The sequence below is a fragment of the Lutra lutra genome, chromosome 5, assembly GCF_902655055.1.
Source record: "Lutra lutra chromosome 5, mLutLut1.2, whole genome shotgun sequence".
In the NCBI taxonomy this organism is placed as follows: domain Eukaryota; kingdom Metazoa; phylum Chordata; class Mammalia; order Carnivora; family Mustelidae; genus Lutra; species Lutra lutra.
The window spans coordinates 150,514,676-150,632,922 of NC_062282.1; the positions used below are offsets into that span (position 1 = coordinate 150,514,676).

Genomic DNA, 118,247 nt, shown 5'->3' on the forward strand with positions numbered 1-118,247 from the left:
TCTGGGGCCAGGGGCTGGTGCAAAGTCGCCTCTTCTTTTGCTTACCCTGCTCACTCCTCCCTTCCGCTTCCATGACTAGTAACAGAGACCTAAGAGGTCCGGTCCCCGGTGTCCCTTAGTCTCTGCTCCTGGTCAGTCTTTCTCTGGTGTGTCCCCTCTACGCCTCCTTCTCCCTCTGTATGTACCTCTGGCTCTCTGTGTAAATCTAGGTACAGAGAGATATTTTGGCCTTTCTCACTGTCTCTCCTTTTTCCTAATCTTTTTTTCTAACTCCCCCTTCCTTCTCTTGAGTATCATTTCATTCTCTCTGCCTTGCCCAGACCCTGTCTCCGTTTGTGCCTCAACTTCCCGCTGCGGGTCCACTGTCCCCGCGATGTGATCCTCTCCCTTTGCTCTCAGCTGCCTACTTCCCCAGCTTGCAATCCCACACCGCTTCCTTCTCCCTGAGCCTTGGAGGAGTGACCTGCTCCTCGCCCCTGGGGGCCCGTCCAATCATTGCCTGGCCACCAGAGCCCCTTCGTCTGGGGAGGATCACAAGCCGGATGAGGGAAGGTGCTCAGTTGGAGGGTCCAGGGACTGGGGCCAAGAGCTCGTATTCCCAGAGGACCAAGTTCTTTTGTCCTATTAAATCCCCTCCTGGGAGCAGGCAGGGTAAGAAGCCAATGCATTCCTCCCAAGACCCTTCCTCAGAACGCCACCGCGGGGAGAAGGGGTGCAGATGTGGGCCAGGAGCCGCGCCTGCCTTGGTGACATCCAAGGACCTGTTTCCGGGAATCTAAAAAGCTAAAAGACACCAGTGCATTCTGGCCCCTCCTAGATGTTCTGATTCTCAGAATATACTAGACGTACCCCCCCACCCCCACTCCCCTGCCACGGCAGGACAACCTGAGCCACAGGATGGGTGTCCCGGAGACCACAGTTCTCAAGTATGGTCTGCTTTCTTCCCCCACATCGCCTCCTCCTTGTTCTCTCAGAACCCCTGGGACTCCGTGACCTTCCGAGGTCACTGAAATAGAAAACCCTGACCCTCAGGAGCATTGGAATGCCAGGGGCTTCCTGACCCCTTGGACTCGTGGACTCTGCAGGAGACTGAGAGTCCCACGACATCCTGACACTCTGATTCTTCAAGGAAACCCTGAAGCACCCAGATCCCTGGGCAGTCAGGACACCCTGACACCCACAGTAGTCGGCTTCTTGAGATGACTTAGACTCAGGAAGTCAGGGAGCCATTCTGACACCTGCAGGCCATCCTGAGCCTTTAAAGACAACCTGATACCTCAGGATTCTAGGATATTCTAGGACACCCTGAAATCCAGAACGTTCTGCCTCAACTCGAAGATCCCCCTGACCCTGCCATGAGGTCCTAACCCCTCAGGACACACTGACCCAATAGGGACAACCTGCGCCTCTTGGAAGGGACAATCTGGACCCTCAGGTCAAGCTAATCTTTCACACACATCCTTTAAAAGCACCCTGACAATTTAAGACCCTCCCAAATCTTCTAGGAGCTTTATGTTTCCAACATGGCCCACAATCAGCAGCATCAGCAGCACCAGCAGCTTGTTAGAAATGCAGAATCTCAGGCCCCCCCCTTAGTCTTATAGAAACAGAATCGATGTTGTAACAAGACGCCCTAGGAGAACTGGATGTACATTTCTCTTCATCAGCTCAGGTTTCCATAACAAAATATCCAAGGATGCGTGGCTTACACAGTAGACATTTATTTCTCACAGTTCTGGAAGCTGGTAAGTCCAGGGGCCAGGGGCCAGCTGATTCGGTTCCTGGGGAAGACCCTATCCCTGCATTGTAGACAGATGCCTTCTGGGTCTTCACATGGCAGAGAGAGAAGCACCTCTGGCCTCTCTTCTTCTTCGAGTCCAGATGCTAACCCCATGCCTGGAGTCCTCACCTCAAGATCTCATCTTGCCCTGATCACCTCCCCAAGACCCCACCTCCAAATGCTGTCACACCCACTTAGGGCTTCAACATGGGAGTAGAGGCAGGGGTGACATGAACATTCAGTCCATATCCACATTCAAGATGAGAAGAATCAATCCAAGATACTCACCTTTCTCCCCCTACCCCAGCATATAGTGTGATTTCCTGGAGCAACCCAAGCCTCAGGACATCCTGATGCTCCAAGACCTAGTAACATGGAGTCAACTTGGACCTACAAGCAAACACTGAATTCCAAAACAGCCCGCAGCCTCAAGATACCCTAAACCTACAGGGAAACTGCCCAGCCATCCAGGACAGACTGATATTACAAAGAAACTCTGACCCATGACCCCTGCTCTGCAAGGATGTTGAGACCCTGACAGTTTGACTTGCCTTTCCAGAATACCCATAATCCCTCAGGGGGCTGGGAGCCTTAGGGGCATCTGGTCTTCCAGGGGGCATCCTGACTCCAACCGCCACCCCCGACCATCAAGGAGGCCTGACGCCCAGGAAACTCTCATCCTACAAGAGGGAGAATGGTGTGGAGTGGAGGGGTGTAAATTCTGAAGCCAAACAGCCCTGGGTTCAAATACCAGCTATACCACTTGCTATGCTATGTGATCCTGGGCTCATTTCTTTTCTTTTCTTTCTTTTTTTTTTTAAAGATTATTTTAATTTATTTGACAGATCACAAGTAGGAAGAGACGCAGGAGGGGTGGGGGTGGTGGTGGGAGAGCAGGTTCCCTGCCAAGCAGAGAGCCCGATGTAGGGCTTGATCCCAGGATCCTGAGATCACGACCCGAGCCGAAGGCAGAGGCTCAATCCTCTGAGCCACCCAGGCGCCCCTTGGGCTTGTTTCTTAATATATCTCTGTGCCTCAGCTTTATCATCTGGGGATAATAATATAGTTGATTCTCTTTTATTTTATTTTTTATTCATCTGAAAGAGAGAGAGAGAGAGAGAAAGTAGAAGCAGTGGGGAAGGTCAGAGGAAGAGAGAGAAGCAGACTTCTGGCTTAGCAGGGAGCCTGACACGGGGCTCAATCCCGAGATCACAACCTGAGCCAAAGGCAGATGGTTAACTGACTGAGCCACCCAGGCGCCCTGATTCTCTTTGAGGTAGCTGTGTTCCATAAAGTCACTACAAACACCGAGTCAGTGAATATTGAACCACTGCCCCCCCCCCAAAAAATAGGTTCCACAATATTTTCTTTTTTTAAAAATCATTTATTGTGAGAGAGAGAGAGCACGCAGGAGAGAGAGGGAGAGAGAGAAACTCAAGCAGAATGCATGTTGAGCACAGAGCCCAACATGGGGCTCAATCCTAGGACCCTGAGGTCAGACCTAAGCCAAACCAAGAGTCTGATGCTTAACCGACTGGGCCACCCAGGCATCCCTGGCCACAACATTTTCACCAACCAATCAATATGTAACCTTGTTGTATGTGTTTCTGTTTAAAGATATCTTATTTTAGTACATATTGCTAAGTCACCAACATTGACCTCAGGACCAACAGCACTGTGACTCATGCCTGAACCAGGGTTACTGAGCATATATATTTTCTCCCTAAAGCACATCGTGGCCCTCCTGCACTTAGCACTTGAAGCACTATGCTTAGAAGCCACGTTAAGCAGCAAAATTACCCCCCAAAACACAAAAATGCGAGAAGCAGCGGCACTTAAGAGACTGCAAAAAGACACCTGTTTACAGCATGGAAATTAAAACAAGAAGGCAGAACAGCTAGAACAGCGGCTTTGTTTGACCTTGGCTGGGAGCGTGGCGACTCAAAGGTTTCACCCCCCTGCGCATGCGCACGGCTGCAAATGCCTGCACAGCTGCCAAAGAGCATTACAGGGGGTACTGACCTTCTCTGGGTTTCAAATACATTTTAGTGAGTAGGCGTCTGCTCAAACATGGAACCCATAGAAAGTGAGGATCACCTGTACCTACCTGATGAAGATGGGAGGACTGAGAGTCAATGAGAGAGAAGCATTTAGGATGTACCTTGAATGTAGTAAACACAGGCAAACGTGCTACTTTATTTCATTTATTAGCATTCTTCTTACTACCACAGTCCCTGGGAGACTCTAGTCCTCAGAGTCATTCTGACCTTATCTGATTCCTGAATCCCGAGGGCGCACAGTTGAATTCAGTCCCTAGGACACAGGAGTCCTCCAAGAAGTGTTGACTTGCACACCTCGGAGTTGGCACGATAGCCTGAATTCACAATGTTCCTCTACAACCTTCTAGGGCACCCAGAACTTAGACTGCCAACATGTCCAGACTAAAGGCATGGTGAGATTAGGGAAACTCTGACCCTATAAGGAATTCCCTGACCTGAAAAGATCCAGACACTCAAGGGCATCCTACCCCCTAGTTCATTCAGAAGCCCGGGTTGGCTCTAATTTTGCAAAGGGCATGCTGACATTGAAAAACCATGTACTCTCCAACGCCCCCAATGCAGGAGATGAGAGAGAAAGAGGGAGAGAGAGGGAGGGACAGAGGAAGAAAGAAAAATGTCTTAAATCAGTTACCTAACCTTTATCTTAACAAACTAGACAAATGACTGTCTAGTTGCAAATGAAACCGAAAGTAAGAAGAAAAAAGAACATACAGAGATCAGATTGTTGACCAAGATTTTTTCATGGACAAAGTGTGATCCTGAACCTTCTCTTAGGCCCGTTTGTGTATTTCCTTGTAAATCCCAGTTTTAGCAAGAACCCTTCAAAGTCAGTTTAACCAGAATCTCCCCCTCTAGGTATCTGGTCAACCCTGGTGGGTTCCTCATCTTCCAGCATCCCTCAACTGAGGTCTGCCCACCCTGGTCTGTCTTTGCCAAGAATCCTCTTTGGTTGGTCTAACTAGAAACCTCCACTATACCTGGTGTCCCTCTTAGCAACTTTCCATCACCTTGCTCCTTGACTAAAAATTCCAACTTGCTCAGGCTATATTCTGAATTAAGCCTGGTTCTTATACTTAGGACTCCTTTCCCCTATTGCAGTAAACCTGAATAAAATCTGTTTTTGCCACTTTAACTACTGTCCAATTCGGATTTTCCTTGACAGTTTCAATCAATGAAATAGAAAACAGGTGATAGTGAAAATTAATAAAACTGAAGGCTGGTTCACTAAGAAAATGAAAAACAATTAGAATCTCTTGCAAAGCCGATCAGGACAAAGATAAGACAGAAAAGACTAACACAAAGAATGACAGAAGTACATCAGTACAGATACTAGAGACATTAAAAGGATGGTAAGAGAATATTATGGACAACTTTATTCCGGTAAAGTTGATAAATCAGATGAAATGGACAATCTTACAAAAGATAATCTATCAAAGCTAACTCAACAATAAATAAGCAAAGTAGTCCTATATCTAATTAATAACTGAATTATAGTTTTAAAAAACTTCCCACAAAGAAGATTTCAGGCCCAGATGGCTACACTGATGAAATCTATCAAACTTTTAAGAAATATGTAATAAAACTAGGCACAAGTTCTTTCAGAAAATTGAAAAGGTTTGAGTACCTTCCCAATTCATTTTATCAAACATTATAATAACAAATATTCTTTTTCTTTAAAAGATTTTATTTATTTATTGGACAGACAGGTCACAAGTAGGCAGAGAGGCGGTGGAGGGAGGGAGCAGGCTCCCTGCTGAGCAGAAAACCCAATGTGGGGCTCGATCTGAGGACCCTGGGATCATGACCCGAGCCCAAGGCAGAGGCTTAACCCACTGAGCCACCCAGGTGCCCCAACAGACCAATATACTTTATGAGTATAGATTCACTGGGGATCCTGGATAAAACTTTAGAAAATCAGTATCTTATCATAGCTAAATGGGATAATACATAAGACCGAAAGGCCTTCACCCCAGGAATGCAGAGTGGGATTAATGTTAGAAACGCAATCCATTGTAATTCACTGTATTAACAAACTAAAAAAGGAAAACCATCCCAATAGACACAGCTAATGCAACAGACAAAATTCAGCATACATTCAAAATAAAACCACTGAGCCAAATAGGAACAGAAGATTTCTTCAACTTGATAGTCGCACATGAAAAAACTATAGCCATCATCCCTTTCATGATGTTGAAAGGGAGACTACTTTCCCCTTAAAATTAGGAACAAGAGGGCTCCTGGGTGGCTCAGTAGGTCCACTGTTAACCGTTACACTCCTAATTTAGGGTCAGGTCTTGATTTCAGGGTCCTGGGAGCCAGCCCCTCATGGGGCTCTGTGCTCAGCAAGGAGTCTACTACCTCTCTGTGTCTCTCTCTGCCCTTCCCCCCACTCATGCTCTCTCTCCCAAATACATTTTTAAAAAATTAGTAAAAGGCAGGGTTGCACGTTCTTACCACTTCTCCTCAATATTGTACCGGAGGCTCCAGCCAGTATAAGGAAACAATAAGAAGAAATAAAAATGTGGTGTAAGTGGGTACATATATTTAATCTTCATCCCTAGCTCCTGACACAAGGGCTTCTGAAAGCCTTGGGGCCTCCCGAGTGAGGGGGGAGAGGACCATATTTTGTTATGCATAACAAGCCCCTTATACCATACCTACGTGTATGTTAATGAAATGACTCTCAGTGGGCCCCTAGATAGCTTCGGGATGGGGGCTGGTGACCAGAGGAACCAACTAGGTGACCGACCAGTCAGTTGTAACTTTGAACCCCAGTCCCCCACCTCCAGGGAGGGATGAGTCACTGGAGATTGAGTTAATCACCAACAGCCCATGATTTAACCAACATGCCTACCTAGTGTTCTCTGCTTGAATTCCTAAACTACAGGATTCAGAGTTTCCGAGAGGAGCTGTGTGTTGGGAGGCTGGCACCTCTAGATTCCACGGGGTCAGAAGCTCCTATACTCAGGGCCATCCCTGGCCTTGCCCTATGGTGCCTCTCTATTTGGCTATTTATTTGTATCTTTTATAATATCCTTTATAGTAAACCAGTGAGAGTAAGTAAAGTGTGTCCTTGAGTTCTGTGAGCCGTCACAGCAAATTAACCAACCTGAGGAAGGGGTCATGGAAATCTCAAATTTGTAGCCAAATTAGAGAGAGTGCGGGTACCCTAGGGACCCACTACTTGTAACTGGCACCTGAGGTTGGGGCAGTCTTGTAGGGCCGAATCCTTAACCTCTGGGGTCTATGCTAGGTCAGGATAGTGTTAGAACTGAACTGAATTATGGGACACCCAAGTGGTGTCCTGAGAGAGAATTGTTTGTCAGTTGGCAGGGGGGAGGGAGAGAAAAAGCAAAAAACAGAACAGACAGAACCCATTTGTTTGGTATCAAAAGTGTTGTGAGCAGAAAATATTTTTATTGAAGAGCAACTGGATTAGAAAGAAAGAAGAAAACTGCCTGTGTGTGTGGACGAAATACTTACACAGAGAATTTATGGTGGAATTATAAACAATCTACCAGAACTAATTAGTGATGTTAGTGAAGTTTTAGGATCCAAGGGCAAGATTTTTTAAAAAATCATACAACCAACAATGAGAAATTCAAATTAAAACCTTAGTACCGGACGCCTGGGTGGCTCAGTGGGTTAAGACGCTGCCTTCGGCTCAGGTCATGATCTCAGGGTCCTGGGATCGAGTCCCGCATCAGGTTCTCTGCTCGGCGGAGATCCTGCTTCCCTCTCTCTCTCTCTGCCTGCCTCTCCATCTCTCCATCTACTTGTGATCTCTCTCTGTCAAATAAATAAATAAAATCTTAAAAAAAAAAAACAACCTTAGTACCATTTACATAAATGCTGATTATGTAACTACATAAATGCTAATTTAGCATAAAATATGAAATATTTAGTGTTTAAAGCTGTCCAAAAATGTGAGCAATCTGTCCACTGAAGACTAAAAATAACATTCATGAGAGAAATGAAAGAAAACCTTTTAAAATGAAGAAATGCGCTATGCTCTTAGGTCAGGAGACTAATGCTATTAAGCTATCCATTTTCTTTTTCTTCTTTTTTTTTTGTAGAGAGAGCACCGAGGGGGTAGAGGGGCAGAGAGAGAGGGAGAGAGCGAATCCTAAGCAGGTTCTCTACTCCTAGCTCAGCGGCCGATCGGGGGCTCGACCTCACAACCCTGAGATAATGACCTGAGCCAAAATCAAGAGTCTAAACCTCCACCAAAAGAGCCAGCCAGACACCCCAAGCTGGAAACTTTTGATTGATAAAATTCCATACAATCTCAATCAAAAGTTCATCAGGTTTTTCCATAGAAACTGGCAAATTGAACAATTTATATAATAATGCAGGGAACCTATCTGGTTGTGGGAAGCTACCAGCTACAAAGGGAGGCCAGAGAACTGTAGGATAATGGAACCATTCTGTAAGTTGATTGTGGTGATGGTTACACGACTGCACAGGACTAACCAGACTCATCAAAGTGTACCCTTCAATGGGACCTGTTTATTGTTCAAATAGAACTCAAAGCCTGGAAGAGTTAATTTTGGAATAGGGGAAAAATAAAGGCATGAAAATGAAACCAATGAAAAAAAATACGCAATGATTAATTTCAGGAACATCCAAAACTTGTACAAGGAAAAAAAGTTAAGGTAAGTATACCCACCGGGTATAACAGAGTCAGAATGTTGATAATAAAATACTGACCTGCCTCAAAGTGTGATGTGCCTATATTAGGGGGATTTAAGAAAGAAGAAATGGGACAGTCATCTGTCAGATGGCAAGAGGGTAGATAAGAGTGCAAATCAAAGGTCAAAAACAGTACTATATATCTGAAACTAATGTAACATTGTGTGTAAACTGTACTTCAATAAACAAAATAGCATTAGGGGCACCTGGGTGGCTCAGTGGGTTAAGCCTCTGCCTTTGGCTCAGGTCATGGTCTCAGGGTCCTGGGATCGAGCCCCGTATTGGGTTCTCTGCTCAGTGGGGAGCCTGCTTCCCCCTCCCCCTCTGCCTGCCTCTCTGCCTACTTGTGATCTCTCCCTCTCTCTGTCAAATAAATAAAATATAATCTTTTAAAAAAACAGCATTATATGGACTCTGAAAAACAATCTGAGGGTTTTGAAGGGGCGGGGGTGGGAAGTTGGGTGAGCCTGGTGGTGGGTATTATGGAGGGCATGTATTGCATGGAGCACTGGGTGTGGTACACTGAAAAGAAATTTAAAAAATTAAAAATTAAAAAAATGGCATTATAAGCATATTATTTAGACAACTATAAAAGTGCTTACAAGGGCAAAAAAAAAAAAAAAAAGTGCTTACATGAGCAATGGGACCTGGGGTGGAGATGAAGGATTGGGGGACGGAGTTTTCCATCTAAAGACTTGTTTAAATTTAAAGCTGTGCTAATATAATTATATGACTAAAAAAAATAATAATTTCAACATTAAAGTGCTTGGGGTGGGGAGGGCACTTGGCTGGCTCAGTCAGTAAAACATATCATTCTTGATCTCAGGGTCATGAGACATTGTACACATTGGGTGTACAGATTACTAAAAAAATAAATACACTTAAAAAATGCCTGGTTGAATACTTGCTTACGTTATTTATATTCCTTATTAATAAAAGCAATGAAGGCCACTTTTCCCCATAGGTTTCTATGTTAATTTTTTCTTTAATTCAGAAATCATTTTGGTTTTAATACTCCTTTTGATATGAAAAATTGGATCACTATTTTACATTTTATCAACTGGACACTTCTTTTTACATTTTGATTTTTGGTTTCCAAGTTTTGACTATGTAATAGAGACTATAAGAGGATATATTCTGGGTGCCTGGGTGGCTCAGTGGGTTAAAGCCTCTGCCTTTGGCTCAGGTCATGATCCCAGGGTCCTGGGATTGAGCCCCGCATCGGGCTCTCTGCTCAGCAGGGAGCCTGCTTCCTCCTCTCTCTCTGCCTGCCTCTCTGCCTACTTGTGATCTCTGTCTGTCAAATAAATAAATAAAAAATCTTAAAAAAAAAATAAAAGGATGTATTCTATAAAATCAGTGTTTGGGGCCCCTATCAATAGATTTTGTGATGGTCTAAAAAGGACCAAATCACAAATATGTGATTGTTTCCTGGGCTGGAAAAAGAATGTGTCATCTCCATTTACAGGGTGGAACTAGATGTCTTTGAAATCAGATTTCCTCATGGTTTAAATAAAATCTCTGCCATATTTTTTTATTAACTACTTTATCACATTCTGGGAAATGTATGTTAAAGTCTATCAAGATATTAATTTAATCAATCTTTAAAAATTTTTATGAACCTCTGCCTTACGTAAACTGTTGTTACACTGTTTCATTTGGTGATTCATATGAGTTTTCCCTTATTATCATAAGATATTACTTTTGGGGGCACCTGGGTGGCTCAGTCAGTTAAGCGCTCGACTCTTGATTTCAGCTCAGGTGGAGATCTCAGGGTTATGAAATCAAGCCCCAAGTTGGGCTCTGCACTTAGTGTGGAGTCTGTTCCATTCCCTCTGTTCCTCTGTCTCTCTCTTGCATATAAATAAATAGATAAATAAATAATATCTTTTTAAAAAAGATGTTAGTCTTTTATGACTTGTGCTTCTGGTTGACTTAATTACTACCCTATCCATAATTAATAATGTCACCCCTATTCTCTCAATTTTTACCTGAACATCTCTGCCCAACTTCACATTTGTGTCCTTTTTTTCTATTTTTTTAAAAGGTGAGTTTTGAAAAATACATCTTTTGAAAGTTTTGCTTTGTGTATGACATACAAATGCAAACTTAAAAATACATACCCAAGTTCCGAGAGCCATTAGATACCATTTAGATGAGGACATCCACACCTGTCCCCAGAACCCCTAACCAGTCTACAGGCCAGTATCTCTAGGCGGTGCCTCCGGTTTCCTGTGCTGGGGACACAGTCACTATTAGATTAAAACACAGATTTGAGGCTCTGTTCTAAATAATTACTTTCTCAGTACAAATTAACAAATCAAACTGTATGTTTGAGAGAGGAAAGAGTGCAGGGTCCTGAAACCTTTAGGATTCCACAAGCAAGTCAGGGCAGGAGCAAAGTGTATCCAGAACAGAGCTGCTATGGTGTAGGTGGGCCAATTTCACTGGCTTCACGATTTTTCTTCAGGTTCACTTTGGGCAGAGCAAGGGATGAGGTAGATTCTATGACACAAGACATACTCGAGGTAATTGGGAACGACAAGTCTGAGCACCAAACTGAGTTCCTCTCACACAGAGACAGTGGTGTCCAGAGAGAAGAGGAACAAAGAATGGTTGGTACGTGTGTCTCTAGTGGAGCTATGGGGAATCTACCCTAGGGACCCCCAGCCTTAGCAACTATTGCTACCTGGAGCCCCAAGAAAGTCCCAGTCTCCAGGGAACAAAGATCTACTTCTTTGCTCCCAACCCTCCAAGCCAGACCTGGGAGAGCTCCATTGTCTAACTCCAGATGTTCTCCTTTGGTGAGAAAAGGTTCCTCAGTCCTCAGAGCTGAGACCCTGCAATCATCCAGGGTCAAGCAAGGAGCCAGTGGAGACAGGGGTCCCATAACTGCATCTCCACATCTCTCAGCAGCAGAGAAGACCCCGGTAAGAAGGGCAGGGTACCTCTAACAACAGACAGATTCACATGGACGGACATACACGGACACACACACGCACAGATGTACCTCTGCAAAAACAGACTGACGACATCCCTCTGCACCTAAGCAAGCAGGAAGGGGACACATGTCTTGGTTTGACCTGTACAACCCTTTCTCTTTTCAGGGTGTGCTGCCCAGGGCAGGACAGAACAAGCTCATTTCCAGGGTGTACCTGGAAAGCAGCAGTGGGAGATGAAGGAGAGAGCTAAGGTCTGTGGTGCCGGTGTCAGTGACTGCGGGCTCCTAAAAATCCTGCCCCAAAGCCATTCTCCCTCCCTCACTCCCCAGAAACTCTTCTGGAAGGCATTCTAGACCCTCCCATGCTGCCCCTACTCTGTACCTTCTCAGCAGTTGCTTCCCTAGGTTTGCTCATCCCACAGAATCTAGGTGTCCCAGAGGGAGGCTACTTTGGTGCCACATGGAGCCCCACAGAGGGGATTCGGCTGGGGCTGGGGACAGGGCTCAAAGCAGCTTCAGTTCTGAGGTCCAGGAACACAAACCCTCAAAGCTGCACCTGTGTCAGATGGCTCAGAGATGGCCACACACCAACACGACTCCGGACAGATCGGGGCAGGAGACCAGCCATAAGCATAGTTCTTCCACGGGTGCCAGCAGGAGCGCTCTCTTCCTCAGAGGACGCTGCATGGGAGACTGAATGAAAGTTCAGGAGTGGGCGGTGAAGGGCCATTCAGAGGAAGAGGAATTCATGGGGTGACTACTATGATGTGGCTGGTTTCCTGGGGAGTCTCGATTTTAGGGGTGCAAACCATGAAATTATAACTTTTTTTTCCCCCTGTAACTGGTACTCCCAATGCTGGCATAAAAACTCCATACCAGGAAGCACGGGATACTTTGGGCTTGTTTTACTCAGTCTTTGGCCTTTGTAGCCACCCAGAGGCGATCAGACCACTCTCACTTGATACCCTATTGCCCCTCTTTTATCTTTTCCTCTGTTTCCATTATGGGAAACCACCTGTCTTTACATCTAGAACATTCGCCGGTGCTGGGCAGCCACTGTCTTGTTTTCTTGATCTGTATCTCTCTTACCCCTCAGCGTCTACAGTCCACGGTAACCATGCTCCTTGTGAAACACCTTCGAGCTTCTGTCTAGTATGGTTTTACGTACCTATGATCTGGGAAATAGTCCAGGTAATAAACAACATCCAATCTGAGCGCTTTCCCCTTGATTTTACTGATTGAAATCTCACAGCGATAGGCACCTCACTGTCTCCCTTTTATGTATATCCTACAGCCAACTTCCTAGGAATATTCCCTTCAAGGTCCTCTGGCCCAGCCACTGAGTCACATCACAAACCAGTTCCCTGCCTCTCTTTCTCCCCTTTCTCCACTCCGGCCTGAGTAATGAATGCGTCCCCTCTCCTTTAGGATTCCAAAACCATACATTCTTCCAGGGACATGTCTTTCACCGTGTTTTACTTGACTCCTGCCACACCCCCCCCCCAATCCTATAATGATTTCTTAGTCCTGGGATTATTTGCTGGAGGTAACACATGAATTTGGTCTTTACCCATATGGTTTGGTCAACCTCATAGCAGCTAAAATGTTAGGGACAAACTGCCAACCTGGTCTTTCCAAACCTGCAAATTCTCCATTATCTCCATAATCTGGGAAAATACAAATGCTACAGATAACGACCTTAGGTTTGTAATACAGCACTTAGTACAGAGCCTGCCACATGATTAAGTTGTCCTAATAAATGGTTAGCTAATCAAAAAGTACCACACAGGGGACGCCTGGGTGGCTCAGTGGGTTAAAGCCTCTGCCTTCAGCTCAGGTCATGATCCCGGAGTCCTGGGATTGAGTCCCTCATCAGGCTCTCCACTCAGCGGGGAGCCTGCTCCCCCCGCCTCTCTCTGCCTGCCCCTCCGCCTACTTGTGATCTCAGTCAAATGAATAAATAAAATCTTAAAAAAAGAAAACATACCACACAGAAAAAAAGCACTTCACCCTATTTGGATATCTACTAACTTCTACTGTCTCGTGAGTGTGGAAATACCACTTAACTACCCTGAGCCTCAGTTGCTTTATCTGTTGAGTGAAATTAAGTATCTCAATTATTAGACTGGGTTAAATACTACACATAAAAGTATCAATACAGGATACTCAGTAAATAAAGTGGAATAAATAGAACTACAGCCATTGGTAATTAAACACTCTTGAAATTAAGGAGGGTTTTTCTGTAAAATGATTATTCATCTTAATTCTCAACTAAGTGAATAAACTATTCCAAAATCCATTGGCTTAAATGTTAACATGTGATCTGACCCTGTGACAACATTTTCTCCCCTGCAGACATGGATGGAGACAACCAGACTATTGTCACAGAATTCCTTCTCCTGGGACTCTCTGGGCCGTCAGAGCAGGAAGACGTTCTCTTTGGGCTGTTCTTGGGGATGTACTTGGTCACCATCATCGGGAACTTGCTTGTTGTCTTGGCTATCACCGGGGACAGTCACCTCCACACCCCTATGTACTTCTTCTTGGCTAACCTCTCCTGTGTTGACATCTGCTTTTCATCTGTCACAATCCCCAAGATGCTGGTGAATCACATCCTGAGAAGCAAGTCTATCTCTTACGTGGAATGCATGACCCAGATCTACTTCTTCATCACTTTCAGCAACATGGATGGGTTCCTCCTGAGCGTGATGGCCTATGACCGGTACGTAGCCATCTGCTGCCCGTTCCACTATACCGTGATCATGAAGCCCAGGCTCTGCATCCTTCTGGTGGCAGCATCTTGGGTCGTTACAAACCTGCATGCTCTCCTGCACACTCTTCTCATGGTCCAACTCACATTCTGTTTTGACAATACCGTGCATCACTTTTTCTGTGACCCCTATGCAATTTTAAAGCTGTCTTGTTCTGACACCTCTATCAATGACCTCGTGGTGTTCACTGTGGGGGGACTGATATTTCTGACGCCATTTACCTGTATCATCCTTTCGTATGCTTATATCCTCTCCAGTGTGCTGAAGCTGCCATCTGCCCATGGAATAAGGAAAGCCCTGTCCACGTGTGGATCCCACCTCACTGTGGTCTCCCTCTTCTATGGGGTAATCCTTGGGGTCTATATGCGCCCTTCATCTTCCTACTCCATCCAAGACACAGCGGTCACTGTCATCTTCACAGTGGTGACTCCCCTGGTCAATCCCTTCATCTATAGTCTGAGGAATCATGACATGAAGAGAGCCTTAAGGAAACTAATCTCAGATTCTAGAATTAGAAAATTTTAGAGCTTAGAAGATTTTTGGATATCATATGTTTTTCATTTTATAATCAGAGGACCTGAGTCCCAGATAGGTCTAAATTCACCTAGGACTATTCCTCTAATTAATGATATAAGGTCATGCTCATACTTTTAGTATGAGGCTGGTGGTTGCTCTTAAGTCATAAAAGCATTAGTTTGGGGTACATGTGTGGCTCAGTTGTGGGGTGCCTGTGTGGCTCAGTCGTTGAGTGTCTGCCTTCGGCTCAGGTCATGATCCAGGGTCCTGGGATGGAGCCCTGCATTGGGCTTCCTGCTCAGTGGGAAGCTTGCTTCTCCCTCTCCCGCTGCCCCTTGCTTGTGTTCTCGCTCTTGCTACGTCTCTCTCTGTCAAATAAATAAATAAAATCTTTAAAATAAAGTAAAATAAAATAAAAGCATTTGTTTGTATCTATAAAAAGGGTGGATTCTAAAACACTCATTTTACACACAACAAAAACTCAGGACAAACAACATATTTGGATATTTTTGGATGGTTCCAGTAACCACATGAGACAGTGGCCACCACAGTGATCTGGGAATTTTAGAGGACTTTGGAGCTGGCTCTACTCAGCATCAGTTGAGGCCCTCTTGGCCTCACATTAGAAGATGTTAAAATTATTCCCAATTTACTGAGTCACAGAAACGTTATTGTTACCAGGACTGTACAACTAGTAATTACTGACTACGATATGGTCCTGTATACTCTCAAGGTCATTGGTCATTACTGGGTTAGGCAATATTCCCCCTCTCTCCTAGGGTCAAGGCAAATCTGGACCTCTCACAAATCAGAACCCTGCCCCTACACTCTTCTTCTCCCCACTACCATTCTAAATTTTTGGTGCTTTGCTGTTGTTCAGTATGGGTGTCAGGAAGCCTCAGACAGTAGCTAGACTTCCTCATGGAACTCTTGTTTAAATTTCAAGTTTAAATGGGCTAAGAGACACAGGTTCCCTTGATGCTGAAATGTCCAGAGTTACTATAGCACCTTAGGGACATGAAAATATGAATTACAGGATTTGGGTGGGGACCCAGGACTTTGATTCAAAGTCAAGTTTATTCTACTCCATGAGGCCAAGTGTCTAAGAGTCCCAGCTTCTTCTCCTAGTCTATATCTGAGGGCTAAGAACCCATAAGTCAGTTCCTATCCCCTCTTCCCTGGTGTCCAGAGGTCACTCCCCTAATCTCCAGTGGCCAGTCTTTAGTACCCCTCCCCTCACTGGGCTTCTTGCCTCTCGCTTCTCTCCTTTCTCAATCTCCACCAATCTCATAGCTCATCAGTACTCCTTATCCTCACCATTAGCTCCTTTCTGACTTGGTCCTAACACTGACCAACCCTTACCTTGACCACAGCAACAGGTTTATGGTGGATGGCTGCCTCCCACGTCTCCCTGCCCTTATCTATCCTGCATACAAGATCTTTTAAATCCTCCTAAATCACTGAGTGTATTCTGTCAGCCAGTCTGTATATAAAACAATGAAGAAGCCAGGATAAATCCAAATATTACCTTTGAATATGAGGCCTAACATGACTTGGCCTCAAGCTATCCCCACACTTTGCTCATCAACTCACATATTCATCTGTTCCATGAGTTGCCTCTTCTAATTTTCTTTCTCTTTCCTTCATTCATTCTCTGTTAGAAGACTGCCCTGATTTTAAAGACTCTAACAGTAGTGCATTTCCCTTAACTTCTTTACTGACCCCATCCCATAGACCTATACTGAGCACAAAACCCAGTGCTTCTCAGGTGCAATGAACTGCCTCATGCATACTGGTGCCAGTGGAAACCTGACTAAACGTGATAAACCTGATGTATCTTCCTGAACTGTGAGTCTGACTGGAGTAGTTAGTGCAAATGTTTGAGATATAATAACATAGAGCAATGCTGGTGTTTGAGGTTATATGACTCATTTCACATGCATCATATTCTTTGCGTTACCCATATCTATCTGCTTGCATGTCTCATTACATTATTGATTATTATATTACACACTTATTTCAAGAAAGGACTGCAGGTTATGCATGGGCATATACCTACAATGCTTGGTAGAGTTTTTGTTCATCCCAAATAATCATGTGTTGACAAGTCATTGATGATGGGATAGTAGGCAAGTCTAATGGAAGACTGGAAACTGAACATTCCTAAACACAAAAAAATCACAGCAGTAAAATTTTTACATCTAGGGAACTAGAATAGTGACAAATTTACTCCAGAACATGGAAAGGTTTCACTGAATTCTGGGACACAAAGAGGCAGCAAGGTTGAATGGAAAAGAGCCATGGTTTGGGATATAGTTTTATTTCTCATTCCCTCTCTCCCTCAGCTCTCAAAAGGTTGGGTATGAGAAGGAGGATGAAGATAGAGGCAAGTCAAAGAACATACTAGATGGTGCAGAGTCAAAGGGAAAATCACTCTCTATCCTCATGGTCCCCACCAATTCATCTCAGGGAGAAGTCATCATTTACCACACAGCAGATCTGCCCCTTCTACTGAAATCTTCACTGGCTCTTTGCATTACTTTTCAGGGGCCAACTACATAAGGGGACTGTAGGGGAGATAGGGAAAGGAGTTTATATCAGGGGTCTGAGCAGAATCAGCTTTTGTTGTGGCTTCCTGCCTGTGAGGCACTCACAGGACATGAACTCATGAACTTCTGAACTCATAAATTAAAGCGCAGCATCATTTGGGGGCTGTGGTGCCCTTTTCCCTACAGAGGCAGATACAGGGCCAGGCTGGCAGAGTCCTCCCTGGGAGCAGCCAGGAAATCAGGTCTGTGTCTGCGAATTCACTCTCCAGGGTCTGCTCTCTGCAGCTGGGGTCCCCACAGACACACACCATCCTCCTTCCTCATAGGCAACTTCCATGTAGCCCTAATGAGCCACTAGGGCCCAGCTCTTCACAAGCAACTGAAACAACTTGCACAGAAAAGTTTGACTTGAGCTCAGTGAATGTTGAAAGAGAGTCTCATCCCTCTTCCCAGCATGTTTCCCCAGACACTGCTCCCACAGTGGAGCAGGGACCGTTCCGTGTCATGGCCATTGCAATGAGATGTATGAAATCATCTCCTTTCAAACTGTGCATTAAGACCACTCCAGCCAGGGACCTTCCAGGAGAGGCTGGTAGTGTCTCTTCTGAGCTGAAGCCTTTCCCTGAGTATTGCATGTTTCCGTTGTGCCTGTAGTATCTTGTCGACCTGTGTTTGAGGGCAGAAAAGCTTCACATGGACTTTGCTTCTCACAATGTCAATCAGCCTTCAGCAGATGACCTTGCTCTGGCCATGAGTTTTCATCACAGGAATATTAAAAACTGGTTGTCTAGTCCAAATGGCCAACAGACACACGAGAAAGTGTTCAACCTCACTGGGCATCAGAGAAATACAAATCAAAACCACAATGAGATACCACTTCACACCAGTCAGCATGGCTAAAATTAACAACACAGGAAATGACAGATGTTGGCGAGGATGCAGAGAAAGAGGAACCCTCCTACACTGTTGGTGGGAATGCAAGCTGGTGCAGTCACTCTGGAAAACGGTATAGAGGTTCCTCAAAAAGTTGAAAATAGAGCTACCCTACGACCCAGCAATCACACTACTGGGTAGTAACATGACCCTAAAGATACAAATGTAATGACCTGAAAGGGCACGTGCACTCCAATGTTTATAGCAGCAATGTCCACAATAGCCAAACTATGGAAAGGACCTAGATGTCCATCAAAAGATGAATGGATAAAGAAGATGTGGTATATATATATACAATGGAATACTATGCAGCCATCAAAAGAAATGAAATCTTGGGCGCCTGGGTGGCTCAGTGGGTTAAGCCTCTGCCTTCGGCTCAGGTCATGATCTCAGCATCCTGGGATCGAGCCCCGCATCGGGCTCTCTGCTCAGTGGGGAGCCTGCTTCCATCTCTCTCTGCCTGCCTCTCTGCCTACTTGTGATCTCTCTGTCAAATAAATAAATAAAATCTTAAAAAAAAGAAGAAATGAAATCTTGCCTTTTGCAATGACATGGATGGAACTGGGGTACTATGCTAAGTGAAATAAGTCAATCAGAGAAAGACAATTATCATATGATCTCTCTGATATGAGAAAGTTGAGAAACAAGACAAAGAATCATAGGGGTAAGGAGGGAAAAATGAAACCAGAGAGGGAGACAAACCACAAGAGACTCTTAATCTCAGGAAACAAACTAAGGGCTGGTGGAGGGATGGGGTGGCTGGGTGATGGACACTGGGGAGGGTAGGTGCTATGGGGAGTAGTGTGAATTGTGTAACACTGAAGAATCACAGACCTGTACCCTTAAAACAAATAATACATTATATGTTAATTTAAAAAAAAAAAACCTAGTTGTCTAATTGATGAACTCTGACTCCTAATAAATCTGGTTGTCTAGATTAAACATTCATGTGTGAGCCGCAAGGAGATAATCACTATCTTGCCAAACCCATTTTCAAAACAGGCCATCTTTTATTTGGTCGAAACTTCATGTCTGAAGTTATATCATGTTGACAGTAAAAAACCACTGATTCAGGCTCATCTTGAATTTTTAAAAAAATTCATTTTTTTTAGAGAAAGAGTGAATGTAAGCAGGGGGAGGGGCAGAGGGAGAGGGAGAGAGAAGGATCCTCCCCACTGAGCATGGAGCCAGACTCGGGGTTTGATCTCACAGCACTGAGATCAAGAGTCAGGCACTGAACCAACTGAGCCACCCAGGTGTTCATCTGATTGATTTTTAAACGTGAGATACAAGTGCTATTTTAGGCACATCTCTATCCCTGTATCATGGAAACATTTGCCAAGAAGGATGTGATGTTATTTTTGTTCTTCTTTCAGTCTTTGAGTATGGACCTATAAATCACTTTTGAGCCAAGTTCTCTGAGCATGATCCAGAGTTCCCATACCTGATGTTCATATACAATCTGCCATTTAATATTTTTCAGAATTTGGGAGAAAGAGTGGTTTTTTTGAAATTGTCAGCAGACAAGACATGTAGCATAAGAAAGTAAGGGAATGGTAAAAAAAAAAAAAAAAAAAGGGATGAGGGCACGACAAAGGGAAATAGCAGCCAACAAGAAAGAACTCTCAATGGCCAAAGCTAGAACAATTCAAGCAACAAAATAAATAAAGTAGTACTGGATTATAACCCAAAGTATAAAATAAATATACATGAGTCCATACTGATGAAAACAAATGACTGAATAAACAAGTAAGTTGGGGGGAAGAGATGTATTTTCCTTACAGGGAAACTCCAATAATATATGTAGATACTCCGGCCACCCCTCCGTGCCAAAAAGTGGAACTTAATCCTCTTCTCCCTCCTTCATGGTGGCTGGACTTAGCGACCTACTTCCAAAGATTAGAATATGGAAAACAGAAAACAATAATTTCAAAATAGAGAAAACTGGGAAATGATACTACCTTAATCAAGTAATGAAGGTTAACATCATCATTGAAAGTCATGATGATATCACGTGTTCCCTAAATGATGTGAGAGGGGTCCTCCACCTCTGTGGGATTCTTCTCCCAAAGCCATGATAGCCTAATCATGAGGAAAGTTATAAAACCCCAATTTGGAAGGCATTGTACAAAATACTCTTCAAAAGTGTAAATGTCATGAAGAACAAAGAAAGATGGAGAAACTGGTATAGATCAGAGCACAAATAAATGAAACAGACTAAAGAAAAAAAAAAAAACAGGCATGACAATGAAACCAAAAGCTGATTCTTTGAAAAGATAAACTAAAACTGATAAATCTTTATCCAGAATCATGAAGGAAAAAGAGAGCACTTAAATAAATAAATAAATAGAAATGGAAGAGAAGTTAAAACCAACGCCCCAGAAATACAAAGGATTATAAGAGACTACTATAAAAAATTATATGCCAACAAATGTGCCAACCCAGGAAAAATGAGTAAACTTCTGGAAACACAAAATCTAAGACTGAATCAAGAAGAAATAGATTTATCTGAACAGACTAATTACTAATAAAATTGAATCAATAATCAAAAAACTTCCAACAAACAAAAGTATAGGGAATTTATTCCCTCAAACATTTAGAGAGTTAATACCTATCATTCTCAAGCTATTCCAAAAAAACTGAAGAGAAAGGAACATTTCCAAACTCATTTTAGGAGACCAGCATTATCCTGATATCAAAACCAAACAAAGACAACATACACAAAAAAGGAAAATTACAGGCCAATATCCATGATGAATACAGATGCAAAAATCCTCAATAAAATATTAGCAAACTGAAAAATACATTAAAGGAATAACACACAAGAATCAGGTGAGATTTAGTCCAGGGATGAAAAAATGGTTCAATATAAATAAATTATTCAACATGATATACCACATTAACAACAAATAAATATCATATGATCATCTTAATAGATGGCAGAAGAAGTATTTGATAAAATTCAACATCCATCTATAATAAAATCTCCCAAGAAAGTGGGTATAGGGCAAACATATCTCAAAATAATAAAGATCATATATGACAAACCCAGATCTAATTTCTTACTCAATGAGGAAAAGCTTTTAGCTTTTCTTCTAAAATCAGGAAAACAAGGATGTCCACTCTTGCCACTTTCACTCAACACAGTACTGCAAGTGCTAGCCAAAGCAATCAGACAACAAAAAGAAATAAAAGCTGTCCAAATTAGAGAAGTAAAACTGTCACTATTTGAAATGACCTGATAGTATATATAGAAAACCCTAAAGACTCTACCAAAAAACTTTAGAAGAAATGAATTCAGTCATTTCAGAACACAAAATTAATATACAGAAATCTATTACATTTCTAAACACTAATAATGAATGCTCAAAAGAGAAATTAAGAAAAAAAATCCCATTTATAATTACACCAAAAAGAATAAAACACCTAGGAACAAATTTAGCCAATGAGGTGAAAGACCTGTACTCTAAGACTATAAGACAATGTGGATAAAAACTGGAGATGATATGAATAAATGGAAAGATATACAGTGTTCATGGATTAGAATAATATGGTTAAAATGTTCATACTATGCAGGCAATTAGCAGATTTAGTTCAATCCTTATTTTTCACAGAAGTAGAACAAATAATACTAAAATTTGTATGGAACCTCAAATAGCCAAAGTAATCTTTTTTTTTTTTTTTAAAGATTTTATTTATTTATTTGACAGAGAGAGATCACAAGCAGATGGAGAGGCAGGCAGAGAGAGAGAGAGAGGGAAGCAGGATCTCTGCCGAGCAGAGAACCCGATGCGGGACTCGATCCCAGGACCCTGAGATCATGACCTGAGCCGAAGGCAGCGGCTTAACCCACTGAGCCACCCAGGCGCCCCGCCAAAGTAATCTTGAGAGAGAAGAACAGACCTGGAGGCATCACATTCCCTGATTTTCAATTATACTACAAAGCTATAGTAATCCAAACAGTATGGTACTGGCGCAAAAACATAGATAAAACATAAACACACAGGTAAATGGAACAGAGACCCCAGAAATAAACCCACATTTATATGATCAATTAGTCTTCAATAAAGGAGGCAAGAATATACAATGGGGAAAAGACAGTCTCTTCAATTAATAGTACTGGGAAAACTCAACAACTACATGCAAAAGAATGATACTTTCTTACACCATATATAAAATATAAACTCAAAATGGATTAAAGATTTAAATTAAGACTGGAAAGTGGAAAACTCCCAGAAGAAACAAAGGCAGTAAGATCTTGGACATCTGGTCTTAGCAGTATTTTTTTGCATTTGTTGCCTCAGGCAGGGCAACAAAAGCAAAAGTAAACAAATGGGACTACATCAAATAAAAAAGGTTTTGCACAGTGAAGGGAACCATCAACAAAATGAAAAGGCAACCTACTGAGTGCGAGACAATACTGGAATATAATCAATAAGGATTAATACCCCAAATATGTAAAGAACTCCCACAACGCAATATAAAAAAAAAAAAATCCAATTTAAAAATGGGCAAAGGACCCGAAGAGATATATCTCTGAAGAAGACATGTAAATGGCCGACAGACACACGAAAAGATCCACACCATCACTAATTATCAGGGAAGTACAAATCAAAATCACAATGATTTATCACCTCGAACCTGTCAAGATGGCTATTATAAAAAAGACAAGAAATAGGGCACCTGGGTGGCTCAGTGGATTGAGCCGCTGCCTTCGGCTCAGGTCATGATCTCGGGGTCCTGGGATTGAGTCCCACATCGGGTTCTCTGCTTGGTGGGGAGCCTGCTTCCCTCTCTCTCTCTCTGCCAAATAAATAAATAAAATCTTAAAAAAAAAGTCAAATAAAAGTGTTGGTGAGGATGTGGAGAAAAGGGAACCCTGTGCTCTGTTAGTGGGAATGTAAATTGGTGTGGCCACTGTGGAAAACAGTACAGAGGTTCGTCAAGAAGTTTAAAGTGTAAATACCAGGTAATCCAGCAATTCTACTTCTGGGTATTTAACCAAAGGGAGAAAACCCCACTAAATCAAGAAGTTACACGTACCCCTATGTTCATTTCAATATTATTTACAGTAGTGAAGAAATGGAAACAACTTCTGTGTCCAACAATAGATGAATGGATAAAGAAAATGTGGTATGCATATATAGTAGAATATTTCTCAGCCATAAAAAAATCTGTGGCAAAATGGATGGACTTAGACAATACTATGTTAACTGAAAGAAGTCAGAATACATTTATCATGATGATCATTTCCTTATATAAATGTTGAATAACTATGCTGTACACATCAATTACACTTCAATTAAAAGAAAATAATTACCAGTAACTATGCACTCCTGGGGAAGTCTTCACATATTCACAGCAAATCCACATTCACATCTGTAAATCCTCAAAAAACTCATGAAGGGGTAGAACAGTGTATACAGAATGTTGCTTTTTCAACAGCATGATGCTTTTTCAAAATTTTTTTTTATTGTGGTAAAATATAAGTAACATAAAATTTACCTTCTTAACTATTTTTAAGTGTACAGTTCAGTTTAGTTTTAAGTGTACAGTTTAGTTTTAAGTGTACAGTTTAAAGTGTACAGTTCAGTGGTCTTAAAGTCATTCATAGTGTTGTACAACCATAACCAGAATCCATCTCCATCTCTCCATCTTGCAGAACTAAAATGCTATACTCCCCTTTCCCCTGCCCCCGCCCCCGCAACCACCATTTTAGCAATCACCATTTTACTTTCTGTAGAGTCACACACTATTCATCCTTTTGTGACTGGCTTATTATAGCAGCATGTTTTCTTAAAAATTATTATTACTCTGATCTGAAAATGAAAAACAAAAACAACAAATCTTGAAATACAATCAGTATTTAGCCTATAGCGAGACCTTTGATTAATGTGAGACAAAGGATTTTTAGTTTGTGTTCAGTTTGTTTCCTGCTTCTTGTTCTTTTCTGTCTCTTTTCTGGCCTTCTCATGGGTTACTCAAACATTTTCAGAATTCCATCTTGATTTATGTAATGTTTTAGAGTATATTACTTTGTATAGTTTTTTTGGCAGTTGCTCTAGATAGAACAGTATGCATACATGAACTAGCAGTCAGCCGAGTGCAGAAACCCTACTTCCATTTATGACCCTTTTCTTCCCCACCTTTAAAATATAATTGTCTTAAATATTCCCACTATATATATGGAGAACATCAAATGGTGTTATTTTTGTTTCAACCATCATGTCTGATGTAAGACACTTAGAAGTAGGATAGTATAATATTCCTATTTTTCCCATTCTGATGTTCTTTTCTTTCAATAGTTTCAAGCCTTTGTTGTTATCATTAACTTTGTTTAGAGGATTTCTTTTAGTTATACCTGAAGTATTTTAGTTTTTCCTTAGTTATCTTTTGAAAGCATCTTTATTTCCCTTTTACTCCTGAATACGTTCACTAGATAGAGAATTCATTGCTGATAGTACCTTTCATTGCACTTGAGAAAAATATGCAACTTCTCTGGTTTCCATAGTTGAGATCCGGGCAGGAGGGTGGTCTCTTCACTGATATTTGATTGAAGGAAGGTGGGAATTACCAAAAAAGTTTTCTGTTTGGCCACACTTTTCCTGGTTTTGACTAAGGGGAACAGGCTTAGAGTTTTTTTGGTCTGTGTCTGTTGGAGGTTCTCACATGGAAGCTTCTAGAACACATTAGCTGAAAGATACGGGAGGTGAGAAGGAGAAGGGAATTTACTACCATGTTGCTCCTCAGTCCTGAAGTTCCTCGAAGTTTGCCTTCTTCTTTTCACATTTCAGAGTCGTCTTCTTTTTTTTTTTTTTTAAGATTTTATTTATTTATTTGACAGAGAGATCACAACTAGGCAGAGAGGCAGACAGAGAGAGAGGGGGAAGCAGGCTCCCCTTTGAGCAGAGAGCCCGATGTGGGGCTCGATCCCAGGACCCTGAGACCAAGACCTGAGCTGAGGCTTAACCCACTGAGCCACCCAGGCGCCCCTCACATTTCAGAGTCTTCTTATGTTTGTTTATTTATGCCCAGGGATTTTAGTTGTAAGAGGGATGGCGTAGGAGGAATGGTGGTCATCTGTTCTAGCTCAAAACCCCTAATACAGAGTTTTTCCCAATATTTTATTATGAAAAATTTCAAACACAAAGTAAAACTGAAAGAATTTTACAGTCAACACCCATAAACCATCACCTAGATCTACTATTAATATGAAAAGGGGTCTACTTCTCAACTTGAGTGGATATTTTCAGGGGTTTTCTCTTTATAATGATATGTTATTATTCGATTATAGTTCTAACTGCCTTTCTGTGTATTTCACATTTTGAAAAGTATGAAAAATATGACCTTATTTTTGTTTCATACACACAACTGTGTGTAAGCACACACAATAGTATATATGAATAGATGTAATCAGTGTTTATTACTATTTCTCCATTCCACATACTGTGCATAAATTTCTTATAATTTTCACAATCAGGTAAACAACAAAGCACTTTACAAAAATTATGCATATGCAATATTTAAAAATGACCAAAATTTTGAACATTTCAATAAAGTACATATACAGGCAGTTTATATCAGAAAATATCTAAATGGCTCAATAAATATGAGATCATATTTAATTTCACAAGTACTCAAAATTAGATGTAAAAAACTTGCCCCCTTGAATAAATAAAAACTTAAAGAAAAAGCATTAAAAACAAAACAAAAACCCCAGAGTAAGCATGGGTGTTAGACATAGCACATATTATCACCAACTGCTATGGAAATAAAAATTATAAAAGCTTCCAGGAAGGCAAATAGGCAACGGGCTCAGAATGCCACCAGTCCTTGATAAAGTCATTCAATTCAAGAAATTTAACTAAGAAAATAATCTTCAAAGATGTAGGTACAAGAATATTAATGGAGCAAAAACTTGGAAATAACATAACAAGAAACGTTAAATAAGCTTAATTTAGCTAAATATATTTAACCAGATATAACAGTATATATAATACACATTAAATAACTTTAATTTAAAGATATAGTTAAATAAGCTTTAATTAAATTAAGCCTACTTAACTATTTTATTTATTTAGCTTATTTAACTATTAGCTTATTTAAATATTTAACTACCAGCTTATTTAACTATTTTAGTTAAATATGTTGGGTCCGTAATCAAAGGAGCGAGACTGATAAAAAGCAAAGGTCAAGCAAAGCTTTATTTCGCACCAAGCATCGAGAATCAAACTGACAGGTCAGGGCCATCTCTTGCAAAGAGGCGAACCCTCCCTGCCTCACAGACTAACTTTTATAGAGGTATTTTAGCTAGGCTATACACAGGTGCCCAATGAGATTGCAATACACAGAGAAAACTGCACAGTCATGCTAGGTCTGCTATACACAGAAAAACTGCTAGGTAACACACGCGTGGCCAATTGAATTTCAATTTACCCTAGTGGATATATGTGCGCCCCACTGATTGGATGTCTTCGCCAGGCCTGGCGGGTCCTTGTATCTAGGCTTTGCAAGTACGTTCCTCTGGGAGGGGTGGGGTCAATCTAAGTTCACTGCATAAACACAAAGTGACTCCCTCTGGCTAACCAGGCCCTTACAAAATACATTTAAAAATTTTAATTTGCCATAATGGAGGGCACTGAAGCCATTCAAAACATTCCTCGGGGAGAGTTATTTACTGGCAAATTCAAATGTCCAAGGTACATTCCTATGTGGGGTAAAAAACCAAAGTAGGTTACAATTGCTATCTGCAAGATTCCATTTTGCTAAAAGCAGGTCGGCAGCAAATGTTCACCAAAATGTTAACCACTTTTGGGCGGTGGCACTGGGTACATTTTTCTTTCGTTTTTGTTGTTGTTGTTGTTGTTGTTGTTTGTTTGTTTTTTCCCTATTTATAAAATTTCCCCAATGGGACACACTCCCATTAGGAAGAAAAGAGAACCATTGGTTTCTCCGCCCCTGGAATGCCCCTCCCCCCCCACACCCGCTGCTGCCAGGGAACCCCACTCACTCTTCTGACCAGGCCCAGATGCCACCACCCTGCTTTCCTTTGTTTCTCCCCATAACGCTTATCTTCTAAAATGTCACAGAATTACGTCATGGCTTACTGTGTGCTTCCTACCAACTCCGCCCAAAAAGTACTTGAAAGCAACGACCTTTGTTTTGTTCAAGGATTCCCAACCACTTATGGCAGCCCTTGCCACAAGAATGTGCTCGAAACACGTTGGCTGAATGACCGCAGGGGAAATAGGTTTGTTCTCGGCGATTGTCTAATTGCCTTACTGTCATTGTGCCGTTGTACAGCTACAAGACACGGCCCTCGGCGAATCGTTTCCTTCACAGGAGTCCGAAGCCAGAGCCCTCGCCGCCCAAGCGGTGGGACCACAAGCCCGGAAGCGGGAACTCGGCACGTGACAGGCTCCCCCTCCCAGCCACGCAAACCAGAGAGGAGAACTACACTTCCCAGAATGCGTAGGTTCTCGCCTAGACTACATTCCCCAGGGGCTTTAGCGGCCGTCCCTAACTCGCCCCCTGCCCCGCCTCTCTGGACAGCCGGCTTTTGCAGCCCACGGCTCCCCGGCCTGAGTTCAGCCCAGTGAGGTTAGAGACCCGGAGAAGGGGTCCCGACCCCGGGCTGCTGTCCATCCGGGCGGTGCCGGAGCCTCCGCCTGCGGAGCACGGCCGGGAGGCGCAGACCCCGGAACCCCGAGGCCTGGGGGAGGTGAGCGGCGGAAGGTCGGGGGAATGCGGGACAGAGGGAGGACCCCGGCCTTGGGAGGATCCCGCGCCGGGGCGGGGGGCGCGCGAGCGGGGCCTTTGTAGGCGCACGCAATGGGGGCCAAGGGCTGGCACCACCGCACTAGCCGTCCCGCGGACGTGCCCCTGACCGCGGCAGGTCGGGCACTTGTCCCCACCTGTCCAGGCCCCGGTCACCCCCCAACTTCCTCCGGACCCGTGCCCGGCGCTCTACCTGCCGGGCCCTGCCGGCGTTTGGATTTGCTCCCGGCTGTCAGTGAACCTGAGGAACTGTTTCCACCCCTCCCCGGCGCCACTGCCTTCCCGGGCTGCAGGCTCAGAGGTGTGTTTTCCGATAGTAGTGAATTGCCGGCGCCCCCCTCCCCCCACGGCAGAATTTGGACTGGAACCCAGGATTTTGGTCTCTGTGACTGCTCCTCCGGCCGCCATCGGAAAACTGCTGTCATACGTTTCCCAAGCACTTTTCTCTAAAAACCTGGAAGGAGATTCCTTGACAGAAGGGGGAGGAGTTGGGGGCGGGTGCAGCTTGAGGTGGAGAAAAGTTGTCCCCTGCGGGCAGTAAGGTTAGAGCCGGTGCTGTGGAGGCGCGCGGTACGGATCCCGGTGCACCCTCACTGGCTGTGTGCACTGGGGCAAGTGGCTCCCATTCTGCCCTCAGTTTCCTGATCTGTAATAAAATAGGCGTGGACAATAGTACCTATGCTGCGGGACTGAACGATGTGAGCCGTGCCTGGCCCCTGGGGCAGGTTCAGTGAGTTGTTGCTGCTACTGAAGCTGGAGTCCTAGGTCTTTTTTCTCTGAGCCACAGGGGGAAGAGTTGGGTCCCGGCCCACTGTGGGCTGGCCCTTGTCTCTGGGCCTGTCCAGCTCCAGCTCCTTCTGACTTCCCTCTCGGAGGGCACGTGGCCTCAGTTCTCAGGTGGTGGAAGGATTTCAGAGCTGGTGATTCTCAGGGGTGGAAAGCAGAAGGGGCTTCTCTGTCCTGGCTCCCTTTTTCCTCTTTCAGATTTGCCTTCTGGAGACTCCACCCACCCTCAGGGAAGAGCCCAGAAAGAAGATATGGCTATTGGATGGAGGGAAGCAAGGTCTCATGTGAGTTCATTGACATCTTTGGTCTTAGAAACAGATATATGTATAGATATCTATTATATCTCTATCTCTATATAAATACAGATATAGATATAACAGGTATATATATATCTATATATATATCTAGATATATAGATATCTATATCTAGATATATATATACCTGTTATATCTCTATATATTTTATATCTATATATATTTTAATTCTCAAACTGAAGTCCTTTGCTGCATGCAGTCTTCTGAAGGACCTGGAGCCCAAGCCCTTTCCTCCTTCAAGAGTCGATCCACCCAGGGGGAGGGTGGATTCTGTAGGGAATGTTTGCCTCCTCCCTGCTAATCCATGTCTAGTGTTTCTCTTTTTTTTTCCTAACAGACACTTCTTTTTACTTTTTCGTTTTTTTTTTTAAAGATTTTATTTATTTATTTGACAGAGATCACAAGTAGGCAGAGAGGCAGGTGGGGGGGAGGAGCAGGTTCCCCGCCAAGCAGAGAGCCCGATGAGGGGTTTGATCCCAGGACCCTGAGATCATGACCTGAGCTGAAGGCAGAGGCTTTAACCCACTGAGCCACCCAGGCGCCCCCAGACACTTCTTTTTATTCATTAATCTCAATTCAGTGTATGATTACTATCTTGATAGGTGAGATGCCACGTGGGGACAGAACACACACACACACACACACTTGGCAGTTCCTTTCTGGCCCTGTTTCCTTGGCTCACCCTGGTCTCCCTCCCTATCCTTGGTATTTTTTAAGGATAACCTCTCTAGACTTCTCCAACCCATCATTGTCTGTTTTTTCCTCACTCTTTGTGGATCACGTGCCTTGTTTCTGTACTCTTCCTGAAAACTGTTCTGGATCTGCTATTTTCATTCTTCCCTTGTTGGAAACAGGAGAGGGACCCGGTCCAGGTGAGCCAGTGCCTGACCAAGGAATAGCTGTGTTGGAGGGGACACAGCTGGAGAGATCTCTGGACTCCGAAGGGCAGAGAGAAGACTCCCCAGGAGGGAGCAGGGAGGGGTGTACAGGATATCAGGAGTGGAGAGGCAGGGTCTCCAGTGGGTAGGAAGCGGGGCTTGAAGCCAGACTGCTAGGCTTGAACCCATCTCCTTGGTTACGTGGGCCCTGGACAGATGTGCCCGTTTCCTCACCTGGACAATGGGAATAACAAACATGCCGACCTCATGGGACAGGTGAGAGGGTCACGCAAGTCAGTGCATGGGAAGTGTTTGGATTAGGGCTGGGCACTAGCAGACGTCCAACAAGGGGTGGTTGTGGGAGCCTGATGGTGTTACTGAAGTGCTGATACCACTCATGCCGACAGATGGGACCTGCTGGACCGTGTTGCTGGCACTTGTCCTTTCACTGCTCATCTGCATCTGACAGTCATAGTGTTGGGGGTCTGCCTGAGGGCGTGGCCTTTGTTTTCATGCTCACGCTGGCGCAGCAATGATCATCCCCATGTTTCACACTAGCAAACTTGAGGCTCAGAGACATCCAGTAACCTGAATTCAAACCCCAGTGTGTCTGGCCTCTGGGTCCAGGCTCATCACTGCGTAGCCATTCCCCTGGTGCCTCTTTCGGATCCCAGGGCAGCCCCAAACCCCGTGTTCCCAGAGCTCTTCTCCACTGTTGTGTTGATTTGGGGCCCAGGAAACACGGTGGTGGTTGGTCCTGGGCTGGGACTGGCTGGTGCATATTTCTAAAGCTTTCCCCTCTAGTTCCCACAGACTGACCTTGCTCTCTTGCCCAGAATCTTCTCCATCCCTGCAGGGGAGTGAATGCATATGGCATTCTCCCTAACCTCACCTGCTCCCATGTGGCCCTACTGCATGGGCTTGCGGGTAAAGCCCAGCAACAGGCGTTTAAGACCAGAGAGAGAATGTACCAAGTGCTGGCTTAACAGAAGACTTTAGTTATTGTCCTGCCTCTGCCGCTGGTAAAGTAGGTGGCCTGTGGTCTTGACTGTCCTGGACCAGATTCTGGTCCTTATCTCTAAAATGAGGATAGATCTGGGAGATGGTATATAGTCCCGCCCAGGTACACATTCTTCTTTCATTGATCCAATGTGTTTATTTTGTCTGCCAGCTGGACTGTAAATTCTTTGAGAGCAAAAATTATTTCTCATATTCCTCCCTAATATGTAAATAATCCAATGTTTTTCTTGCCATAAAGATATTGTATAATCATGGTAAACATTGTAGAGAATAAAATATGCACATATGTGTGCATAGATGTATAGATGTGTGTGTGTGTGTGTGTGTGTGTGTAGAGTTGACCCTTGAGCAACACAGGTTTGAACTGGGCAGGTCCAGTTACCCATGGATTTTTTTCAATCAATACAGTAGAGTACTGTAAATGTATTTCTCTTATGCTTTTTTTTTGGTTTATTGTTTCAGAGAGAGATCGCGCAAGTAGATGAGTGGAGACAGAGAAGAGAGATAGAATCTCAAGGGGATTCTGTACTGAGCACAGAGCATGACTCTGAGAGCATGACCTGAGCGGAAATCAAGAGTCAGAGACTTAACCAACTGAGCTACCAAGCGCCCCTTATGATTTTCTCAATAACGTTTTCTCTAGCTTATTTTAGTGTAAGAAAATAGTATATAATACATATAACATGCAGAATATGTGTTTATCAACTGTTTATCGGGAAGTCTTCCAGTCCACAGTAGGCTATTAGTAGTTACGTTTTGGGGGAGTCCAAAATTATATGTAGATTTTCGACTGCATATGAAGTCAGGGCCCTTAACCCCCTCCTTGTTCAAGGGTCATCTGTATATATTTTTTTCATATATTCAAAAGAAAGTAGAATCACCCTTAACCCCACCATCTGGAGATAATCACTGTCAATCATTTGTTGTGTATCTCTCAGCATCATTCATATATATATATATAATTTTTATCAGAAATGAGTACAAACTATACACTGATATATAACAAATATAAATATTTGTATTTAACATGATCATGGGTATCTTTTTAACAGATATTGACCTAACCATCAGTTGCACTGGTTGCATAGTATTTTATATTGATGTGACAATAGCTAACATCTGAAGCTTTGGTACATGGTATAATTACATTGTATGGATTATCTCATTTATTTAATAGCTCTATGCGATAGGTTGTGGGAGGCATTTTTGCAGTTAAGAATGGAGACTTGGACATGTCCCTGCACTGGAATCCCAGGTCTCCCACTGACTAGCTGTGAGACTTCAGGCAAATTTATCCTCTCCGTGGCTGTTTTCCGTCATGTAAATGGAGACAGTGATAATATCTTCTCTTAGGGTTGTTGTGACTTTTAGATACAGATTATATTAAAGATTAATAGGTAACTGAATTAGAAAAAAGAAAGATCAATAGGAAGCTCTAGGGATTGTACCTGGCCTGTGTAGAGCATTCGGGAGAAGAGAGAGATTTCGGTTTCCATTATTTCTGTCCTCCAGCTTCAGTGAGCACTCAGTGCCTTCTGTTAGTGACCCTGCCCTTCATCATCCGTGATGACCTAGCTTGTTTCTCATTTTTTTGTATTACTAAAACCATGATAAATGCTCTATGTGCACTTTTGTGTACTGCTCATTATAGTAGAAATATTATAATTGGTGAGTTAAAGAATAAACATATTTTAAAGATTTTAATATGTATTATCAAATCCCCATCAGCAAGATTATTCTAATTAACACTCCAGTAGTCTTAATTCCTCCCTGCATCTCCTTATACTGGTTAACACAGGGTCTGGTAAGACTTTATGCTGCTCAGTATGTATTTGTCACTGGCCAATGGTTCATTGAGCAAGAAATAACCTGAAACCTTAAGAAACCAGAATGACATCAGAAGCCTTTCATGGCAGCCCATCCTCCCCCCAACTGCCACCACCTTTACCCTGTGTGATGAGAGGTCCTGGGTGAGCTGGGATGGCTTGTCATTACAGGTGTCGGTGACCTTCGAGGATGTGGCTGTGCTCTTTACACGGGATGAGTGGAGGAAGCTGGGTCCTTCTCAGAGAAACGTGTACCAGGAAGTGATGCTGGAGAACTACAGTAACCTGGTCTCACTGGGTATGGGAATTTTCCCTGTAGATGAAAAAGTCAGACAGTAGCATAAGTCAGCACCTGCTTCCCTGCATAAAAGCTGTGGGGCATCAGGAACTTTCAGCTGAATTTGGCCTTGGGGTTGTGCACATTCTAAATAAATATTTAAAGTTTCTTTCCCACTATAGGCATGGATTTGTCCCACACGTGGGACAGCTGACATACTTGTATGTTAGAAATTCCCTCATAGTTAGGCAACATTTCCTGCTGTGATTTTCTGTGATTTGTTGCTCAGCTCACGGCAGAAAGCATTGCTCAACCGTCTTCATTACCCTGCCGCCAGCCTTTCCCAATTCTCCCTTCCAGCCTGACAAATATGTATAATCCATCTTTGAAAGGGAGTCAGATCGTGCTTTCTCATTTTAAACAGGGCACTTGGTGTGGGTACCTGTTTACAAACATTTAGTCTGCAAATCTAACATATTTCCTCTTCTGTGGCAAGCCGTGGGTACTCTAGAGCTGCCTGTGTATCTGGCGGCGTCTCTAACCTGCAGCTACTTCCCACACAGCCACGCCCTACAGGCCCCTTGCCTTTCCCCTCAGACACGCCCTCACGTCCCCCGGGGGCATGGCTGGAGCACCCCACCGGAGCTCTTTGTACCATCCCGTGCGTTTTCCACTCAGATCCATGATGCATCTTTGAGTCAAAAGAAAACCAAGTCTTACATTTCTCTTTTATTTTTTCCTGTTTCTGAGCAGGACTCCTGTTTTCCAAACCAAGAGTGATCTCCCTGTTGCAGGAAGGAGAAGATCCCTGGAAGGTAGAGAAAGAAAGTCCTGGAGGCCCCTCTCTAGGTGAGTGGGTAGGACCAAGTGGTGGGGGATGGGCGCGGGCAGCAGTCTTGCGATAAGTGGACGGTGCGGCTCGGAGATGTTGGTTAGGAAGGTTTCTCCGGGGCCTCTGTCCTGGAGAAGTGACAGAGAGGGGACACTCAGGCCTCAGACACGAGCTTTCTCTTACTCTCTGGTAATCACTTCCCAAATGAATCTCTCAGGAGCTCTTCTTATTCGTCCCTGTTTTCAGAGGAGGTCTGCACATCGCGGATTCAGTCAGCAAACAGTGTATTTAAGGAATGGCAGAGAATCAGTCTGACCGAAGCTCAGGGTTATGTGAGAGAAAGAGCCGAGGAAGGAAAGGGGTCAGAAAGCTAGCAAAGCCACATTACACTGGGCTTTGACAAGAGTCTCGGCCATGGGACCGTCCCATGGAAATGAAAGATTTTCAGCAGAAGACTGGAGTTCTGGGTATTTTAGAAAAATTGGCTTAAATGTGGAACAGTGTAAATGTCCTCTGGTACGGACGTGGCTGGAGAAGTTGGAGCAAGTCACTGCTCTGGAATCGAGGGCCACTGTCGGAGACAAGAGCAGCTGGTGTGGACAGCTGGCGTGGTGCAGGGGGCAGCTACTGCTGTGTCACTGTTGATGCTGAAAGGCGATGACGTGGCTGTATGTGCATGTGTAATGTGTGCGGAAGTGCAAACAGAAAGGCTGGGGGGACACACCTGAGCTGGTGCCAGGAGCTCCACGTGGAATGGGATCGAGAAGGGGCAGGATGAAAGAGGGCTTTGGTTGTACGTAATCTTAACATTTCAAAGAGAATAGATTGATGAAATCCTTATGTAATTTGAGTTTAATAAGAATAGTCACTTTGAAGCATGGTGGGGGATAGATTGAAAGTGAGGGAAAAGCTGATGGGGAATCTTCCTGGAGACACTTGCAGTAAGGTAGGTGAGATGTTTCTAGGGTAGGACAAAGGCATGGGCACTGGAGTCCAGAGGGAAGGAGAGGGGTCCCTTTGTTAAGGGTGTAGGGTGAGTTTGCTGTGGGGTGGGTCTCACTGGGGAGTGAGTGGAATGCGTGGGGAGAGATGCTGGTGGACAGCTGTACGAGGTCTATGGGAGCTCTGAAGGCAGGTCAGGGAGCCCTCGGTACAAAGGTGGCATTTGATGCCTCGAGCTGACCAGGCAAGGGCACAGAGCAGAGGACAGAATCCCAGGAAACCTCACCATTTACAAGGTGGGTTAGGAAAGAAGACTCTGGCTGAGCCTGAGAAGTCATCAGAAGAGAAAAACGGGAGAGGCAACTGACAGGGAAGCTGGGGACAGAGAGCTGATGAGTGCGGGAGCATCCAGGTTTGAGTCCCCATCCCCTACTTTCCTGTCCCCTAATGGACAGTGTGTGAGCTCTGTGCTGGGCACTGGCCATGTGACACTGGACAGAAAGACGCAGGTTCTGCTGGCTGGAGGTCACGGTTGGGTGGGGAGACAGGTGATGGTGCACTGAGCGCACACAGGTGTCTAATGACCCCATAGGATGGCTGCAGAGTGTGTGAGCATGCGCAGCAGAAGGGGCGGTGTGGGCAGAGGCTTCTGGGGGAGGTGGGATCCGAGGATGTGGAGCCGGGGTCCAGCCACAGGAAAGGTCCACCTGATTCCAGAGAAAGGAAGCCAGTGGGTGCTGCCGGGAGCCAGGAGAGCGCTGCGGGGACCAGCGGGGGGGGGGGGGGGGGGGGGGGGCTGGACACAGGATCTGGTCTGTGTCTGAGAGCCAGGCTGGGAGCCTGGGGACTGGGAAGTAGTCTGACCAGGGCCCCAGGCGTACACTGCTGAGAGCAGCCTGCAGGCCGCGGGGGGCATGTTGGCGTGGAAGTGAGGGCTGCTCCCCGCTACTGTCGGGTCCAGATGCGTCAGTGATGGCCTCTCATTCTGTGGGCCCCGCACAGGAGCTGCAGGGCGGGCGCTCTCCCTCCCTAAGCCCCCAGGCCAAGGGAGCCTTCTTCCCACCATACTCTGAGGTTTCTGCTGTGGGAACCACCTGTGTGTCTGTCTATCTTACTCTGGTTTGAGAGAAAGACACAAGGTCTGGGAAGCGGGTAGAGGCCGCCATCAAGTGCCCAGAGCAGGCAGGAGTCCGTGAATCAGCCGAGGCTCGGCAGGGCGGCGTCTGGGCCGAGTCTGGCAGGAAAGATCTGAGGAAGAGAAGGAAGGCTCCGTCCCTTTCCCTGCGGCTCCGGAGCCTCCTATCCAGGAACGCATCTCTCTGAGTGAAGCGAGTCATCGGTGGGTTCCGGGGAGTAAAAGTGTGACCAGAGTCTGGAGTCTGGAGCTGTGCTGAGAGGCGCTGGGCCCCTGGGGAATGGGGCTGGAGTCCTCAGCAGCCTCCTTCTCTGCATTGGGGACATGTCCCTGAGGGTGGACCACGGGTGGGAGCCGGGAGGAAGAACAGCACAGCCAACCGGTAAGTGCACATCCCTGGACAGGATGCGCCTTCTCTCCTGCAGAGATGGCAGTCACCCCGGGAGTGCCTGCGTGTGTCTGTCTGTCCGTCCAGAACCCCTGGCGAGTCTCCATCTGCCCGGACTAATGCGGCCTCAGAATGGCTTCCCTCCGGAGTGCAGCTGGCTTTACCCTAAGCGCCGGTGAAGGACGGGGTGTTCTGGAAGTAGCTCAGGTGGTTAACTCTGGACCAGGCCGGAAACCTGCCCCTCCCGCAACCGGTGACGGAAAAGCCCGTGCTCAGGGCACCTCTAGCGGCCTCCCAATGTGCTCCCCCCGCCCGCCTTTTAAAAAAACATTTCAAAACTATTCGCAAATAGGAAAAACAGAAAAACAAAGGGTCATGGGGGGAATGTTTGAAGTGAGAGGTGGAAGGCTCTGGCAGGAGGGGTGTGCCTCTCCTCTGAGTCTCTTGCTGAGAAGGGAGCACACCTGCGGGGGGGGGGGGGGGGGGTGGGGGGGGAGCGCTTTGCCGGAAGACTTGTAATGAGGCGATTAAACCAGCCGGTACATCGTGAGTTAGCTCTAAGCCTGAATGTGGAAATAGTCCTGAGATCTAAAATTTAAAAATGCAGGTATGATCTGGGTAAACAGTTACCTTCCAGTGAAAATGTGCTTTCCTTGCCTGTCACTTTCTCCTTCTTTGTCATCTCAGCGCAAGAAGCCTGGTGGGGGGACTGAACCCCCGACGCGTGGTCAGCAGAGGGGTCCCTGGGGGCTGCCCCCACACAGAGGGTGGGGCCTCTTTTTCTAACTCGCACAAAGATGCTGCCCTTAGCAGCCCAGCAGCCCAGCAGGCAGGGGGTTTAAAGAATGAATCTCGGAGGAGGTGAAAGCGGAGAGCAGGTACTCATAGGTGCCTCTACTGTGTTTGGTCAGTCTTGTCCTTGTCCCCTGCCCCCTCTCCCCAGCAGTACCCTTGCTGGCCCTGCACCTCCCTCCTGCCACCAACCTCTGTTCCCATAGCTGCAAGAATGCTCTATTAAAAGGTAAATCAGGCCACCTCACTTCCCTTCAGAAAACCTCTCCTGGCTTCCTTCTTGATGTTTACATTTCAAAGAGATGGCTCCCAGGAGCTTAAGAAAAACATCCTTGGTGGGGGCCTGGGTGGCTTAGTTGGTTAAGCAATTAACCATCTGACTCTTGATCTCAGCCAAGGTCTGGCCCTCTGGGTTGTGAGTTCAAGCCCCACATTGGGCTCTGCACCCGGTGGAGCCTGCTTAACAACCAAGAACATCCTTAGGTTTATGTTCCCGGAGGCTTATAGTGTTCACAGGTTTATATACATTTCATATCAAAAGCACAGAGGAAGGATTTAGAAATGCAAATATTCTCAAAGAAATGCTTTGAGGAAAAGGTACAGAGCCCTCTTTCCCTTTGGAGCTCCCACCACAGAATTTTCCAGAGCAACTGTACTTTCACCTTCCCACCTGCTATGCAGGCATGGAGGTTCCAATTTATCTAGTGTTGCCAAACTTCTTATTGTCCCCTCATAATTTTTTTATTATGGTAAAACACAAGTAACATAAAATTTGCCATTTTGACTGTTGTTAAGTGTACAATTTAGTGGCATTCAGCTCATTCCCAAGGCCGTGCAACCATCCCCACCATCCAGGTGCCAGAAGTCCTCTCTAATCCCTTCCTGAAACTCTCTTCCCACTAAACACTAACTCTCCACCCACCTGTCTCCAGGCCCCTGCTAATCGCTGTTCTCTGTCTCTGTGTTTGACTCTCCTAGGAACCTCATAGAATTGGAATCTTATAGGGGTGCCTGGGTGGCTCAGTGGGTTAAAGCCTCTGCCTTTGGCTTGGGTCATGATCTCAGGATTCTGGGATCGAGCCCCATGTTGGGCTCTCTGCTCAGCAGGGAGCCTGCTTCCCCCCCCCCTCTCTCTGCCTGCCTCTCTCCCTACTTGTGATCTCTGTCAAATAAATAAGTAAAATCTTAAAAAAAAAAAAAAGAATTGGAATCTTAGAACACTTGTCATTTTGTGGCAGGCTTATTTCATTCCACATCGTGTCTTCAAGGTTCATCTACATTGTACATCTGTCAGAATTCCATTGTCTTAGGGCTGAACAGTATTCCATTACATGTCTGTGCCACACATGGTCTATCTTTTGGTCTGGATATTTGGATGATTTCCATCTTCTGGATCTTGTGAATAATGCTACTCCGAACGTGGGTGTGCAAATACCTCTTTGGGTCCCTGCTTTTGGTTCTTTTGGGTACATTGGAGTGGAACTGCTGGATCACTTGGTAATTCTCTACTTAACTTTCTGAGGAACTACTATTCCCATTGTGGCCACATTAGTTTACATTCTCACCAGCAATGGAGCGGGGTTTCAAAGTCTCCACATCCTTGCCAGTATTTGTTATTTTCTGGTTTCTTTTGTTTCTGTTATCCATAGCCATACTCATGGATTTAAAGTGGTATCTGGTGGGTTTTGATTTATATTTCCCTACTGATTAATGATGTTGAATGGTCTTTTCATGTGCTTATTGGCCACTGATATATCTCCTATAGGCAAATGTCTTTTTAAGTCCTTTGCCCATTTTTGTTTGTTTGTTTCTCTCTTTTCCTTCCTCCCTTTCAAATTCCAGTATAGGTCACATACAGTGTTATAATAGTTTCAGGTGTACAATATAATGGTTCAACACTTCTCTCCATTTCTGTGTTCATCTTGGAAAGTGTACTCTTTAATCAACTTTAAACTCTTTAATCTTTAAACATCAACTGTTTCACCCATTCCCCCCACCCCACCTCCTACCTGGTAACCATCAGTTTGTTCTCTGTAGTTGTCTGTTTTTTGGTTTGTCTCCGTTTTTGATGGATAGCACGTTCTGTATGTATCCATTAGCTCCAGTCGGTTTATTGTGTTATTCAAGTCCTTTACTACTTCTTTTCGTCTGGTCGTTTTATTCCTTATTGAAGGTAGGGCATTGAAATCTCCAACTATTATGGTAGAACTATTTCTCCCTTCAGTTTTGTAAATTTTTACTTCATGTGTTTTGAGGATGTGTTATTAGGTATGTAAATGTTTGTAATTTTAATGTCTTCTTGCTGAATTGAACCTTTTATGACTATACATCATCCTTCTTTGTCTCTTATAACTTGTTTCCTAAAGTTTATTTTGTCTGATACTAGTAAAGCCAGTCCAGCTCTCTTTTGGTGCTTCTATTTGCGTGAAGTAGCTTTCTGTCATCTCACTTGCAACCTATTTGTGTCTTTGGCTCTAAAGTGAATTTCTTATTCAAACAAAAAACAGTCTCTGAATTACAGAGAACAAACTGGTAGTTGAGGTGGGTGGGAAGAGGGGTGAAAGATAAAGAGGATCAAGAGTGCACCTACTTTTTTTTAAAGATTTTGTTTATTTATTTGACACAGAGTGAGAGATCACAAGTAGGCATAGAGGCAGGCAGAGAAAGAGGAAGGGAAGCAGGCTCCCCGCTGAGCAGAGAGCTGGATGCAGGGCTCAATCCCAGGACCCTGAGATCATGACATGAGCTGAGGCAGAGGCTTAACCCACTGAGTCACCCAGGAGCCCCCAAGAGTATATCCATTTTATAAGCACTGAGTAATGTACAGAATTGCTAACTCATTATTTTGTATATGAAACTTAGATACACTGTATGTTAATCATTCTTCAATAGAAAGAAAAAAGAAAAGAAGCCAGTCTTTTATAGACAGCATTTGGTTAGATTATGGGTTTTTCCCCCATTCTGCCAATATCTGTATTTTGACTGGATAATTAAGTTAATGTATTTATATTTGAAGTAATTTCTGATATAAGGGACTCACTTCTGCCATTTGGCTTTTTTTTCTATATACCTTATATCTCTTTGTCCCTGATTTCCTGCATTACTGTTTCCTTTTGTGTTTAGTTGATAAACATTTTAATTCCCCTCCAATTTTCTTTTATATATATTATGTAGGTATTTTCTTTTTGGTTACCATTGGGATTATATTTAACATCCAAAATTCATAACACTGTGATTTGAATTTATACCACCTTAAGTACAATAATGTATAAAATCTCTGCTTCTGTATACTTGCATCCTCATCCCCTTTCAGTTACTGTTGTCACGGACTGCATCATTATACATTGTGTGACTTAAAACACAGACCAATGATTTTTTTAAAAAAATACTTTATTTATTTGACAGAGATCACAAGTAGACAGAGAGGCGGGGGTGGAGGGGAAGTGGTCTCCCTGCTGAGCAGAGACCACGATGTGGGGCTCAATCCCAGGACCCTGAGATCATGACCTGAGCCGAAGGCAGAGGCTTAACCAACTGAGCCACCCAGGCGCCCCTCTTTATCATTTTCGAAGGATGGTTTACCAGATGGAGAATTCCCTTTTGAGGTGTTTTTTTTTTTCTTTCAGCACTCAGACTATATCAACCCAATACTTTCTTGCTTCCAAAGTTCCTGATGAGAAATCTGATAATCTTAATGAAGATCCTTTGTATGTTATAAGTCTTGTTTCTCTTTTGCTGCTTTCAATATTCTCTTTTTGGCTTTGGGTTTTGATAGTTTGGTGATAATATGTCTCATTGTTGGTCTCTTTGACTTTATTCTTTTTGGAGTTCATTATGCTTCATAAATTTGTAGATTCATATCTTACATCAAATTTGGGAAGTTTTCAGCCATTGTCTTCAAATGATCCTTCTCCCCTCTTTCCTCTTACCTTTTAGGATTTCCACAATGCTATTTTGGTCCACTTGATGGTGTCCCACAGATCTCTTAGGATCTCTCCACTTTCTTCAATATTTTTTGTTGTTCATTCTCAGACTCAGTAATTTTAATATGGCTTATCCTCAAGTACACTGATTTTTCTGCCTGCTGAAATCTGATTTTTGAGTTTCTCTAGTGAAATTTTCAGTTATTACACTTTTCAACTCCAGAATTTCATTTTGGTTTCTTTCTGTGTTTTCTATTTTTCTATCTCTTTATTGATATTTCATTTTTTGAAAAAATCATTTTCATGGGCTTTACCCATATCTTTCTTTAGCTCTCCTGAGCATCTTGAAAAGTGTTGTTTAAAAGTTTTTGTGTGGCTGATTTGTGGAGCATAACAAATAGCATGGAGGACAAGGGGGAGATGGAGAGGAGAGGGAGTTGAGGGAAATTGGAAGGGAAGGTGAACCATGAGAGACTATGGACTCTGAAAAACAATCTGAGGGTTTTGAAGGGGCGGGGGTGGGAGGTTGGGGGATCCAGGTGGTGGGTATTGTAGAGGGCACAGATTGCATGGAGCACTGGGTGTGGTGCAAAAATAATGAATACTGTTACGCTGAAAAAATTAAAAATTAAAAAAAAAAAAGTTTTCGTGTGGGGTGCCTGGGTGGCTCAGTCAGTAAGGATCTGCCTTCGGCTCAGGTCATGATGCCAGGGTCCTGGGATAGAGCCCCACATTGAGTTCCCTGCCCAGCAGGAAGCCTGCTTCTCCCTCTCCCACCCCCCTGCTTGTGTTCCCTCTCTTGCTGCCTCTCTCTGTCAAATAAAATCTTAAGAAAAATTTAAAAAAGTTTTTGTGTAGTACATCCACCTTTATTTCTTCCTCATAGATGTCTTTTGTCTGTTTATTTTGTTGCTCTGAATGAGTCATATCTTTTTGTGTGTGTGTGCCTTCTGATTTTTTATTGCCAACTAGACATTTGAATTTTATAATGTCATAACTCTGGGAACTAGCTTCTTCCCCTTCCCCAGACTGATTTCCTTCTCATATATTTCCTCCTTTTCACAAAGAGAGGGCTACTTTAGTTATTTGGTAAAGCCTCTTCCAGGCCAGCTTTATTACTGTAAGATATTTGAATTTGGGTAAATTGCTTAATATTTGAGTCTAGTTTTCTCATGAAATGAAAATATTATGCTAAGTGATTTCCAAGTTTCCAGCTAGTCCTAGAGTTCTGTATTTCTACATAATTGAATTATTTTATCATGTTGTTGATGGGGAATATGACTAATACTGCTGAAGCTACTAATCTTATGTCAAGTTTAAAAGTCCATAATTGTTATCTTTGGAAAATATTATCTGACCTACAGTATGTCCAAATCAATTCAGTAAAATCACTTTACAACAGGGAAAAATGATAGTTGTATATATGAATACATGTATTTTTACATATAACTAATTTTTTATTGTTGTCAGGTGTCTCTGTGCCACGGACCGGCCTGAGATATAAACCAAAGGTATTCTCATGTCTTTTTGAGCTTCTGCCTTTCCCTTGGCATGTATGGTGACCTTCTAAATTTCCCATGTATGCAGTTAGTTTTAGATGTCCTTATAAATATGATTGCCCAATGTGGGAAAAAGGTAAAATGTGAATGGGAGAGGGTAGGGGGAAGACAGGCTCTGACCCTTAAATCCCCTGGCAGTTGCTTCAGCCAGTGGGGCAACAATGGCAGGTTGCCTTTGTGTCTGTACCTCCGTGACCCCAAGCAATAATCCTCAGTCAGAACTCAGATCTACAGTAATTGAAGAACAAGGCTCTTTTCACTCTAGCTTCTGCAAGCCACCTAAGGACTGTCAGTATAGCTGCCTGCCATGGGGCTGGGGGCTGGGGCATGGGTAGCGGCTAGCGACTGAACTACCTACAATTTATCAACCAGGCTTTGCCCTAGAAGCTGCCAGCCTTCAGTTAGATTCCACAGTTTCAAAATCATTGGAGCAGCCAGATTCTGCCAGTTCATTTGTTGTCTTAGGTGGGGAAACATAATCCTAGAGCTTCCTACTCTGCCATCTTCCTTAATGTCCACTTATTACTCTTTTGACTCACATTTATTTTACAAGGTTTGGCATTTTCTTTCTTCTTTCTCAAGTAATGTTGATGAGGAGGATTTGGATAGAAGTCTCACGTTAGCTGGTAATAAGCGTGGTAAAACCTTCCATCACCACTTAGAAGTGGGTGATGGGTGGGCACTTGTTATGATGAGCACTGGGTGTTATATGTAAATTCTACTCCTGAAATCAATATTACACTATATGTTAACTAGAATTTAAATAAAAATTTTAATAAACAAAAAAAGAAGTCTCACAGTTATAAAGTTATTTCTTATCATTTGGTAAAGTTTGACAGTTTGCTTACTATCCATCTACCATTGTCTTCAGTTACCCCGAAAGCTTTGGTATTTACTATTTCAACATAAGTTTTATCATTCTGTAAGTATTCTGATTTTTTACTTAGGAAGTATATTTTTTTAAGTGAAAGTGTTTTTTTAAAGATCTTTTCCTTTGTATATTGATATTTTTAAATTCATGTGCAGAAACCTTTTAAAATTGCAAGTCTCTTATTAGATATGATCTTTAAGAGGAAAAGGATTAACCCACTCACTCTTATGCAAGGAATGACAGAAAAGTGGAAGAAGATTTAGTTTTTAGTTTATTATGGAAACTTTAAGCATACACACACACACACACACACACACACACACACAATTTGAAACACTGGATTGTCACAGCTTGAGGAAGGGCGGGAGTGGTAGAAAGGGTAGGTGCTGATGCACAGGGCAGCCCAACACCAAAGAATTATCTGTCCTCAAATGTAAGCTGAGTCCTATCTCTATATAGGACTTAAAATATCTTTACATACTTTATTTAAAATATCATTATATTTTTATAACATTGAGTGGTTCTATCCAAGAATAGGAGTGGTTGTTCCATTTGTTTAGGTATACTTTAATATCATTCAGGGCTATTTAAAATTTTCCTCATATAAGTTTTTTTAATATTTGTTGTAAATTCATTCCACCAATTCTTTGGTAGTGTCAATGAAGATTATTGACTTCAGCATGTTAATTTTATATCCGCTACATCACTGATCAAGTTTTATCATTGATTTTCTGGAGTTATGTTGATAGGGTATTATAACACCAGCAAATAGAGGTAGGTTTATTTCCTCATTTCCTCTTTACTCATCCTTGTTCATCTAATTGGTTTTTCTTACATAACTGAATTGATTAAGACATCTACTAGGAATGTTGAGTAGAAGTGAAAATAATGGGCATCCTTGTCTTGTTCTTTTTTTTTTTTTTTAAAGATTTTATTTTTAAGTAATCTCTATACCAAACATGGGGCTCAAACTCACAACCCCAAGATTAAAAGTCACATGCTCTACCTACTGAGTCAGCTAGACACCCCTTGTTCTTGATCATAGCAGAAATGCTTCTAGTCTTTCTTCATTAAATAGGATACTGGTTTTAGGACCAAACTATATGTATTTTAGCATATTGAGGAAGTATCCATCAATTCTTATTTTCTTGAATGTTTTTACTATCAGTGGTGCTAAGTTTTTTTGAAGGCTTTCTCTCTGTCTCTAAATATACTCACAGTTTTTCCCCTTAGGTACCTACTTTGTAAAATACCACAGTAAGTGGTAATAATAAGGGCAATGGATTGTTGGAGCTGGATTCACGAAAGGGTACACAGCGAAATTAACATTGGAACTGAATCTGAAGGCTACAGAGGAGTTTGGCATGTAGAAAAAGGAGGAATGACATTCAACATTAGGAACAATTACATAAATGAGAACAATGGCATATAAATAATGTAAAAGTCTGTCATAGGCTTTGGATATCAGACTGTACTTAATTCATACTTTTCTAATCCTGTCTTCCCATTCATTCTGCTGGTTGCCTTCCTAAAATGAGCTTCCTTTATACTTTTAGTTACCCTAGTCCTTCTGCCTTCATCCATTATTGTTTTATATGTGTTACTTTCCTATTTTTTCCTCTTGCTAGTATCTTTTAGCCAGAAAGCAAGCCCTTATTTAAATATCATTAGTATTTATTCTTTCTACACATTAAGTCTCAGCCAATTGTGTGAATCATTAGTGATTTTTTTTTTTTCAGGATGTAAGAGCAGTCCTAAAACTACAAAGTCAACTCAAACCCAAGATTCATCATTTCAGGGGCTAAGAAGGAAAAGACTCAAAAGGGATGAACCCTGGAGTTTCCTATCAGAAAAACCCTGCATATATGAAGACAGATTAAAGAAACAAAAGGACAAAAATGAACGTTTACAAATAATTTCAATCACCCATACAAAAATCCTCCCTGTAAAAAGAAGCCATAAAAATAGCAACTTTGGCCAAAATTTCAGCCTGAAATCAGTCTTTGTTAAGCAACAGAGGGTTGCTAGAGAAAAAACACCCTCAAAATATGAAATACAAAGAAATAGCTTCAAGCAGAATTCAAACTTACTTAGCCAATCAAAAATCAAAACAGCAGAAAAGCGGTATAAATGTAATATATGTGAAAAAGCCTTCATTCACAATTCTTCCCTTCGTAAACACCAGAAAAACCACACTGGAGAGAAATTATTTAAATGTAAGGAATGTTTGAAAGCTTTCAGCCAAAGTTCGGCTCTTATTCAGCATCAAAGAACTCATACTGGAGAGAAACCCTACATCTGTAAAGAATGTGGGAAAGCTTTCAGCCACAGTGCATCCCTCTGCAAACATCTAAGAATCCACACTGTGGAGAAATCCTATCGATGTAAAGAATGTGGTAAATCCTTCAGCAGAAGGTCTGGCCTTTTTATACATCAAAAAATCCATGCTCGAGAAAATCCCCACAGATACAATCCAGGTAGGAAGGCAGCCAGCACATCCCTTCCCGGATGTCAGAGAATTCACCTCAGAAAGAAGTCCTATTTATGTAATGAATGCGGCAACACCTTTAAGTCGAGCTCATCCCTTCGTTATCATCAGAGGATTCACACGGGAGAGAAACCTTTTAAGTGCAGTGAATGTGGGAGAGCCTTCAGTCAGAGTGCATCTCTTATCCAGCACGAAAGAATTCACACTGGAGAAAAGCCCTATCGATGTAACGAATGTGGAAAAGGTTTTACTTCTATTTCAAGACTTAACAGACACCGGATAATTCATACCGGTGAGAAACTGTATAATTGTAACGAGTGTGGTAAAGCCTTAAGTTCCCACTCGACGCTTATCATCCATGAAAGAATTCACACTGGAGAGAAACCGTGTAAATGCAAAGTGTGTGGGAAAGCCTTCCGACAGAGTTCAGCTCTCATTCAGCATCAGAGGATGCATACCGGAGAAAGACCCTACAAATGCAACGAGTGTGGGAAAACATTCAGGTGTAACTCATCCCTTAGCAACCATCAGAGAATCCACACAGGAGAGAAACCATACCGGTGTCTGGAATGTGGGATCTCTTTTGGCCAAAGTGCAGCTCTTATTCAACATCAGAGGATTCACACAGGAGAAAAACCCTTCGAATGTAACACGTGTGGGAAGACTTTTAGACAGAGCTCATCACTTATTGCACATCAGAGAATTCATACTGGAGAGAAACCCTATGAATGTAATGCATGTGGGAAACTGTTCAGCCAGAGGTCATCTCTTACTAATCATTATAAAATCCACATTGAAGAGGATTCCTTGAAAGTAGATTTGCATGTGTGAAAGCCTTAAACCAAAGCTCAGCAGGGTATACATACTTGAGATTGATTTAATAAATGTCATGATCATGAGAAAACTTTTCTATTTTAATTTTGTCTCATCAGATATTAAATTCTAAGGACAAAGAGCTCTGACTATGTAATAAATATGTGGAAAACTTTCATACCTGTCAGTCACTTTTTAAAAAATATCCTAAGATAAGGGAATCACAATTGTAATTTGATTGCAAAACCACAATTTTGACCATCTGTAAGGTGGGGTTTTTCTATCTTCTTATAGAGTATTATATACTATATGTGATGTATAAACATGAGAAAAATCTGGGTGTAGGAGTACTGGATTTCTCATTAGAAAGACACCAACTGTATAAGCCAGTAGCATATTTATTAGAACTAACATTTTAATAGCAAACAGAACTGATCTTAAAATATATGCATATGTAGACCAAATAACAGATTAAAAAAAAAAAAAAAACCCTGGAAACTACCTCAGTCTCTGGAATTTGCCTTTTCCTAAATTGTTGTCAAACTTTGTGCATGGTTTTCATTAAAAAAGAGAAAGGAAAAAAAGGTGTTCTCTTACTCCTTTATTCTTCTAGTTGTTTCCAAACTACATCTAACAGTCTCCCAAAAAATTTTTGCACAATTTCTAATTTTGTTCTCAGAAATACATTTATTTGTTGCATTGAAGTCATTTATTGTTCAACTATACTTGCTGTGTTCTGCAGTCAAATGCTCTACCATTGAGCTATACCCCCCAGTTGCTGTGTTCTGAACAGCATGTTAATTTAAGTAGAAAAAATATAGTTTGTTTGGCAGTCACTTCAAGGTTAAACCTATTAATATTTTTTTTAGTTGGCTGCAAAAGAAATCTTAAGAAATAATTTAAAGAATATGTCACTGTGGCAACGTCTTAAATCCATTTCATGAAATTAAAGCATGTTTTCCCTACTTGAGGTTTTCAAATTTTTTAAAAAATTCAGATTGCAAAAGCAAATAAAGGAAATAATTCTAAGCCTTAGAAATGGTTTTACTCTGGGGCCCCTGGGTGGCTCAGTGGGTTAAGCCGCTGCCTTCGGCTCGGGTCATGATCTCAGGGTCCTGGGATCGAGTCCCGCATCGGGCTCTCTGCTCAGCGGGAAGCCTGCTTCCCTCTCTCTCTCTCTGCCTGCCTCTCTGCCTACTTGTGATCTCTCTCTCTGTCAAATAAATAAATAAAAAATCTTTACAAAAAAAAAAAAAAAAGGGTTTTACTCAGTAAATATTTGCTTAATCCCAGGGTTGAACCAGTTACCATCCCGGGCACTGGAAATTGTAGAGAAGAAAGAAACAGGCCCTAATCTTCAAGAAGGCAAGAATTGAGAGGATGGGGCTGAAGGGAATAGTGAGTAAATAAGCAAATTATCATAATGTCTTGAAGTTTTCACAGAGAAAGAAATGGTACAGAGGCACCGTGTTACCGAACATCTTGCAGACATTTGCTCAGAATTCAGAAAGAAGGAATGGAGTCTAACCAAGGGAGCTTGATCAGATTTAGTGTCCCAGAGACAGGGATGTCTGAGCCCAGTTCTGGAAGAAGAGGAATTTTCCAGAGAGTGAGATAAGTACATAAAAGAGAGACAGCCACACATGCAAAGATCCAGGTGCATGACAGCATGGCACATTTGTAGAACATCTATTAAGAAATGAGAATGACAGATGTTGAAGCTTGAGAAGGAGGCAGATACCAGATAACCAAAGGTCTTAACTGCCATTCTAAGGAACCTGAATTTGATTCTGAATTATGGAACTGATGAAAGATGATACATAAAGGAAATTGTCTGACAATAATATATGGAGAATGAGTTTAGGAGCTTGAGGACAACTGAGCAGACTGGAGCCTAGAGTATGGGCTGTGACAGTAACTTGAATGATAGGTAAATGAGGCTCTAAACTCACGCCCGGGGCAGGGAAGTGAAGAATGTGTGACAAATATTAACGTGGTAAAATATGGTTTTTACAATCAAATAATTGGGAGTGGTGAGTTAAGAAGGAAGGTAGGTTGACTCCCAGGCTTCTTCCTGGTTAACTGGATGGTTGATGGTGCCATTCGCCAAGCAGGCAATACAGGAGTGAACCAGTGTGATCTGGCACATGTTAAAGTTGATCGTATGGATCCAAGAGGGAATTATGAGCCAGCAGACTAGTATTAGGAGTAATTAAAATAGAGTTGGTAGTCAGAACCACGGTATATGAAATTCGTCAGCAGAGAACAGGATTAGAATGAGAAACAAAGGAGTCACAGTTAAAACCCAGGAAAACACCTATATATAAGGAGCTGGTCAAAGCTAGTCAAAGAGGAGGAATTGAACTAGATGAAATGAAATGGCTCTACAGCCAGAAGAGTGATGTCACTGAGCCCAAAGGTGAAATGAATGTCATCAGATAGTCAGTAGTGTTAGATGCCACAAATCAAGTAATAAGGAGTAAACTGGAATTGGTAACCAAGACAGTACTGGAGACTTCAGTGATTTATGGTGAATGGAAGCCAGATTATTCTAGGTTGGATTATTAATAGGAAGGTGAGAACTAGTGGGCTGTTTCAGACATGTTTCAAGAAGCTTAAAGGAAGAGAAGAAAAGAAGACTGTGTTTAGAGGGGAGAAAATGATTTCTGTGTTAATGGGACAACAGCATACACATGCTGAGGGTGAATTAAAGGAGAACATTAGGTGGGACACATTTTCTGCAATGTTCTAAGGGAATCAGGGTTAGAACACAGGTGTAGAAATTAACTTTAGGGTGGAGGAAAAAGCCTACAGAAAGACGGGAATGCAGATAAGTTCCTGTTTGATTTGGAGGTGAAGGAATTTCCTCCTGCTGACCTTATCTTCTATAAAGTGGGAGAAAGATTCATTTTTTAGAGATATTAATTATAGTAGCAATTTTGTGGCCTTTGGGTATCTAAAATATGTTAATGAATTTCAATCTGTGATTTGCAGATGTTTTTAGAAAGTCATGGCTCTGAGTTCATTCTACATTCTTGGGTCAAAAGCTCCACCTTTATCACTTTTCTATGTTTGGCACTTGTGTTACTTTTTGTTTTTTTCAAGAAAAATTGCTTGTGAATTAGAGTTTAAAAACTACTTGGGAAGGGGGTGGTGCCTGGGTAGCTCAGTTAAGTGTCTGCCTTTGGCCCAGGTCATGATCCCAGGGTCCTGGGAGAGAGTCCGGCATTGGGTTCCCTACTCAGTGGGGAGTCTGCTTCTCCCTCTCCTCCCTGCTTGTGCTTTCTCACTATCTCTGGCTCTCTCTCTCCCAAATAAATAAAACCTTTTAAAAAAAATTCTTAGGAAGGGGAAGAAAGAATGCTTTAAGAGTTATAAGGAATTATAAGAAGGAAGAGAGACTGGAAAGAAATGTAGGAATTCAAAAGGTAGGTGTGTGGAGATAGATGGAAAGGCATTCACATCAGAGGAAAAGTTTGTGCAATGACAAGGAATCATGAGAGGACACGACGTGCTCACTGTACTACTGCAAACAGTATTTTTTAAACTTCATTTTCGGGACACCTGGGTGGCTCAGTTGGTTAGGCAGCTGCCTTCGGCTCAGGTCATGATCCCAGCGTCCTGGGATCGAGTCCCGCATCGGGCTCCTTGCTCGTCAGGGAGCCTGCTTCTCCCTCTGCCTCTGCCTGCCATTCTGTCTGCCTGTGCTCGCTCTCTCTCCCTCTCTCTCTGACAAGTAAATAAATTAAAAAAAAATCTTTAAACTTTATTTTCCAATTATTTCTTACTAGTACATAGAAATACAACTGATTTTTGTACATTGACCTTATATCCAGTAACCTTGATAAATTCACTTTCTTCCAATAGCTTATTTGTATATTCTTTTGGAATTTCTGCATATACAATCATCATCTGTAAATAATGGCCATCTTATTTTTTCTTTTCTACTCGTAATACCTTTTAAATTCTTTTTTTACATTATAGTACTATATGGTGCAAGCCAGTGCAATGTTGAATACAAATAATAGCATTCAGTATTTTACCATTTAATGTGTGAGCTTTAATTTGTGGTTATCTGTTATCAGAATAAGGACATTCCCTTGTATTCCTAGTGTGCTGTGAGGTTTGTTTGTTTGTTTGTTTGTTTTTTTATCACAAATGGTGGTATTTTGTCATATTCATTTTCTGCACTGGATCAACATGACCTTATTTTTTCTTCACACTTTTAATAGAGTACATTGAATTTTTATGTTAACGAATATCACATTCCTTTGAATAAATCCTACTTGGTTATAATATATCATCATATATGTGTATGTGTGTATAAGATCAGGTTTCTTCCTTAATAAATACAAGTCTGAAGAACTGACCAAGACTGTATTCTAAGAATTGAGAGCAGAATTTTTAATCATTCAAATCTGAAGAGTGGATGGAATCTTAATATCTGGAGAGGAAGGGAAAGGCAAGGGCAAATGTACTATAGGAACAAAAGGCTCAGAGCAAGAGTGAATAAAGCATCTGTAGGAACCAGCGGGAAACTAGTCTTTCTGGTGTAGAGGGCTCCTGATAAGATAAAAGAAAAAATAATATTGGAAATGAAAGCTTGAATTAGGTTATCAGAGACCTTGAGTGCTGTCTGAGACTATAATAGCTGGGATATGATCCTTTAGATATTAAATCACTGTTCATATCTGAGGAACAAATGGTCAATTTGAAGGCTACTCTGATGGGACTGAAGGCTGATTTGACAATTTCTGGCTTGTGAGACTGGCTGAAAGACACGTTATTGTCAGTAAGCATTGGGAAAAACTGTTCTCAGTGAGCAGTACAGAAAACGGAGGGTAGCTCCATTCTTGATGCCTGACAATTGCTCTGGTATTTTGCCAAATGCCCCAGGTGATAAAATTCTTAAAGCTGACTTTATGAAGCTTTAAATTTTAGATTTTTCAAAATCAAGGTGCAATTATACTTTCAAAATCAGAAGATAGAATTCAGTTAGTATTGTAGGTCAGTATGTTTCGGGTTACAAAACCAAGTGTTTCTGGAATACATTTTCTGAGAGTTATAAGAAAAAGTTTTTCATTTTGAGAGATAACTTCTTGTTGGAACACTGGACAAAGAGTCAAGAGATCTGCATATTTGTCTGCCCCCATTCTGCTTCAAGTTACATAGCCTCTGGCCTTTTCAACTATACAAATTCCACTGTGTTGTTTCATCTACTGTTACAGTTCCTACTGGTGTAGATCAACTCAAAATTTTAAATTTACATCTTATGCATTTTTTGTGTAGAAATGTTGATATGAGCACAAAAAGAACTACAAAGAAATACTATTCTCATCTATCAAATTGTTAGTAATACTACTGGCACATATTGTTGGATAAAATAATTAAATTATACATTATAAACTAAAAATTTCAACCTTTTAAAAAGTGAATTATTGTAGGAAAATGGAGTAGACAGATATAATTTTCCTTATTTTTCCCATTAAGTATATCTAAAAACTCATAAAAAGACTGAAAAGTGGAGAGAAGGTAGGTCAGGTAGGAACCTCAGGAAAAGAGGAATGATATGGTGATTGTGGGGTTTTTTGCTTCATATGCCCCAGACTTGGAGCTGAAGAACCAGGAACACAAAAACATAAAAATATTGCAAAGCCCCAACATGAGCCTGTATTCTTTAACCAAAGGGCCAAGAAAGGGGTATCCCTAGCAAGACAAAAAATTCTTAGATAATAACCACTCTACTTCAGCCAAACAACAGAAAAAACTAGTCCTATCCCTACCCACACCAGCAAAGACTGAGTGGGGACCCTAGACTCCTCACCCTCCTTGTGAGACTATAAAGAGGGGTCATAAAACCCTTCTGGGTGGTGTCAGAAAAGGCCAAGAGCTAGGACATGCATCCATGCTGGCTGCCAATAAACACCCCACTTTCTTAGCAACGATAGTGGAGACCATGTGGGGAACCTGGACATTCTCCACTCGCACCCAATAGTAAGAGAGCATCCCCTCCCCCTCCCTTTTGGAGTGGTGTCAGAGGAGGCCTAGAGCAAAGCTGGAACTTTCACTACCGCCCAGCAGTAATGAGGCCACAATCCCACCTTATGGTGTCACTGGAGGCCAAAAGAGTAGTGACAGGGCCCTCTAACTCCTCAGCCAGAATAATGTCAGTGAAGGCCTAGTGAGGAACTAGAAATCCCAACCCTTACCTCCTTAAGTATTTGGGAAGGTGGACAAATGGGGAAGTTGGGCTTCTACCCACCATGGCCATAATGAGGTAGCACCACCTCTTCCTTTGCTAGAGCAGTATCAAAGCAAGCCAGGTGAGACAGAAGGTTCAAATCAGATCCAGTTTTCACAGCTACATTCAAAATGTCCAGGATTCAACAAAAGACTTTTCTCAGACCAAGAACAAGGAAGCTCACTTGAATGAAAAAAAAGACAATTAACAGACATTAGTGTAAGGGCCTGCCCCTCCCAGAGGAACTAGCTTGTGAACCCCGGAAGTAGGGGCGGGGCAGGCCGGTGGAGACATCCAATCAGTGGGGCGTGGGTATATCCACTGGGTAAATTGCGATTCAAGTGGCTAACTGTGTAGGGGCGGGGCTCAACCACCCCCATAAAGGTTGGTCTGCGAGGCTGGCGGGGGCAGAAAAAGGAGAGCTGTCAGAAGGAGCAGAAGAAGGAGAGTCGGGGGCAGAAGGAAGGGCAGAAGGAGGGGCAGAAGGAGGGGCAGAAGGAGAGTCGGCGGGAGCAGAAGAAGGAGAGCTGTGACAGCTCTTGTAAGAGCTGTAGGAGTTGTAGCAGCTCTTGTAAGAGCTGTGAGAGTTGTGACAGCTCTTGTCAGAGCTAGACGAGCAGCCAGCGGCGCAGAGCTGCCGGAGGCCCCGATGCCAGCAGCCCCGCCCACACCACGGCTTGGGCAGCGGTGCCACGGGGAGCAGCGGAGCCACCTGCAGCCGAGCCGCCAGCAGTCCCAGCACTCCAGCAGCAGCCGAGCTGCCAGTGGTCCTGACGCCAGCGGTCCCGACACCAGTGGCCCCGCTGACACACAGCGGGGAATGGCCTAGACGCCAGCAACCTCGCTGCGAATGGCTTCGCTGCCAGGAGCGGCCTTGATACCCTGAGCCGCAGCCTCACTGGAGCTGCGCCATTCTGGGGAGCGGCTTCCTCTGGAAAGAGGCTTCCTCGGTGAGCAGCCCTGTTGGAGGAAGCATCCTCCAGAGTGGCCTTCCTCCAGAGTGGCCTCTTTTTGTGAGCAGCCTTGTCCGAGGAGCAGCCTCGCTGGAGCAGCCCTTGTCCGGGGAGCAGACTTTCCCGGGGAGCAGCCCTGTCTGAGGAGCGACCTCATCAGCTGCGGCCTCATCCTGGGAGTGGCCTCGTCTACAGAAAGGCCTTGTCCAGAGCAGCCACGTTGGGAGTGGACTTGCCGGGGTCATCGTCGTCACCTTTTCATAAGAGACAGCCCTGACCGGTCAGTTTGATTTGTGTGAAATAAAGCTTTGTTTTATTTCAAATAAAGATTTGATTGGCGTGAAATAAAGCTTTGATTTTTACTTTATATCAGTCTCGTTCCTTTGATCACGGACCCTAACAATTAACAAGTTGGTGACAGATATTACAATAATCTAACAAAGATTTGAAAGCAGCCATCATAAAAATACTGTAGTGGGCAATTATGCAAATGCTTGAAACAAAAAACAGGGTCTCAGCTAAGAAATTTAAAGTCTCAGCAAAGGAATGGAAGAAATGAAGAAACAAATGGAAATTTTAGAATTGAAAACATACTGTAAGTGAAAATTTTAGAGCTCACTGTGTGGGCTCGAGAGCAGAACTGGATGGAGGGAACAATATCTACGGACTTGATAAAACAGTATAAATTACTCAATCTTAACGAAGGAGAGAAAACAGACAAAAAAAATACAGATTCTGTATAACAAAAGATCTAATACATCATCTGAGTTCAGAAGGGAGGGGAGAAAGAGGATTGGCCTGTAAAGTCTTTGGAGCATTTTTAGCTGAAAATTCCCAAGTTTATCAAGTGACATAAACCTATAGATTCAAGAAGCTGAGTTAACCCTAAAAAACATAAAACCAAAACACGTATAAACTTCTGAAAACTAAAGTCAAAGAAAAAATTCTTGAAAGAGGTTAGAGAGCAAAATAACACCTTACATATAAAGGGAAAAAATTTGAAAAAGCAGACTTCTCAGCAGAAACCTCAAAGGTACAACATAATAAAAGATCTATGAACCCAGAGGAATGATGTCAGCAAAATGGTGGGCTAGAAAGGCCCAGGCCTTCATTCTCCCACAGAGACTTTGTCTAACAAGAAGATATGGAACAAACTGCTTTTGAGAACTCCAGAAAGCAGTTAAGACACTGCAGTACTCAAGTGAGTGCAAAGCCAATAAGAAATGCATTGGGGTGGATGGTGAAACTGGTGACATTTTACCAACCCCAGCCACGTCCCTTGTGTGGCCCAGCAAAGCACATTCAGGAGAAAACTCCCAGCTCTGGGCTTCTCCTTTAGAGGGAAAGAGAAACATCGACTGTGCAGTCAGTGGTCTTGCTTTCTGGAGGCTTGCCCAAAGGACTAGTTGGTTGTTAGTATATTCTCAGGTATGTGTAACCATCACCACAGGCAATTTTGGAACATTTTCATCACCTCAACAAAATAAAACCCCATACTCCACTATCACTGTCCCATTCCCTTCTATACCCCCAATCCTAAGCAACCATACATATTTAAAGATTTATTTATTTGTTTGAATCTCTAGCAGACTCCCCACTGAGCATGGAGCCCAACACGGGACTTGATCCCATGACTCTAAGATCATGACCTGAGCCAAAATGAAGAGTTAGACACTTAACTGACTAAGCCATCCAGGTGCCCCTTTTTCTGTCAGTTTTTACTTAATGTTTTTGGTGTTCTGTTATTAGGTGCATATATGTTTTTAATTCTTATGCTTTTTCTAATTAAGGGCTTTAATGCAGAATATATAAAGAACATTTACAGACAAACAGGCCCGTAAAAAAGATCTGAGCCCTTCACTTAAGAAGATACACAGATGTCAATTAAGTCATAAAAAGCTATTCAAAATTAATTATTGGGGAAAAGCAAATTATAACCACAATGAGCGACATCTCATACATACCCACACAGACATCCCCACATCAGAATGCCTAAAATTTAAAAGACCGACAATGCCAAGTGCAGACAAGGTTATAATACAACTAGAACAGTCACACATTACTGAGAGGAATGCAGAATGGCTCACCCCTTGAATTATTATATATTATTAATGTAATGGTTTTTTCATCATTATAAAATGTCCTTCTTAATCTCCAGTAACTTTTCTTTCTTTCTTTCTCTTTTTTTTTTTTTTTTTTTAGAGAGAGAAAGAGACTGGGGAGAGGAAGAGGCAGAGGGAGGGGGAAAGAGAAAATCTTAAGCAGGCTCCACGCCTAGTGCAGAGCCCAGTGTGGGGCATGATCTCACAACCCTGAGATCCTGACCTGAGCCAAAATCAAGAGTTGGAGACTTAGCTGACTGAGTCACCCAAGCACCCCAACATTTTTTGTTTTGAAGTCTATCTTGTCTTATATTAGTGTAGCTACTCCAGCTTTATTGTGATTGGTCTTTGCATGAAATCTATTTATTCATCCTTTTACTTTCAATCTGTCTGTATCTTTGAATCTAATATATGTCTCCTGTAGACAGCATATGGTTCAACCTTGTTTTTTTTAATCTAGACTGACAATCTTACCTTTTGAATGTGTTGTAATCCATTCACATTTAAGACTTTTAGGGACATAGTTTATTTACAACTGCATTTTAGCTTTTGTTTTCTACATGTCTTATGTATTTTTTGTTCCTCTATTCTTCTTTTACAGTAAGCAGAAATTTTACAAAGTAACATTTTAATTTCTAGGATTTTTTTCACTATAATTTTTAAAGTTGTTTCTTTAATGTTTCCTCTAGGCTTACCTTCTACATCTTAACTTACTAAAATCAGTTTCAGATTTATTGTAACTTAGTTCCAGTGAAATACAGAAACATTACCACTATACAACTATTCCTCTTCACTCCTTTTTGTGGTATTATTGTTAGACATACTACATCTATAAAACCTACAAACCCAACAAGTACATTGTTATAGTTATTACATAGTGTTGTGACTTTTGAAGAAGTGCACACACAAAAAAAGGAAAACAAGTAACTATTTATAGCTTTTTAAAATATTAACCTCATTATTTACCATTTCTGGTATTCTTCATTTGTTTTTGTGGATTCCAGTTACTGTCTCAAGTAATCTTTTTAGCCCCAAACAGCTTTGCTTCCACTACCTTCTTTGTGCTGTTACTGACAAATATAGATTTCTAAATGTTAGGCTGACAATATATTATATGCATATTGTTTGATATTATTATTTTGTAAATCAGTTAGGAAAAGGGTGAGAAATCTGCATATATATTATCTCTTATAACTACACAATGATCTTTTCCAGCATTCTGTTTTATCATGTCAATTTAAATTATCATCTGAAAAACTTCCTTTTAATCTTTTGCAAGATGGGTTGGGTAGCAACAAATTTTGTTTTTGTTTATCTGGGTCATCTTTATTTTGTCTTCATTTTTTGAAAATAGCTTTGCTGAACAGCACCCTGGGTGGCTCAGTCAAGTTAAGCATCTACTTTTGGCTCAGGTTGTGATCCTAGGGTCCTGGGATAGAGTGCCACATCAGGCTCCCTGCTCAGTGGGGAGCCTGCTTCTCCCTTTCCCTCTCCCCAGCTTGTGCATGTATTCTCCCTCTCTCTCTCTCTCTCTGTCAAATAAATAAATAAAATCTTAAAAAAGAAAAAGATAGCCTTGCTGAATATGTGATTCTTGTTTGACAGATTTTTTTCCTCCGAGCTCTTTGAATATGTTGCCTACAGCTTTGTAGCCTCCACTGTCTCTGATAAGAAGATGGCTGTTCTTACTGTTTCCCTTCTAGGTGAGGAGTGATTATTTTCCTGCTGTATTCAAGATTATCCCTTTGGTTTTGTCTCTTTGTATTTTTTTTTTAAAGATTTTATTTGTTTATTTGACAGAGAGATAGAGAGATCACAAGTAGGCAGAGAGGCAGGCAGAGACAGAAGGGGAAGCAGGCTCATTGCTGAGCAGAGCCCAATGCGGGGCTTGATCCCAGGACCCTGAGATCATGACCTGAGCCAAAGGCAGAGGCTTAACCCACTGAGCCACCCAGGCACCCCTTGTCTCTTTGTATTTTTTTTTTTTTATTATTTTTTAAAATTTCTTTTCAGTGTAACAGAATTCATTGTTTATGCACCACACACAGTGCTCCATGCAATACGTGCCCTCCATAATACCCACCACCTGGCTCCCCCAACCTTCCTCCCCCCGCCCCTTCCAAACCTTCATATTGTTTTTCAGAGTCCATAGTCTCTCATGGTTCATCTCCCCTTCCAATTTCCCTCAACTCCCTTCTCCTCTCCATCTCCCCATGTCCTCCGTGTTATTTGTTATGCTCCACAAATAAGTGAAACCATATGATAATTGACTCTCTCTGCTTGACTTATTTCACTCATCATAATCTCTTCCAGTCCCGTCCATGTTGCTACAAAAGTTGGGTATTCATCCTTTCTGATGGAGGCATAATACTCCATAGTGTATATGGACCACATCTTCCTTATCCATTCATCTGTTGAAGGGCATCCTGGTTCTTTCCACAGTTTGGCAACCGTGGCCATTGCTGCTATGAACATTGGGGTACAGATGGCCCTTCTTTTCACTACACCTGTATCTTTGGGGTAAATACCCATTAGTGCAATTGCAAGGTCATAGGAAGCTCTATTTTTAATTTCTTTTTTTTTTAAAGATTTTATTTATTTATTTGACAGATAGAGATCACAAGTAGGCAGACAGGCAGACGGAGAGAGAGGAGGAAGCAGGCTCCCTGCTGAGCAGAGAGCCCAATGCAGGGCTCGATCCCAGAATCCTGAGATCATGACCTGAGCCGAAGGCAGGGGCTTAACCCACTGAGCCACCCAGGTGCCCCTATTTTTAATTTCTTAAGGAATCTCCACTCTGTTCTCCAAATTGGCTGCACCAACCTGCATTCCCACCAACAGTGTAAAAGGGTTCCCCTTTCTCCAAATCCTCTCCAATACATGTTGTTTCCTGTCTTGCTAATTTTGGCCATTCTAACTGGTATAAGGTGGTATCTCAATGTGGTTTTAATTTGAATCTCCCTGATAGCTGGTGATGATGAACATTTTTTCATGTGTCTGATAGCCATTTGTATGTCTTCATTGGACAAGTGTCTGTTCATGTTTTCTGCCCATTTTTTGACATGATTATCTATTTTGTGTGTGTTGAGTTTGAGAAGTTCTTTATAGATCCTGGATATCAGCCTTTTGTCTGTACTGTCATTTGCAAATATCTCCTCCCATTCCGTGGGTTGCCTCTTTGTTTTGTTGACTGTTTCCTTTGCTGTGCAGAAGCTTTTGATCTTGATGAAGTCCCAAAAATTCATTTTGGCTTTTGTTTCCTTTGCCTTTGGAGACATATCTTGAAAGAAGTTGCTGTGGCTGATATCGAAGAGATTACTGCCTATGTTCTCCTCTAGGATTCTGATGGATTCCTGTCTCACGTTGAGGTCTTTTATCCATTTCGAGTTTATCTTTGTGTACAGTGTAAGAGAATGGTCGAGTTTCATTCTTCTACATATAGCTGTCCAATTTTCCCAGCACCATTTATTGAAGAGACTGTCTTTTTTCCACTGTATATTTTTTTCCTGCATTGTTGAAGATTATTTGACCATAGAGTTGAGGGTCCATATCTGGGCTCTCTACTCTGTTCCACTGGTCTATGTGTCTGTTTTTATGCCAGTACCATGCTGTCTTGGTGATCACAGCTTTGTAGCTTGAAATCAAGTAACGTGATGCTGCCAGTTTTGTTTTTCTTTTTCAATATTTCCTTAGCAATTCGGGGTCTCTTCTGATTCCATACAAATTTTAAGATTATCTGCTCCAGTTCTTTGAAAAATACCGGTGGAATTTTGATCAGAATGGCATTAAAAGTACAGATTGCTCTGCCTAGAACAATCTATACTTTTCATGTCTCTTTGTATTTTTAATATGATATATCTAATTGTGTATCTCTTCTAAACTCATTTTACTTGGGTGTTTGTTGAGCTTTCTGACTCTGTGGGGTTTTGTTTTTCAATAAATTTTGGATATTTTCAGTCACTATTTCCTCAAAATATTTTTCTGCTCCCTTCTCTGCCCTGGTTCTGCCTTTAAACATATGTGGGTGTGCTTTACCATGCCCCACATTTTCCCCGAGTCTCCTTTTATTTTTTATTTTTTCTTTCAGATTACATAATTTCTATCTATCAATGTTTGCCAATTCTTTCTTTTACTAGTTCAAATCTGTTAAGACCCTCTAGTAAGTTTTTCATTTCAATTGTACTTTCCAGCTATTTGGAGGTCTTTTTCTGCTTAATCCAACATCTATTAACAGGCAGTTTCTGGGGCCTGCTTATTTCCCAGTGTACGTACGGGGCATCATTTCCTGTCTCATATTTTTTGTTGGAAACTAGACATTGTACATAATATGTGGCAATATGGTAGATAATACTGTGGCAAATCTGAGTACTTACCACCTCCACAAGATCTTTATTTCTATTTGCTGGTTTATTTTTTTTAACAACTGGCTAGATCATTTTAGTGAACGTTCTCCAACATAATGCTAAGCCTCTGATGTTGCAGTTCAATAGGTGCAACCCTGGTCCCTCAAACAGAAGTGGGATCCAGGTTTAAATGACTTTGAGTTCTAAATTTAAGTTCTAGATCTGGTTCAGAGTGAGACATGCTCCAAGCAGGTCTCCAAGCAGAAGTACAGAAAATGCGTATAGATGTGACCAGCCAGGACCCAAGGTTCCCAGAATCCATCCCACTACTTGGGTGTCCTCAATATAGTTTATTGTGGGAGGGACCCCAAACTGACCCTCAGGAACGTAGATGGGCCAGGCCTGGAGCTGGACCTGGGAAGTGGGAGAAGGCCATATGCACAGGGAAGAACTATATGGAACAGACACTTTCAGGGCTGGCCCAGACCTCTGACCCTGGATCACTGCCTTGACACTTGCCTTCCACAGCGGCCAAGGTCACTCTGAACAGGCTGGCAACAGAACCCTATGGCGCCATTGCTATGGGCTCCACTTATTGAGGAGCAACCAAGAAAGAGAGACAAGCTCAGACTGTTAAGTCCTTTCCAGTCTCATGCAGCTGGGACCATGGCCAGAAGCTGGTCTCAAAATTCTCCACCCTGCTCAGGGCCACAGAGTGGTGGCAGGGCCAGGCCATGTAGGTCACTTAAGGGCCATAAAGTCGAATATGGAAGAGACCTACCTGAGGAGATATGTTCCTCCCAGTTCTGGCCCAGGGTCTGCTGTAGGCCTTCTCCATGAATATGGGCCAGGGTTCACTTGTTAGCCACATGTATAATCAGTCCAATGTAAATCCTACAAACTTATCAGCATCTGGGGACACTTTGCCAGCTCTTCTTTATGGCCCTGGGCTTGGGGACAAAGCAACTGTCCTTGTCAGGATGTGATTCTTCTTCCTTGACTCAAGATGAAACTCATTTCCAAGGACTCCCCAGTCATGTAGGAAACTCTGGATTCCCTGGTCTCTCCAAGAACTGACCTGAAAGGGATAGAGAAATGTGGATGTACCTTGGCATGACTCACACCTTATATGTGGGTGGTTTTCAGAGACTCCTTCTACATTGGTAAGGTCCACACATGCCTTTATGTCTGCTGCTAGGAGATGAGAAATCCTTAAATGGGAAGGTCAGGAACCAGCATCACCGGGCAAAGTAACGTCCAATCCCTATATGTATAAACCTGTCAGGAAGCTTCTGTGTGTCTGGATAATATTAAAATTCATGAATGAAAAAAATCTGAAAACTGACTGAACAAAAGGATTTAAACTAAGGAATTCCTGGTCTGGAAGGGCTCTCCCTTTGTCTTAGGGAAGGTGATATCTGTCCTTGTATGGGGCCTCATTTACCTTCCACTCACCAAGGTTGTGTAGGCAAAGACAGGGTTCCAAGTACCAGAGTCACTCCTGTCATTCACAGAGCTGCCCTGTGGGCCATGACAGGAACTTAGGGTTCGTGAAGGTCCTAAGGCTGGGTGGGAAATATAGCGAAAAAGAAAAGTGGCTATTAGATTGCTGTGGCCAGAAGGATGCTCTTGCCCCAGGGTTTCTTTTTCTTCCTTTGCTGCCTTAAGGTTTTTAATATTTCAATTAGCATAATGCCCTAGGTCCATCCATGCTGTCAAAACGGCATGATCTCATCCTTCTTTATGGATGAGTAATAATCCATTGTGTATATATACCACCTCTTCCTTATCCATTCTTCTATCAGTGATGGACACCTGGGCTCTTTCCATATCTTGGCTCTTGTAAATAATGCTGCAGTAAACATAGGGGTGCATGTATTTTTTCAAATTAGTGGTTTTGTTTTCTTTGGGTCAATACCCAGTAGTGGAAATATTGGATTATATGGGATTTCTATTTATTTTTGAGGAACCTCCATACTGTTTTCCACAGTGGCTACCATGAATTTATGTTCCCACTAACAGTGTGTAAAGATTCCTTAAGTCAGATTGAGAAAGACAAATACCGTATGATTTCACTTGTATGTAGAATCTAAAAGAGCAAAAACAAAAACACATGACTAAGGAAACAAAAAGCAGAATCAGACCTATAAATATAAATACAGAGAACAAACTGACGGGGAGGGGTGGGGAGAGATGGGCAAAATGGGTAAAGGGGAGTGAAGATTATGTCTTCAGTTATGGAATGGACAAGTCACAGGAATAAATAAATGGCACAGCATAGGAATATACTCAATGATAAGGTAATAGCATTATATGGTACAGAGGGTAGCTGCACTTGTGGTGAACAAGTGTAAAAACTCATCAAATCACTATGCTATACACCTGAGACTAATGTAACATTGTGTCAGCTATACTCAAGTTGAAAAAAAAAAGATTTTAATTTCAGTGGAGTCATCTAATTAAAAAAAATAAAAGATATCTTAACATGAGGCAATCTATTAATGTCTTACCTGTGAATCTATTAAAATATGGGAAATCACAGTATTGAAAATAATAATCTAATGTTCTAAGAAGTAAGCTAGAATCTAATAAAGAATCCCAAGCTTCCCCTTCTGCCTGTGATGAAAGCACAAGATCCAGACTTCCAGGACTGGATGGATAAAAGGCCAGAAGAGCTACATGAAACCTAACAACAGGAGTACAGGACGGCGTCTGGAGGAAGGAATCAAGTGACAGGAGCTCCATGACTGCCCCAGTTCAGAGCCCACGGAGCTTCCAGGATAGAGTGGGGAGAGGATCTAGGCAGAGAGTGGGGGGTCCCCCTGAGTTAAGGAAACATGGGTGATAATTTGAGCCTTGGGTCCAAGTACCAAGGAGGTACTTGATGCAACAAGGGGCAGTTGAAAAAACTCAAGAGGAGTCCAATGAGAGTATGGTAAAAGAAGGAATCTGTTAGCATAACTGGCCCAATCTCTAAATATTCCCTTTAGCTAAAAGTTTAAAGAAGTTTCTGGTCTTTTTAAAAATGTCTAATGGGGGTCACCTGGATGGCTCAGTGGGTTAAGCTGCCAACTTTCAATTTCTATTCAGGTCATGATCTCAGGGTCATGGGATTGAGCCCCACATCAGGCTCTCCATGCTCAATGAGGAGTTGGGAGCCTGCTTGAGATTCCCTCCCTCTCCTTCTGCCCTTCCCCTGCTTGTGTGCTCTCTCTTTACAATAAATAAATAAATCTTTAAAGAAAAGTATCTAATTGGCATTGTGAAACTGTGTGGCTTTTAAAATACCTATTCTTTGAAATGTTTAAGACTATTTTACAGCCTAGCATGAGGTCATTTTTTTAAAAATGTGTAATAAAAATGTGTTTTCATTAATTTTTGAATGCAATATTCCATGCGTCTATTCATTAAATCAAAGTTGTTCACTTTGCTCTTCAGAAATTCCGTATCTTCAGTGACATTTTGGGGGGAGGAGGCCAGCTTTCCTACCAGTTACTGATAAAGACGGGTTAAAAATACCTCTGTAACGGATTTGTCAATTCTCCTTCAATTTTTGCTTTATATATTTTGAAGCTACATTGTTAAATATAAAAGAGCTTATTACTATTTTTCCTGGTGAATTAACTTTTTATTGTTATATAATTATCTTTCCTATTTCTAGTAACACATTTTCTTAATATGCTATCTTTTATTTAACTAAATGTAGCCACATGAATTTTCTTTGGTTAATATTTGCTAGGTGTATCTTTTTCCAACATTCTACTTTTAAGATGTGTGTATCCTTGTTTTAGCATGAAGCTATGTTTCTAAAAATTTAGTCTTATATTATTTTTCTTTTAATTGGAAAGTTAAGTCCATGTGCCTATCTAGTGATTACTGAGAGACCTGGATTTATTGCTACCATATCCTTATGTACCTTTTATTTGTCCAAATTTTTGTTTTTGGGTTTATTGCATATGTGATATTTTATTTTACTTTACTTTTTACTTTTTTTTTTGTCCTCCCTTTCCCCTTTCCCATTCCTTCTGCCTACTTGTTTGGAAACTGCACATTCTATTTTGTGAGTTTTATCAAGGACCATTTCTCTATCAGAACAACTATGATGAATATGCTCATGTTGTTTCTAACGTAAGAATGACCTGTAGTGGTGGAGAAACTGGTTCAAGGTATTGTCTTACTGTAGTGACATATTTTTACTTATTTTGGTGCTATCTGGGTTACTTTATCTTGATTAAATGAATTGTGGAATCTTTCATAGTTTTCAATATTTTACAATAGTTCACAGAGCTCTTAAGAGGAAATAAAGTTAGTTAAATAAATAAAGGTACTAGTTAAAAGTAGTAAAGAAATATTTTATTCAGCGCTACTGCAATAGGGGAGAGAAGCTTCAGTAAAACTGAACTCAACTCCCAGTACAGCAAAGACAGCAGGGGATTTACAGTAACAGATTAAGGGATCAATGGATGGAAAATTATCAAAAGGAGATAGCGAAGTTGGGGGATTCTTGCAAACCTGTCTCAATAGGATTCTTGCTAAAGGCAGGCCAAAGATGCAGACATCAAGAGGAGGGAAAAAGGAAACTGATCAGATACCAAGAATGAGGTTTCTACCTAAACTGACTTAGCAGGATTCTTGCTAAAACTAGGGCTCTGCAGGCTAGGATTGGGCCCTATGTGGCCGAGTAGAAAGAGGACTCAGAGGAATCTGGTTTGGTCACGTCTCTGTCACAGCAATAGGAAGAGGCAGAGAAAATGAGCATTTATCTTGATAAAGCCAAGTATCACAATCCATGCTACCATACTGATAGGTCCTAAATGTCACGTATTTCTCCAAGTGCCGGCGACAGATCCAGCTGAAACAACTCTGGTCACACAGTCAATTAGACTTTTTCGCGTCATTCTACACTGTGCCTATCTTGGGCGCCTAGCTAGCGGTGGGGGGGGTGGAGGGAGGTGAAGGAGTATAGTAATCACCACTCACGGGGGGCCCACTACGTATACGGTACGTTACTACCTTCTTCCGACAACTTTGCAGGTGACTCGTCATTTCACAAGAGTAAAACGAGGCTAGCTAAAGCTTTCTACCCCTTCACCCCTTCGTATGGGTTAAGCATCGACAGGCTCTAATGAGGAGGGACTTCTTTGGGGAACCGGGCCTCTCCCCGCTTCCCAAGACAAAACCCCACTACCGCGAGGGAGCCATGCTGGAAACGCCCACTGTCCTACGGCTGGGATCGCCCCCGCCCTCCCGCTCGCGCCTGCGCAGTGACTGCCGCGCCGCGCCGCGCCCCTGCAGCCTTGTGGGAAATGTAGTCCGTCGCCCGGGGCGTACACGCCCGGCAGGGCTGCGGCCGCACCGGTTGCTCACGCTCCTGCTGTGAGAGGGTGAGTGTGGGGCCGGGGTGAGACGCACCGGATGGGACTGAAGCCAGGAGGAGGCCCACGCAGGAGAAGGCCCGGACGGCGGGGCGAGGCCCCTGAGGGGCGTGGCTGTCGGTGGATGGTCTGGGGGCCGCGTTCTCTCAGTCCCCGCGCGGCGCCGGGCCGCTCGCTCCAGGTGCGCCCTCTCTCGCCCCGGGAGCCCGGCTGGGTGGGAACACCGAGAGAGGAGGGCGGTCACCTGTCGGGAGCGGTGAGGCGGGGGACCTGGTGCGGCGGTCCCGGGCCCGAGGGCTCTGGGAGTCACTCAGACCCTGGGCTCCTCCCCGCCGGGGGCTTTCCCCGGACCCCACTTCAGAAGTCTCGGGGGATGCTGCACTTGGTGCGCGGTCTTGGGGCTCCAGCACCTCCCCTTTGTGTCCGCCTCATCTCGCGGACGCGCCATCTGCGGTCTCTGATTCCGAGAGGCGGTGTCGTGGACCCCCCTTGACCCATCTAAGAATGGGGAGGCCGACCCCGTGCAGGTTTCTATTTCAGGGAATCGTTTTATTTTTTTAAAGCCATTTTTTCTCCGTCTCCCCCAGCCCACCAAAAAGGATAAGTTCACTATAGGAAAACTAGAAAATTCAGAGGAGCATTTCAAATAAAAAATTATTTGAAAACTGTCAAAATCTGCATGTCGGCATATAAACATAGAAAGGCTTTGTTTCTACACAAAGATGTGGACATTAGTCCTCTCCATTTACATTTAAAACCGAGCTTTGACAGACATTTGGAAGGGGTTTAAAGTGCACAAATATTGAGCTCCATGATTTTTTACAAATGTTTTTATCTGTGTAAGCACCACTTAAATCAGGTAGAGAATAAACTTTTTTAAAAAAATTAATATTTTGAAAACATACAGTTATATCAATTTTTAAAAACAAGTGTCATTTTAAAGAGCGTGGAAAAAAAAAGTGTCTGTGTCATATTCAATCCTTCCTTTAGGCCTTTACATTATTTCTCAGGTTTTTCCCCCCCTCATGTTATAAACCTTATAGGCCATCCAGCTACATACATCTTTGCATTCCTGTCTTATTCTTTAAATCTCTTCATATGAAAATTTCTGGATCATACTGTAAGACTTTTGATACTCTCCCACCTTACTCTCTCCAGAACAGTAGTAGTTTATAAGCATTTGCAAGATAAGGATGTCTGATGGACCCACTCCAAGTCTGGGTGTTCCTGTTCTCCAACTTTCTGAGAGGTGCAGGCAAAAGTGTTGTTTAAATGTGTGTTTTGAACACTAATGAATATTTCATGAAATGTTGAGTTTTGTTTTTAAATTCTGTATCTGATACAGTTTTTTCTTACTAGAAAGAAATGTTACATTTTCTCATGGTTAGGCATGAAAATCATCCCTTCATGTTTGCGTCTTTGGCATCATTGTTAGGGGGCCGTCTATCCCATTATCACAAAAATGTTCATCTGCAGTTTCTTCTTGTACTTTAATTTGATTTAATGTGCAAATTTTTATTCTTTTCCAAATGGTAAGCCCTTGTTCCAAGTTACTAATTCATTCTTTTTTCACTGATGAGAGGTTACTTTTTCATATCCTGAATTCTTACATACAAAATGTTCTCTGAATTGTTTGTGTTGGCAGGATTTTAATTGTTCTACTGATCCTTTTCTCTGCTAGACTATAATCCATAATGGCATGAAGAGAACTTGTTTATCTGTTTTATGGCTGTATTTATCCTTTCCCCTAGGAATCTTGCCTGGTACACAGTAGGTGGTCAACATTGTATCTGGTGCATGAATGACTCAGCCTGTTCCATCACAGTGTGTTCTAATTATTATAGCTATCTGATACCTGGTGGGCAGGTTCTCCCTCATCTCTCTTTCTTTTCAAATGTTTCCTGGCTGTCCTTAAAGGACACACTTAACTTTAAAAAAGATCTTTTCCATAATTATCCTTAAAAATACTATTACTTAAGTATAACTTGGTTAGGAATGTGGCAAGTTTATAAGTTAATTTCAAAGAAGTGACAACTTAGATATTGTGACAGCCTATCCAGGAAGATGGTATATTTCTCTGTTCATCCTTTATACATCTAGATAAGCTTAGCAAAATAAACTTCATGAATAAAAAATATCATTTCCTTAAGAAGGTACCATACTTTTCTTATTTGGTTGATCTGTAGGTATTTTATTTGTTGTTCTTGCAGGCATCTCATTTCTCATAGCTTCCTTTCCTTCCCTCAGCTCTGCTTCCTCTGGATCTTGCCCATCCCCTAGAAGGAAAGGACAGGACAGGAAAGAAAGAGAAGGCGATGGCTATTGGGCCTCTGCCCCTGGCAGCTAAGGTGAGTGCATGTTTCTCTCTAAACCCTCTCCCTTACTCCTTAGCACTTATACCTGTACCATATGTGGGCTTCACTGCAGAGGATGGGGCTACTGTGATCTCAGAATGTTGGATATTTCCCATAAAGCCCCCCTTAGTGTACCTCAGCTCTGTCCTCAGCAGCCCACTTCCTTATTCAGCTGGAAGCCCTGGCCTACCAAGCTTTTGGTGCCATTCAAGCATCATTGAAGGAATAAAAATCATATGAAAGATAGTCTGGGTGCTTATCGGGTTTATGGACTCTCAGGGAACATAAGAGAGGTCATATCGCTCAAATAAACAAACAAATATATAAAATGTTAAAAAAAAAAGAAAATGGAATTTGCTAGTTTTATTAGAACCTGGAGTTGCTGCTGCTCTGGAAAAAGAAGATATCAGGGGGACTTGGCCCCAGGAGACCCTAAGTTTTGTTTTGTTTCTTATGGTTAGGCTTACTTAACTTTGTTTCTCTAAAAACGGTGTTTTTCTCTATTCATAAGATCATGTATTAGCGTTCTCTCAGATATGTCACTTGTTTATTTATCAAAAGAACAAGTTTAAAAAGGGCTTCAAGAAGACAAGTACTAACTGTTGTGATTTATGTTTGTCCTACTCTCTCTCCTTAGTATTACCAAGCTCAGTTATAAAAGGCATCATAACAATAAAATCTTTAAAAAAAAAAAAAAAGGCATCATAACTCACAAAAACAGGCAGAAGAAAGAGGGAGTTTCCAGAAAAGAAGGTTTAAAGGGGGAGCATTCAGAAGATTTTGGTTGATGAAGGTTGTGGTTGGCTGTCAGGAGGCTTGGTTTTATTTTATTTAGTTAAAATAGTGTTAATTAAGATTTTAAATCAGATTTTTTTTTCCCAGGTGTAATTTTATTTTATTTTTTAAAAGATTTTATTTATTTACTTGACAGAGATCACAGGTAGACAGACAGGCAGGCAGAGAGAGAGAGAGGAGGAAGCAGTCTCCCTGCTAAGCAGAGAGCCCGATGTGGGGCTCGATCCCAGGACCCTGGAATCATGACCGGGGCTGAAGGCAGAGGCTTTAACCCACTGAGCCACCCAGGCACCCCCAGGTGTAATTTTATGTAAGATAACCCATTTTAAGCATATTATTCATTGAGTTTTGACAAATTTATGCACCAGTATAGTCATTACCCCAGTCAAGCTACATTAACAGTTTCCTTACCCCAGAAAACGTTGTCACCCCTTCCAGTCCACATCCCCTGCCTCAGGCAATCACTGGTTTGATTTCTGAATACTTCAGTATGTATTTCCTAAAAACACGCTCTCATTTTACATCATCAAAATATAATTACCAAATGAGGATACTTATGTGGACACAGTACTGTTAACTAACCTACAAACCTTACACAAATTTTGCCACAAATTGGGTCTTTATCTGGTCCAGGACCTAATCCAGATCACAGCTGGCATTCAGCTGTCACATCTCCTTAGCCTCCCTTCACCTGGAACAGCTCCTCAGTCTTCATCTTGGATGACCTTGACACTTGGACCTGGGATGTATCAGTGAAGCACTGGAGCTGTTCTCCTTTTTCCATCTTTCCTTTTTAGGCTGGTCATGGGACTATGAATCGCCCAAACAGGACTTGTATTTGCCTTTAAACTACATCTTCTTTTTATGAATATACATACTAGCTGTGTAGTTGTAAAAAAAATTTTTTAAGACAATAATATATAGTTCCAGGTTTCAAACTGTCAAAAATAAGCACAGGCACACATTCTTCTGGCCTTTTAAATACCTGTTTACATGCTTGCCCAGTTTTATACTGGGTGGTTTATATATAAAAGAAGGCTTTTATGCAGGGTGGACATTAATCCTTTGCCATAAATCATTATTATTTATTCCCTGTCATTTCTCTTAAATGTGTTTATAACATCTTCTGCTATAAGTAAGTTTTGGAGTTTAATGCAGTTAACTTTCCTTTTCCCTTTATTTGGCTTTGGAATCGTGCTATGAAAGGCTTTCTGTACCCTAAGAGTATATAAACATTTTTCTACATTTTCTATTAATTTTATTCTTTTAAACTGACATCCTTGAGCTATCTGGAATTTATCATATATTAACGTGAGGTTAGAATCTAACTTCACTTAACAATGTGGTGTAGTATTTTGTTGTCCATCCGTTCACTCAACAGGGACTGAGCACCTGCCTACCACATGTTAGGCAGTATTCTAGACACTGGGAAAATGGTGGTGAGTGAAACAGGCTCAGTCCCTTTCTCCTAGGTCCTGTCTTACAGAAAGGGGAGGCAGCAGAGAAGAAATAATTACTGAGGACATTGTTAGGTGCTGTGAAGGTCACATAGCAGGGCGGCATGGTGGAGTGTGATGTCTGTTTTAGCTGGGCAGAGCCGGAGTGGCACTCTGGAAGAGATGGGATTCCAACTGGTGTAATCTGAATAATCTGCTTCTTTCCATAGATTGGAAATGCTACCTTTAATGTATGCTATGTTTATATATACGTTACGTAAGTTTTTCTAGATTCCGTTCAATCGCTCTATCTCTGCTATAGTACCACACTATTTTATTTGTTTAGAATTTATTTTGTTATTTCATAAAGCAAATTCTCCCTTGGCTTTCTTTCCAAAATTTTGCATTACAGTACTATTCTTTTACAGTCACCCTTATAGTCAAATTTTATTACTTTTTATCAAGTTTTAACAGTAACAGTTAAAAAGTATGCAATTCTGATTTGAATTCCATTAAATCTTTATCAATTTGAGGAAGACTGCCATCTCTTACAATGTTTATTCTTCCTATTAAAAAACTACCCTTCATTTTATTCAGATCATTCATAATGGCTTTTGTTAAGTTTGATCACAAGGATCTTGCATATCCCTGTTAAGTGTATTCTGAGGTGTTTTGGTTTTTTGTTGCTATTGTGACTGTGATTTAAACACGATTGAGATTTAAAAAAAACAAAAACAAAAACAAAAACTGGATTGCTGGGGCACCTGGGTGATTCAGTCAGTTAAGCATCTGACTCTTAGTTTTGGCTCAGGTCATGATCTCAAGGCCCTAGGATCCAGCCCCATGTTGGGCTCCATGCTCAGAAGGGAGTCTGCTTGAGATTCTCTCCCTCTGCCTGTGTACCCCCACCCCAACTCACAAGCTCGTACATGCATTCTCTCTCAATAAATAAATCTTAAAAAAATAACATAAAAATTGGATTGCTAAGAATTATATCTGAAGAAAGACATTTTGTTGCTGTGGTGGCCTCAAATTTCATCACTGTCATACCTTCTTTATAAATTATGCTTTGATCACTTAAAATATCCCCACTTATTCCATTTGGTTCTCAGTCTTTCAAAGGATAACAATATCAAAAAACCTGCGTCTTTAGGTTTAAGAAAACATCTGCACGAAAGAGACAAACCCATGAAGCTGTTTATTTCAAACACCATGAGTTAACCTGTGGTTTTTAATGTAGCGTTGGGGAGAAAAGACCATACTAAGTGGAAAGGCAAAAGGGAAAAACCTCTGAAGGGATTAACAACAAATACATTTTGTGAACAGTATCATTAAGTTTTGGTCTTTAGGAGCCCTTCTAAATAACTCAGGGGTCCACAGGATGTTTTATAATAGAGACAAGCTCTGGGACAGTAAGCTCTGGGAGCTCCGCACTGAAGCTGATGAGAATCCAGGAAGTGGGAATACTGGCATATAGCCCACAGGAGTCTGAATCTGGGCTTTTAATTTTGCCCAATATATTCAGCTAACAAGTCAATTTATTGAGGAAAAAAAAGTGACTTAATTTTTGGAAAGAGAATATCCTATTTCTGTTACCTTTTTTCCTGTTCCCACATACGTTCTATTCATATGTTTTCCTCCTAGTTTCTTTTTTTTCTCCTTGTTTTTTATTTACACTGGCCTGCTGTATCTTGTCTCTACCCTGCCACCCCTCACCCCACACACATACACACTTTAACTTTCTGGTATGTGGTTTAGGAATATCTCTTGTATGTGTTAGATTTGAAGCCAATTTTAGAGTTTTTGTCTTTTAATAGAGAGTCAACTCATTCACGTATGTTGTTATATACGTATCACGTCTTTTTTCTGATTATTTAATGATTTATGTTTATTATGCTTTTTTGTTTCCTTTCTTTATATTTGTTAAACTAATGATTTTTCTTGGTTCCTTTTTTTCCTTTCATAAAATGGAAATTCAGCCACATAATTATGTCCTTCTAGAAGCTACCTTCACATTTTTTGACACTATTTGTGATTTTTAACATTATGTTGATATATGATTAAATAAATATTAGGAGGAAATAATAAGGTAGAAAGAGAATGAACTCTGCCTCAGTGCTGACACTTTTCCTAGAAGTTCACAGCAAGCAGGATGTAAAATACACATATTCCTTAGGGTGGGCTTCATCCCATCTCTGGTATCCAGGCCTTTTCTCTCCACTACTTTTCTCCCCTTTGCCCACTTACATAGCACAGCACTCTTTGTCCTTAAATGAAAGCCTCCTCAGTGGCTTTATCCCCATTTCCTTGTCCTTACTTCTTTCCATATCCACCGCCCCTCCCACCACACACTCTCTCTCTCCCTCCCTCTCTCACTTGCTCTGATGAGGGTTGGCCTTTCCTCTAACAACACGAGGAGAGAGATGGCCTTGGGTTTGAGTCCCAGCTGTGTGATCGTGGAGAAATTATTTAGCCATTCTGATCCTCAGATTCTTCATCTGTAAAATGATGACTTTAGTGCTAGCCATCTAGCAGATTGTCATATGGGGTAATGGGGAGAGGTGTGTGACTCTCCTCTTGGTGCAAAACCCAGTAAAACAGTGAGTACTCAATTAGTGCTCCCTCCTTGTACCAGGCTTCTTCAAGAAACAGAACCCATAAGCTGAAGAGTCCCCACGATCTACCTTCTGCAATCTGGAGGCCAGGAAAGCCAGTGTATAGTGCTACTCCAAACCCAGAGGCCTGAGATCTGGGACTGAGGGTGTAAGTCCTGATCCGAGTATGAAAGCTCAAGAGCTAAGAGTACTGTCTGAGGGCTGTCACAACTCAAGCAGAGCCAGCAAATTTGTCCTTCCTCAGCCTTTTTATTCTCTCTGGGCCTCAATGGATTGGATGATGCCCTCCCACATTGCTGCAGGCTGATCTTTACTCAGTTTACTGACTCACTGGGAGCACCCTCACAGAAACACCTAGAAATAATAACACTTTACTATCTATTTGGGCATACCTTAGCCCAGTCAAGCTGACACATAAAATTAACCATCACACTCATTAAACAGATACTGAATGCTTATTGTGTTTTACTTCCTAATCTAAGGGCTAGAGAACAGGGCTGAAATGGGCTTAGAAATTTGAAATGCCACTTTCAGGTCAAGCTGGGTGTATTCTTGGACTTCTCAACCATATTCTGCAGGTACCCTGTTTGTACATGCTCTCCCTCCATTAACTGGGATTCTGCCTATATTGTAAAGCCTGAAATTCCATTTGCTGCCTGGACATCACTGAGCCTCATGGGGCTCCAAAGAGCTGGCTATGAGTTCCCCTGGGTCTTCCTGCCCTAGCCCAGCAGGGAAAGCACCCTATCTAGCTAACTGCCCTATCAGCCAGACTGGTAAACCCCTCCCAGTCCTCAACCTTAATAGGTTTTGCCTCCCTACCAGCCCATGAAATTGTTCAGACAAGCCGACTGCATCTTCTTATGGTAATCAAGGGTCACCTTGCTCTCTTGTCACTAAAAGGCCTGCCTCCCACAGCCCCTGCTGGTTCACAGGTACACTCCCTGAGTGGCCCTGCATGGGGAGGTAGTTCCTCCTTCCCCAGGCTATGAGAACATGTGACTGGTAAATTGCTGTCAGCCTCTTCTGCCTGGTGCTGGGTGTCATGTGTTCAGTCATCTTGTGCTCTGTAAGGTGCGGGATCCCTCCTTCACCAACAGGGTAAATGGGAGGCCATTAGAACACTACCTACTTTTTGTCAGTGGTAATCTAGGGCAGCCTTCAGTACCTTTCCCTATTACTCTCTAATACCTCCTCTTCCCATCCTTACAAGTCAAAGCACATTCTTTTTATTACTCATTTTATTTAACTATTTGAGAGAGCGCATACGATGGGGTGAGGGGAGAGGGAAAGAGAAATTCTTAAGCAGGCTCCATGCCCAACATGGGGCTCGATCCCAGGACCCTGAGATTACAACCTGAGCCAAAATCAAGAGTCAGATGCTTAACCGACTGAGCCACCCTGGCACCCCAAAGCACTTTATATTACATTTTTCTCTGATTATTTCATGATAATGTACATTTTTTGTTTAGTTTCTTTTGTCAGATAAGACTTTTTTCTCACACAGATCTCTATCCTGTCCCTTCTAACACTGATTTTTTCCCCCCCACTTCCCTCAGGGGGTTTTATTAGCATAATCCTCTGAGCAGGAATTTATAGTTTCAGGAGTCAGTGACCATCAGGGATGTGTCTGTGGATTGCACTTGGGAGGAGTGGATTTGTCTGGATTCTGCTCAGAGGAACTTGTATGGGACAGTGATGCTACAGAACGACAGTGACTTGGTTTCACTGGGTAAGACCTCTTGTTCTAATTCAAAACCTCCCTACTGACATTTTTCCCCACCTACTGCCACCTTGTACAACCAAATTCAGGAATTTGCACTTGCAATCCTCATTGATAGGTCATTGTTTTAGGATGGTTGCTTGGTGTCCTCTCTGGACATGGAATGGAAAATGGAATCTTCAGAAGGCCTGATGGGGAAGGGACAAGGACAGGTACTAAGAGTGGTTATTATACTCAGTTCAGAACCCAAATGTAGTGTCTCTCCCCCAGAGCAGGGCATCAGCTTTCCAAACCAAATGTGATTTCTCAGCTGGAACTCGCAGAACTGAGCTGGATGACAAATGGACTTAGAGAGTGCCTCTCTCCAGGTACACATCAGGCTTCAGGGACTTGTTACATGAGTGTGTACCCACGGAAATCCCTACAGAGCTCCCTCAGTCTCCTGGAGTGACTGCAACCCTGCCTGCCGTTTATTCCCTCAAATGTCTCTGCATTACTCATGTCACTCATCCTTTATCCGTCTCGCAAAAACCCTCACCATGGAGGGAAGTAAGAGTGTAGGAGGATCAAATAACTACTACATTTACACACTTAATTTATTGCTGTGAACATCAGTAAATGTACCAATTATTATTGCTTTTCTGTCTTCATCTATAGTTTGAATCCCTGTCTATCTTCTTATCTTCTTCCACTTTATATTCTCTTTCCTCTGTTTCATGAGTCTTTCTTCTCAGCCATAATCTGTATCCATGGCTTCATTCATTTAAATGTTTGTCAGCTGTCTTAAAGGAAACTGGGGTTTTTCTCCCTGAGTTGCAAACTTGTACATGTGTTTTAGTCTTCATTTGAAAACAAATGAAGATGACGTTAGCTTTTCTATTTTCACTAGTAACCTCACGTTCTATACATTCCCTTTCTCATTCCTCAGGTGTCAATCTGGATTCCATTCTCCTCTAAATATTTAATGTCTTTTTTGGTCTTTGTTAACTGGTTTCTAATCCCCCTCACAAGTGAAATTTCTGTTAGAGGTTATCACTGACTTTATTCTGGGAAAAACAAAACAAAACAAAACAAAACATTTTACAGTCTTTTTTCCTCTACTCAATATGAAAGCATTTCTTCTTGTACATTTTTTTTTTAAAGGGAAAGGCACATATTTTTTAAATCTCTGAATAGTATATGGCTACCTAAGTATAAAGCAATAAAATAAATCAGTAAAAGAACATATTGATAGGAAAAAAGACCAAACAAACAAAGAATCTTATGAATGCGTTTCCAGTAAGCTTTCTAAAGAATAAGATTTGGGGCACCTGGGTGGCTCAGTGGGTTGAGCCTCTGCCTTCGGCTCAGGTCATCTCAGGGTCCTGGGATCCAGCCCCGCATCGGGCTCTCTGCTCAGCAGGGAGCCTGCTTCCCCCTCTCTCTCTGCCTACCTCTCTGCCCACTTGTGATCTCTCTCTCTGTCAAATAAATAAATAAAATCTTAAAAAAAAATAAAGAATAGGATTTTACAAGAATCACTGGGTCAAAAGATGTATTATGACTCCTGCTACACATTGTACAACTTTGGATATTTTATGCCTTTCAGTGCTAATTTATTAGATATAAAATGATCCCTGAAGGTAGCTTTAATTGCCTTTACTATAGATTCTGTGATTTGATGACTACTGCTATTTGTATTTAATCTTATGTAAATAATCTTTTTATTCAACAAACATTTTGTGAGCACTAGGCCCTGTTCCTAGCACTGTGGCCATAGCACTAAACAAGACAGGCAGCTTCCCCAGGCAGCTTATAGTCTACTGGGGGAGACAATAAATTAATAAAGAAAGCAAGCATGGAAGGAGAAGGGAAAGGAAAGGAAGGGAATGAACAGCGTAGAGTCCTAGTGCTATGTGGAAAAAGCAAGCAGCATAAGGGAACTAGATCAGTTAACAGAAGCTTTATTTTAGAAGGAGTGATCAGTGAGGGCCTCTTTTTGAAGGTGTATGTTGAACAGGTAACTCACAAAGTGATGGGCCATGTAGGAAACCATTCTGAGTCCAGGGAGCAGCAGGTGCATCCTACATGGTCTTGTTTGATGGGAAGAATGCCAGGAGATGTAAAGATTTCCTTAAAGTTAGTCTTTCAGTCCTTTTCTGGAAAAAAAAAAATTATTTCTATTATATCTTTAAATTTCTATGAGCCACCTTCTCATCCTGAGTGTTCCTTCTTTCTTAACAGCAATATTTTTAATGCATGCATTTGTCTGTATGAGAATATTTAAGTTGCTTTTTGTTGTTGTTGTTTTCTGTTTGCTTCGTTTTTGGTATATGTTTGCAGCATTTTTTCCCTTGTTCTCCAGATTACTTTAGTAGGTTTATATATGCCTTTTTCATTATCTCACTGTCATTTTTATTGGGTTTTCTAGAGGCAGCAGAGGCAAATGCATGTATTCTTGATCCTGGGTTTTCCTCTCTCTTCTTTACTGTACAGGCTGCTCTGTTGGGCTAAATCTAAAGACTCTTCATTTGTTTATGCTTGCATCTCACATTATATTTTGCCTTGTCTCTCTGAATGTCTGTCTAGCCACTAGTATGCAGGCTCACTGAATTGTCATGATTGAGCTAACTTTGCTTTATACTCCCTGCCTGGCATGTTGCCTGCCAGAGTAGGTATTTAATATATGTTTGTTAAGTGAATATTGAATGACATCAAGGAGAATTTTTAGAAATTAGATGAAAATACAGGTTTGAAAGTTACAATCCTATCTGTGACATTTGTATCGTGAGTACTATTAATTATCAGGATGAGGGAATGAGAAAGGCAAAGCAGCAAGGATGGAACCCTAAAGGACAGTAAGATTGATTTGGGGCCAAAAATGCCCCAGTGAAGGGTCATACCCCAGTGAAAGAGTCATCAAAGGAGGAGAGAATGTAGGGAAAGCCAAGGGAAGAGAGAAGAAGTGGGAAGAGTAAACCTGCCAACCAAGAACTGGAGGGTGCTGTTGGCCTTAGCCAGAAGGACTCTAAGGATGTGGCGTGGGGAAGGGCACTCTTGTTGCAGAGGGAAATGGGCTGTAGGTAGATGAGTAAAGAAGCAAACAAGTAAAGACATTACAGACTAGTTGTTTCAACAGGGTTCACTTCAGAGGGCAAGGAAGAAAGGGCAAGAGCTGAGGCAAGATGGAGGTCGGGTACCTCTGGTGTGTTTACCAGCAAAACGACTCAAGCGTATTTACAGGAGCAGAGAGGAGAAACCAAAGCCCCAGAAAAGTGGAGCCAGAGGATGAAGCCCAGGAAATTGGTGGTGTGCTAACTCTGGGTCTTGTTTTTTCCAGGTTTCGATGTTATTGCCAGATAAATCTACCTTTTAGTCTTCTGTTCAAAACCAAGACAAAAAAGCATGGAGGACTGAGTGCTGTGCTCTGCTCTTGTCCAGCCATCATGACTCATTCTTTGTAACCACCTAAAGGGGTAGGTACTGCAGCCCCCACTCTTAGACCGGTTCGGAGAGGGAATGACATGCTGGAAGTTGAACACAGGTTTCTGGTTTTGTTTTGTTTTTGCCTTCAAGTTTAATGCTAATTCTGAAACAAAAAAGTTGTAACTTTCTTTGCCTGCCTTGCTGTGACAAATAGAACCGTAGTGTCCTGGCCCAATTTTTCTTTTAGATGATTGTTTTCTTTCTTACTTTTTTTTAGAGAAAGGTAGTGAGTTTGGTGGGGGTGGTGGGGAGGCGCAGAGGGAGAGAGAAAGAATCCATGCTCGGCACAGAGCCTGACATGGGGCTCAATCCCACGACCCTGAGATCATGACCTGAGCCCAAATCAAGAGTCAGATGGTCAGCCAATTGAGCCACCCAGGCACCCCAGATAATTGTTTTCTTTTTCTGTATGAAGGTTTTCATGTGTATAGGTCTTGAATGCTTTATTAGATATTGCCTATATTTGATAAAAGTTAAGTAGAAAATGTGCAGATAGAAGTTCTGTTAGAGACAGCATTATCACTAGTAAACTTGTTAATGTTGAGACAAAGATGGGAATTATTAGCAATGTGGAAAGCAGTGAGGTTTTAGCCTCTAATCAGTGGTCATTAGACTTAAATCAGTTATGAAGTACAGTCATGAAGGAAACAAACAAGAACATGTGCAAAGTATTAAAATCTATTACCAAAGATCATGTCTATGAAATAAGATACGGTTAGGGATCCTGTAACATTTTAAGCCCTCGGGAAGCCACCCTTTATTACCCCTAAATGTAGAAACCTATTATTTGTGTTTTATACATGACTTTGTATCATTCTCAGAAATGTACTGGGTGAAAAACTGTGTGTGTGTTTCTATGTCTGTGTGTGTGTGTGTGTGTATGTGCATGTGTACATTAACATATATGTACACAAACACACAGGATTTATATACTGTTACAGAGTTACAGAGTCCCTATTTACAGAGTCCCTTCTGCTAAGCTGAGCCTCCTTCATGTTTACTACAACCCTGTCTTTGCCTCCATCAGTAGGAAAACTAATCTGAAAGACCATAATAAATGTAGAGGTATCCAAAGTGCATTGATCCTTACACAGCGCAAACCCACACCTGCCTTGGGGCCTCTGCATTGGTGGTTCTTTCTGTGTGGGTTGCTCTCCCCGTGATAGTCCTGTGACCCTGTCCTTAGCCTCTAAAGTCTTGGCTTCAATATCATCTTTTCATTGTGGTCTTTCCTGAGACTCTCTGTGAAATTACAAACCATTCCCCTCACCATCATGCTCCCTGCTTCCATCTTACTGCTTTTATTTTTTTCTGTAAGGCATGCCACTTAAATTTTAAGTATTTTACTTATTTATTATGTTGGTTGCCTTTCTTCCTCTCATGGAAATATAAGTTCCTTAGGCCAGAAATGTGTTTTGTTCATCGTTAGCACTCTAATCAGCACCTGGGTCAACAGGGATTCTTGAAGAGATAATTCATGTTCAGAGGGTCAGTCTGGCTGCTAGATGGAGAATGCACTGTATAGTAAGTAGCGAGAGTGTTAAGTAGGAAGTCCAGTCAGGTGAATACTGAAGTTATCTAGTGGAGTGGAAGGAGTAACTTACCAGCTACACAGGGGATTGAAGAAAGACAAAAAGAAATACAAACTTGCCGTAGGAAGAGCAGAACCTGCTGCCCGAGGGCTGTACCTGCCCCAGTTCTCTTGGGGCAGGTACAGTGGGTACCGTAGAGGCTCTTGGCCTCCTCTATGACCAGTGTCAGCCATAAAGACTGAAGGATCTGTGTTCTCCCAGATGCCTCGGTCCTGGGGGCTCTTGTTCATATCCTGATGAGTACCAAGATTATATAAATCCTATAACTAGACGTTCTAAGACAATAAGGAGAATGAGCTATCACTCCAAAATCCTGTTTAGGAAAAAAGGAAGAGAGGGCTATATATTTTTTTAACACAAAATAATCATGGTAATGATAACAGCTAACAATCAATGACCAAGCATATTGCTGTGCATGTTAACAGGGTGCTTGTTTAATGAGACAGCAAAACAGCAAGCATCTGAAACCTCATCCAGTCCTAGAAGAGCTACAGTTTTTGATCTTTAGTGCTCTACTCCCAACCCCTCAACACTTCACTAATTCGGAGTACAGTTACCCTAACAATTTTATGTTTTCCAGGGAGACAGTCATGTGATCTGAGAAAAGTAAAATTTCCTCTCCTCTAAGTTGTCTAATGTGCTGGTCACACTTTGGGAACACTATTAAATAGTAAGCATCTGTTCCTTGATTCTGTTGTTAGTGTGAATTCTGGTGTTTTATGTGTATTTGATACATTGCTTATACTTTTGTTTTTGAATCAGGATCCAACGTTGGATATTATCAAATACTTTTGAAGCATCCCTCATGTCCTACTAATATATTATTATATGTGTTATCAATATATTCATATAATTATATGAATTTTTACATATTATGTAATATGTAATGAATAATTACATATTATGCAATATATTGTATTATACAATACAATATTGTATTTATTAAACCAATATATACAATATATTGTAATATGTAATGTAGTATTGTAATATTAATAATGTAATGTAATTAGTAATTAGTAATGTAATATTAATATGGTATATAATGTTATATGATGTATTATATATATTATGTAATATAACATATTATATTACTATATTAGTAGCATCCTAATAGTGACATTCTGCAACTCCTGGATAAATCCTTTGTTCAAATCAAATATCTAAGCAGTAGTTCAGGAATGGCTTCAGTATACTACAGTTACTAAATCTTTCATACTTAAGAATGGGTTTTGGGGGACGCCTGGGTGGCTCAGTTGGTTAAGCGGCTGCCTTCGGCTCAGGTCATGGTCCCAGCGTCCTGGGATCGAGTCCCATATCGGGTTCCTTGCTTGGTAGGGAGCCTGCTTCTACCTCTGTCTCTGCCTGCCTCTCTGCCTACTTGTGATCTCTCTCTCTCTGACAAATAAATAAATAAAATCTTTAAAAAGAAAAAAAGAATGGGTTTTGGTTTTCTCTACAGCATGTGTGGAGTACTGGCCATGTGCAATTCTTGAGTCACATTGGTCTTTCCTCAGTCCCTTGAAGACATGGCTTCACTGTCTTTCTGGAGCAGTTGCTTCAGTTGGTTTAAAAATAAATTGTTGGTAATCCATTTTTCTTTTCCTGCAGCAAATCTCCAGAATTAACTTTTAAATTAGATCTCCAAATTCCATGAAGATATATGGAGTCTATTAAGTTTTCTTTAGTACATAGTGATATTTCAACTTAAAATTACTAGTATTTTCCAAAATTGCAAATATTTTGTTGTTCTCATTTTAAGAAATGTCTTATAGACAAAAGAATATGTAAAATACATGTACTATTTAGCAAAAATCTACATAGAAGAGGCCTTTATAAGTACTAATTTTTTTTCTTACATCAACACTATACACTAGGTGCCATTTAACAGCTGAGCAAACAGGAACACAGACAGGTTAATGTAACCTTCCCAAGGTCACACAGCTAAGTGGAGCCAGGTAGCCTGGTTCCAAAGTTGTTGTCTTAACCATTATGCCATACTGCTTCTCTTTATAGTTCGTGATGATAAAGATGAACAAATAAGGAAAGCAAACACTCAGGCACTAGAACCCAGATTTAGAAACAGAACATTGCTTGTATATTAGGAGTGCTTTGTGTGAGCCTCCTTATTCATGTCCTCTTACCCAAGACAGAACCATTCTTCTCACATTTGTGAGAATTCCCTTTCCTCGCTTTTACTTACAGTACTGCCATCCATAAAGGAATCTCTAAACAATACATTTAGTTTTAGTCTGTTTTTAAACTCGATCTAAATGGACTCTTACTATATACATTTTTGTGTGTGACTTTGCTTAAATTATTTATTCATTCTGATTATTTTACAGAGCTTTAGCTAATGTTCTCTGTTGGTTCAGGTTGCTATCACAGAACACCATAGACTTGGTAGCTCTAATATCAGACATCTATTTCTCATAGTTCCTTGGAGGCTGGAAGTCTGAGATGAGAGGCAGCATGGTTGGCTTCCTGGTGAGGGCCCACCTCCTGCTTCATGGACAGCTGCCTTCACACTACATCTGCACATGACAGAGAGCATAGAGAGGGGAAGCAAGCTCTGTCATGTGTCACTTCTTATAAGGGCTTTACCTTCATGACTTAATGACTTCCAAAGGTCCTCCCCCTCCTAAAGTTATCGTATTGGGGATTAGGCTTCAACACATGAGTTTTGGGGAGACATGAACATGACATTTTTTTTAAAAAAGATTTTATTTATTTATTTGACAGAGAGAGATCACAAGTAGATGGAGAGGTAAGCAGAGAGAGAGAGAGGGAAGCAGGATCTCTGCCGAGCAGAGAACCCAATTCGGGACTCGATCCCAGGACCCTGAGATCATGACCTGAGCTGAAGGCAGCGGCTTAACCCACTGAGCCACCCAGGCGCCCTAAACATGACATTTTTAACATTCACTGTTTTCAGTTATTCTGTTGTCATAAATATTTCACAATTTAGTTATCAATTCTATTGCTGGTAACATATGGGTGGTTTCCAGTTGTGTGCTCTTATGTACAATGTTACCTTAAAAATTATGAATTGTGGTGTACCTTTGCAAAGCAGATTCCCTAAGCGTATGTACCTACTAGTGGGTTTACTAAATCACAGTCTCTGTGCCTGTCCTATATTACTAGGTAGTGTTAAACTTTCTCAAACACCTGAACCAAATTACATTTCCACCAGTGGTATGTGAAATTTCCATTACAACACATCTTTCTAAAATCTGAAGCTATCAGTCTGAACTTTCTTTTCCCTCAAGTGGATGTTACTCACTGGAGCATTTTTAATCTCCCTTCCCCTGGATACTGTTGAGATTGGGTATCTTTGCTTGTTTACTCACCATGTTTCCTTTTCTTAAGTGCTTATTCAAGTCGTTTGCCCATTTTTCTGGTGGGCTTAGTGTTCCACAGACACTGTTTTCCAGATCTAGGTTCTAGTCCTGTATGGGCCATGTGTTGCAAAGATCTCCTCCCAGTATGTCACTGTTTTTGTTTACTTCCTTTTCGATACCTTTTGATGACTGGGAGCATTTCATTATTCTTCCAGTATTTATTTTCCAGGTGGTTTTTATGTTTTTTTCCTCATTCTCCTGTTTTTGTTTCAAAACTTTATTTCTTAAACCTCTACATAGTTTCCAAATTTGTCATTTTCCGTGTATCTCTTATCTTGAATGAGGGCAGTTCGGTCTGGAGTTTGTATTTGTCTAACAGTGTGAATGGCTCCTCTTTTGCCCTTTATATTGCTTACTGGGTAGAGCTTTGGTTGGACAGTTGGATGTAATATAGTGACGGGGCAGGAGGCAGCCTCCAGTTCATGTGTCGCCTGTTGATATCCACACTTGATTGGATAGGTCCTTTCTGGGGTTACCTAGTGGTGTGTGTGTTTTAGAAGTGGAGCCTATATGGCTTTCCACTTTTTCTCTTTTTTTACATAAGCAGGCCAGGTTGCAAGGAGGTGGTCTAGTTAATGCATACCTCATGCTTCATAGTAAAGCCTCCTGCCCACAGGCCTTTTTGTTGGTTCAGTATTGATCTTGGCTCTTGTAATTTTGATCAAGCTGACAGCTGATTCTCAGACTGTAGTTTTCTGTCCTCTGCCTCTCATTTCTCCTGGCCGTTGTGTCTAGGATAAGAAGTAGGATCTGAGAAAATAAAGTCTGAGTGGTCACAAGGTCCCTCCTTCAAGGCCCTATCTCAAGTAGCTCGACAGATCCTGCTTTGCCTCTTCCTGCCACCAGTTCACATCTCTAATGAATGAGTATTTAGGAAATGGTAGGGCCCTTTGGGCCCCTCTTACTTAAAGAGAATGAGAAACTTACAGCCTGTTGAAAGTTGGTGGTGAGGGGACCCTTTATATTGTGTCATCGTCCTGTAAGTTTCAAGTAGGTTGTGGTATTTTATATTCCAAACAAGTGTGCTTCTGAAGGGTAGTTTATATGCATTATCTCACTTAATCCTCATCTGATTATTTTTATCTTTATTTTATATCTGTGAAAACTAAAATCCAGAGAAACAACTAGTTAAGAGGGTAAGTTAACAGCCAGGGTTTAAAGCCAAGTGTGTCTGACTCCAGAGCCAACAGTTTTTCACGGTGTCACACTGCAGTGTTGTACAAAGATTTAGTGTCAGAATTAGAGGCAGCATTGCAGGGGAGAAGAAACTGCTGGTGGGAATACCAGGACTTTCTGATCTGCCTGCCCCGATCCCAGCTTATCCGTATTTCCCCTTCATTCCATCTTCATTATTCAGCCTTGTCCAGAGGTCAATGATTTCAGTGTCCATCCCTTCTGCATACACAGGCTTACTCTTTTCTCTGCTTACTACCTCCTCTAGTTCTTCTGTTATTTATGAACTGGTTCACTGTTCTTTCTCTCCCTTCTGTTTTTCTTCCTAACTGTAGACATCTCTGAAAGCTCTCACTTGTGTCCCACAGTTATTCTCAGTTTCTTTCTCTCATTCCCATCATATACAGTTTTTTCTCTTCCAGCACAGAAACCAATGTATATTTGAATTTCTTTTTTTTTTTTTTTTCAGACTGGGAAACAAGACTTGAAACCAGAGAATCAACAACAAAGCCTATCATTCATTACTGAAGATTTACCCTATGGGGTAATAATGGAAAGAGGTCTCTGGCCTTCTTTAGGGGAAGCCTGGGAACCTGATAATTGGTTAGATGGAAAAGAGAAAAACCAGGACAGACATCTGCACCAAGTTACTCATAAGGAAACCCTCCCTGAAAGGAGGGCATGTGGAGGTCATGAATTTGAAAGCTGTTCTAGTCAGAGGTCAATCCTTGATATACAACAAAGTGTTCCTGTGGGACAAAGGCCCCATAATCAGAATTCATGTGGCGAAGACACTAAACAGAATTCTGAATTAATTAAAGCTCAAAGTATGTTTGTAGGAAAGAAAATCTATGAATGTAATGAATGCAGGAAAAACTTCAGTCAGAGTTCATCTCTTCTTAAGCACCAGAGGATTCATACTGGGGAGAAACCCTATAAGTGTAATGTATGTGGAAAACACTTCATTGAACGCTCCTCCCTTACTGTACATCAAAGAATTCATACTGGAGAGAAACCCTACAAATGTAACGAATGTGGGAAAACCTTCAGCCAGAGCATGAACCTTACTGTTCATCAAAGAACTCATACCGGAGAGAAACCCTATCAGTGTAAAGAGTGTGGAAAAGCTTTCCGTAAGAATTCATCCCTTATTCAACATGAAAGGATTCATACTGGAGAGAAACCATACAAATGTAATGAATGTGGGAAAGCTTTTACCCAAAGCATGAATCTTACAGTTCATCAGAGAACTCACACAGGAGAAAAACCCTATGAGTGCAATGAATGTGGGAAAGCCTTCAGTCAGAGCATGCACCTTATTGTACATCAGAGAAGTCATACTGGAGAAAAACCCTATGAATGTAGTGAATGCGGAAAAGCCTTTAGTAAAAGCTCAACCCTTACCCTACATCAACGAAATCACACTGGAGAAAAACCCTACAAATGTAACAAATGTGGGAAATCCTTTAGTCAAAGTACATACCTTATAGAACACCAGAGACTTCACTCTGGAGTAAAACCTTTTGAATGTAATCAGTGTGGAAAAGCTTTCAGCAAGAATTCATCTCTTACTCAACATCGGAGAATTCATACTGGAGAGAAACCTTATGAATGTATGGTATGTGGAAAACATTTCACTGGGCGATCTTCCCTTACTGTACATCAGGTTATTCATACTGGAGAGAAACCTTATGAATGCAATGAATGTGGAAAGGCCTTTAGCCAGAGTGCATACCTTATTGAACATCAAAGAATTCATACTGGTGAGAAACCCTATGAATGTGATCAGTGTGGAAAAGCCTTCATTAAGAATTCATCCCTTATAGTGCATCAGAGAACTCATACAGGAGAGAAACCCTATCAGTGTAACGAATGTGGAAAAGCCTTCAGTCGGAGTACAAACCTTACACGACATCAGAGGACTCATACGTGAGTTTTTTCATTGAACCCTTCACCAGGATTAACTCTTCAGTGATAATCAGATAAATCATGTAACACAGAAACCTAATAAATGTAATTATTATAGGAATCTTTTAGGTGAAGTATAAGTTACTATATCAGATAATACTAATTCAGAATGTAAAACATTCCTTTACACTGGAAGCTTTAAATAGCTAATGTTCTAAACAAAGAAGATTCATGAATATAAGTTCTATTGTATGTCATACTGTAGATCTTTGGATATCAGAGACTTCACACTGGAGAGAAAAGGTGAGAATGCTAAACTGGACAGCCCAAAGACCTGGTATATAGTCCTGATCTGCCACTAACTTGGACAAGTCACCTACTTTCACCAGGTCACAGTGTCCTTATTTGGTAAATGAGAGATTTTGAATTTAGAAGGTCTCCATGATCCCTATTAATTCTAAAATGCTATAAACCTATAAATATAACCAACACTGGTAAATCCTTGATCTTTTACCATGTTATATGTGTTATCTAGATGCTTCTATTCCACCATCTGGTTTCCTTGGATGTTTTGGGTCAAAATTCTCTACCTCTACCAAATCCTATTATTATCCATCCATGTTCCTCCCCCTCCTCCCATGCTATTATTTTCTCCCATAAATCATAGGCTGGTTGCTACCGGGTGATGAAACAATTGTACGGATCATAATGCAATAGCATGCTATTTTGAGTTCTCAATTAATAGTCCTTAAACTACTCTTAAGCAAGCTAATTATTTAGAAAACAGTATAACTTAAATATAGTCTCTAAGTACATAGGATTCAAACATGTATCTTTTTACCATACTCTGTGTCAAAATGAGAAAGAGAAAAGGCTAGACACTAATAGACAAGAAAATGTGACATAGTAACAAAATCTTTGCAACTCAAAACAATCATAGGTTTTAGAGATCTCTAGTGATGACATTAGATTTAAATGAAATAAATTTCATTGATTTCATACATACTTAAAAAGTGCTAAGTATGTGATAGACATGATTAGAAGATCAAAATGGGTAGGATATATTCTTTGCTTTTTAAAAAAGATTTAATTTATTTATTTGACAGAAAGAGAGATCACAAGTAGGCAGAGAGGCAGGCAGAGAGAGAGGGGGAAGCAGGCTCCCTGCTGAGCAGAGACACCCCCTCCCCATGTGAGGCTTGATCCCAGAAGGCACAGGCTTAACCCACTGTGCCACCCGGGTGCCCCTATTCTTTGCTTTTTAAGGGCTAAACTAAAAATTGGCCTGGGATGGGAAAGGAGGAATTCAAGCAATAATGAGGCGGAATCTAGATAATGTGGTCATTGATTAAATGTAGGAACTTACATTTACTTGGGTGGATAGAGTACCATAATTAAGAACACACAAAGTTGACTGATTTTGTGGGGAAATGATAAGTTCAGTCCGGGAGAATTTTAAGGAGTCTGTGGGTATCCTAGTGAAGATTCCTGACAGACACTAGAATAACTGGCAGGACAATTATGAAGGGTACTCTGAGAGTACTGTCATTGAATGGGGGAGGTAGAGGAAGTGGAAACAGTAGGAGCTGACAGGAAACAGCAACCAAAAGGAAAATGAAAAACAAGGAAAAATTAGAAGATGGTAGCACAAAAGTAAAAGAATTTCACCTAAGGTAAGCATAGTTAATACTTTCATATGCCATGGAGGGTTAAAGTGAGATAAAAATTTTAAATGGCCTTTGGTTTTGGTTACTGAAAGCCTTTGCTAAATATTAGTATGTTGAAGAATGAGTGAAAGGACTCATTAGCTTGCCTGAGAAAGGAGACACTGAGAAAGATAACTAGAGGGAGACTGGCATTGAGAGCGGGTGTATCTATCAAAAGAGCTTTATGGCTACAAATACTGGAAAGCCTGGTTAACAAGGCTTACAAGCGAGCAGGGATTTTTTTCCCCCCTCTTAACAAATCTGGAGGTGGGTGGTATCGTTTCAAAGCAAAATTCAATATCTTTAGTTTGATAGCTTTTCCATCATGGTCACGATGGCTGCTCTGCTTCAGGTAAAGTATCCGATTCAAGGCAGGAAGAAGGAGAGTGGGAAGCACCAGCAACATCTGTGCCTTTTATTAAAAGAGGTTGTCCCAGAAATTGCTCAGCGGATTTTGGCTTGTATCTCACTGACCATAGCTGTGTTACATGGAGGCCAGCAGCAAAGGAGGCTGAGAAAATAAATACTCTTCCAGCCTCTAAAGTGGAGGTAGGCAAAGAAAAGGAGGTTTGAGCAAGGTGTTGATGTGGCCAATACTCTGGCGAGAGTGTGTTTACCTGATGGCTGAAAAGAAAGATGTGGGAGAGTGGAAGGTACAGCACGGAGGGGACAGGCAGCTCAAAGTGGGAAAACAGGACTGGGGCAGAGGCAGAAGCTATAGGAACCTTTTTTGAAGGAAGGAAATTTTTCACCAGGAGAGGTGGGAATCAAGAAGTGATGGGTACAGAACACGTTTGTGGGTGGCAATGGAAGAGGCTCCCTATGGAACTGGGTCCCTGGGCAGGTCAGTCTCTTTGGGCTATGTGACCTCTAAGCTCTAAATCTTGGGGGCTGGAATAAAGACAGAGGGAATGAAACAACCTTATCCTCGGAAACTTAGATCTTTAATACTTGTCTCTTACACCTAGTTTTCTCCTCTGCCTTCACAAGTTTTTTTCTAGAGGAGGCAGAGATAAGAGATGGATAGAAAGTAGATGAAAATGAAAAAGACAACAGCAAAATAAAAGGTCAGAAGGAAGGCACAGGACAAAGAGAAAAGGAAATATGAAACCTACTGAAGCCTAAGATAATGCAATAACTCAAAACTTGGTGAAACATTAACCTATACAAGAAGCAGCTGGAGAAATGAGTCAGCTATACAGAGGTTGCACTATTTTTTCGGGAGTTTTTGGATGCCTTAGGTCCCTGTATGTCAGTTCTCAGTCATTCTGGTCAACAAGTAAGGAGGACAGTCTCTGCACCTCTTCTCTATCCCAGGGCCAAGACACCGGGTTCGAGTTACTAGACATGAGACCTCGAGCAACAAACTGAACATCTGCATGCTTCACTTATTGTTAGTAGTGCAAACTGCACAGCTTGGGATTACAGAAGATACCCATGTAAAGTACTCATAAAAGTGCCCAACACACAGTGCTCCATAAACACATATTATCATTCTCATATACTTGAAAACAAAGTTAACACCCAGACTCCTTAGCATGGCATCCGGAAAATTATCTTGGAATCACTAGACCCTCAAAACAAATGCGGTGCACACACAAAGGCGGTACGTCTATGGGAGGCTGTCCGCCCCTGAGACTGTTATAACAGCCTCCTACCTGGCTTCCCTGTATTGCCCGGGCGCCACCGGAGTCTCTTATCCCCTTGCAGCTGACCAGCGATTCTGTCCAGATGTGCTCAGCCGCGTCACTCGCGCAGACTCCTTCGCTGGTTGCCCATCACACACGGAACAAATCCAAAGGTCTTCCGATGGCTTGCTAGGCCCCAGTCCGCTTGGAACCTACCGTGCAACGCTCCCTTGCCTACCAGGCCCTCTCCAGTCCCTCCAGCCTCGCAAAGCCTCCGGCTCATCAAGCACACACTTCAGTCTCGGGACCTCGCCATCTCCTCCCCTTAGACAGCTCTTCCCCACGTATTCACACGGTTTCCTACCTCACCGGAGTCCAGTCTCTGCTCACGTGCTCCCCTCAAAGAGGATTTCCCCAAACTCGACTTAACATCATCCCCACCCCAGCCCCCACGCCCCCGTTCACAGGTTTCCGGACAGACACTAAGTGCAGGTTCCACGGCTCTCTCCCCAGCCCCCAGAACAGTGCCTGACACACACATGCTCCCAAAGTTGTCGAGAGGATGAAATCTCCCATAAAACCCCAAACAGAACGCCGTCGTGGGACCTAAGTCACTGACACCGCTTCCTAAGCCGACAGTCCCGACAAACCTCTGCTCACATTTTTTACTAAGTTCACCGCCAACAAAGTTAAAACCTCCCCTTCCTCCCCGAGCTTCGCGAAAACGTGTTCAAAGGCAACTAAACACCCCGCGTGGGATTCTCCATAGGTCACCCCGTCCCTGCCCGTCGCCGCAGAAAAGAATCCCACCACGGCCTCGGGGCTCCTTCCTGCCTCGGCGAGCCGCCGAACTGCAGGTCCGCTCGCCCTCCTCGGCGCTCCTCTCGGGTCCCGAGGCCGCCACCCTGGTCCCCGCCACAGGCCCCGCACCCCGGCCTCGCGCCCCCGCCGGTCCCCCGGGCCACACCGCTACAATGGTTTGCGTCCTCCGCCTCTCAAGTCGTCCCCGCGCGGTCCTCCTTCAGGAAGGCGCCTTTTGCGGCTTCTCACCTCTTACTCCGTCCTCCCGGACCGCCCCCGGTCCGCTCCCCGCGGTGACGGACCGACTTTATCCCGCGTCAAATTCTCGCTGGTCACTGCCTTTCCCGGGCGTTACTTCAGGACTTGAGGAGGACTCGGAGCCTGACTTGGACGGAACGAAAGCCCGCACGTGCTGCTTAACGCCCGGAGAATTAGCTGCCCTAAGAGGAACGCCAAAGAGCCTGCCGTGGCCTCTGGGAAATGTAGTTTCAGCGCGCAAAGCGGCCTGGCGTCGCCTTGAAGGGCCGGGCTCTGTCTGCGCAGGCGCGCGGTATCACTTTCTCCGCCCCACGCAGGGGCTGGCCCTGGCCGCCGCTTCGCCCTCTGGGAAGTGGAGTCTGGGAAGCCGAAGTGTTGCTGCCCTCGGACTCTCGGGTACTCGGCTCAGCGGCTCCCCGGGCAACGCGCAAGCGCAGTTCCGACCTGGGCTGCCGACTCCAGCTCATTGTGTTCAGCCTGCGATGTGGCTGTTGCGGTTTTTCGCCGCGGGCAGAGGCTCCTCCAAGGGCAATCCTGTGGTGACCAGGTACGGCGAGCAGAGCCGCGTCGGGAGAGCGGGATCGGCCGTAGGGTAGTCGGGCCTCGGGGGCCAGGGCTGCGGGAAAGAACGGCGACTCGGTGCGGGTAGTAGTCCGTGCCGGAGGACACCGATCCGATGCCCCAAACTTCTCGGGACATATGACTGAGGTTTGATTCCACAGAGGAAAGGGGAGGACGGCCAGGTGCAGGCTGTTGGTTTTAGGGTCCGAATGTGCGAGCGCATGTGGAGGAGGATGCGGTCCAGGCCTCTGCGTGCCGGGGGACGCCTCCAGAGGTGGATGCTCCGGTCTGTGACGGAGCCCTGTCTGCGGACCTCGCCGAGGCCGGTGCAGCCGCAGCCGCAGTCGCGGCAGCAGCTTCCGCGAGGACCCGGCAGGGGGCCGGAGGGCCGATTGTGTGAATGAGACTCCCCGCCGCCCAGACACACAAATGCACAGCCCTCTCGCCCACTCTGGCTCTTTGTCATCCAGACTGGGCGGAGGGGAAGAGACCTGAGGTCAGAGAAGGGCTTGGCCTGAGAGGCCTTGGCAGTGACGATCCAGCCCTCGTAGCTTGCCTTTGGAGGAGAAGGAAGATCATCCTTCCCCACTTCCTCCACTCCCCTTCCAGGCAGGGGGGAAACTTCTCTTGAGACCTGTCAAGGTAACTTCAGGGTAAAGGCCAGGGGGTGGGTAGAAATCCTGAGATCTGGGGCTGAAGGGTGCTTTCTGCAAGGAAAACCCAACGTATTTAAGTTACGGGAAGATGTGGAGGATTTGACTCAGATGCTGGGAGAGAGTGTGGGGCTGGGAATGGCCGCATGGGGAAGGATCCCCTTGACAGTGGAGGCTGTCAGAACTATCCTCAGAAAGAGGAGAGAGAATTGGGAACAAATAGGAACCAATAATCTACTGCTTCGGGGTACTGGAGGACTCCTAGAATGGGAATGCTCACAGCCTCAGTCTGGACTGTCCTCTGATCTCTTTTAACCCAGTTCTCCTCATAACAGGTGTGTAGAAGTTTCTAGCCTTGGTCCCACTCTGCCAGTCTCTGAAAGGGCTTATCAGAGAAGGAATGGCCGTCAGGCACCTGCCACCCATCGTCCAGGTGAGTGGGGAGTTGCTGCAGGGTCCCCGCCCCCCAAAATTGACTTAAAAGTTTTTAATGTAGAGGTTTGGAGAGGGTGGGCTTGGTTTTTTTACCCTAACCAAGAGCTTTTCTCTTAATCCAGTCTCAGTTGGAGGCCTGCCCCCGTTCCTCCTGTATGTATATAAAAATAGATGATAGATAGATAGATAGATATATTGACATTCTTCTCTGGGCTTCTCCTTAACTCCTTCTCAGGGCACACCACCTCTCTTGGCTTCTCAGCCAAGAGTTTCTAAGCAAGGCACTAGTTGTGATCAGAGGGGACAAGGTCATATTGTCCAGAATGACTGTTCCTGTGGGAACTGTGTTCGTGTGTTGGAGGTGAGTAGGTGAGCAGCTGAAGACAAGCAGGAAGGAGTTGCTCAGCAACAAGTAATAGGTGCTGGACCATGTTCTCCAAGACATGCTGGGAAGACAAGAGAGATGGGGACACAGTCCCTAGCTTCTTGGAGTTAACAGTCCAGTGGAGGGGTGGGATCTGAAGGTAAACAAGAACCTACAGTAAAGTGGGATGGTGCTTTGCCAGGCCTGCTCACTTGAAAAGGGAGTTGAGGACGGCTGTGCCCAGGAGGAATTGTGGAGGCTGAGGTCTGGGTAGGATTTGGTCATGGGGTGGAGGAGGGCAGATTGAGGGAAATGGGAGAAAACATTCGGGGCGAAATGAACAGCAAGAATGAAGTCTCAGGGCTGAGGAAGCCTATCTTCTCCACACGACGTGTTCCTTCAAGGCAGGATGCAAAGTCTGATAAAAGCTCAGCCCCGGGACACCCTGAGGAAATGCTTACATTGTCATAGAACACCAGCCCGCTCTGTACTAACAGTCGTGCACCTCTCAACAGGCTCCTGGGCCTGCCAGGCTCAACTCTTCCCAGAGAGCCACGGGAGGGGGTCACCACTGGTCACCAGGGATGGGGTTTGCTGTTGCAGGAATCAGTGACCTTCAAGGACGTGGTGGTGCTCTTCACCCGGGACGAGTGGGCACAGCTGAGCCCTACTCAGAGGGCCCTTTACAGGGATGTGATGCTGGAGAACTACAGCAACCTGGTCTCACTGGGTAAGCGGGGGCCTCCGAGGGCTGAGCTTCACACATGGGGATCCCTTAGGGACCCTTAGAAAGTCTCAAACTGGTTCCACACAGAAGACTGGGCTGGGAGTGGGCTGATCGAGGATGCTCTGTTCAGGGCTGCTGCATGTCTACCCCTGGTGTCCTGGGGACTCAACCCCTTTGGAGTCTAAGTGCAGATGCTTCAAAGGCGACGAGGTTGAATCCTCTCTCTGTGTCAGCAGGGAGAAGGACATGGGAACAGCTGGTCTGTGTCAGGTCCCAGGCTTCTGTTCTTCCTTCTGAAGAACTCACCTGTCCCCTGGCCTTCCTATCAGGTCATCTTTTCCAGGAAGTCCCGAGGACCAGGTCTCTTCCTTGCAATGATTTTATCACTGGTATGAATAAGATGTGGTCCATTTTTCCCCCCAAAAACAGGACTCTTAGGACCCCAGTCAGATGTGTTTTCCCAACTGGGAAAAGGAGAAGAATGGATGCTAGAGGATGCGTCGGGAAGCTTCTGTCTTGGTAAGAGCCCTGCGTGTGGGAGGCACCAGGAGGGCCTCCACAGATGCTCCAAACTGAGGAACACTGTCTTTTCCCTTCTCATTCACGGCAGCATCTGGTTGCCACATTGGTCCCTATGTGAATGGGGGCCCTTCTATCCATGAATTTTCTCCCTATTTGGTATTGATTAATAGTTTTCAGTTTGGAAGAGGCCTCCAGTATAACCTGGGCCGCTTCCCCTGCCCCATGCCTTGTTTAGCATCTCACAGTGCGGTCTCTGCTGGCGGTTCTCAGTGATGAGGAACCACGCCAGGTTGCACACACGGCAGGGTGAGATGGGCCGGCTAACCATGTGCCTTCTGAGCAGCCATGCCAGCTAAACCCTGCAGGCTTCTTCAGCCGCCTTCGTATTTGTTCATCTGTGTGTGCACAGATTCAGCCAGCATTTAATTACTCTCTGCCTGTTGTCAGCACCTCACCGTGCAGGAAGCGTCATGAGAGTGTGGCCAGGATTACACTTGGCCGGGTCCCTCCTTTGGCACCTGGTAGGTGGCATAGACTTGTAGCCCGAGCATCTAGAGAACTTGACAGTTTAGTGATTGTTACTTGTCTCGAGGAGCCCAGTGGGTGCCCCTCCCTTTGGTCCTGAATTTTCTAAGAGAGCGTATTGCCTTATCCAAGACATTACGACATTTCTGTTTGAGCTGGTGTTTTGCAGGCTATGAAGTATTTTTTAAAACCTTTTGGTACTGATTTTTCACCCAGCAAAATAGGCGGGGATTTATATGTGGAATGTCTAGAACCCAATCTGTTCTGGAATTTAAATGTCTTAACTCTAAAATTCACTTTTCCAAAGAAATCTCTTCTAACTTAACCCGGTAGCATTCTGAATTTGTGTGTTCTGTGATACCCAAGCTAAGGCATTTTTAGTATTTCGTTCCGTACTATATAAGCAGGGTTCTGACAAAAGAAGGAGGGCGTAGGGGAATTAAGCAAAAGAACCTTATCTGCTGTCCTGCCACTTGAGCATAACCTCATCTATTCTTCCATTACTCCTCATTACCGCGAGTTATTTCCTGTACTTGGGTGGGGGGAATATGAAGATGAAGGAGTTTTGTGCCTAGAAACAATTTGACAGTCACGTGTGGGTAATGACCTGAAAAACCAGGTGGTCATGGTGCAGGCCTTCCCAGTGCCTTTCCCGACTCTCAGGGTCCAGCACCTCGTCTTCCTGAGTTGCCTGGTCACCCCAAAACTTTGAGCTGATTCTGGAGGGATGACCAGTGGTTAGCACTGATCAGGCATGGGAAGAAGTCTTACTTTATATTTCCCAATAAAGTTTTATGGCTGTTCCTCTCATTATCTATTGAAGATTTATTTTTACTTTTGAATAAAACCATCTTCTGTTTTCTTAGCCAGAAATTGCTGCTGTAGAGAAATGGTAGTCATTTCCAATATCTATTGCCCTGTTGTCACTCTCTGTCAGTATTCTTAAAGCATTCATTAGATCATTTTTAGTTTGGTTTTTTTTTCTTATTTCTCTTTCACTTCATGATGACTGATGAGGACTTCAAAAAGCCACCTAGAATTTCTCCTTTGTTGCACCAGTGACTCCTGATTTAGAACAGACACTTATTTTCAGTTGTAGGGAGAAGTCCTTCTGATAGATTTTCTCTTCTCAGGGCCATGCACTAGCAGAGGGAGAAGAGAGTTGGCATTTGAGCACCTGGGAACTACTACCATGCTGGGTGTTTTTCAAGGGTATTTATGCGAATTACCCCAGTCAGTCCTTACAACCTGTGAGGCAAGTCGCATCAACCCCGCGTACAGAAAACCAGGCCTCAGCATGGTTAACTCATTTGGACAGATTTAACATTGCTGTTTCCTGGCAAGTCAGGATAGGGGTGAACCCAGCATTGAAACCCATCTGACCCTCAAACTCATGCTCTCCCCTCCAGAAGAGCTTCAGTCACCTAGAAATTGTTTACTCAGTGAACCTACAGATAACCACCTGGTCCCTTAATTTGGGTCATGTGCTAATAATTTTTCATAGTTCTTCCGTATTTATTAATCCTTTGAGGTTTCTTTCTGTTACATTGGTTATATCTTTTACCAATTAGCTTTAAACTGTTGGTGGGGTTTTTTTGTTGTTTTTTGTTTGTTTGCTTTTGGTTGGTTTTTTTTTTGAGCCATGAAGTATATTCGTTCACAACTGGGCAAAGCATTCATGTAAATATTTAACACTTTATATTGTGTCTTCTTCCCCATTTCCAACTTTATCTGCTTTTTTGTCCCCTTTTTCCCTCTTAAATTGGTTGGGAATTTTTTTTCAGAGATCCAGCTCTTATTTACATCTCTTACAGGCTGTAATTTTACTTCGACACTTGTGGTCATTTCCTTGATTTATTTTAAAATGAACATATTTTAGGCTGTACATTCTGTATACAAACGCGAATCTGTGGTATTTTTTGATAGTCTGAAGAGTAAGGAAATAGCACCCCTACCCCCACTGTCCAGCCGAAGTAACAAAACGGAGGGGCACCCGTGGAGTCTGATGTGCCCCACATCACTGCCCCTTCCACCTCTCAACGCCCGCCAGAGCCGCTAGCTTATCACCAGCAGCCCTGTGCTCCTCGTCATGGTCTTTCCACATTTATCTCTGGCTCTGAGCAGTCACGATCAGCTTTGCGTGCTTTAACGTTTGATCCATGTATTGTACAGCAGATATCTTTCCACAGGCTGTACTTTTCAACCCTTGCCAAGATGTGTAGCTCTGCCCTTCGATACTCCCTCAGCGGCGATACCTCAGTTTCTCCATTCTGTGGCTGGTAGACCTGTAGGTCATTTCTGGACGTTGCTGTGTAGAATAATGCTGACTGAATATTCTTATATGCATTTCCTCATATGCATGGGCATTCTTTGGGAGTCTTTAAATGTATTCATAGGTGTGGAGACACTGGGTTTAAGGGTATATGCTTCGTCAACTCTGCTAGATTTTCCCAGATTACTGATTAATTAAATTAGTTGTTCCACATTATACTGATAGTTGACGCAAGTTCTTGTTACTTGATACTCTTGCCAAAATTGGGAACTGTTAGACTTTTTTTTCCAGTCCCACTCCTGTGAAATGGTATCTCCCTGTGGTTTTAAATTACATTTCCTTGTTTCCTAGTGAAATTGGACATCTTTTTGTGTGTTGCTGATTTGTGTTCTGTGACTTACATGTTCCTATTCTTTGCCCATTTTTCTATTATAGTTTATCTTTCTCTTACTCATTTGTAAAAAGTTGTATGTCTTCAGGGATCCAGGATTTCATACAGTAATATATAAATATGTGTGTATATATATATATATATGTATATAACAGGAACCCAGTATTTTAACAGTTAATATGTGTCACCCTATAGTTTCTCTTCTTTACTAACAGAAATTCTTTTTTTTTATTTTTTTTAATTTTTAATTTTTTTAAAGATTTTTTATTTATTTGACAGACAGAGATCACAAGTAGGCAGAGAGGCAGGCAGAGAGGGGGTGGGGGAAGCAGGCTCCCCACTGAGCAGAGAGCCTGATGCGGGGCTTGGTCCCAGGACCCTGAGATCATGACCTGAGCTGTAGGCAGAGGCCTTAACCCACTGAGCCACCCAGGCGCCCACATTTTTTTTTAAATTTTTTATTAACATATAATGTATTATTAGCCCCAGGAGTACAGGTCTGTGAATCGCCAGGTTTACACACTTCACAGAATTCACCATAGCACATACCCTCCCCAATGTCCATAACCCAACCACCCAATCCCCCCCTCCCCCCCGCAACCCTCAGTTTGTTTTGAGATTAACAGTCTCTTACAGTTTGTCTCCCTCCCGATCCCATCTTGTTTCATTTTTTCCTTCCCTACCCCGAAAACCCCCCACATTGCCTCTCAAATACCTCATATCAGGGAGATCATATGATAATTGTCTTTCTCACTAACAGAAATTCTTAATGAAGCAAAATATATCAGTCTTTTGCCTTAATGATCTTTATCTTCATGCTTTTTCTGTTGTGTTGAAATGATCCTTTCTACCCTTAGATCCACAAGGGAAGGACTTGGTCTTGCTTGTTCTTATATCCTCAGATATAACCATTGAATGGAAGCATGATTTTCTAATAGTACTTAACTTTTGTCTTTTTTTTCCCCGTAATATCTTGTCAGAGGTTGCTTCTTAATAGACTTTTCTTTTTTTTTTTCGAGTAGCCCAACATGGGGCTCAAACTCACAACCCTGAGATCAAGACCCAAGCTGAGATCAAGTCAGACACTTAACGGACTGAGCTACCGAGGCACCCCTTTAATAGACTTTTTAATGAATGTTTGACTCTGCTGATCCTTTCTATTTTATCTTGATCTAGTTCATTGATTTTTTTGCCCTTTATTTCTTACCTTTGACTTTCTTGGATTTTATTCTGTTCTTTTTTTTTTTTTTTTAAAGATTTTATTTATTTATTTATTTAACAGACAGAGATCACAAGTAGGCAGAGAGGCAGGCAGAGAGAGAGGAAGGGAGGCAGGCTCCCCACTCAGCAGAGAGCCCAACTTGGGGCTCGATCCCAGGACCCTGAGATCATGACCTGAGCCGAAGGCAGAGGCTTTAACCCACTGAGCCACCCAGGCACCCCTATTCTGTTCTTCTTATTTTTAATAATTAAGTTTCATCACAGTAATACATATATTTCATGGAACAACAGTGTTGAATATAAAAAACAAGAGGCCCCTTTGTCCCCCCTTTTTCCCATTCTCCCCTCTGGAGAGATAGTCCCTTTTCTCTTCCTTTAGCTGATTATTTGATAAATTTCCTTACAAATAATGACGTTTTTGCTCTCTCTAAGAGTTCCCTCTGACCTCTTTGCAGTGAATCCCCTTCCCCATCCATAACCCAAGCAACCCTAATCTGCCAGGATTTCACAGGAATGGACACATAGCCTTCTGTGTCTGACTTCTGTCACTTAGCACAGTATCTCTGAGACTCCTTCTTGTTGTTTCACGTGTCAGAAATTCTTTGCTGTTGCTGAGTTAGTGCCCTGTCATATGGCGATAGCTCTGTTCAGGCATCGTTAATGAGCATTTGGGCTATTTTCAGGTTTGGGCTAAAGCTGCTATGAACAGTCTGGTACAAGTCTTCTTCACGTGGATGTATTTTAGTTCATATGCTCTTTGTAGACATATGTGCTCACTAAGGTACGTGCCTAGAAGCAAGAATCCCAGGTTGTACCGTAGTTGTGTGTTGAAACTGGGACACTCTTTTCAGTGGATGCAGGAGCTAGGTGCCCCTTACTGTGCTGGGTCAGACTCCAGCACCACGCTTAGCAGCAGCTCTGCAAGGAGCCACCCCTCCTTGTTCCGTCTCTCGGGGGAAATCACTCTATCATTCACGATTGAGTCTGTCGTGTGTGGATTATTTTGCAGATGCCAACCTGATGTCAGGTTGAAGAAGTTGACTCATCTGATGAGAGTTTTATCATGACTGGCTATGGCATTTTTCACGAATGCTTTTCCGAATCCTGAAGATGCTGCTATGTTTATCAGTTACATTGATTGGTTTTAAAATGTCAAATCAAATTTGCCTTCCTGGAAAACCCCAACTTGGTTTTCATTTCTTGTTTTCGAAATATTGCTGGATTAAATGGACTAACATTTTGTTATGAATTTTTGCATCTGTAGTCATGATAAATTAGTCTGATCTGTTCCTCGCAGTATCTTTGTTTTTGATATCAGGGTAATGTTAGCCTTATAAGATGAATTTGGACATTTCCCCTTCCCTATTATTTTTTTGGAAAATCTGTACAGAATTGGTGTTATTTCTTCCTTAAATGCTTGGTCAACCCAGTGAAGTTTTCTGGGCCAGGAATTTTCCCCATGGGAAGTATTAAACTGCAAATTCAGTTTCCACAGCTTCTTTTCAGTGGGCCACAAATGTTAGCTGCCTCAGCCTCCCCGAATCCTGGGCTCTGTCACTTCAGTTCACTGAGCCTCCTGGGCTGTTTTGGTCCCTGTGCTGTGAAATGGACACTGTCCCCGGGGCTAAATTCCTAGGCCTTCCCTTGTCTGTTTCCTTTCTTCCAGGGATCTCCATCTTTCCCTGTCATTTGTCCATTGCCTAAAAAGTTATTTCTTTCTCTCTCTCTCTTCCCACCGCTCTGGTTTTCCAATTGTTTTACAGTGGGAATTCTCAGAGTTTTCCAATTCTGCCGTCATTTTTAATTTCCAAGAACTCTTGTTCCTCTGGATATTGCTTTATTTATATGCTAGTATTCACATTTTATGGTTAAAAATATTTTACCTCTAAAGATAATGGTTTTTTAAAAACATTTTTCTCTCTCTTCATAAGCTCATAATTTTTCTCTTTGATTATTTTGGTATCGCTTTCCCGTTAGAAGCTTTCCTCCTGTATCCGGTTTGTCCCTGATTGTCTGCCCAGGTAAATGGTGGGAGGATCAAGGTCCTTTCTGGAAACTCTTAGTGGGTAAGTGGGGTTTGAGTGTTTCACCTCCTGCCACTAGCTGCCCTGGTGTCTTCGGTCCAGAGCACCTTCGATTTACTCCCTCCAAGAGGAAAGGCTGGGACTTCTGCCAAGTTGGGAGAGGGGAGTCCCCAAGCTCTTCGGACTGGGGGAAGGGACATGGGGGCCTAATGGCTTTGTAAACTGACCTTAAAGCAATGTTTCAATATCCATTCCCCACTTCCAGAGGTACCTGATGGTGCCAGTTCCTGAAACTCTAGGTAATTTGGAAGTAAATCAGGTTAGTTTCCGATCCCTCCCTGGGGCTGACCTTTCGAGTACATTGTAAAGGGGTTTGGATCATACCACTTGCATGCCTTGTGTGAAACCCTGGAGTTACATAGTTTAAGACCATACTTTGTTTTTTGTAATGTGGGACAATGCAGCTAGGGGTATTGCTCCTTAATTCAGCCCACTCTGAGGTGACCTAGGGGGCCCAGGGAGAGCAGATTCCATGTGCTCAGATCTTCAGCAGGGGTCCAGTCTCTCCTAACCTCAGTTCATCTTCAATGTGGGAAAACCGGGGTGCATTTGACTCCCCTCTTGATTACATGAGTATTCTCCTGGAACATTCAGAAGACAAATATTCTCTTTAATGTACATGATGTGATTTTATGACCACAATCAAGAAAAGGCTTTAATAGATATAACTACCCAGCAGCTGCTAGAAAAGAAAGCCAGCAATTAGTTATTTTTGTTGAGCCATAGTATATCCCATTTGAAAGCCTTCTGCCAGATTTTTTTAAGTAAAAATATTTTAAAGGGGTGCCTAGGTGGCTCAGTGGATTGGGCCTCTGCCTTCGGCTTGGGTCATGATCTCGGGGTCCTGGGATCGAGCCCCGCATCGGGCTCTCTGCTCAGCGGGAGCCTGCTTCCTCCTTTCTCTCTGCCTGCCTCTCTGCCTACTTGTGATCTCTGTCTGTCAAATAAATAAATAAAAATCTTGAAAAAAAAATTTATAGTAATACTAACCCAGGAAAATACACAAATTATAAGTGTAAAACTCAACACATTTTTGCTGTGTAAATACTGTATAACTGGCACGTGTAACAAGAAGAATGTTACCAGCACATCAGAAACCTCCCATCCCCTCTATTTCTTTTGTTCTAAAGATAACTACTACCCTGACCGTAGGCTTGTTTTGCCTGTTTTCAAAGTTTGTATAAATGGAATCATACAGTATGTTTGAGATTCATGCACGTATGGCAATAGTTGGATCATTCTCACTGATGTACAATATTTCACTCTGTAAACCTACCAGCATTTCTACTTTCTACTGTTGTTAGACATTTGATTCATTTCTAGCTTGGGGCTATTATGAAGTGTACTGCTTTGAATGTGCCTGTATGGCTTTTAGAGAATATAAATGTACATTTCTCTTGGGTATATAGTTATGAGTACTCTGTTCATGAGTATGCAAGCTTTAGTCGACACTGCCAGGTAGTTTTCTAAAGTGGGTAGACCAGCAGTATGCGAGGGTTCCGTATTCTCTATAGACTTAGTATTACCATTTAAATTTTTTTTCCACCACTCTAGAGGATTTATGGAGTATCTGATTGTGTTTCAACTTATGACTGATGAAATTGATCATCTCTATTTTTAATCTCTTTAATATCCTCTTCTTTTGGAAAACTTATTTACTATAAAGAGAGAGAGAGAGTACAAGTGGGAGGGGCAGAGGGAGAGAGAATCTCAAGTAGACTCCCAACTGAGCATGGGGCCCAACTCTGGGCTTGATCTCACAACCCTGAGATCATGACCTGAGCCAACACTAAGAGTCGGACACTTAACCAACGGCACCACTTAGGTGCTCCCAATATTCTCTTTTGTAAAGTACCTTTTATTTTCTATATAGTTGTCTGATCTTTTCTTATTGATAGGCTTGCTGAATATTTCTTTTAGGAACTTTGCATCTATTTTAATGAGAAAAAATAATCTGTGACTTTTTTTTTTTTTTAATTGTCTTCATCAGATTCTGGCAGGTTGTGCTAACTTCATAAAACCAATCAGAAATATTTGTTCTCTTCAGTTCTCTGAAAAAGCTTGTGTAAAATTGGTGTTATTTCTCCCTTAAATGTTCATACAAATTCAGTACTGAAGCCATCTCTGCCTGGCAATCTCGTAGTGAGAGACTTTTATTTATTTTTTAAAGATTTATTTATTTGAGTGAGAGAGAGCAAGCACAGAATGTGATCACAAGTGAGGGGAGGGATAAAATGAGAGGGAGAGAGAGAGAATTCTCAAGCAGACTCCCCACTGAGCACAGAGCCTGATATGGGACATGATCCTAGGACCCTGAGATCATGACCTGAGCCAAAATCAAAAGTCAGCCAGTTAACCTACTGAGGCACCCCAGGCACCTCTGTGAGAATAACATTTTAAAACGAAGATTCAATTTATTTATTAGATGTAAGACCATTCAAATTTTGTTTCTTTTTTTATACCTTTCTAGGAATTTGAACCTTGCTCTAAGTGCCCAAACTTATTAACATAAAGTTTCCTTATTATGTTATTATCTTATAAGTCTCTGTGGAATCTGTCCTGATGTCATCTTTATAGTACTCATTATTGATAATTAGTAATTAGTGATCATTAGTAATTAGTAAGGCACACACATAATTATTTTGTGCCTTCTTTTCTTGATTAGTGTTGCTAGAAGTCTATCAATTTTTATTAAGTTACTGATTTGTCTTTTATTTTGTCTTTATTTTTTATTTTTATTGTCCTTTTTATTTTTTTGTTTTATTTTTTTATCTTTCCTTTTATTTTTCCTTTTTGTTTCATTTGCTATTTTTCTAATTTCTTGAGATGTACATTTCCTTCTACACATGACTGTAGCTGCATCCTATCAGTTTCATATCATATTTTTATTATCATTTAGATTCTAATTTTTGTTGTGATTTTTTTTCTCTCATCTATCAAGTTATTTAGAAATGTATTACTTAATTTAGAAATATCTGGGTTCATTTCCAGCTTAATTCCACTGAGCTCAGAGAACATACTCTGAATGTTCTCATTCCTGTGAAATGTATTCATTTACAGCCAATATAAGGTCAGTTTTGGTAGACGTTCTCTATGTACTAATAATATGTGCTCTGTCATTGTTGGGTGTACTGTTTTCAAGTCTATTATTTGAGTCAGATTTGTTTATCAGGTTATTGAGAGCATCTCCATTCTTAAAGGTTTGATTTCTGAGTTATTGAGAGTGGTGCGTGAACACAGATTGCTAGGATTATAAAGATTTCTGTTTTTGCTTTTCATTTTCTCTGCTCTACTTTATACATTGTGAAGTTTATGTGCAAATGTAGATTTGTTATATGTTCCTGGAGAACTGTCCCTTCTGTCAATGTGAAATATCTGAAAGTCTATTTTTTCTAATATTGTAAGATTTGTCTGATATATATACCAGCTTTCTTGTGGTTACTGCTTGCTTCATAAATCCTTTTCATTCTTTTCTATATTTCTATACCTATGTTTTGGTATTTCTCTTCTAATAAGCATTTAGTTGGATTTTTTAAATCCAGTCTTAAAATCTTAGTTTTTGTTTGTTTGTGACCGATATCACTAATAGGCAGCGGGGCAGGCAGAGAGAGAGGGAGAAGCAGGCTCCCTGCTGAGCAGAGAGCCCAATGAGGGCTCAATCCCAGGACCCCAAGACCATGGCCTGAGCCGAAGGCAGGGGCTTAACCCCCTGTGACACACAGGTGCCCCTGCTAAGTGTATTTAATTACATATATATTTTCAACCTCTCAAGACATAATTATTATGTGCAATAATACTTACATGTATTCACATATTTACTTTTCTATTGCTTTTCATTCCTTCTTACATTTCCATGTTTCCACCTGGGATTTTCTTATGCCTAGAACATGCTTCTTACTGTGTTTTTTTTGTTTTTTTAATGTGGGTCTGCTGGTGTCACAGTCTCTGTTTTTATTTGTATAGAAATACCCATTTCATATTCACTTTTTAAGGATATTTTCTTTCTATTGAATTATTTGGCAGTTATGTTCTTTCAACACTTCCTGATGTTGGTTCATTGTCTTCTGGCTTCCACTGTTTTTGTTGAAAAGATGGCTGCCAGTCTTATTTTTTTTTCTTCTTTTTTTTTTTAATTTAATTTTTAAAAAGATTTCATTTATTTATTTGACAGAGAGAGACACAGTGAGAGGGAATACAGCAGGGAGTGGGAGAGGGAGAAGTGGGCTTCCCACAGAGCAGAGAGCCCGATGCAGGGCTCCATCCCAGGACCCCAGGATCATGATCAGAGCTAAACGCAGAAGCTTAACGACTGAGCCACCCTTTTTTTTCTTTTTATTCTTTAAAAGTAACGTATTTGTTTTCTTCTCAAACAACTGTTAAGATTAAACTCAGGTTTCTAGTCGTTTTGTGCTTAGGTGAATTTTCTTTGTATTTATCCTGCTTGGAATCTCTGGTGCTTCTCAAATTCATTTTTCAGCCTTTGTGTTGTTTCAAATAGTATTTTTGTCCCATTTGTTTCCTTCTCCCATTCCAGAACTCATCACACATGTGTTCAATCTCTTCATCAAGACTTATATGTTTCTTTTTTAAATTTTTTCAGCAACTTTTACCATAGATGTTTTCTGCTTATGTATTTTTCCATTGTACTATTGCTACCTTCTACTATGTCTAATATACTATTAAATCTATCTGTTCAGTTCTTAATTTCAATTATTATATTCTTTTGTAGAATTTTCATTTGATTCATTGGTTCCAATCTCCTGTTGAAATTCTCATTCTTATCTATATTATTGAATACATTAATCACAGTTATCTCAAAATCCATGTTTGATAACTTGGATATCTGAATTCTGTGGGTCTTTGTGTATTATCTGTTTTTTCTCTTGATTTAATTTCTTATTATCTGGTACATTTTGATTGAATCTTTGATATTGTATTTGAAGAAGTGAAGAGGCCCTGGTGATGTTATATTCCTCCAGAGAACATTTGCCTTTTCTTCTGGCAGATAGTGTAAGGGAACCACCTTAATCCAACCAGGGACGTGTTAAATGGAGATTGGGTTGTGGTGTTTATATAAAGCTTTGCCTATCTCTTATTTGCCCTTGCTACTAGGCTGTAGCCCTCCAGTAGTGCATACTGAGAGCTTTACATGTTTACTGTGACCACTAACCCCTTCTTTGGAAAATCCTGATCTCAGATTTTGGCTCCATATTTTCTTAAGATTAGAAAATTTTGAAATTCTGCTTAGCTTTGGTCTCTTGTCCTGAGAGGTTTTGGAATTCAGCAAATTCTATAAGGGAAAAAACCAGTAAGTATTGGGATTGCCTTTCTGTATTTCCCTTTTCTCCCAAATATTGAACTATCAGGTTGGCCTTGAGTGACATCTGATGCCTTTAGACAGAATTTTTGTTTATCAATTAAGATTTTTCAGTTGTTTTCTGCAGGAATGTCTGCCACAGCTTACTTTATCAGGTCCAGAAATGAGAGTCAGCCCTTAAGGTGCTAACATTTGGCAATCCTGGCATTTAACTGACCATTTTTGTTTTGAGCAACATTAGTCTGAGCCACCAGGATTTTAGCTTTAAAATGCACCTGTTTAACTTTCTTTTCCAGATAAGTAAAGGAGTTAGCTTAGTTTGATTTTATTGATTATAGCTCTTTGTAGATTTTCTGAGGTGTGTAGGAAAAAAAGTAATGAGGAGGCTTGTTCTTGATAGGACTTTCCAGGAATCTTTGCATCATTGCAAAGTAGTATCTAGCTTTTATCATTCATTTCTTAGTACAAAGTCTTAAAGAGACTTAACATAAAAGGCAGATAATCACAAATACATAGGAAAAACTAGTATGCAGTCCAGAACTCTGCTTGTTAATACAGACCTACCTCATTCTGTTGTGCTGTGCAGATATGCATTTCTTAACAATTTGAAGGTTTGTGGCAATCCTGCTTCAAGCAGACCCATTGGTGCCAATTTTCCCGCAGTGTTGGCTCACTTCATGTCTGTGTCACATTTTGGTAATGCCGGCAATAGAACTGAAAACCTCTGGAAAGGATTCACTATTCTAGATACCATTGAGAACATTCATAATTTATGGTCAGAGGTCAAAAAAATCAATATTGGTAGGAGTTTGGCAATTGATTCCAAGGTTCATGGGTGACTTGGAGGGGTGCAAGACTTCAGCGGAGGAAGTCACTGCAGATGTGGTAGAAAGAGCAAGAGAAACTAGCATTAGATGTGGAGCCTGAGAATGGAACCGAATTGCTGCAAGCTCCTCAAGACAACTTGAACGGATGAGGAGTTGCTTCCTACAGATGAGCAAAGAGAGTGGTTTCTTGGCATGGAATCTACCAAAGAGGATGCCGTGAAGGTTGTTGACATGACAACACAATATTTAGAAAAGGGCATAAAGTTAGTTGATAAAGGTGAGGCAGGGTTTGAGAGATTGACTACAATCTTGAGAGAAGTTGTACTATGGGTAAAATGCTATCAAACAGCACCTCATGCTACAGAGAAATCATTCCTGAAAGGCAAGAGTCCATCGATGCAGCAAATTTCATTGTTGTCTTATTTTAAGAAATTGTCACAGCCACCCCAGCCTTCAGCAGCCATCAACACTGAGGCAAGACCCTCCCCTAGCAAAAAGATTTTGCTGAAAGCTCAGATGCTGGTTAGCACTTTTTAGCAATAAAGTACTTTTTTAATTGTGGTATGTAGAGTGTTTTTCTAGACCTCACGCTGTGCTACTGAAAAGACTACAGTATAGCATAAACGTAACTTTTACATGCACTGGGAATCCAAAAACTTCATTTGACTCACTTTATGGCGACATTCAATGTATTGCGGCAGTCTGGAACCAAACCTGCAGTCTCTCTGAGGTATGCCTGTGCCGTAAAACCAAGGGAGACAATTATCGAGTAAGTGCGGAATTTGTCTGTGGGGAGAGAAATAATTCTGTGAGATAACACGTGGGACCACAGCTTGTATCCTAGTAGCAGAGTCCCATTTCTAGTGACTAGTATACTGTTTTCCCCAGTGAGGGCCTCACCCTCTAAGGTGTACCGAGTATATCCAGGCAGATTTACTGCTTTGTTCCTAATATTCCCTCCTGACATACACATCTTCATGGTGCATTTTCCTCATATAGATGTTACATTATTCATACGGGTTTAAAGACTTCACTTCCTCACCAGTAGTAGGAGGTCCTAATTTTATTAGCAGATATGAGTGTTTTACACAGCCTTTACTGTGGCTTTTTTATTACGCATCTGAATGAGTGTATAAAACATAAAATGTTGCTTTTATTAGTTATAGGAGTTGAATGACTTTTCTCCCAAGTGTTGACCTCTAGTTTCCCTGGTTTCTTTAGGCTGCATGTAGGTTATTTTAAACACCGTACCACTAAAATGGACAAGGTACATTTTTTTTCTTATCTATTAGCATAGTAGGATCTACATAGGCTTTTTGAGGCTTAGAAAGTCAGATTAACTTCTCTGTAGTCACAAAGAAAATGAATATTGTACTCAGGATCCCAACCCAGGCCTGTGACTTCTGAACTCAAGCTCCCAAGCTGTCCTGCTTCATACATCTGACATTAAATCAACCCCTTCCTGCTACGTCCTCTGCTCACCTCTCTTGCTCTTTCCTTTCCTATCTTCCCTTCAAGATGCCTTCAAAACGGCAACCTCTTTGTCAGCATTATAAACAGGCTCATCTTCTTACCGTAACTAGATAAAACATATGTTTATGTTTGATGCCTTTCAGACTGGATGACTATGCCTGTGAGTAAGAACTCTCCTCCCAAGCCGGATATTCCTGATCAGGACTTGGATCAGTGGATGATAAAGGAAGGATTCACTAGAGATAGCCACTGGAAATACGATGGCCAGTTGGAATGGCAGCATGGAGGCCAGGGGGTACTTGCTCACCAGAAAACCCCCTCTGTGCTCCACGCCCAGGCCAGGGATGAACCTGGGAAGCACTGCACTGTGAGCTCATCTTTTGATCAGAGTCAGGGATTTCAGTCTAGCAAAAAAGCCTTCGAGTGTAGTGAGTGTGGAAAAGTCTTCACTAAAAGTTCAACCCTTAATAAACATCAGAAAGTTCATACTGAAAAACTGAATGCAAATCAGAAAACTGTTATTAAAGAGAAACGATATGAATGTAGAGAATGTGGGAAAGCCTTTCACCAGAGTACACACCTTATCCACCACCAAAGAATTCACACTGGCGAGAAACCGTATGAATGTAAGGAATGTGGCAAGGCCTTCTCTGTGAGCTCCTCACTCACTTACCATCAGAAAATTCACACCGGAGAGAAACCTTTCGAATGCAACTTATGTGGGAAAGCTTTTATCCGAAACATACACCTTGCCCACCATCATAGAATTCACACTGGAGAGAAGCCTTTTAAATGTAACATATGTGACAAAGCCTTTGTGTGCAGGGCACATCTTACCAAACATCAGAATATTCATAGTGGAGAGAAACCATATAAATGTAACGAATGTGGAAAAGCCTTTAATCAGAGTACGAGTTTTCTTCAGCATCAAAGAATTCACACTGGAGAGAAGCCCTTTGAATGTAATGAATGTGGAAAGGCCTTCAGGGTGAACTCTTCCCTGACAGAGCATCAGAGAATTCATACTGGAGAGAAACCTTATAAGTGTAGCGAATGTGGGAAAGCTTTCAGGGATAATTCATCCTTCGCTCGACATCGGAAAATTCATACCGGAGAGAAACCTTACAGGTGTGGTTTGTGTGAGAAAGCCTTCAGGGACCAATCAGCCCTAGCCCAACATCAGAGAATTCATACTGGAGAAAAACCTTACACGTGTAATATATGTGAGAAAGCCTTCAGCGACCATTCAGCCCTCACTCAACATAAGAGAATCCACACCAGAGAAAAACCTTACAAATGTAAAATCTGCGGGAAAGCCTTTATTCGAAGCACACACCTTACTCAGCATCAGAGGATTCACACAGGAGAGAAGCCCTATAAATGTAATAAATGTGGGAAAGCTTTCAACCAGACTGCAAACCTCATTCAGCATCAGAGACATCATATTGGAGAAAAGTGATAGGATTATAGTTTATATGGCAGAACTTTGAGACCGAGTGTGTTAATTATTGAATGTAAGTGAATCCATTCCAGAGAATAGCCATGAAAACCGGTGAAGATGGAATTTTTATTTACAGAGAGTCTACCTTCACGGTACTGTGGGTTTGAGAATTTAAGAATGGCATGCCCTCCTAGTTCAGAACTGCCTCAGTTGAATAACAATAATGTTTAATTAGTCTGAATTATTAAGTATTATAACCAAAATGAAGCTTCATTAACAACACAGAAATTAGATGATCACATTTACATTTTGACTATTAAGAGAAGTTATAAAATTGCAAAAGACCAGGGGAAGAAGCAAAGGAACAAAAAAGTAAAAATGGTCAATAAGCATTTCACTCACTTTTTTTATATAAAAGGGTTTCTACTTTCAGTGGAACCCTTTGTTCTCACCCACCCACTTTCTCAGTGTAGGGAAAGTACAGTCACCGTAAATTGGCCCTGGAGTTACCTAAATTATGTTTCCCACCTTCTGCTTCAAACCATCTTCTCAGATCTCCCTGACTTATGTGTCCACTGGCTGCTTACCCATATTCTCCTTCTGGGACAACTCATTTGAATGGTGTGTCCCTCTTGATTTAGCACCTCCTAACTGGTGACATCGTGTCACTTATCAACACCCCATTTGCCCTTGGAGAATGTCGTGATCTGGCTGCCTACACAGTCCATGATTCTGGTTATCGCAACCAGACCCAGCATTCAGAACTCGGGGACCCCTGGGAGACAGGTTGATCAAACTTCTTGAGTTACCCAGTTCCTCTGGGCCTCACCTTGACTCTTACACTGGGATGGTACCTTAAAGTAGGGACTAGGTTGTGTAGACATTACCTCCAATTGCTCCGCACTGTCCTTACCCCACACACAGCAGTCAGGGGCCTGCTCAGCTTCAGACGTGACAATCCAGCCACCTCACAGTGTTCTAGACCCTCTCCACTTCTGTGATTTGCCATTTCCTAACATGCAGCTGACACAAGTTAGAGCCCCAAAGCTAGTCCTCAAAGGCTCTGACCCACTCTTTCCCTTGGCTGGCAGTCCTCTGTGTCCACTGCAAGGATATATTCCTCGCTCCCAGAATACGAACTGCTGCATCCTGGTCCCTGCACTTCTTCCATCCAATTTTCGGCAGGTCTCGACTGTGTTCACAGAGCAAACAGCTTTGAATTTCTGCTTTTGCATTTGGAAGTGGACATTTCCTCTCCTCCATCTGGGTGTTCTATTTAAAGACTGTCCCATTCTGACAGTGGTGAGCTATCTGTGGTGTAATTCCATGGGTCAAGACGCGGTCAACAGCATCGTGACGTTCCCTGGCAGGGAACTGTCCATGCCCAAAACTTGTAGCGATACTCTGTTCCTGCAGGTACAGTTCCTTCTCCATCTTTGATCCTTCACTGCTCTCAGTAGAAAGCACAGAGATAAAATAACATGTGTTATTTTATACAGTCCCTGGTAGCACTGTCCCCTTCCCCACCACAAAGGACGGGGAGCCCGCACTACTGCAAACTGGAACAACACACCACATCATGATATGGAAGAGCAAGTCCACCGTTGTTCTGGGAAACGGAGTGGCAAGTTCTCAGTCCGTGGAGGTGCTCTCCATCAAGTCGGGCAGCCCACTGGCCCCACAGATGCTGCACCTCAACTCCAAGTTACAGAAGAGGACAGTCTTTTTCCTGGTGGAATTCTAAATTCATCTTCCATCGAGTACAGGCTGCCAGTGTGGGCAGGCATCTGTGAGGGGGTCAGCAGCAGCTCATGCTTTCTCCCCTACTAAGCTGCAGATGAAGCAGCATTTCGAGGGGTGACTTGGAGCTCTTTGTGCACTGGGCCCCCACATGTTCATCGGCAGCCCTATAGGGCTGGCAGCCCCCAATTCCACAAAAAAAACTTGAAAACCTGCTCGCTGCTATAGATCCCTGCCTGCGGTACCAGCCGTGTGGCCCACCTGCCCCTAACAATCACCCTCTTCCCTTGAATCCCTGTGGGACGCTGCTCAGCTGAGTTCAATGTTCATTTTGTTTGTGTTTAATGAGAGCTGCTGCCACGGGTCCTGTGCCTGCAGTGGAGCCAGAGCCGAGACCAGGTGCCCCCGAGAGCCTCCTTTATCCCGGGGACGGCACCGGCCACTGTTCCTGCACCGGAATCCATGCAGCCCGAAAGCCATGCAGCCCGAAAGCCCTCAATCTGGGATTGCTCCCTGCCCAGTCAGTGCACAGACTTCCCGGTGCACCCACGACCATGCCGTTGCAAGATAATGAAGGAGCCAGTATCCCCACCCCCTCAACAGGACTAGAGAGACAGAGGAGCCAGAGAAGCAGATCTAGACCCACTTCCCACATCTGATGCACCAGAGCTCTCCTGGTCTACCATGGAATTGCCCAACGGGCAAACTCAGTGGCAGTGGCAGTTCTGCTCTGCCCAGGGGAAGGGTTTGGGAAGAGGATTAGCACCGTAAACCTTGTTAAAAGTCATCATTGGCTGTGGGCTCCCGTGAATGCCCCCCTGAAACTGCCAGCTCTTGGGGGGAAAATAATTGCTCCAGTCTCCCCTTTCACATTCCTCTAATGCCTCTTGTCAGGTCTTCCCATCTCCAGCTGATAGATTGGGCGCCTGGGTTCTCCCTCGTCACCTGAGCTCACCTTGCTCTGCCACCAGCATCTGCCCAAGACGTTGCCTTTCTCCATATTCAGCAATGGCTTTTAGAATGGCACCTTGACCCTCAGCAGACTGGGGCTTCCCAGTTATAGTACCTGAGCCTCAGAGTCTTGGAACAAAACAACCCTAAACTGCATGCATCTTTGGTTGAGAAAACAACTTAATTCCCTCAAACATGAATTTAGTCCAAGTGCATACCCTCCAGCTGTCTGATTCCTCTTCCCTTTGCACTTTGCCCTCCTCTGCCCTTTACTGGATTAGCCAGCAAGGCCATGTGGACACATAAAACACTCCCACCTACAGTGGGAGGAGTCCCAGCTTCTGGCCCCTCCTCAACTCCCGCTAAATATATTTTTGGTAATATTTTTACTTTTAGTATTTTTATACCAGTTTGCAAAGGCAAAAAGAAAATACAAGGTTTGATTGTTTCCCATCACTCATGAACTCAGTGGCGCTAATGACCGTTCTCTGCCAGTGCCAGGATTTGGTCACTCGGGCATGTTCCTCCTCAGCCTGTGTGTTACCCTGTCTACGGCTCATCACTCTTCTTAAAAATTGTTGCCATAGAATGGCCCATCAGTGTGTCTTTCTGAAAATAAATGAGAGGTACAAGCTGCATTTGTGTTACCTGGTTATCTCTGAAGACCTGGCCAAAAGTAGTGCTTCTAAGCATTTTTATCTTTGTATGGCCAGTCTGGTCCTGCCCACAATAAGCATCCAAACCTACCTGGTCCCAGAAACCATAGTTCAGGCTGTGGAATAGAAGAGAGCTGTATCCCCAGTCATCGGGGACAACAGTTAACATTTGAGGATGTCCCGCAGGCCGGGTACTGTTGTAAGCACTCTGCATGTAATAACTCATTTAATCCTCACAATTCTGTGAGACTGTCTCATCCCCACTTGAAAGTTGAACAGAGAGGCTTAAAAGCGTTTCAGAAATTAAACAGCTGGTAACGTGCATGGTCTGAGGGCCTGACCCAGGCCCTGTAGCTCTGGGGCACACATGCCTCCCTGCTTCACTCAGCTTCCTCCTTCATGGACACATTCTGGAGGGCCACTTGGCTCCAGACGTTGGAGTGGGGCAGATATATGGCTATGGATGGGTGGGGGGGGGGTCCCCAGCCTTGAGACCATGTTGCAGGCATGGCTTTCTGGTACCCACATCCTCCACAAAAAGACCTTTCCTCGGCCCTGGGTTGGCAAGGTGGAAAGAGTTCAGGTGCTCCTCTAGCCTGAGAGTACAAGAACCATGGGTTCGCAAACGCCTATCAGCCCTTGGATATCTCGCGGGCACGGCCTGATAACCATAGCAGGTCCTGAACGTGGCCACATGAGAGTAATTACTACGAGTGCCCTTCTTGAGGTTTTCCAAAAGCAGAGAGGTGGGGCATCTGGGTGGCTTAGTTGGTTAAGCATCTGCCTTCAGCTCAGGTCATGATCCTGGAGACCAGGACTGATCCCTGCATCTGGCTCCCTGCTCAGCAGGGAGTCTGCTTCTCCCTCTGCCCCTCACTCTGCTCCTCCATGCTCTCTTTCTCTCTCTCAAGTAAATAAAATCTTAAAACATACACACAGAGAGAGAGAGAGAGAGAGAGAAAGCCAAAGCTGGTAGCTAGAGAAACAGCAACAGCCGAGCATGGTACATACACAGAGGGTATGCACACATCTAAGTATTGCTTTCATGGGACTTAAATACGGAAGACAGGTATTGCAAAACGAAACACAAATGAGCAAAATAACTGTAGTTTGTGAGATACGTGTTTACACAGATGGGGTACCTCAAAAGAGAGTGTGAGAGGCCCAGCTGTAGATTGTGTGGTCACACTGGGCTTCACTAGAATTGACAACAGACACAGTGAGACAGGGAAAGTGGTTCGGACACACAAGGCAGGAACAGTGCGGGCTGGGTAAGTGCCATTAAAAAGGCGGTGGAGCCCAGAGTCAGCACTGGTGTTAGCAGCTTGAGCTTCCACAGGAAGAGGCAGGACCACAGCCCAACCAGCCCCTGCAGTGAACTTGGCTGGTGCTCTAAACACAAGCCATTGCCAGGGTCAGGTTTTGTGCTTCAAACTCTCAAGCTACAAGTGGTTGCTATTGATGAATAGATTTTACCAGAGCATTGGGGGGCCTGGGAGGCTCAGTTGTTGAGCATCTGCCTTTGGCTCAGGTCATGGGATCAAGCCCCACAAGGACTCCCTGCTCAGTGGGAAGCCTGCTTCTCCCTCTCCCACTCCCCCTGCTTGTGTTCCCTCTCTTGCTCTGTCTCTCTCTGTCAAATAAATAAAATCTTAAAAAAAAAAATTTTTTTTTTTACCAGAGCACAAATACTGGGAAATTTTCCACTTAGTTTGTTCTTTTCCAATTAATTTTCCTTCCAGTGAATAAGAAAATACCAAATTTAGAAGAACTAAAATGCGGAAACTTAAAAACCACGTAAGTTTCAATTGCTAATTTATTTCAGCAATATACTTCAACCAAGGTACAGCATTGCTCACTGTTACCTAATACTATCATTTCTAGCCATTGTGATGGGGGGAAAATGGGGCTATAAATATTTACAGGCGAGGATATACCAGATTCCCCCTGGTGCATTGCCTCAGGCTCTTCACCAATCATTCTGGTCCCCTCTGGGCCACCTCCCATTCCAGCCACCAGTGACTTTGTCCATGCCACATATCCAGCCACAGGACTCACCTGTGTAAACCCTTCCGTGGCTCCTCCAGGGCCAACCATGGGAAGCAAAACCTTCAAGACCCTTCACAGCCAACCCATATAGAATTAATATTTTTATGAGGGAAATACAGCACAGCTTTCTCTAGCTTTCTCTATAGCTTTCTCTGTTTTCAAGAAGGAATGTTATTTGTCTAAGGTCTGAGATGGGGTCTTGGGATTGGTCACCTGAGGTGTTTATGTAATGAGTGGGGTCTGTTTGGGCATTGACTGGTAGGACTGGGAGGGTGGATGCTGGGAAATGGGGTCAATGATGTGGGCATCTGCAGGGATCAAGGTGACTCTGGCTGTCAGCGACTGTGGGAGAGGCTAATTATCTTGGCCAAGGTCACTAACTAGCATGGCAGAGCTGCCATTGATCTCAAGAAGTCTTAACCTTGACATTATACAATTTCTAGATATGAAAGCTGACTGAAGGAAGTCTACAGTGTCAGGGGCAAGACAAAGTCTGTGGCCACTGGAAATTTCCCTGTCTGGCAGATTGGGATGGGGAAAAAAAAAACTCAGAAGTTGATAGTATGGGTAAGTTCAACATTCAAGAGCCCTGGTAGAATAAGCTAATAATACTTCAAATTGGCCAGATTACATCAGTGAACAGCATGTGGGGCCAGACCCATGTGTCCTTCCTGCTATTTCCGTTTCTGAGTCTGTGTGCAAATATAAAAATGAATCATGGCCAGACACAGGTGCCAGGAGAGAGCAGGGCCCATAGCAGCATCCCTATTAATGGGGAGCACTGGTGCCCCAGAATGATGGTTTTTATATTGGTGTGCGGGATGGAGGGGAAAGACACAGGAAGCAGAGACTAGTTAGTATCCCACCACAGTAAGCCACAAGAAGCAGTAAGGCTCACAGTGTCCAAAACCAGCCCCTTCACTAATCTGCCTCTCTACACCCTCGACTGCCTTTCATCCAAGCCTCCCCTTGGAGTCTCTGTGTTCAGAGCTGTGCCCCATTCTTGAGTCCTCTCCTTTGTTCCATAAGCTGAAAGATCATCTTTGAAACTCCCAGTCTTCTACAGCTGTCACTACTCTTCCACACAGCACCAGGCTCCCCTCGTCAAAGCCCAGGAAATACAAAATATCTACACTTGGGAATTTTTCATAAAATTCCCAAATGGTGAATTTGGTGATGCCACTGAAAAATGGTGTCAGTATGGTGGAGTATTTCTGAAGAGGTTTCATTCTGTAAAATGATGGTGGAAAGATTCACTTAGAATTGTGTACTTTATTCCAGTTTAGAAGCAGTCTTTCAAATTGGTGACTACATTAAAAAAAAAAAAAGCAACATAAAATGCAAGTTAAACTTCTGGGAAAAGTTGTATTTATTCAACAAGAAGTAAAGGAGTGAGAGACAATGAAAGTAATGAACGTGGGGGAAATTTCCAAGTAGAACAAAATGTAATAAATGGGACAGAGCTATAGTGAATGTAATAGATGTGTTGAAAAATTCACACTGGTGAAAAGATATAAGCATATAGTTAATATGAGAGAGGCCCTCCTTATCCAACTCTCTACACATTGGACACAGATGATTTCCTTACAAATTGGTGAATTAAAGTCTATATCAAAATGTAATCTTCCTCTGCTTTAGAGAACTCATACTGGAGAGAAACCCTGTGGTTGTAATATGGGAAAGCTTCCAATCCACAGCCCCATTTTCATTGAAACACAGAATTCATACCGGGAAGAAATCACTCAGGGCAATGAATGTGAGAAAGCCAACAAGCACAGCTCAATTCTTACTCAGCAGCATAAAAGAAACCAACGCCTTATAAATTCCACAAATTTGAAACAAAACAAAACCTTTATTTGGGAGTTCAACTTGATTGACTGAACCTCAGAGAAGGCAAAAAAGTGCATGTAAATAGCATGGGAAGACCTTCAGGAAGTTGTCAACCCTGCACTGAAACTCAAATTATCCTTTGTGCAGACTGATCATAGAAAAGCCTTCTGGGAGTCCTAACTTTGCATACAGTAGAGAACTCATAAAGGAGAGAAACCTCACAAGTGCACTAAGTATGATCACATGTTAGTAACAGAGGATTCTCCACCACATACAAAATGGTGCATGCTATGGAAATCATTACAAGTGGACTGAATGTGAGACACCAGGAACCAGAAGGAACCAGAACCTGCCTGTGATCAAGCATTCACATCAGAGACACCAGTATGAACGAATGTGAGGAGTGTGTGAAAGTCTTCAGCAGGAAGCCAGGACTCTAAAGCAGAAACCTTACTCTGGGGAGAAATCCTCTAAATGTTCTACTAAGAAATCATCCAAACTCTAAGTCACAGAGTTCAAAGTGGGGAAAACCACTAAAAAGTTTTTAACTAGAAGTCAACGCTTATTGAATATCAGGGAATTCATCCCGGGAGAAACACCAAGAGAAAAACAACAACAACAAAAACACAGAAATGTCTTCCTTTGGAACTGAGAGCTAACTGACTCTGAGAGTTAAATATAGCAGAAAAACACTCTCAAAGCACTAATATGGAAAAGCCTTCAGCAAGAGAATACACCTCATCACATTACATCAGAAAACCCACACAGGAAAGCAGCTCTATGAAATAATGAATTCTGGAAAGCACTGAGTGATAAATAAAACTTTCTAATTCACACTGTGGAGAAACCATAGGAATGCAAAAAAATGTGAGTAAGGAGCATCTGTACACCAAAAATGTTATTCTGAGGAGAAGCCCTATTAACTTAAGGAACACAGAGACACCTGGTCCCGGGGACAAAAATCTATTTATGCAACAGAGGAAGAGGAAAGAGCCTTTATGTTGCATGAAGGTTGGTTGACCTTCAGAATCAGTTCCGGACATCAGATACTAGAGAATTCTGAACTGATAAAGGAAAAGAGCCAATTTCACAGATAGAAACTGTACCACAGGGAAATACAATTACGTAACTAAAACCAAACTTCATGAAAACAACAACAACAACAACAAACCTCAAAAATAAATGTCCACGCATCTGAGGTCCAAGTATCTTCCTTCCCATGCTTCATGTTTGCCTTTCAAAGGGGACCTCTCAGTAAATGTTGGGAGAGAAAAGTGTGGATATTCATCCTAAGATGTCTACTTGGAATTCATCATCACCATGGACACAACCCAAAACTCCTGACCATAATCTCTCATGGGCATCAGAAGAGGGCAACTGCTGCCCCGTTGCTTTATTCTCATACCGCTAACACCACACAAGTGTTTGGGGGTTGTTTAAGGGAGTATGCACAGGGAAAGGCGAAAAACTATAGT

The 118,247-nt window shown here is 42.5% G+C and overlaps 6 protein-coding genes and 1 long non-coding RNA gene across 17 annotated transcripts in view; 5 read left to right on the forward strand and 2 right to left on the reverse strand.

Annotated features, from left to right (window-relative positions):
- PROP1 (PROP paired-like homeobox 1) overlaps positions 1-76 on the reverse strand; it is a 3,664-nt gene extending 3,588 nt beyond the window's left edge. Inside the window, exon 1 of the mRNA XM_047730623.1 lies at positions 1-76. This exon is cut by the window's left edge and continues 39 nt beyond it. Coding sequence (XP_047586579.1) covers positions 1-73 — 73 coding nt within the window. The 5' untranslated portion in view covers positions 74-76.
- A 13,754-nt stretch (positions 77-13,830) lies between these two features.
- LOC125099853 (olfactory receptor 1E1-like) lies at positions 13,831-14,769 on the forward strand. The gene has a single exon (XM_047729401.1). The coding sequence runs from the start codon at positions 13,831-13,833 to the stop codon at positions 14,767-14,769; it is 939 nt and encodes a 312-aa protein (XP_047585357.1).
- Positions 14,770-27,772: 13,003 nt separating this feature from the next.
- Positions 27,773-47,448, forward strand: LOC125099850 (zinc finger protein 354B). 3 transcript variants are annotated; one of them, XM_047729387.1, is made up of 5 exons: positions 27,773-28,320; positions 29,004-29,089; positions 33,016-33,142; positions 33,875-33,970; positions 45,303-47,448. In XM_047729387.1, the coding sequence occupies exons 1-5, from the start codon at positions 28,074-28,076 to the stop codon at positions 46,880-46,882; spliced, it is 2,136 nt and encodes a 711-aa protein (XP_047585343.1). In that variant the 5' UTR covers positions 27,773-28,073; the 3' UTR covers positions 46,883-47,448. The 3 variants fall into 3 exon arrangements, with proteins under 3 accessions (XP_047585343.1, XP_047585345.1, XP_047585344.1); XM_047729389.1 differs by having other exon boundaries at positions 27,773-27,977; XM_047729388.1 differs by having other exon boundaries at positions 27,773-27,963.
- On the reverse strand, positions 31,032-90,994 carry LOC125099855 (uncharacterized). Its single transcript, XR_007127378.1, has 6 exons — positions 90,725-90,994; positions 83,843-83,990; positions 76,810-76,939; positions 61,285-61,581; positions 32,967-33,157; positions 31,032-31,183 (listed from the first exon to the last, which is right to left on the reverse strand). It is a non-coding gene; the product is annotated as an uncharacterized LOC125099855 (long non-coding RNA).
- ZFP2 (ZFP2 zinc finger protein) lies at positions 65,803-86,461 on the forward strand. 8 transcript variants are annotated; one of them, XM_047729400.1, is made up of 6 exons: positions 65,803-65,887; positions 68,126-68,226; positions 74,638-74,810; positions 75,170-75,285; positions 78,121-78,256; positions 84,902-86,461. In XM_047729400.1, exon 6 carries the CDS (start codon positions 84,983-84,985, stop codon positions 86,363-86,365), a length of 1,383 nt encoding a protein of 460 aa, XP_047585356.1. In that variant the 5' UTR covers positions 65,803-65,887; positions 68,126-68,226; positions 74,638-74,810; positions 75,170-75,285; positions 78,121-78,256; positions 84,902-84,982; the 3' UTR covers positions 86,366-86,461. The 8 variants fall into 8 exon arrangements, with proteins under 8 accessions (XP_047585356.1, XP_047585355.1, XP_047585352.1 ...); XM_047729396.1 differs by having other exon boundaries at positions 65,807-66,059; XM_047729392.1 differs by having other exon boundaries at positions 65,807-66,059; positions 74,678-74,810.
- On the forward strand, positions 81,447-91,758 carry LOC125099854 (uncharacterized). The gene is made up of 2 exons (XM_047729402.1): positions 81,447-82,398; positions 90,725-91,758. The coding sequence occupies exons 1-2, from the start codon at positions 82,368-82,370 to the stop codon at positions 91,327-91,329; spliced, it is 636 nt and encodes a 211-aa protein (XP_047585358.1). The 5' UTR covers positions 81,447-82,367; the 3' UTR covers positions 91,330-91,758.
- ZNF454 (zinc finger protein 454) lies at positions 91,154-113,325 on the forward strand. 2 transcript variants are annotated; one of them, XM_047729391.1, is made up of 6 exons: positions 91,197-91,280; positions 91,765-91,932; positions 92,280-92,380; positions 93,350-93,476; positions 93,903-93,992; positions 108,249-113,325. In XM_047729391.1, exons 3-6 carry the CDS (start codon positions 92,348-92,350, stop codon positions 109,562-109,564), a joined length of 1,566 nt encoding a protein of 521 aa, XP_047585347.1. In that variant the 5' UTR covers positions 91,197-91,280; positions 91,765-91,932; positions 92,280-92,347; the 3' UTR covers positions 109,565-113,325. The 2 variants fall into 2 exon arrangements, with proteins under 2 accessions (XP_047585346.1, XP_047585347.1); XM_047729390.1 differs by lacking the exon at positions 91,765-91,932 and having other exon boundaries at positions 91,154-91,280; positions 92,283-92,380.
- The last annotated feature ends 4,922 nt before the right edge of the window (positions 113,326-118,247 follow it).

Bases quoted from the DNA above. Each gene is read 5' to 3' on its own strand.
- ZNF454 (XM_047729390.1), top strand. From the start codon at position 92,348: ATGGCCGTCAGGCACCTGCCACCCATCGTCCAG. The intron at 92,381-93,349 runs GTGAGTGGGGAG...TTGCTGTTGCAG, and splicing joins ACCTGCCACCCATCGTCCAG to GAATCAGTGACCTTCAAGGA. The intron at 93,477-93,902 runs GTAAGCGGGGGC...CCCCAAAAACAG, and splicing joins CAGCAACCTGGTCTCACTGG to GACTCTTAGGACCCCAGTCA.
- LOC125099854 (XM_047729402.1), top strand. From the start codon at position 82,368: ATGGACAGCTGCCTTCACACTACATCTGCAC. The intron at 82,399-90,724 runs ATGACAGAGAGC...GCGGCTTCTCAC, and splicing joins CCTTCACACTACATCTGCAC to CTCTTACTCCGTCCTCCCGG.
- ZFP2 (XM_047729400.1), top strand. From the start codon at position 84,983: ATGGAAAGAGGTCTCTGGCCTTCTTTAGGGGAAGCCTGGGAACCTGAT.
- LOC125099850 (XM_047729387.1), top strand. From the start codon at position 28,074: ATGGGGGCCAAGGGCTGGCACCACCGCACTAGCCGTCCCGCGGACGTG. The intron at 33,143-33,874 runs GTATGGGAATTT...GTTTCTGAGCAG, and splicing joins CAGTAACCTGGTCTCACTGG to GACTCCTGTTTTCCAAACCA. The intron at 33,971-45,302 runs GTGAGTGGGTAG...TTTTTTTTTCAG, and splicing joins TCCTGGAGGCCCCTCTCTAG to GATGTAAGAGCAGTCCTAAA.
- LOC125099853 (XM_047729401.1), top strand. From the start codon at position 13,831: ATGGATGGAGACAACCAGACTATTGTCACAGAATTCCTTCTCCTGGGA.